Source organism: Callospermophilus lateralis, chromosome 15 (assembly GCF_048772815.1).
Source record: "Callospermophilus lateralis isolate mCalLat2 chromosome 15, mCalLat2.hap1, whole genome shotgun sequence".
NCBI lineage: Eukaryota > Metazoa > Chordata > Mammalia > Rodentia > Sciuridae > Callospermophilus > Callospermophilus lateralis.
Window position 1 is genome coordinate 82,561,434 of NC_135319.1, and position 144,179 is coordinate 82,705,612.

General features: G+C 42.5%; 1 protein-coding gene across 2 annotated transcripts; it reads right to left on the reverse strand.

Moving 5' to 3' along the window:
• Positions 1-29,854: 29,854 nt before the first annotated feature.
• Positions 29,855-93,164, reverse strand: Cacul1 (CDK2 associated cullin domain 1). Of its 2 annotated transcripts, none has more exons than XM_076834594.1 (9): positions 92,518-93,164; positions 72,397-72,523; positions 71,552-71,654; positions 51,656-51,751; positions 47,580-47,682; positions 44,494-44,583; positions 40,925-41,000; positions 34,663-34,706; positions 29,855-34,283 (listed from the first exon to the last, which is right to left on the reverse strand). In XM_076834594.1, exons 1-9 carry the CDS (start codon positions 92,876-92,878, stop codon positions 34,243-34,245), a joined length of 1,041 nt encoding a protein of 346 aa, XP_076690709.1. In that variant the 5' UTR covers positions 92,879-93,164; the 3' UTR covers positions 29,855-34,242. The 2 variants fall into 2 exon arrangements, with proteins under 2 accessions (XP_076690709.1, XP_076690708.1); XM_076834593.1 differs by having other exon boundaries at positions 40,925-41,063.
• Positions 93,165-144,179: the final 51,015 nt, after the last annotated feature.

Sequence of the window (144,179 nt, forward strand, 5' to 3'; positions counted from 1 at the left end):
CCAGGGACCTGCCCTGGGAAGTGACTGTGACCCCAGTTGGCTCCCTTGAGATGTTGTTGTAAAAGAGCTCCCTGCTCCCTGGCTTCCTGTGTCACCCTGTGGTCACTCCCTCCACACACTCCCACCACGCTGCCACCTACCATGAGGCCCTCCCCAGAGACAGCCACCCACTTGGACTTCCAGCTTCCAAAACTCAAACCAGTAAACCTCTTCTTTATAACGTATTCAGGCCTCAAGTATTTCCTTATAGAAACAAAAGACATTTATAAGGGCTTAGACTAAGATGGAGTCTCATTTCTGTTTTTCAAGAGTCCCAAGTCCTGCTCTTCCTGAAGCCCAGCTTCTCTGATGTGTCCACAGAATCTTTCCCCCAGGCTAGTAGCAAGTTATTTGTGCAAGGTGTGAGGAGTTTTATCTGACTGCAAACCCAGAAAGAACTCGCTGTGAGGAATAGTTAGGAAGAAAATAAACACACACGCAGGCAACGGACAATAGTAATTATGATAATGGCTAGTAGAGGCGAAGGGCATGGGTTTAAGATGACTGTACAATTATTCTACTTATTTACACAGGACTCAGCTGGAACTAGACCCAGTCTGGAAGGAAGCTGTGAGGAAAGCCATCTCTAAATGACAAGAAGACGTGCACACTGATGGACGACGTGTCACCCAGGAGGAGACATTGCAGGCACCTAGGCTGTTTAGGATTTAGAAAAAATGATAGAACAGCAGTTAATTAGACTTTGGATCAGAGTGGGGGGAAAACACTCAGGGGCCCAAGAAAAATATATTAATAAGATTATCTTGAATATGAAGATTCCTACAAATATATTCCTTATTAACATATTATTTATTCATAAGAAGATTATAGCCGGGAACTTTCTTTATGAATGTATTTTTCTTGAATATATTCTGAAGGAATTAATCATATCCAATGAACAGATCGGCTTGGGGCCTCATCCCAGGGTTACGTTCTTATGCATCCAGGCGTGTTTGCCACTCGCCCCTTCTCTTCCCCTGCGATTCTCCCTCTCCGCCTCGGCTTTGGCAACGAGGAGCCAGGGCAAAAGCCAGTTGAATATTCCTTATTTGTCCTATGCGGACAAAGGAAATACAGTAAATGTAAACCACAGTTTTGTTTCATTTTGCTTTATTAGCAAGTGTACTGAGACGATGGCGGAGCACTCAGCAAATTTCTTTTCCTGTGAATTCTGGTGGCGAGGCTGTGGACAAGGCACAAAGGCAAAGGCATGAGAGCTTTCGGTTGGCCTAGTCTAGTGCACTGTGAGAAGGAATAGGAAAGCTAATTCATATTCAGGCAACATTAGTAGCAATAATGATGAGTGGCCTTGACCATGGTTCACAAAGTCAGCTGGCCCACGCAAGGCCAGTCAGAAGACTTCCCTAACACTTTTCAAATTGACAATGGGAAAGAGAGTGAGGCTTCATTAAGATGGAAGCCTTGGGGCTGGAGATACAGCTCAGTTGGTAAAGTGCTTGCCTCGCATGCACAAGGCACTGGGTTCGATCCCCAAGACAAAAAAAAAAAAAACGATGGAAGCCTTGGGGAAGCGAGGCAGGAAAACAGAGGACAGGCTTGTTTCCCACCTGGTGGAGCAAGGTTCCACTGCAGGGACAGAATGGAGCTCACTGGCAAAAGACATGGAGCAGAGGAGAGGCTCAATGGTGTTGAGGCACCTGGGTCCTGCTCTTCCTGCAGCCATGATGTGCCCACAGGAAGGGGTGGTCCAACCCAACCTGAAGCCATGGGTCAGGTCATGTTTGGAGTGAATCTGACCAAATGGAAATGCAAAAGAAAGGAAATGCAGCCTAGGTCAGAAGGGCCAGTGGGCAGGAGCCTGAGCAGAGTTGGCAGTGAGGAGAGTCAGGTGAATGGGGACAATGGCCGGGGAGGCGGGCCCAGGTCTGGCAGGAACCTGTAACTGGGCTAGAAGTTCGAGTTTCATTCTGGAAGAACTGGGACCCATTGGTGAGTCTCAAATAGTGTTGCTGAGGACAAATTAAAGCATGGAAAGGTGGGAGCTGGGCACAGAGATGGAAGGTGTGCAAAGGTCCATGGAGAAGACAGGAGGCTCAAATGGTCAGAAAAAGTGACAGGAGGGTGCTGTCAAGTCCCTGTACTACCCACTCCCAACCCTTCCCACCTCTGCATGGGCCAAACTTCTGGGTGGGGGAAGTGGCAATGCTAGACCCCTACCAGACATGGCGGTCTCAGGCACAGCAGACTCCCGCATACGTATTCCAAGACCTCGGCAGAGCCAACAGGAACACCTCAGGCCTGTGGCTCCCAGGTCAGGACTCTCCATTCTGGACAGAGGCACAAAACCTATGGATCCCTGTCTGGACACATTCTTTGTCTATAACATAAGCCATCCCGAATTCCTGTCCCCAGGGAGTCCCCCCAAAGTGGAGGTGCTCACACCACATGGGGACCTGCCCCTAATTAGGGTTTGCTTTCTTGGTTTATCTCTATTTTGGAGCCATTGTGGGGAAACGAGGCTCTGTTGCCAGGACAACGAAGAATGGCAGCCTTGAGCTGTTAACTCTGCACTTGGCCTGACTGACACCATGTCCGTGGCCACCAGCAGAATGCAAACCATTGCCTTTGTCCAGCAATGTGGGTCAGCTTTTCATCGGTGTGACCAAAATACCTCACAAGAACAAGGAAGGATGAGGATTGTGGCTCCCGGTTTCAGAGGTCTGGGTCCTGATTGGCGGCTCCATCGCTGTGTGAGGTGGGGCAGAGCCTCAGGTGCAAGGGCACAGTGGAGGCAAGCTGTCCGCTCATGGCAGGAAGGAGGCAGAAGTAGAGCAAGGAGCCAAGGACTTAATCCCCCAGGAAACACCCCCACCTCCAGCCATGCCCATCTGCCTACGATGACCACCCAGTGTCCATTCAGATTACTAATCCACCAAATGGATTAACCCACTGACTCGGTTACAGCTCTTGTAGTCCAATCATTTCACCTCTGTACATTCTTGTATTGCTGAACATGAGGTTTTCAGGGGACACCTCATATCCAAACCACAGCACCAGCCCAGGCTGCCTCTTCTGGCTTCTTCCCCTTCATCTCACCCCCTCTCTCTGCTCCTCAAGGTCTTCCAGGTTAATATTTTTCTCCTGAATTTGCTCATTTAGCTTCTGGATCTCTAGCAAAATCCAGTGCACTCCTCCTCTTCCTCCTAAGCCTAAGACCAACGTGCCCTGGACCTAAACCCTTCTGCCCAGATCTCCTACACGTCTGATGAGAGGCATTCTATGCTGTATGCTTGTCTAGAAAAGGAATCAGTTGTGATTATTGCCCCCCTCCACCCCTTTGGTTACATTCTTCCCTCATATTGCTCTGGGCTAAAATATAATACCAATGAAACAGTGGTAGCTCTGCTAATGTGATTTTCTTTCTTTCTTACATTATTTCTAATATTTTTTAGTTGTCAATGGCCCTTTATTTTATTTATTTATTTGGTATTTTATTTATTGTTATGTGGTGCTGAGAATTGAACCCAGTGCCTCATACATGCAAGGCAAGTGCTCTGCCATTGAGCCACAACCCCAGCCCCTGATCTTCTTTGTGATGCTATATAATCAACTCTGAGCCTCTTCTGAAGGGCAACCTCTCCTCTCCTCCAATTGCTTTAATGCAGAAACTTCTTTCTTTTCCACCACTGCAGGGAGAGGGCTTTGACTGGCTTCTTTGTCCCTTTGATCCATATAGCTGATAACAACTGCCATTTGCCATAATGGTTTTTAAAGTGCTGTGTTGTCCATTGTAACTGTCGGCTGCTTTCCAGATGAGAAAGCAAGTTCCTTTTTTCCCTTGCATTTTTGGGGCCTTCTGGGATGTGAAGAGTGCAGTGCTTGAAAGCTCCTGTTCCGAGGGACAGGAACAGACACCAGCCGCTTCAGAACACTCTGTGACTAGTGGCACCCTGGACAAAACTCTCCATAGAGAAGCTCCTCACAACCCCTCCCCTAGTGACCTACCCTGGGGTCACCCTGGGATGGGGCACGTGTTCTCCAACAGGGCCGGTGACAAACAGGCCTCTGGACTAAGGGGTTTCCACACAGCATCTTAGGACAAGCCTGTTGGGCCTTTCCACAAGTATCTTAGTTCTTCCCAGGGCCATTGCTTTAAGTCCCAGCTGCGAAGCGAGATGGGCTTTCATTTCCCTGCAGGGAAGTGGGAAATGACCGTACTTCCTTTACCACTCTCTGCAGAACTGAGTGGGTTCCAGCCCCACACCTGCTTCTGGCCCAGCTCTGCTATAGCATCCCAGATGATTGGTGGGACCCCTGTGACCTGGTGACATTTTGCAATTGACACCAGCACTGCTCACCAGTGAGCTCACATGAGCCCCAGACACATTACTCAACAACCCTCCTCCTTTTACATGTTGTCCGCCCACAATGCAGCATCCTCTTGAAAACCACCCACCGGCCCCTGGAGTGTGGTCCAGTAGTCTCCTAGGTAAACGAGAAGAACTCAGGGGTCACACCTTTCCAAGGACTTCCTTGCCTGTTGTGACTCTGGGCTCAGTTTGCTGAGGTGACTTCAGAGTGTGCAGAGATAGCTGTGACTCACCCTTCTAGTGTCCCCTATCTGCAAAGAGACATCCAAATCTCTCCCAGGAGAAACACCAAAGGCCCTTGGTACAGAGCCCAGGGGACTTGGCAAAAGATAAAAATGAAAGGGAAGAGCTTAGGAGATTATCAGCTCCTGAAGTTTTGCTTAAAACTCCTCTAATTTCCCACTTTGGCTCCATATTTGAATGTTTTCTCTTCTTTAAATCTGTTTTTTGCTTTTGTCAATCATTCCTTCCCATCCCTGTTCTGAGATCTAGTTTCCCTAAGGAACATGGAAATACCCATCCTGCCTTAGTGTTCTTGGCCCATAATTCCTTAAATTCACCAAAATTTGGGGATAGCCCCCCCCCAAAAGGGAATCAAAGTAATATCCAAAGTCGTCTAAGAAATGTGCCATGGCTGAGACTGTCCTGTGCTGCCCAAACTCCATCTCCTTTTTTCTCCTGCACACAAACTGGACCACATTTCCCAGGCTTTTGTGCAGTTTGGTGAGACGTGTGAACAGGCATTGATAATTGGAATATGAGTGCAATAGTTGACTATGGCTTCTAAGTCTGCCCCTAAAATGCCTCTTTATGATCTTTCTTTTGCTATCTGCTGGCAGGGTGCAGAGGACAAGAACATAAAAGTTGAAAGGCCCACTTCTTGGAGGAAGCCTGGGTCCCTGAGTAACAGTACAGACAGAGTCCGCTAAGCCCTGTCCTCTACCTCCCAATGACCATTACTGACCCACATTGGCCTGTGGCATGATCAAGAAATAAAATTCCACCGTACTAAGCCATGGCCACTTGGGAAATTTGTTACATCAATTAGTCAACCCCAAATTATACAGGGGCCAGCCAAAATACTATTGAGTCCTCCATCCAGAAAGTGTGCACAGAACAACCTCCATAGCTCGTATCTTCCACCATATTGACTACGTCACATTCCTCAAGAATCAGCCCACAAAAGGCAAAGACACAATTCAATTTTGACATGTCAGTTTCAATTCCATAGTCACCTTACATTTAGATATTTCCCACTACCGTTATAAATAATTACTATATTTTTATGCCACACTAAAAAATTAAATAAAAATTTAACATCACAATCACAGGAAGTTTGGGTGCAAATATCTAAAAATTTGGCTGAATGAACACGTGCCAGGTTCGCATCCGTGATGCACCATGGCTCAGAGGCCTCCTTGTGAGCGGCTCTTGGTGAGGACATTTCTCCACGCTGACTCGGTGCTTGTCCAAGCCCAGCCCTCTCCCATCCTCTCTGGCCCATAGAGACAGGGCTCCTCAGCACAGTCAGGTCCCCCATCACCCTGTGTACCACCCTCGCCCAGTGCCAATCTGTGGGCAACTGGTACCTTTCTCCCAGGGACTTCTTGCTTACGTAGGCAACAGTAAGAAAATGCGCGTTTGGATGTCACTTTCAGTTTGGTCTTGTCCTAAGTGACCACCTCAACTGCTGGCAGGTCCATGGTTGGCTCTTCACTGCTGGAGATTTCTCAGTGACTCCCACTCAAGAAATCCCTGAAATAAATGCATCCAGTTCAGATGTGTCTTGGGTCTAACACCCAGTTCTGACATTTTCCCGTCTCCCCTGGTTTTTGTTTCCTTTCCTCCTCCTCTTCTTTCTCTCCTCAAGTTGAAGCTGGAATGCTGCATTTCTTCTGACTTTGTCAATCAAGTAAACTGTCAACTAATGTTCGACGTCTCACTTACTATCCTACTCGTGGATACCCTGCTCATCGACAGTTATCCTCATTCGTGTTGAGAAAATAGGTTGTCAGAGAGGGACAGAAGAAGGACATCACCAGAGACCCAGCTAGAGGTAGTGTAGCCTTGTGCCCTCCCACACCTGGGTCTCCCTGGGCTTTGGCAAGGTATGTCAGGGAGACTGTTCTGACCAGCTTGCTCCCATAGTCATCTCAAGAACACAGTGGGAGCAGCTCTGGAAAGGCCGGGATCCGTGCCAGAGCTGCTGGGACTTGCCCAACCTCCTTGGCCCTCCATTTTCTGATGGCCCCTAAAACTAGGAAGCCCCTCTCCAAGATATCATAGAAGGATCCTTGAGCCAAAGAGAACTGGAAGTGGTTGCCACATCATCTGCCCTTCTCTGGGTCCAACTTTCTTCACAAGATGCTTCAAAAACTGCTGGTGCAGTGACAGCCTCACAGCAAATGCTCTGTGACATTAACTATTTTGATGTTGATGTGACAATGGCAATGTTAATTAGGGCCTTTGGACTGACCCATTTCCAAGGTCCGTTCCTGTCTTGTAGCTGAACATGTTTTTAGCAAGCCAGGCACTGTGGTCACATCATTTATTTCTCATTAAAATAATCTTATTAAAGTAGATAATATGAACACTTATTTGGTATATTACACAACTGGGGCTGAGAGAGATGAAGGAATGTGCCAAGTTAATACACGGCAGAGCCCGAATTGGAACCAAATCTTTTCATTATGCCACAGAGGCCTCCTACATAAAAGGAGAGAAGCCCTGAAACCCTGTCCCCAAGGTTAGCACATGACTCACACTGTAGCCAAACCAGAACATTCCATGGCCTGACCAACCAGCCTGCTTTGCTCACAGTAAGGGGTTTCTGAAGACAAGAGACTTTGAGTAACAAGACTGCATGGCCCTGGGCAGGCAGGAATGGTTGGCCACATCCCTCCTGAGAGGGCCACTTTCATCACCGATTTTGGATACTTTCTGATTCCCCTGTGATTTCTTCTCTAACTGATGCATTATTGAAAACTGTTGCTTCATTTTCCAACATTCGGAGATCCTCTGGGTTTCTTATTTCAAGTGTAATTCCATTTGGATTAGGGATGTACTTCATATGATTTTAACCTTTCAAAAGTGATTAAGCTTTGTTTTGTGGCCCAGCATTTGGTATGTCTTGGCAAATATCCCATTTGCATGGAAAAATGACAGTATGCACTGTTGCCCCTAGCACAGGGCTCCCTGATGTCCGTGGGGTCAAGCTGGTTGCTAGCATGTGCACATCTTCCCACCGCTTTTGTCTACCAAAGATCCTTTGCTCTATCAACTGCTAAGAGAAATTACCTATGAGAGTACATTCATCTCTACAATGCTGTCATTTTTTTTGTTTCTTATTTCTCGGAGCTCTGTTACTAGGTGCATGCACAGTTACAAATAATATGTCTCTTGAAGGATTGGCTTTTTTAAAAAAAAATCATTATCAAGGGTCCCTCTATCTCTGCCAATATGCATTATTTTGAACTCCAGGTTAAATAATTCATAGGCTTCCTTATGACTCCAAAGAGATAAATAAAAGGAAGCTTGTTTGTCCTGACTCATTGACAGTCACAGACATTTGTTGTCACTGTTCCCTTTCGGCAGGATTGATCTGGATGTTTAGAGCATCCTTTTGTGCAAAAACAAAGGGTCCATGTGGTTACAACCGTCCAGATGTGACTCCAGCTCTGCTGCCGGGGAAGCAGCTGCCATTTCTGTCCCCAGGGCTGATGAGGCATTTTATCTTGGGAGGAAGCAACAGCTCCTCAGACCTCTGATGCCAGATCCCAGGGCTCCTGGATGACCGCACTGGTAAGGCAGATGCTCATGCTGCCCTTTGGAAGCCACAAGTGACCCTCTCGGGTAATGCCCTCCTTCCTCTGGGCTTGTATCAATCACCTACTTACCGAGGATGCTCACTATGATGCTAGGAGTTCAGATGGGCCTCGGGATGTGAGTTGACAAAACAGAGATGGAACTCAGGGCCTCAGGCACACCAGGCAAATGCTCTACCACTGAGCCACACCCCCAGCCCTGGTGTGAGCGATTTATTTCACTACGGTATACTTCATGAACCGCGCAATGGTAATAAGCACCTAGTAGATGCTTAATACATATTTTTGGATGGTGCAATAAATGATGGAATGTAATTGCAATCAGAGTGTGCTCTCAGAGAAAGGAAGAGAGGGAATAAATCAGAAGTCAAGGACTCCTCTCATTCAGGGATTCTATCGGCCTGGGTGCCCTTGCAGAGAATAGCAACCACTGTAGCTGGTTGAAGCAGAAGTGAATTTAATGCAGGTGTTTACAGAGTTATCAGAAGGGACAGAGGAAAAAGTCATCTCTAGGCTGAGAAGAGATTCCAGAGACACCCACAGAACTGGGCCACCAAGGGAGGGAGTTGCCACTTCTGCCGTAGTGCAGAAGCCAAGGACACAGGAAGCAGCAGAAGGCTCCAGGTCCGAGCCTCTGGTGGCCAGGGTTCAGGAAGTGGCCCCAAGGGCTGTTGGCTCCAGACCCACGTGGCATCTGCTGGAATCCACCAAAGAAGGCCAGTGATGTGATGCTCCCTACTTAACTCTCTTGTGAAGAGAGTCCCAAGCAGGCGCATCTGCAGTGGCTCTGGAGCTCATCCAGAGCCACACCTGTGGGGCTTGGGGAATCTCAGCTCTCCAGCCACCTCCAGAGAGGAAGGGATCGTGTGAGGAGATTGGGACAGACGTGGAGGGAGCCAACCTACATTTCCACTTCAGACGCCAAGGAGGCATCAATGTGATTGGTATAAGACAACGGGGTGGCACCTGGTTCAAAATGCCTCAAGAACATCACTCTGGCCAGGTAAGAGCCATCTCTGTCACATCTACCTCACAGTGAACATGAGGCTCCTAGTATAAACCAAGGCCAGAGAGACTGGGGCAGAGCCTTTGGGGGAGCACACCAAGAGGGAAGGATGCAAGGAAGAGAGGGCCGGATGGGGAGCGGGAAAGGCCAGAGTATGGGATAGAAAACCCAGGAGTGTCGGAGTGAGGTCGATCAGCAGTGGGCCAGAAGGACCCCTGTGAGACGGGGAGCAGCACAGGAAGAGCTAGAGGGAGGGGGTAGAACAGAGGCAGCCACTGTAGCCGTGGTGTAGTGTGGCTCTTCCCTCCAAAGGTCCATGTGCTCAAAGCTTTGTCCCTAGCCAGTGGCCCTATGGGGAGGGAGGTGGTAGCACCTTTGAGAGGCAGAGCCTAGTGGAAGGAACCTGGGTCACTGAGACCCGCCCCTTTCCCATCTCTCTCCTTGCTTCCCAGTCATCGTGGGGTAAAGTCGGCCACAATGCACTGCCCACTGCAGGCCAAAGCGACATGGTAAGTGACCGTGGGCTGACACCTCTAGGACAGTGAGCCACCAGAAGCCTTATCTCAGGTATTTTTTCACAGCGATGGGGAACTAACAATCAAGGAGACTCAGGGAGACAGGTGAAGACACAGACTCACAGAATTGGGAGAAACAACCATCTGGCTGTTCACATGAGTCCTCCAGAGCAGAGCCTTCATGGAGGGACACTTGACAAGTCCAGGGGAAGCATAAGCTGGTCCCTTATCCAAAATACTTGGGACCAGGAGGGTTTGGGAGTTGAACTTTTTCAGATTTGTGGATTTTTGTATATGTCTATATAAAAAGATATTGGTGTTTTTGTTTGTTTGTTTGTTTGTTTTGTTTTTTTTGTTTGTTTTTTTTTGGTGGTGCTGGAGATTAAACCCCAGGGCCTTGTGCATGCAAGGCAAGCATTCTACCAACTGAGCTATATTCCCAGCAAGAGATATTGTGAGGATGGGACCCAAGTTTAAACACAAAATTCACATGTTGCATATACACCTTATGCACATAGCTTGAAAGTCATTTTACACAATATTTTAAATAATTTTGTGCATGAAACTGGATGCAGTGGTGCATGCCTGTAATCCCAGTGGTTCAGAAGGCTGAGGCAGGAGGTGCAAAAGTTCAAAGCCAACCTCAGCAACTTAGCAAGGCCCTAAGCAACTTAGTGAGGCCCTGCCTCAAAATGAAAAGGGCTGGGGATGTGGCCCAGTGGTTAAGCATCCCTAGGTTCAATCCTCAGTAGTAGTAATAATAATAATAATATTTTGTGAATGAAACAAAGTTTGTTGCAACTGAAAGGGGCCTGGAGGGATTTTCCCCTTGGGGATGCTGTATAAACCATGCTATGGTCTCTATTTTGATTGCAATCTATTGCAGGAGGACAGGTGTGGGATTTTCACATTAGTGCTCAAAAACTTTCAGATTTGGAAGCATTTCAAATATTTGGCTTAGGGATGCTCCACCTGCGTGTGTGTGTATATCCCCAGCCTGTATATCAACAGAGATTTCAAAAAACAAGATTGAGGGTCTGGGCTAGTGGCTCAGTGGTAGAGTGCTCACCTAGCATGCATGAGGCACTGGGTTTGATCCTCAGCACCACATATAAATAAATTAAATAAACATATATTTAAAAAATGGGTGAAAAAAGCAAGATAATAGATGATACATATAGAATGATACCATTTGTGTCTTTTTTCCCCCCAGCAGTGCTGGGGATTGATCCAGTGCATGTGAGGCATGCACTCTACCAACTGAGCTATATCCCCAGGCCCCTATTTGTGTCATTTTTAAAGCATGCACACAGACGTGAACCCTCCTAGTGGACACCTTGCGTGTGTGTGCACGTGCGTGTGGGAGGCATGCTCAGTGCAGACGGGACGTGTCCATGGCAACCTCCTGAGGTTAACTGGCTCAGGGGCATTAGGGAACAAATGGAACTGGGCAACACAGCCTAAAAGGACTTTATCCCCATGGATAATAATTTTTTTTAAGCTTGTAGAAGAAAATAGGAATAAGATGTTAACAGCTATTAATTTAAGTGGCAACAATCATTATTGGTTAAATCCTTTTTTGCGCTTTTCTATGAAATTTGATTTCTCATGATTTTTTTTTTTAAAGAAAAGAGGATGAGTGCTTTTTCTTAAGAAAAGAGGATGAAGTGGTTTTGCACATTTAATGCAACTCAATGACCATCAGTTTCTTGCCGACACGTTTGCATCTGCTGTTCAGTGGGGCCCGGCCCAGCAAACGCTGCTCTCCTGAGGTCTAGCAAATTGACGCAGCTTCAGGCAGCTCATTCCGCAGACAGAGATGTAATTTTAAATCATCATGGCTCTGCTCTTGTGGAGGACAGCAGGTGGCCAGACTTGGCAGCTGGGGCAGGTGGGTGGGCACCACCCCAGTCCCTCAAGCCCAGCTACACCTCCCTAGCAGAAGGGAGGGACACCCTCAGGATCAGTGCCTCCTGAACTTTCCCCTCAGCCTGCAGACTCAGAAGGAAGTGAAAATGGATCCCTAAGGAAAAGCAGTTGTGGTCTCCCAAGGAAGAGGTTAACCCAGGCAGGAGGTGGACAGTATCCACTATGGACAAGCCCTAGCTCACTAGGGAATGCCCACCGCACTTTGGTTGCTTGTCCATGTTCATGAACGCTGCTCTCCTGGGCAGAAATGGAGAGAACCTGTTGCCTGGGTTCCCTCACATTCTGGGCTCTGAGTCAGGGTGTTATCCATGAACAGGTTCCTCACTTTCCTGTCCCCCAACAAGCCTGTGGGTGACTTAGGACTCTTGGTTGCAAGTAAGAGAAACATCCTAGAGAATGTAAGCAAGAGGAGTCTAGCCAAAGGAGACTGCCACCATGCAAGACAAGGTGGCAGGAGAAGTGTGATCAGAGGAGGCAGGAACTGGGCAGACCCCAGGCTCTGAAGAGCAGCCTCTCTAGAGTCTCAGCAGTGGGTGGCTGCCAGAATGGGGAGCCCTGATCATCCTAAGAGTGTCTCTGGACTCATTCTGATGGGCCCAGTTTGGTTAGGTGCCCACCTTGGCACCTGAGGGCAGGACACCTTGATTTCTACCCCTCAGGTTATAAACAGTGAAGAAGGTGATTTCCCAAAAGATAATTAAGGAGCTGTTACCAAAAAAGGAGGAAAATATGTTGAACAGCCAATATCTTCCAAACATATAGGAATATAATCACACCCATTTTACAGATAAAGAAAACGAGTCACAGAGAGCTTCAATAATTTTCTTAGGGTCACAGAGTGCACAACTGAGATTCCAGCTCCATTTTGGATTCATCCCATTCACCATCCCCAAGTTTCCTCAGCCTAGGAGTAGGGCTAAGGAAAGAAACATCACCGCCAGGGTGAAGGCCCGCCTGAGTTTTGCTTCGGTACACGGGTCATCTGAAAGCTGAAGCTTCCCCAATGCCTGTGTTTTTTTCAACCCAGATGGAAATCAAGGTGTGACCAAGCTCAGGACTTGCCGCTGTGCTATGGGACACTGCTGGAATAATTGTCTTATTAGAGCAGGCCCAGAGACATGATTTCTCAAACTGTCTGAATGGAAACGTGCCTGGGAAGGACAAATTAAGATGCCCTTGGAGAGACTAATCAGATAATAAATGGCAGACACACTCCCAAGAGTCCTGTCTCCGGGGGAAGGAGCACTGGGTATAGTCAAGGACTCTGAGTCCTAGACACTGCCCTCAAGGCCACCCTTCATAGGGGAGTATGGGGGTTACAGGGGCAGGAAATTGGGTTCTAAATGGGAAGCTTTCACCATAAATAAAATGAGCTTGTTTGCTTCTTTTCTGAAGAGCCCCATTGATCATACTTGGAATAAAACATTTTAGATACAATCCCTGGTAATCTTGTCACCATGATAATAACTAATATTTAGGCTGCACTTTTCTCCCAGAAAGACTGGGAACAAGCAGGAAGGGTGGGCAGAGAGGAGGCAGTACTTGTAAAAACATCTCTGATTTGAGAATTACCTTGGGAACAGGAGGAGGCAGTTCAGAATTGGCCAGAATGTGTTTTGGGTGAAGTGGTGGCACCCGCTCCACATTAAGTGACAATCTCATACTGAATCACTCTGGGTTAAGAGTGCGGGGGTACATGTGCACACATTCTGTAAGGTACTGGACAATCTCAAACAGGCAGGAAGCACCCAGCCTGGCAGGGCAGAACTCCCCACCCTCAGCACCATTGACAGTCTGTGCTGATGGCTCTCTGTTGGGGGCTGTCCTATGCATTGGAGGATGTTTGGTGGCATATTTCTTGTTGCTTTATCCTTCTCAAGCCACAGTCTGCCCATCTCACCAGCAACCCTGACAGCCTTGGTCCAAAACTGCGGGGCTATGTGCCAAATCAGGCAGGCCCGTTTCTTTTGGTTTGCTAATATTTAAAATTATTTAATTAGCATCTGGCAGAACAATTCTGATGTCCATCTCATCCTGATAATTCAGAAACATGGAAGAAACTGAGCTGACTTCTCCTGTTGGGGCAGGTTGGAGCTTCCCAACACTGGTATCTGGTCACCATAGCAACGTCTCATCCCCCGCCCCACTCCCACACACCCACTCCCCTGACTGATGGGACCACCTCACCTCTTTGTCAATGCTGGGCCTGAAACCTCAAGCCCTGAGCCCCTCTGGAAGCCCCCCTCTAGACTAGAGGTGATCCTGAGGGTTTCACATGCTCCATAACATTGTCTCCAACTCCCCTTTCTCCTACAGGGCCACTCTGGGTAGGGCACCTCACAACTTATGAAACTATTTCTTCATCTTTGTCATCTTCATAATGGCCCTAGAAGGTGGCATGATCCTTCCTAGAGTATAGAAGGGGAAATTTTAGACCTCAAAGAAGTCATATCATTTTACCCAAATGACTCAACTTATCAATGAAGGAGCTGACAAGAGCCAGGGTCCTGGTGCAGGACCACGTTAGGAATGGAGTCCTCTAAGGAAGTAAAGCAAATGAGGGCCTAAAGGTGGAGCCCTGGTGCAATAGGATTAGTGTCCTTACAAGAAGGTACAACAGAGAACTCAAAATGTCCCTCTCAGCACCTGCACACGTGCACACGCAGCAGGGATGGCCACATGAACACATAGTCAGAGGCAGTGCCTGCAAGCCTGGAAGAGAGCTTTCACCAGAATCCTCCATCTTGGATTTCCAGCCTCCCAAATTGTGCAAATGTTTATTGTTGAAGCCACTTGGTCTGTTGCAGGAAACTCCTACAGGCTGAGCTGTCCCTGAGCATCCCTTGATGGAACATGACTCTGCACTGCATTATAGAACAAATGCGCTTGCTTGCTGTCTGCCTTGCCCATTAGAATGTAAGATGAGGGAAGTTGCCCATCTGGTTGATCCCTGCATCCACAACAGTGTCCAGCATATAGTGGGTGCTTAACAGCTGACCTACTATGCTGTGTGGCTCATTAACTACAGAAATGTGTTTCTCACAGTCCTGGAGACTAGGAAGTTCAAGATCACCTGCAGATTCAGTGTCTGTGACAGCCTGCTTCCTCATCCTTACGTGTCCCCACACAGTGGAGGAGACAAGAGAGCTGTTTGGGGCCTCATGTATAAGGGCATTAATCCCGTCCACGAAGGCTTCACCCCCCCTGAGCTAATCACTTAATAAAAGCCTCACTTCCTAATGCCATCACTTCAGGGTTAGGCTGGTGTCTTCATGAGAAGAGGCAGAGATATCAGAGGTCTCACTCCCCTTGCACAGAGAAAAGGCCACAAGGGCACAGCCGAAAGTGGCTTCTGCAAGCTAGGAGGGAGGGCACTGTGATGCTGGATGTCCAGCCTCCAGAACTGGGAGAAAATAAACATCTGCTGTTTAAGTGCCAGTCCGTGGGATTCTGTTACAGCAGCCTGAGCCGACTAAATCACACTGTATGCATTATTTTATATTATAAACTGGATTTTTACTCACTAATAGTATATGGCAGACATCCATTCCTATATGACTACATTTTCGTGTGTGTGTGTGTGTGTGTGTGTGTGTGTGTTTGTTTTTTTTTTTTTTTTTACTGGGATTGTACCAGAGGCACTTTACCACTGAGCTACGACCTCAGCCCTTTTACATTTTATTTTAAGGCAAAGCCTTGCCAACTTGCCCAGGCTGGCCTCGAACTTGTGGTCCTTCTGCCTCAGTCTCCCGCACAAGTGGAATGACGGGCGCGCCCAGCTGCACCTGGCTAGGGTGCCCACCTTTAACCGGATGCTAAATGTTTCTGAAATTGGGGCTTTTTGTGTGCCCAAGTGGACCTGTTCCGCCCTTGAGCACACACTCCCCGCAGCGGGCCCATCCTGACAGCTACATGGGCTGAGAAGCGAAGGCACCGCCGGCTGGGGACAGGTCTGGCACGCGACCGACCTGCGGTGCAAGCAGGCGCTGGCAGCGCCCTGGCCCCTCCGCGCTGGCGCTGCTGTGGGAGGTTGGCGCCTCCTCGGTGCGATCAGGGATAAAGGCGCTGAGTCAGAGGAGGTCTGTTTTTCAAATTAGGGTTGAGAAACCATTTTCACCCCCGCCCCTCCCCGGGCTGGCTGTTAGCAGCCGCCGCCGCCTCTCAAAAATAGAGAACCTCAGCTCCAATTAGAGGGCGGGAGGCGCGACACCACCAGAGCCGCGACGCCCGCTGGTGGCGAGACTGGCTGCTGCGCGCTCCGACCGCGTGCGTCCAAAGCCCTGCTCCGAGGATCTGAAGAAACCGTGATGCCAGCCACCTGCCACCCTGCTGGGCACCGCCTGCACCCCTGGCAGAGGTCCTCAGTCTTTGTCCTGTAGAATAGACAGAACTTCCCATGGAGACCGGCTCCCTGCCTGGGCTTCCTCCTCCCTGCAGTCTGGGGCCCTAGGACCTCCCCTCTTCCCCAGCACCATCCTTCCCCGCCCTGGGCGAACGAACGCCCCACCAAGCTCCTCCTCCTCTCCACTCCCAAAGGCAACAACAAAGACTGAACAGCTGTACCCCTCCCAAGCCTTTCAGATGCGTGGTCTCACTGAGGCTCAGCGTGTCTGGGTGCCTCGAGGCACCAGACTGCGCTCTGCACAGCAATGAGAAGCAGAGTCCCAGGAAACCACCCGCTAGGAAGTGGGAGCTGGGTTTGAGCCCAGATGGCCAGATCCTGAGCATAAGGCTAGTGTCTCATAGAGTGGTGCAGCCTGGACCATCCATCCCAGAGGGTGAAGGAGGGTGCACCTCACCAGGGTGGGAGTGTGGTGCTCTAACCTCACCCCGTTGGACACTTGATTGGGTCAGTCGTTAGAACAGAGGGAGGTGCCCACACTCATCTGTTCTTGGGAGCACAGCAGTGACACACATCTGCCATGGGTCTCTGTACATCCACTTTGAGGCCTCATGCCAAGACACTACCTACAGAAAAGCTGGGAGGCTGGGACTACTCCCCCGGCCTATGCCCCCTTAGGGTTCTGGGGCCACAGTCTCAATCACAAGCCTCCCCACCTAGGAAGCTGGGCTCTGTGGTGGGGGTAATGCCCAGCCCATGCCCTACAGCCTAGCAGTTGCTGCATTCCCCAAATTCCCAGCAGAAAGTTCCTGGTCATTTCCACTGTTAGCCCTCTCTCCCGCCTGTTCCTCATGTGGGGAGCAGGGGAGAGGAGGGTGCACAGGTGTCTTCACTAACTGATAGTACCAGGCCCTGTCCAGGAACTTGGGGAGGTGGGAAGGACGCCTGGAGACAGTGGCCCAGCTCTAGCTCTCCAGCCCAATCATAAACCAGGCCAGTCTCCTCCTATAAAGCACTCACCTCCTGGGGCTGTTGCCTTCTCTCTGCAAGGACCATGAGTTCCTACCTGCCTGAAGGCCGAGGCCAGGACCAGATGACTTTCTGAATGTCCAGCCTGGGCTGGTTGCCGGGGCAGAGGCCCATAGGTGCACAGAGAAGGCTGCAGTCAATCCCACCTCCCCAAGTTCCTGGACAGGGCCTGGTGCTATCAGTTAGTGAAGACACCTGTGCACCCTCCGCCCCCAGCTGCAGCAGGTCTGTGCCAGCTAAGAAAGCTTCCCCAGGATGGGGGGCAGCCCCGCCCACAGGATGGGTGCTGGTCCTCCCTGTGGTGCTCCTGGTTTCTCAATTGCTGCTTGCAGTGCTGCTGGGTGTTAGCATGGCTCAAGCTCAGTGGCCACTCATGGCTGCAGGCACATCGTCCGTCCCCTTTTGGAAACAGGGAAGCAGGGGAATGGCAGACTCTGGCATCTGTTCTCTGGCTTCTGAAGCCCTTGATGGTCCAAGTTTAAGAATCACCCTTTTTTGACCCTGCCATGGAGGGAGATGGGGCTGGGGACCCCTTAGAGGAAGACAGGGTTGTGGGGATGAAAAGGGAATGAATTCCCCCTCAGTCGGGGCTGCTTCTGGACTGTCAGCCAAGTGATCCCTCCCTGAGGAAGAGGAGCCTTTGGCATCAGAGGTTACTGAGCCAGAGACCTGGCTCTGCCCCTGAGTTATCACTGCAGGACATAAAGCATCTATCTGGGCTGATTGATTAGGCTGTGCAATCTTGGGCAAGTTGCTTAACTTCACTGAGCCTCCTGTTTCTTGAATGTCAAATGCAACATTTTGATAAAAAAAAAAAAAAAGATCCAGCTTTCAAACACTTCTCATTGCAAATCACTCAATGTAAAAGAGGTGGAGGCAGAGCCTGATGGGTTTGAGAGGTTCTGAGAGAGTTGGGGGCTCACCCAAAGAACTCCCTCTGTGGTCCTATTCCCTCAGCCCCCAAGCTATGTGAGACTCCTCTATGGACTCCTTAAGCAGCGCATCATCGAGAATCATTCTGCCAAGTACCAAATTATTCAGATGAACTGAAAAATCTTACATACAAATTTTCATGCAAATATCTGATGTGAAAAGCTAGCATAAAGTCTACACTGGTGAGAAAGTGGATGAGGGCTCCTCCTGTCTCTGGGCGAGAAGTTCCATCTGACCTGCCCTGGCACCATCTGGCCCCACCGTCTGTGCCAGGTCAGTAGTGTGTCTTCAGTGAGGATTCTGGGCAGCTGTGAAGTGGCTTGGAGACTACCTGGGGTCTGCTGGCCAGAGGTCCTCCTCCTGGTCCCCTGCCCCACCTCCATAGAGTATCATCTCTCCTCCCTAGCTCTTGCTGTTCTCTGCTCTCACAAGCCAGTTGGGACCCTGAGCGCAGGCAGGGAGGAGAGCGCTGCATGGCAAGGCCCACCCCAAAAGGTCCCAAGAGCCTCACCAGGCTCTCAGGCCTCCCCTCCATGCCCTCCTAGCCCTTGAGCCCTCTTAGCAGGACACCTCCCAGGTCCATGCCTGGTTCTTGTATAATTGAGAATCACTGCTTCTGGCATGCAAGGCCCCTGAGAATGAGCCCTGCCCTCCTGTCCGGCCCACTGGCCTGGAGTCAGTGGCCTGGGATGCCCAGTCACACCTAAGTGCCCACCTGAACCTGCTGTACTTTTTATCACAGTTTGGCTTCATGCTGAGGGGCCAATAGAACCTTTAAAGTGACAACTCTCCTCAACCCACTTACCAGACTCACAGATTGCAAAATATAAAGGCAAAACCAGAGATCCTACCAAGCTAAGCCTCCCTTCTCTGGATAACAAATCAGGCCAGTCCTGGTTGCCAGAGTAACCATTCAAAATCCATCCATCTGAGGAAATCAAGAATCTTCTTTATGCTCATTAATCTAAGCCCTCAACTGTAGAGGGCACTGGGTGGGGGGCCCCATTGCAAAGCACACAGCCCATCATCAGCTAGCTGGACACACCACCCTGACTGAGCCAAAAGGCAACAGGATCCCAGGGCTGAGCAGCATCCAGATATGGCCACCCTACCTGAGCTCTGCGCAGCTCAGTGAGGGAGAGGAGGCAGCCCTGACCAGGACTGCCTTGGGATCCCTGTCAGAGAGGCTGACATGCTCAGGCAGAGGGACAGCATGAATTCTGGCAGGGACCTGCACGCCCTGCCCTCTGGATCCCTGTCCATAAGAGCACTCAGCTTCTCGTGGCTGCTGCCAAGGGACAGGGACCATTCTGTGTCCATATCAGCCAAGTCCTCCACCACGTGCTCAGAATACAGTGTCAGATCTGAATCAAAAGGTCATCCAAATTAGGGTTCTAATTTTAGTCCAAGATCAGAAAACATGAAAGATAACTTAGGAATTAGCCTTCAACTACACGATATGGAAATTGGAATCTGAGATCTGATCCAGCCTACATGTCCCTTGCATGACAGGTGACTGGGACATGAGGCTGAATGTGTGTGTCTGGGTCCTGCTGTAGATCTGCACAATCAGAATCTCAGTAGAGAGATCAGCAGGGCAGGAGAAACTGTTTTACTGACAAGCCCCCTTAGTGCTAGTCCTGCGCTCTGGGACCCCTTTTCTTGCCAGAGAGGAAATGGGGTGGCCAGGTGGCTAGGATCCAGGCAGGTAATGCCAAGACCCGGGGCCCAGCTCTAGCAGATGCTGTTGGGCTGGTGGATCCAGCCCTTGATTTGTTTAAGAGGTGTCACAAGGCCCTGGATTTTAGCGACAGATAATCTGTTGTCCCTCAGGGGACCTGGGCTTCTGGCAGGAAGCTCTTTTAACTAGTGATGCAGTTGCCAGGCAGTAGAGCATCAGCAGGGTGGGGTCCTCAGGGAGAAACTTGGTCACTGTCTGGGGACTGGTTTCAGGTCCTGATTTGGATCTAGCCAACTCAACTCTGCTGCTGTGTGGGCCTGAGCACATCCCTGAGCTCAGCTCCTTCTGTGGGGGCAGAGTAACCAGGGGTCTACTTCCCGAGGGATGGGGTGAGATGTGCAGGTTGCTGTTTGCCTCCCTCATTCTCCCCAACTCTCTGGGGCTACATTCAAGGTCCCCACCCTCACCACTCCCTTTCTGAGCAGATAAGGGAGAGGTGGGTGGAACTCGTCCTGCTCCACTCTCAGACCTGAGCATCGCACCCCATCCGGGGGACACAGCCCTCCCATCCCCTAGTTCTCCAGCCTGACTCCTTGCTCTGGAAGCAGCAAGGTCAGGGGCTAACTTGTTCTCTGCTTTATTTGGCACATCTTTAACTGCCCACCGGGGCTACTTCAACCAGCATGAGACTCCCAGGGTTGCCACTTCCAGTGACCAGCACTTCAGCTCCAGCCAGAGGAAGCCACTGATTGGTAGCCTTTCCGGGTAAATATCTGTTCCTGTGAAGTGTCCTGAAGTGCTGGGGACTGGGGTTCAGCCTTCTTCCCACTCTGACACTCTCTAGGTCTGTAATGGCCCAGGACCATGAGCACACAGCCTAGGAGAGTCAGACCCAAGTGGGATGCAGCTCTATCCCCTGGTAGTTGGGGTTACTGGCTTTCTCTGAATCACTCATCCAAATGTAAACCGGGATTGCAAATGTTAGCGGCTCCCAATGAGACCATCTTGGCAATCAGATGCCAGACGTCCGCAGGACCGTAGCGCACAGCCTGACAACGGATGCGCTCAATAATTGAAAGCTATCGCTTCCACCCAAGGGCATCCTTTCAGGGATGCAGCTTGGACACAGGCCTAGGTATGAATTTAATAAGATGTGGGTGCTTTGAATTACCATGGAGATCACCTAATACACGGAGGATGCTCAGTGGCTGTTGATTGAGTTAAAAGAAAACAAGAATCTAATTTTTGCCCCCAAAAGAGCAAGTTAAAAGACAACTTGAATAACAGGCTTTGGCTAGACAACATGTTAATAATTGCTGCTGTTTTTTCAACACTTACTGAGAACTGCTTTCCAGAAAACAGTCATTTCAACTCACTGTGCTTGTAGCTACCATCATTTTCCCCAGTGCTAGTCTAGCCGGGCTCCAAGTAGGATGTGTCCTCAGGGTGCTGTTGTAGTGGCAGAGCTTGGACACCTGTGCTTCTAACCAGCACCTGTACCGAATGCTAGGAACATGATCCAAGAGCCTCTGGCTCCCACCCGTCAGCTCAATGATGAAGGGGAACAGACCCTTTCAGCTCTATCCTCTGGTAGTTGGGTTCTTTCTTTCAACACAGCCCCCCCCCCAGGAGGTAGACTCCCATGGCGCCACCTGGGCCCAGATGTATGCAGGTGACAGCCCTGGGGAGCTGGGGGCGGGACTGGAAATACATTTTGGGCCCCCAGTGCCACGGGTACCAGAAGCCTTGTTAGGATCCAACAGCAGAACCTTGTAGAAAATGGAGCCGAGGAGCAAAGCACCTAGATCCATTGCTCTGCAGGGCAACAGTGTGAAAAGTGCCCAGAACAGAGCAAGGGTTGCCTTGGTGGGGCCCCATGTGCAGAACCAATCTAGGCCTGCAGTTCAGTGTCTGCAGGACACTGAGGCTGCTGTGGCTCCCACCCGTCAAGGGCTCATTCCAGCATTCCATGTGTCTGGTGGCCAATAGGCCACCTCTGTCATCACTAGCCTCATGTGGGGGCAAGTGAGGCCTGATGCCCACCTACTCCCTCCCGGGACTGGCTTGGCTCCTGCCCTCCCAGGACACTCACGCCAGGCTTGGGAGCACCTGCTGCTGCCTGGAGATTGCAAATGCATTTTTCACCCCGTGGGGCTCCAGGGCAAAGGCAATTTACAGATGGTCAGCGGAGAGAGACAGCTGGAAGTGTTTGGCCGCTCATTAAACAGCGAAGAGCAGGGCTTGAGACACCTGCCAAAACTGAGCAGAAGCATTCACTCCCTCAGAGCCAGCTGGGAGGCTCAGCTTGGACTGGGCAAGGGCCCTAGTGATGCCACGGCAGGGGCTGGTGACAGGGCTGATTAAGGCTCACTCTTAGGGACAGTATTGCTGGGTTCTCCACCCTGGGAATCCTGGACTGGGGACTGTTACTGTCTCCATCAGAACTATGTTAGGGTTTAATTTTTCAGTGTGGCGGTGTTGGAAGATGGGCCCTTGAAAAGGTGATTAAGCCACGTCATTACAGGGGATTGATTCCCCTCTCATTCTCTCATGGAAATGAATTAGTTCTTGTGAGTGGGTTGCTGTAGAGAGGCTATCCCCACTTGATTGGTCCCTTCTACTTCTCTGCCAATAGCCAGTGGGTGCTAACACCAGAAGCCAAGCAGATGCTTGGGCACTGGTCTTGAACTTCCCTTTCTCTGTACTTATGGATTAACTAAACCTCTTTCTTGATAACTTATGCATTCTCTGGTATTTTGTTGTAGCAACACAGAATGGACAAAACCAGAAATCAACCTAGTCTCTTCTTTCTTTCCAGAAAGGAGCGAGAGGAAGGAATAAACTGTCACTGTCTTTTGGGAAGGCTGCTCCCACCTTCTGCAGACTGTGAGCTGCCTAGACACTTCCAGCTCCAGCAGAGGGCCTCATTGGCTTGGGTTACTCTCCACTGATGGTGTGAAGCAGGATTCCTTCACCAGCAGTCTCCCTAAGACCATGTTGAACACAGGGACACTCTCCCAAGCAAAGTGAAGGAGGGCAAGTGAAGGTTAAGCAGATCCAAACACCATGGGCCAGTTCCTTTTATTTAAAGACAAGACTGGAGGTTAAGAGCAGCTCACTGACTTGCTTGGTAAATGAATGGCAGAACTCAAAGTTCCGGTGATGCAGATTCTAGAATTCTCCCTGCCACAGTGTTCAGCCACCCCCAAGTATATCGGACTTTGGCTGGCATCCCTCCCTCTGATCAGCAAACAATGGTGCTTTCTTTTTTCATTGGCAGGACAGTCACTGTAGCTTAGGGATCTCTGTACCTTCCTCTCCACGTGCCCCAGAAATATGGTCTCCTCCCACGTGTTGGGGCACTTGGGCCATCTGTGGGCCCAAAGCTTAGGGCTCACTGTCCACCAAGGTGTGCTAACATGGGGACAGCCACCAGAGCAAAGGGTCCGTCACTGCTGCCCCATGGTGCCAGCAGCTAAGCGGTTGTGAAGCACACTCTGATGAAGTGTGATGAATTGTGACAAGTGTGCACTTCCTGGCACCTGCTCTGTGCTGGGCCTTTGTGGCTGCATCCTGAAGCCCGACACCAACCCTTGACAGTGTGAGACTGTTAAGGACCAGCTGCTGCTACAGTTGGGTGATCTCAGACAGGCCCCTTCACATCCGAGAGCTCTGGCTTTCACTGGAACGCAGGGCTGCTGTCAGGTTCACTGTGACAACAGGGAGAATGCTCTGCCAAGTTGCAGGGTATGCTGTGAGCAAGCAGTAAGGGTATAAATGGGACCAGGAGCAGTGGTGGTGGCAATTGTGACACATGAAGGATGAGCAACCAGAAGGCAGTAAGCACGAGTACTCTAGCTTTACAGTGGAGGAAAACTGGCATAGAAAGCTGAAGTGAGCTGCAGAGGGACCCATGCAGGACCAGGTGCCAGCTGGCCCCAAGATAGTCGAGTCTGAGGCTGGCATTTTTGCATTGCAGCGTGCTTCCACCCAGTCCTGGCCAGCTAAACACGGCCAGGGCCTAATCTGACCTGCAGTCTGATCTCTTGAAATGCATTTACATCCAATCTTCCCCAGGGCACCTGTCCCTCATCCCTCCCAAGGACCTGCACTCTGACAGGCTGGGACCCCACAAGGGAAAGCCTTACTGCTTTTCATGTCATTCCCTGCATTAGCAGACGGATCCAGCACCTTTAATCTTCTCCTTGCCATTCTTGCAGTTTGGAAGCAATTCCTCACTTTCATGGCCACCAAGGATTAGCTTAATTGAGCATGGTTTTCAGTAGACTCAGGAACTTCATTTGTGAGGAGTGACTGTAACCAGGTCATTGTTGAAAAGTCTGAGCACAGAGTATCCACTGCCAGAAGACATTTTCCACACCCAGAGAAGACCCCCAGCTGCAGGAAATCAGCTGACAATGACTTCAAATGACCCTCTTCCAAGCTTCACCTGAATGACTGTGAGGACATTTTGGCTGAAGCTATACTAATTCAGTTCAATTCTCCAGTCCCTAACTGGAAGCCCAAAATGTACTGTGAAAGTTGGCAAGACAACACTGTAAATAAAACACAGCTGACTTCCCACGACAGGCTGAGTTCAACAGCTCAGACCCTTGATTTTAAGATAAACATTTAAATCTTCTCAAAACAAATGGCCCCATTCTCCTTCACAGTTACTAGTTTGGGGGTGTTCATGTATTCCGACTTCCCCATATGGAAAGGGAAGGGAACTGTAGTGGATGTCTGGTTAGTTTCACTGCTCCTTGAGGGATGCTGGGCAAGAATGGCCCTCTTCTTCAACTGGCCTGACAAATGTAGCAATTAGGTGAAGGCCCAGGGGGAAGAAGCAACACGAGGACCAAGACAGAAGCTGGCCAGGCGGAAAGCTGCAAGAAACATGTTTTCAATGACGCCAATAATCTGGAGTTGCCCAATCTTGGGACTTTCTCCTTATATTTTAAGTCAGCAGTCTCTGCAATGAACAAGATGACCCACAGGAAGAAGCCACGAGTTACCTGTGAGTAAAGAAGCTTTACCAACACTGAATACCCTCTCAGTTCCCGTGCAGAGCGGCCAGGGGACACACACAGGTGAGGGATCCTTACAAGACTGGGAGAGCTCTGCGGAACACTGTTCTCTTGCAGAATGCTGCGATCCCTGTGTCCACTGGACTTACAGATGTCATCATCTTACCTAAGAGCATGTGGCAGTTCATGAGACAAGGATGTTTAAACCCCTGAAGAGGCAGGCTGCTTTTCTCACAGCAACATTCTTAAAAATACTGTCAATCTAAAGATTTTCTGTACAGGTTTTTATAGATTAAAAAACGAACAGGCTTTATCTGACCCTTCAAGATAAAGATAACTAAAAAGAAGAAAAAAAAATCTTGTTCCAAAACAAATTTGCCTTAGGAGCCCTGTGAAAGGTTGGTTAGATGTGTATTCAGCTTTATAAAAATATTTTGCCCCAAACTATCCCCCCAAAAAAGTACACTCTCTAACCTGGAAAATGAAATCTAAAAAACGTTTCAGTAGGTTTTCAACCCATTGATACCAATAGTAAAAATGCAACTCTGTTAATTATTCACCAAGAACAGTTACTGACACTGTAAGATGAAACTTGAAAGATTTCTACATCTTTGTAAAACTGGCAGATGAAACAGAATAATTCTATTTAGAATTTAGAACACAAATATCAATGAAATGGCCTTTTAAGTTACAATAGCCACTAAAATCAAGCAATAAAGTAAACCTACCTTAGGACCAACAAGAACTTGAGGTGTTCTCATACAGTGTTTAAACTAGGAGTTTCAAAAACAGAGAATACTTTATAATCATGTAGCTTTAACAAAAGAAAAAACCTTTAAAAAGAAAAAGCAGGTTTAAAAACAAAAATACCACCAACAGTATTGTAAAACATTTTAAACTCATTTAAAAGTGTTCTATTTCTTCTGTGAATTAGTTAGAGTATATATTCCAATTTAAACATGAATTTTAAACACACATGTGGCCAGTACACACACACAAACACGTTGGGGCGAGTGCTCCATGGATTTCAAAGGCAGGTGACTGTGCACAGGGTTGGGTCTCAGGCCATTGTTTGAGTTCTTAGAACAAACTTCTCTAACCCCAACAAAGAACTGTATTGTTTTCTATTTTTTATAATCCTTTTAAACTTAATTTTCTCCAGCAGTACCAGCACCTTTCATTGAATAATCCATCATGGTCAGAATGATTTTTAAAAGATATCTTTAATGTACTCTAAATACTTTAAAGTAATTGAGTTCATTTCTATTTTTAAAACGGTTTTCCATTAACTTGCTGTTTATACCAGTGTAGCCATTTTAATTGCGCTTTTAAAGAATGGGATGTTTGGTTCAGCAAGTTCCTTCTATTTTTTTCTTCTTTCAAGGAAGAGTTTCCTATTTTCATGTTTAAACTTCTATGTAAATTTTTAAATTACATTAAAAAATGTCTTTTAGTCTTTGGTTTGGTTTTGTACTGAATTTATACAGTAACTCAAGGGGAACTGACATGCTAATGGGGTCAAAATGTTATTATCTAGTTCTCACGAGCTTCTGGGCTCCTCTCTGAACTCATTCCCTCTATCGCCCCTTCCCCTAAGGAAATCATGATTCTGAATGATGTTAGTCTTTTTCTTAGTAAATTTACTATTTGTGAATGAGTCCCTTAGTGATATTCTGTTTTCTGACTTTGAACATTGGTATAAAGGTGCCCATGCTGGTTCTCCTTGGGCTTGCTTCCCTCACAGCTGTCTGATGCCCATCCTGCTCCACAGAACTCCACTGCACAGAGACCTCTTCACCCACTGTACGGCAGGTGGGCACTGGTTTCTTCCTTCCCTTCCTTCTTCTGTGGTGCTGGGGATGGAGCACAGGGCCCTGTGCATACCAGGCAAGCGCTTTACCACATATCTCTGGCCCCTGCGTAGCTCAGTTAACACTGATAACAGTTGCTCCTGCACATCTCCGGCACACATGTGCATGAGTTCTGAAGTGCAGAGGGGCTATCAGATGAACTGTGCAATTTCACCAGGCCACACTGTTCCTAAGTGGCGCTTCCAACTGTCACACCAATAGTAACAGAAGGTAGTCACTATTGCCAAAATGTCTCTGAATGTTGGTATTTTCTGACGTTTTATAGTTTCTGCTAATTGGATGGCTAGAAAAATTTATGGTTTTAATGTGTTTCCTGAAGACTAAATAAGGCCAAACAGCTTTTCATGTTTATAAGCCACTTCTGCTTCTCCCTTGAAATTCCTGCCTGTTTGGTTCCATTTCTCCTGGATGTTCTCAGAATGAATTTGCATCCAGGTGTTCTTTACCAGGGATGTATGTAAGTTTTTCCTCTATGGCCTGTTTGGAAAACAAAACTATTCACTATCAATGAAGCCAAATTTTTTCTATTGACTGAGGCTTGTGCAGGAGATCCTTCCCCAACCCTAAGTCATTGTTTCAATCACTGCATTTTACACTAAGTTTTACATTCTTATAGTGCTAGTTTATATTCCCCTCACACATCATTCTTTCTTAGAAACGTCTTGAGCATCCTTGGCCCTTTGGTCTTTCATTAAAATTTAAAATTGGTTTGTCAAGTTTCACAATGAAGACCACTGGGATTTTTTATTGAACTCCACAGAATCTATTAGCCAATTTGGAGAAAGAATTGGGATCTTGGTTAAGGTTAAATCAAGTCATCTCATCCACCACTTTTTATCCATTTATGTAGATCCATAAAAGTTTGCATTTGTTTAAATTGTCCCCTCATTAACACCATATACTTAGGATTTATGTTCCTCCTATGAATTGTACATAATTATGTCTTAAAAATTTTTAAACCATCCCTGTTTGTACCTGGTACCCGAAAATGAAACTGACACTTGCCTATTGATTTTGTCCCAGAAACCCTGATAAGCTTCAATGGGGGAAAAAAAATCTACTTGCTTAGAAGGATTCACATTTTCAATAAGTTGTATTTACTTAGCACTCAGACTGTATTTTTTATAAAAAATTATATCTGCTTAGAAGCAGTCAAGATTTTTAATTAAAAATAACTATAATCCTGATAAACTATTAACTGTTCTATTTGCCTTATAGATTTCTTTTCTTTTGGTTCTCTCTGGTTACTGGGGAAAGAACAGGAGCACTTTACCATTAAGCTATATCCCCAGTCCTTTTTCTTTCTAATTTTGAGAAAGAATCTTGCTAAATTGCTGAGGCTACCCTTAAATCACAATCCCTCTACCTCAGACTTCCTGATTTGCTGGGATTACAGGTTTGCAACATCATGCCTGGCCGCCTTGTGTAGTCTTTAGATTTTCATAAACAATCTGATCTCATAACTACTACTTTTTTTTTTTTTTTTTGGTGGTACTGGAAACAGAACTCAGGGGTGCTTTACCACTAAGCTACACCTCCAACCCTTTTTGAGACAAGATCTAAATTGCTGAGGCTGGACTTGAACTTTGTGATCCTCCTGCCTCAGCCCTGAGTTGCTAGGACTACAGGCATGTGCCGTCCATGCCTGGCTTGATCATACAACTCTAATATTAATCAAACTTGCATCCCTGAGATAAACCCAATTTGGTGACCAATTGTTGTACACTGTTAGATGTGGTTTACAAACAGTGCTTCCAATTAAAGGGTGCAATGTGTTTTACACAAACACCCGCCCCCCCCCCATAGGTCAAGTTTATTAGCTTTGCTATTTGGTTTTCTGTGTCCTTACATAATCTTAGTCACTGGGTCTTCTGCACCATCTGTTAGCTGCTGAGGGCAATGTACTGACACACCCACTGTGTTGGTAGCTTCGTCTACTTCCTATAGTTGCATTCATTTTGAGGTATTTTATTAAAACATCTCAGTAACTAAGAAGTTTTAAATTGCTATACTCTCTAGGCTATCACTAGCAATTTGGGGAGGTGAGGACTTAATATAATATGGGGAAATGAAGATTCAAAATAATAACCCACCAGGAACACACAGAAGGGAGTGTTTAAATAGTTCCCTACTGGCTGCAAGGAAATCAAAGGTAGCTGTCAGGCGATTCCAATGCAAAGAAAGAAAAAGTCAATGAAACCTGCTGTACCTGGTAACCAAAACATAAGATACTACACCACAACAGGGCTTACATTAAAAAAAAAAAAAAAAAGGAGTGGTGGTGGTGGTTTGGTGATGGTGAGAACTGGCATTCTTAGAACACTGCAGGAAAGGATACTTCTAAAGAAACAGCAAGAAAAACTACAATTGTGAAGTAAGGTTAAAAAACCTGCTACTAGAGAATTACTACTGATTTCACAAAAGGAAAACAAAAAGCATTATACAGAAAGCATGGTAGAATCCATGAAAAAATTCCCAAGCCAGAGAGCTCTAAGGTCTACAAAAGAAACTTTTTTTTTTAAACATGCTAGATATATACCTCTGCATGTGCTCCATATGTCTACAGAATCTCCTCACTACCCCCCCGGCACCCCCCCCCCCAACATATTCACACAGAGTTTCCATCACTGGTGCAGGGAGAGTCAGGACTGACACCCTGCAGGCTGAGTAACTGTGGCAACAATGCGTGCAAAGTATGTGTCAGCCCTGATCTGTATACCAGAATTATTTTTTGTAAGCAAAGATCAAATATCTATATTTTAATAAAGTTCTAGTGACCCAGGTATCAAGGTTGGGGACTTCTGTACAAGATTTATAACATAACATAACAAGGCCAAGGACATCTACACAAGATTTATTTCATTAACTACAATAGTATGGTATATACCCTAATACAGAAGGAGTGATTCAAAATCCACCAAGGGTTAAAGGTCAAAACCAAAGTCAATGACTTTGTATCAAGGTCAGTTAAGTATTTCACCCACTTTTTGGTTTTTCTTGGACTAATGAATGAGTTCATATGCACAGCATCTGCTCTGGCCTTGCCATGCCTTCTGACAACTAGCACCACCAGGGACAAGCCTTCATTGCCAAATCCTTGTCCTGGCTGTCCTGGTAGGTGGCAAAGACCTTTTGCCTGCATTTCATCTCCAAATTACATAGAGACATTTCTGTTTCTAGCCACAGCTCCCCCACAACTTCACCTGAATGCATGGTTGTAATACTGACAAATAGGGCTCTTAAGTGAGTAAACTGCTGTCTTCTAAGTGACTATCCACAGACTTATTGCACTGGTACCCAGTCACAACACTGAAATGACATGTGAGATTCAATACAAAATATTTATTTTTTTCCAAACCACAGAATTCTCAGCCCCAAAGTCATCCTATAAATTTTCCAGATTTGTAATCCATTAACATTTTTCTGAACAATGTAGTCCAATCTGAAAGGAAGATAATTTCCAACTAGCAGGGGTGCAATGTATATTGGAGTCCCATGAGAATAGATCTATGATTAGCATTTTCTTGACTTCTCCTCCAGCCGCCCCAGCAACACGAGCAGAAACAGCACCTATACTTGTGCCACTCGACTCTGGAGAGATGTTCAAATTAGGGTCTTGAAGAGTGGAGGAGGGAGGTGCTAGGGACTAGTTAATCAATACAGGGGAAGAAGAGGAATCATTTCCCTTGAGAAGAACAGAGCTCCTTTCATATATTCTGGTGGCCAGAAACTCAGGCAAATTTAGACAGAGTAATGAAAGTAATAGGAAAGCTATTTCTCCACCAACTCCTATGACTTCCATTTTAACTTCTGATAAAAATAAACTTCATCTTATATAAACTTATCACACCCAAAAAGGTCCTCTAAATCTCTTATAGGTTTCAAAGGATCACATTCTGACCTTGAATTTCAAAGTCCCCTTAAGAGGTCTAGAACTGGATTAAAGTAAACATAATATCCCAAGCTAAAAGTTCAATGACACACACACACACAAATTAACTCAAAACATCCAAACAATGGCTGGATAGCTAAAGAAGGCTTTTTTGTTTTACTTTTTTAATTGTAAATTTTTTGTTATCTCAGATTAGTGTATATCCATAAAACAATGCTCAGTTAGTTTAATAATAGCTGCTTATTGAACAATTGAATTTTAGCTCAAGGGCAATGCCTCTTTCTTAATAACCACAGAAATAATTGACTGCTATAAGATGGGGTGGGGTGCGGCGGAGAAAACACAGGCTGCCTCAATAAGAAGACAAAATATGGAAGGGCTATTTACTGTATACAGGGAGATTCAAGAGGATTATTTAAATACTATGGTACAAATGCTCCTGCTTACTTTATAACTGCAGAAACCAATTGGGTTTGCCAGATCACCATTACCTTTGCCAACAGGTGTACAGACCACTCTGATGTTACCCTTTTGTGCTGAAAACCTTCAAATTCCTTGTTTGGTCAGTACAGAATATTGCGAGGTGATGCACATGCAAACTCTTCCTGAGGAATTATTTATGTGTGCAAATTTGCAACCCAACAGAATGCCTGGGATACATACAGCAAGGGGAGTGGGGCTGCTGGGCAAGTCTGAGCACTGGAGACATGTGCACTATTCCTGGTCATGGGCATCAATTCCTTTGTAATCCCACCACCCACAAATTAGCTTCCATTCTAATGAAAGGGAGGAAAACTGCTATAATTTTTTAACAGGAACAGGAAAAAATGTGACTTTGCCATGAAAGTTATAAAGCAGGAGTCATACAATAGTTTGGTGCTTCTTTTCACTGATTCTGCCTAGGAACTATTGGGCTAAGAGTCACGACATCAGGTTTTGCTTTCTACCCCCAAAGAAAATGAAGCAGTAATTCCTGTCGGGTTAGGGTGCAGCAGTGACAACAGAAGTCAAGAGACAGGACACTGTTACTGAGGCTTAAGGCTAACCTTTAAAATACGTACCATCTCTCTAATTATCATCCATTTACTTTTACATGTTATTAACTCAATATGACTGACCCAGTTTTCTTGTTAAGGATCTAGTTTCAGGTTGCACACACATACTAGTCAGTTTTGCCAAATCAACTGCATGTGTTGTCTAACCAATCAACCAGCATGTACAATATTCTATCTTCAATGATTTGGGTTTTCAATGATTTGATACAAAAGCCAGTATTTAGCTGGCATGGAAAAACTATACACTGTGCTGGCAAGAATACAAGGAAACATGAAAAGAACATACTTCCTGGCAAACCGTACACAGTCAATACAAAATGGAAGGGGCCAAGTTGTATTTCTTCATGCTGCAAACTAAAAAAAAAAAAAAAGGTCAAGAATTTCAATTAATAAGCAAGGTCACTTTTAACTTAAAGTAATTTTTTTTTTTTTTTTTTTTAAACACTGCAACATACTTCAAGGGGCTAAAGATGTGTTCACCACCAAGACACATGCCTTGGGGAATGTGCACAGCCTTCCTGTATGCCTTCCAATAATGGCTTTGTGGTACCAAACCTTAACCCACAGCTGGCTGCAGCCATTGTGCAAAAATTAGAAAAACTAAATTCTGCAGACTTTTTTGTTAACACATACACAACAATAAAAGGAATTAAAGTATTTTCCATTAACTTATAATGCAAAAACATCGTACATAAGATATTAATGCCAATTCCCATCATAATACAGTGCTTTCATAGGGAAAGTTCTGTTCTTGGCCAAAAATGAATGCTCTCTCCCAGAAAAAAGCACTTGGTTATATTATCAGGATACTGAAGAATTCACCCATGTATAAAGAAATGCTTCAATTTTATTCCTTTGAGAAATATCATTAAAGCCACTCAGGAGAGACTTCAGTTCCAGGTATATTTATAAGCCTACGGAAAGCACTCCATTGAGAAAAGTAAAATTTGGGCTTCATGATAAAATGGAATTCTTTGTTGACACTAGAATGTTACTGGTGTAGCAAATCAAGCCATACAGGTCATAGTGAAGGCCTGTATGTGTTCTTACAGTAATTCAGTGTTCATTACACAATCTAAGATGCAAACAGAGTGAAATGAGTCCAATTAAAGCCCTCCACAAAATCCACCCATTCTGGATGATAAGTACTTAAAAATATATCTGAGAACCTTCGCTTAATTTTACCCCTCTGCAGAATAATTTTTTACAAATCAAGGACTTTCTATTAGATAACATACCATGCGCCCAGTATCACACTTCTAGCTCTTCCACCCATGACACTCCCCAAAAAAGAACATGCTGAACTGGCAGAGGCAGCTCTATGAAAAACTTGCAGATCAGGTGTGTCTTCTTTCCCTGCCAAGTTTTCTGGACAGATCAGGACCAGTGTGATTAGTCTGATAAGGCCCAGAAAAGTGAAGGCTACGTTTAAACTACATTTAAGAAAAACTGAGTAGAAAAATATTCTCTCCTTGCCACACTTTCTATTTTTATTTGACTTTCAAAGCTAAACAGAATTAGCTTCAGAGACTTTTATGAAGAACTAAACAGCCCTGCAGGTATGGTGAAACAGAAAACACGGCTTTGCTACAGCTGGAAGGGCTTAAAAAAGAGCAGAACTTCTTCCCTACTGAGCTCAAATGTCAAATACAATATTAAAAAGATGCAGAGCACAGATTCTACCTTTTTCAAGTACTTATCACCCATTAAAATGAAATGGATCAGGAATTCCACACCATGGATTATATTTGGTTTTAATAACTATCACTTCCCAGAATGTCATAGGAAAGCAGCTCTTGCTGTTGGACAATCTCCACAATATTAAAAGGGGGCAGGGGCATTAGTACTGCAGGGCTGCCCACCCCTGAATTACGGCTGCCCATGCTAGAGTGGCTGGTGAATCAGGTAAGGTGATGGCAGGAATGCAAATGCTCTACAAGAGTTGGTCCCCACATGAACATGAACACGCCTGGTGCAGCAGGGGAAATCTGACCAATGTGCAACACGTTTCCATTCTCCCACTTAATTAGCATCCTATAAGTCACCCACCATCTTAGTGGGTTGGTTTGGAATACCATCACCTTCTCCAGGAAGTACTTGTGAATTTGACAACACTGCCACACAGTTGCAAAGTGCACAAAGCTCAAGGCACAGAGTAGAAAGTTGTGAACTGATGAGGGAAAAGTTCTAATGAAAGTAGTTAGCATTCTCCTTGAACAAGACTTCCTAATACTAAACAAAGATCAACTCTTATTTTTTAAAGGAGCTGTTTAGGTTATGGGTGAAAATACTGTATTGTAACCATTTGCTTGGTTTTAAAGCAAAAGATATCTTGACATGTGAAACCAATATGCTATTATGTCCCAAGTCCACAAATGAACAAAACAAGTGCTTTAAAAAAAAAAAAAGATTCTTCTGCCCTTATATTTTTGGAGGAAGCTGCTGATTTTGGCTGTCAGATTTCACTCAGCAATAGTCAATTTCCCCGAAGCTTGTTCCTCATAGAATCTGTAGATAAACTCATTAAAAGATTGTCCCATTTCAAAATCACCCCCAAGTCTAGCAGCAACTGTTTTCATGTTTTTGTTTCTTGTTAGTTTTTTTGTTTTTTTAAAATTACAAACCAAAGTAAGAAGTCCAGCATTCTCTCCCAAGAACAGCCTTGTGACAGAGCTCCTGAGTGTCGAAGGCCCCGCTGTGCTCAGAACACAGTCTCTGCAGCTCCAGTGTGTCCTCTCTTCGGGAGGAAAGTACATTCAACACATTCACTATCTGTATCCCCTGGAACTTGCACATGCAGATGAGCTGTCTGAAAAAAAGGTCAGAACAGGATAATGCTAGAGGAGCAGACAGCATATGAGGATGACAGGAGTCTGTTTATCCAACTTGTATGTCTTAATCCTCTCCCTCAAGAGGACTTAGGAAAAAATCTCCATAAAATCATGGGGTTCTGAGTAAAGTCAAAAGCGGGCCAAGAGCATCAGAAACTGACCCTGGGTCATTGCCCCATCCTTGCAGATATTAAGGAATCCAGTGGCCTCCTGACAGCTGCCTCAACAGCCTGAACCTGGTCACACATGGCACCTTAGCACCATTAAGAACACAAGGGACATGACACACTGTGTGGGTATCCTACTGGCTGCCCTAGCACAAGACCACCCAAAAAGGGAAGGAACTTTGCCACTTACTGTAAGCCAACTCATCCCCAGCTCTCTTCCGGGACTGGTCACCTCTGGGGAAAGGAAAAAGAAGGCAGTCAGCAGACCTGACTGATTTCTTGACACACCACAAGAGACAAACAAATTAGCACAATTCATAGTGAAGTACAGCAAATATTTCAATTCTAACCCAACTACCTGTTATAATTAATACATAAATGTATTTTGTCCATCTACAACAAAAAATTATTTAAAAACAAAAACTAAAATAAAATAGACATTAAACATAAGCTGATTTGTACCCTGAATATTCTTAACTAAGGGTATAGTCTTTTAAATATGAAGAATCATCTATAAGAATGGTTTACACTGAGTTCTAAAAATAAGTTCATATTAAAATATATCTTTGAAGGCAAATCTGGGTTCTGCTATCAACCTCCCTAGTGACGTGCATATACTAGGGCAAATTTCAAATATGAAATTTAAAATTTTAGCTATTCCCCATAAGCCCCACTGAACCAAAAACTCCTAAAGCCTTTGAAAACTCTCAGAACCCATGACTTTAAATCTTCCACAAGCCAGTGGCTTCCAGATTTAATATAAAGCACTGATCTCTGTTATTGTGTGGATATAAGGTATCCCTCAAAAGCTTGTGGGTCAAATGACCAACCAGTGAATTAATCCCCTTGATGGGATTAACTGGTAGCTGGAGGCTGGGAGGGTGTGGCTGGATGAGGTGGGTCATTGGGATACATATTTTGTATCTGGAGAGTGGGTATCTCTCACTCACTCACTCACTCTCCTCCTTGATCATCATTTGAGCTGCTTCTCTTTGCCACACTCTTCATTTGTAAGCCCAACTGCCTCATCACCAGTATCTATGCACTGTAAATTGACCATGGCAGAAAACAGTGCCATTTCCACTCCATCCCCACCTCTTTCTCAGTCTCCATCTCAATAACACTACCATCCATCCCAGTTTCTCAGGCCAACAGTCGAGGTCATCCCTGATTTCTCTCTTCCTTTTACCCTGGGGTATTTTGTTCCACATACAATCCTGAGTCAAGCACTGTCACCAAATCCACCGCTAAAGCCTCAATCCAAGCCACTATCACCTCTCCCCTCTGCAACTGCATGAGATTTACTAAGTTTAGACAAAAGCCACACTGGTCTTAGGTAAAAGCAAACCTAAGATTAGTTCACACCTTTGATTAAAGTCCTTTATGACTTCCCATTACAGTTAAAAATCAATTCCAATTCATTTTCACAGCCTGGTGACATGGCTCCTGCCTGATTCTCCAACCTCATTTTTTACCTCTGTTCATTACATTATAGCCACCCTGGACATGTCAACACTTTTGTCCTTAGGATTTTCTCTATCTGCAACACCCCCCCCCCGCCCTCAGGCAGTCACACAGCTGTCTCCTTTCTGCCCAGCTCCAACATCTCCCCTTCAGAGGACATTCCATTAGGTGAGTTGGAAGAGCCCCTCACACTATCTCATTCCCTGTTTAATTTTCTTCACAGCACCTATTAGTACTTATATTTTATTATTTGCCTATAACATTAGAACAGAAGTTTCAGAAAAGCTGGTACTTTTCCTATCTTATACACTCTAGTACCTAGAAGAATTATAGCATACAGAGACACTTAATATTTGTTGAACTAAAAAATTAGTGAATGACATGAGCTCACAGATGGACTATTAAAATGCTAGCCTGAGTATGTCTTACACCATCACTTCAATTACCCAAACAACGAAGCCTAATATTCCTAACACAAAGCCACTGCTACCAATTACTCTGAAAGACCACAGTAATGGAAAATTTCAAAGAATCTAAAAAGTATCCAAAGCCCCCCCACCCCACCCCTTCTTTCTCTGGTTGTTTCCGACAAGGGCAGACACCTCTTGGTAGGCTGGGTGAGGAGCCTTCATGATTGGCAAAGACCACACCACCTGATCCCCAGAAGGTTCTCCAGCTGATCATTCAAGGAAAATCATGACCACCTTGGGCTAGCAGAGTTCTGAGCAGTCTGCCCTCACACCACTTTCTAAATAGTTTTGTTGCTAACCTAACACCTTTCCAAAGCCAGCAGAGTGACTTACACTGTTATTTATACTGGTATCATTTGAGTACCATTCAACAAATATTCTAAAAGAAATAAGTTAATGCTAACTAAAAATGAAAACAAGTGATTTTATATATGGAAACTTCACTTCTACATGCAACCTTTATCACTACCCCTCAACAGTTAAATAAAAGCCAAATGTGCACAAACAACAGGAGAAAAATACAGATGTGAAAACAACAGCAGGCGGGAAGAAAGAATGTGAATTGAGTATGCCATCAATGTTATCTACTCCCATGAATCTTCAAAGCTATAAGATGCTCTCAAATCCAGATGCCTGCTACTAAACAAAAAGCCCAAATTTGGGGTGACCCTCTCAGCTAAAAGACGAGCAATACCTTTACAAGGTTCTACTTTGTTCCAGAAATGTGGGTAACCATGTCTAAGAATGAACATCTTATTTGCCTTTATAAACTCCCTGGAACACTCTCAGTAGGGGGTCATAGGTTGGTCTGGATGAGAATGCTCCTGCTGGGGCCTGCATTTTTTAATATGTTCCCAAATAAGCCTATCTTCATGTGATTTTTGTTTGATAAGAGACACTGAATTTCTGCTTTTCTCCAATCAATTCAATTATTCATGTAAGAGAAAACTATTGCTTTGAGCTTATGTTAGTCCTAGCTATGAAATAAGTATATCCTACAGATCTTTTTTTAATATTTATTTTTTAGTTGTAGTTGGACACAATACCTTTACTTTACTTATTTTTATGTGGTGCTGAGGATGGAACTCAGGACCTCACATGTGCTAGGCGAGCGCTCTATACTGTTGAGCCACAAACCCAGCTAAACACCCTATATTATATTTCACAAAAACTCCTGGTCAGATGAGAATCTGACCACTAACCTCAGAGGAGAATATATTTGACAACATTCTCATATTACTTCATGACTTCCTCTGCACTGATCACATTGAAGTTGTGGGCTGTTTATTCAGGGATCCTAATTACATAAGTGAAACATCATCTTAAATGAAAAAGCAGTTTGTAACACCGAAACCAAAAAATGACTGCTCATATCAGAATAACCAGTAACAGAATTTTTATTGATAGAAAAAGAAAAACATTTAAATAACGTACTATCAGTGGACCCTGTTTCTTCCAAAACAATCCTAGCCAAACACTGATCAAAGAAAGCATTAAATTTGACAGGACAGAAGGTGGAAGGTGCATGAGTTGAAGAGTGGGGTACAAATACATGTATGAAGACACGAATTGGTGTGAATACTTTATATACAACCATGGATATAAATAATTGTGCTCTACATGTGAAATAAGAATTGTAATGCATTCCGCTGTCATATAAAAATAAAAAAATTAATTAAAAAAAGAGTGGGTACAAAATGTCAGTTTTGTACTCTGTGCTAAGCACCTGTCAGAATTTATGAACTGGAGTTTAATCTTTATAGCAAGGCACAATAAAGTGTTAATTAATTTATTTTTTTGGTACCAAGGATTGAATCCAGGAGTGCTTCACTGCTAAGTCCCCAGCCCTTTTTATCTTTTTATTATTTATTTTCAGACAGAGTCTCACTAAGTTCTTAGGGCCTCACTAATTTACTGAGGCTGAACTTGTGATTCTCCTGCTTCAGTCTCCTGAATTACGGGGATCAGAGCCACCATACCCACCTATAAAGTGTTAATTTAACTATAAATGGTCCAATTAAGCTTGTAAAATAAAACATTTTAATTTTATCACCTTTTGGAATATTGCCTAATGTTTAAATCTCAACCAGAAGGTGTACCAAAGAATTCCACTAAGAGTAATAAAAATTCTAATTTAACACCAAAATCCAAGGCATTTCCCTGAACATGACCTGCTGGCGTTGGCTGAATGGTGTCAAATTCAAGTACTAAGGAGTCAGTTGCCCAACTCATCACAAGCAAATGTGATCTAAGAGCTACTACACACCAAGCATTCCCAACTCTATTCTCTTGTTCCAGATTCAAAATTACAATTGGGAAATGCTTCTGGATATGTTTAAACAGTTCTACATCATGTTCTGGAAGGTGAACTCAAGGTGCTCAGAATTCCAAAACAGCCATATTCCTTTACTGCTTCACAAATATCAGTTTTCAGGAGACTGATCTTTTGGAAGATATTAATAAACGCATCTCTAAATCTAAAAATACTCCAAATATTTATAAATAGATCTTATCTTGGACTAAGCATCAATTTATTTACTTCAGAAAGAGCTCCTAGAAATCAAGAAGAAAAAAAATAAGACTAACAAATAGAAAAATAAGCTAAGGACATAAACTGAAAAATGCAAACAAATATGCTTAGCTTTACTTATGAGAGAAAAACAAACTAAACCAATTCTGAGTAATTCTTTTTCATCTGCTAGACTGGCAAAAACTCAAAAGTGTAACAACAATACTGTACAAGCAAGGTCTTGGAGAATAAGTACTTTCAAACTTTGATGGTGGTAGACAGGCAAAAAAGTGTACATCCCTTATGAAAGGCAACTGGCAATATTAACCAAATTTATAACTGCATTTACCCTTAACCCAGCTTTCCCACTTCCAAGAATTCACTCTCTAGATATATACGTAACAGGTACAAAATTACACATGTGCTAGGTTCTTCACTGTAGCATTGTCCCAAACTTCAAAAGACCAGAAATAATTCAAAGGCCAACTCCTAGGGACTGGTTAAATAAGCTATAGTATATTTAATACATCCACACAATGGAATGTATAAAGAAATTAATAAAAATAAAGACATATTTTATGTTTTCTTATATCTGTATATTAAAAAAAAAAAAAAAAACTGGAAGGAATTACAAGAAACCACAGAGTAAGAGTTACTAAACTAGGTGAGGTTAGACATGGGGACAAATGGGAGCCAAACTTCCCATTGTATACTTTCTGTATCATTTTTATTTTTAAACCACATGAGTAAAATTAATATGTCATTTGACAGTCATGTTGTGTATAAAAAAATAAAACCACCCTATTTCTGCCAGAAATACAATTAGTCAAATAATTCCAGAACCTTCAACATCAAAGAGAAACATTCCAGGAGTTCTCTCTGGTTCTTCCTTCCCCTAACTACAGGAAAGTCAGGTCTACCTGGCCAAGTCACACAGCTTCTCTGAGCCTCTATAGCGCAAGTGCCAGGGAAGAAGGTAGAGAACCAGTGGGTGACTCAGCATCCCCATTACCACATAAATACAGATGCCATCAGGATAAAAAAGGGGAATGTCAATCTATGGAATAACAAAGAAGAGTAAAGAAAAAATTACCTGCTTTCTTTCCTAACCTGGGTTGAAACAGATACTGTAATAACAGTGATCCTGGTCAAGGCCAGTTTCTCTGAAATTTAGTTTGACCTTAGAACCTATGAAAGAGAAATGTCCCTCTCCAACCCTCGACAGACAAATGAGTCAACTCTCAATCTAATATCTGTGGACACAACTATGACTAAGACATCTTAAGTTTCTTCTTTAGTGCCAGGAATTCAAATATAGGAAGATACAGGAAAGTGCTAAGACTAAGAATTATGAAAATACAAGGTATCACTATGCCCTTAAACAATTTAGTGATATAACTCGGTGTTTTTCCACAGGGAAACCACAAAAATTTTACATTTATGTTAGTTGAAAATGTACTTTCCAAGATTTTCTGAGGTATGGCTATGAAAAAGACTTGCAAAAATTTAAGAAAAACAAGCACAGTGTAAATGCCAAAAGCAAGAGAGGTAACTCTTCTAGACATGTATAAGGAGATACTGTACTTTTGAATAATAAACAATCTTACTTTAGAGAAAAAAACAAAAATCTGAATTGTAGGATTTAAAGCTTCTTCTCTAATTAGTCATAAAAGTATATTATAACCAATCAAATTTCTACAATGTCTTTCCGTATGTCAAAAGTTAATGAATAAATTGGGAAGACAGCTTGGAAGCTGTCCATCCTAATTGGCTACCCTGTGAGAAATCCCTTCTTCAAAAATGCATGTAGTGAAGAGTAGTTTCCACAAGCTCAAAATCTAACCTCAATAACTGTGCCAACAAGGAGCTAACTACTTCATCAGACAGCAGTGCCTTGGCTCCTAGAAAGTAACTTTACCTTCTAAGCCCTTGGCATCCCTCCCTCACCACACCAGAGCAGTCTAAGGATATGAACATATTTTGTCACCAAATTAAAAAAAACAACTTGCCTTGTGAAACCATTCTGTATAAGCTCTCTTTGAAGTTTCTGATCTTGAGCAGCATATTCAGAAAGTTCAGATTCCACTGCCGGAGGGAGAATGTTTGGAATAAATTTAGAAAATAGAGTTGGAGCCATCTGAACCCACTCTGTGAGGGAAGGAAAAGATTCATTAAGGAAATCACATAGATAAATGGAAAAGTGAAAATTTTCTTTCATTTAAAGAACAAAATATATATTAAACCAAATATGAAACATGGCAGGGTGGGGGGAACAATTCAATCCTGTTCTGGTAAAGAACATACACAGTGTTTAAATCTTTTTCCTAAAAAGAATGCACAGCACTGAGGTTGGGGCTCAGTGGTAGACCACTTGCCTAGCATGTGTAGGCACTGGGCTTGATTCTCAGCACCACAAAGAAAAAGAATAATTAAATAAATAAGTTATTTTAAAAATAAAGAAAAGAGAATTTACAGTAAGAAGAAAGCAGGCATTTTTACATTTTACTGATTTATTAGAATTTAATGAAAATCTCTAGGAAGTTTTTTAATGATCTTGTCAAAATTTCTAAATATGGAGAAAACACAAATGAGAATTCCAAACAATTCTGATTCAAAGGGGACTTGGAGACAAGGGACTGGGAAGATATACCAGCCCTGTTAGCCAAATAACTAATATTAATGATATACTGGATGGAGAATAAAACACTAGAGAGAAAAATAGACATAAAAAAGGGGTGGAGAGAATGAAAATTTGATCAGTGGGCTAGAGATAATTGGTCACTACTTAGGAAAAAAATCGTTTTTGACTCAACATTAAATTGTAACAAACTTACAATTATTGTGTGTGTATGTAAATATAAACAATAAAAGAAGTGGGTATCAAGTTATTAAGAAAAGGTCATGAGAATAATCTATAGTGGGGGGGGAAAGGCAAATAGAAGCCACGGGAAAATATTTGCACTGGACATAACAAACATGATTTTAGTATCTTTATAAATATAAAGTATTTGTACAAATTAGTAAGACCAGATAAAGGAATGAAAGATAGGAATGGTAATTCTTGGAGGTGGGGGCAGGGAGAACAGAATTAAAAAGTTAAAAAGAACCATTCTGTTCCCCATGTTCAGCCAACATTAAATAGAAATAATGCCCACCTGTCCCAAGGGCACCATGAAATCACTACTCCCTGGTGGTGGTGCTCAGTGACAACTCTGTTAGCCCTTTCCAACTGTTTTAATCTAGCCCTTTTTCAAAATTTCCCCGTTGTAAAGCACTGTGGCTGTCTGCATCAAAAAACATTAAAATGTCAATGTTCATTAAACCAGCAAGCTCACTTTTAAAGTGCAGCCTATGTAAATAATTCTAAATCTGAAAAAGCCACATCTGATGCTATGTGATGCTGGATCAACATAGTTTAAAAAAAAAAAAAAGTGAAAGCAAACAACATCAACACAGTTAAAAAAAAAAAAAAAGTGAAAGTAAACAACAGTTAAGCTACAGATGGGAACCAAACAAGCATTGTAAATGATACAAAGGCCAATCCATCAGCCCTTGCACAAACTTATGGCAAAATGTTCTCAATAGAGTCCCTACTGCCAGCCCAGCTCAAATCTGGCTTTAAAAAGAGCATCACTGTCATGCTCTGAGGAAGTACTAACCAGTCAGAGAGGATGCAAGTCAAATCTCTCTGCCACTTATGGAACTTCAGGTAGTGATTTTTTAAGATGAAGAAACAAACAAAGGTATTAAGTGGAAAAAGGCAAGATGAGACTGCCCAACTATTTCCAGACTGAGCTTCTGAAACGATGGAAACACAGCAACAAGGGTTAAGTCCTCACAACCTTCTACAATAGGTCTGTGGATCTAGTTAGAAACCTTCAGAGGTTATTCAGATACAGCAGCATAAAAGACCAGCATCTGAGGGACCTTACAACTGAAGAAACTTTTACCTTTAAAATTCAACTTTCAAAATATTCTAACCTTAATCTGTCAGTTGAATAAAATTGCTTTAATAAACTAGGAATATAACCAGGAACCAAGACCTGTAAATGTCAAAATATGCTTAAAAGGGACTTTGAAAATGCAGAGGGCAGCAAAAGGTTGGTCTGTGATAAAATTCACCTTTTGAAAAGGACAATTCTCAAATGCAGAAGCCTCCTCACAAGTAGTATAAATCCTATTACAACAGCTCGAACCTGGATAAAATAGCATTTAGATAAACATGTATCTACAATATTTTCTACCCATAGTGATTAGCTTTATTGTGCAATTTTTTTTTACTTCTGACAAAAGCCAGAACTGATAGAGCTACCTACTTGGGAGGAAGAATTTGTACTGCACTTGGAAGCCTTCCAAACATAAAAGAAAAAAATAAATTCATAAACTAGCACACAAAAACATTTCATGAGCCATTTTCACCACACTGAGGTAAAATGAAATTCAAACGTCTGAAAAACTAGAAAATGAAAAATATCAGTTTACTGAATACATGCAATGGAATCTTTCTGCAGCTTTACACCAGTACTTCCTGTTAGAAGTTATAAATAGAGCTCAAGACCTGACCCAAATTTAAATCACAATAAGTTTGAATATTTCAGATATCATTAAAGGTTTAAAGTAGCCTGAGAAAGAAGGTATTTTGGAATCATTCTATTTCTGTGATTCCACGGTTTTCACCTGGTTTCCATTTCATCAAGCTAAATTCTGACATGTTTTAAAAATTAATTAACCAATCAAGTCATCAATTAAATAAAATGACAAGCTCAAATGAATAGTAGCAAAAGCAGTTTTTGCACGCCTATTATGTTATCAGGTACTGTGTCAAGCTCTTTGCGTCATGCTTTATTTCATTTAATCCTCAAACAAAATAATTTCACAAAAAGGTAATTACTGTTAAAAAGATACCCTTTATGCTTACAAAGTAGGGAACAATATTCTACCCTGAGAAGTTCTGCAATCTCTCTCCCTTCAGTATTTTTAAATTGGCTAAAAAACTTTTGACAAATTTGACATTCTGATTTACAAACAAGAAGATGCATACAAAGGCTCCTTGGGATTTCTGTAAATCTACTGTTTTTATTCTAAAACACATTAGGATAATTTACAAATCAAGCTCTGAAGGCCATGTACTTTGATTGTATATTTCTCAAAACGTCCTTATGAATTGACTGTAACTGCACCAGCTCTAGATTCCCTGCCAATTAGAACCCAGGCCTAAGAAGATGAGTTGTGAGTGTGTGTGGCAGGGCACATGTGCCTCATGGGGTGGGAAGTAAAGGAGGAACTCTTTAAAATCAAGGCCAAACATGAGATTCAATTTTATTCAAAATGTATCCCACAATTATTTCTTGTTTTTCCCCCTTACAGATACTACAAAACTAAACTAGTTGGTTCTCACCACAAGAAAGCTCTGAGTTTTATACTGCACATTGATAAACAGCTACTCAATTTTTTTGCTATAGGAAATCCAAATATCATTAGGAATCACAAAGTACATAAAGAACTACTACCCTCTTGGATAAGACTGTAATAAAACAAATAAACAGGTCCAATCCCAATGAAAATGACAGGTGTTTACCTGGTCTGAGAGTATACAGGCCTTTCACAATATTTGCCATAGTTGAAGGTGTGACCTGAAATGGTGTTGACTGGGCTTCTAAAAGTAAAGCTGAAATAAGAGAACAGGTTAAAAAACACATAATGCTGATTATCAAGGTTTCTATTTTATTTCTCTCAAAGCTGAAGTGTAAACAAGTACAAGAAAACAATAGCACAAGAGAACAAAGTTTATATACTAAGAATTTTTTAAAAAATCCCTGTTGTAGCTCAATTGCACAGGTAACACGTGAAGGTCTGCTAGAGAACCAAAAGAAATGAACCAACTCAGGCAAATTATGAAAAGAGGTAAGCCTTCTAAAAGCAACAGCATCATGGTCCTTGGTAAGTGAGCTGAAAGTGCTCCCATTACATCTGGGGAGTAAAATGTAAGTTAAACTTCTTCAATCATTTCTTCCTCCCTTCCAAATACCATATTTAAAGCTCTTTACATGTAAAGGTTAAGCACCCCTTAACAGAAACACTTAGCAATCAGTGTTTCAGGTTTCAGAGTTTTTTTGTTTTGTTTTTGGATTTTGGAATACTTGTATAGATTTTATTGGTTAAGCATCTCTGTAAAAATCTGAAATGCTCTAAAACTTATCATGCTTAAAAAAGTTTCAAATTTCAGAGAATTTTAGATTTTCCAATTGAGGATCCTCACCCTATAGTAATTTTAATAATATGATTATAGGCAGAAACTTACTTTCCCGATGCCTAGCTCCATCTACTTTCTTCTTAGAAAAGCTAAGGTCAAGAGATGATGGATGATTCATTCATCTTCCTCATGTTTATGACTTTGGTTAACAACACAACCCTGACACTAAACATCACAACACAGTCAGTTTTCCCAGGGTCATTTACACTGTTCTATGACAGTTTATTAACATTTTTTTATATAAATAGAAATAATTCCTCTAGATAAAACATTACTAACAGATTCAAACAAATTGCATTATTTAGTGGACAGAACAGATATTACTGACCTAAAGTTATTTTTCTAATTTATCTCTCAAATATCTGTAATTTACTAACAACAAATAAAAAATAATTTTAAAATCTGCATATTTTACTCTAAGCCAGGTTTGTAATCAACCATTTTTCCCTCTACATCTTTCAAAAAGTGGAAACAACATCTTACTTAGGTAACCTTATGAGAACTAAATAAATTAACATCTGTAAAGTATGTGGAGTAAGTCTTAACTCACATAAGCAGTATGTATGTATGAAATCTTTCTGATGATCACCCACAAAACGCCATTAAACATTTACAGAGTCCCTTGTTCTGGAGTCCAAACCAGTGTGACTAGTGTTCACATTTTGTATATACCTCACTAAGTATAATCCCTAGTAATTTCTCGATAAATATGATAAATTATGTTTTATTCAATTTACAAAGACTTAAGGGCCCTTTCAGTTTACTTGGGGAAAAAAAAGGCATGTCTATCATTAAGTGTGATTTTTATTGAAAACCAGAGTATACAAGAAACAAAAGAAGTAATCTGTTTATGTTTTCTCTCTCACCAAATCTGGTATACTTTATTTTCTTTTTCTTTTTTTAAAATATTTTTTTATATACCCCATTTGAAACAAATGTATGATATATGATATGTCAAGATCAATGTAATGTTTTGAGCAACTAATGCATTTCTGATGTTTAAAAAATATTTTTTATGTGTGTTTATTAGATGGATACAATACCTATATTTATTTATTTATCTTTACGTGGTGCTGAGGATCAAACCCAGGGCCTCACATGTGCTAGGCAAGCACTCTACTAACCAAGCTATATCCCTAGCCCTGTATTCTCTTTGGATTATCATTTTCTTATATGTTCAATAAAATTGATTTCCAAAGTGCTAGTAAGTAGAAAAACATTTATAAAGGAAAGAGGACTTTCTGCCAGATGGTAGCATTTCTCTATAGAATTTTAACAGAAAAAAAAAATACTGTGCTAAATTTTGGGACAAAAGAAAATGTCAACATAGCTGAAAATATGTAAATGGCTATAATTAATAGCTGGAATTATCTCATGAGGTAATGTTCAAAGATGTTTGTAAACATCTATCCAGTCTTTTGTTTTGTTTTTAAAGTAAGTCATATGTTCAAGATTCTGGGCCTCCATTCTGGAATCTCTTGGGAATATAATAATAAAACATGTCTTGTCATCATCTACACTATTATTTGAAAATCCTGTCTCTAAAATAAACTGGCCCTAAGGTTAGCAATTTCTCAAAAAAAAAAAATGAAAAAACGTTTGTGGTCAAATTTGGAAAAATTCTGGTAAAAGTTCAATGTGGTAGCAACTATGACTAATGTGAAAGCAAAAAATATATACTGCAAATCCAAATATGTGTCAAATTCTTTAAAAATGATTTTATGTGTACTGCATAAAATATGAGCTTTTAAAGGATGCTGAGACATGAAGTGACAGGGGCTTCCTAACTCACTTGGAGAGGGATATTCTTTTAGGGAAGGCAGGATGAGATGCCACCTACTGTGAGGGGGCAGGCAACCTGGGAATGAGAAAAAGGCAAAACTCATTTGTTTATTTAATCAAGTGCATAGCCAAGTTAAATATTTTACAAGTCTTAATTCACAAACAGAAAATGCAGACCACAAGAGGCTAAGAAGCTTGCCTATCACATAGTCACTAAGTGACAGACTAAAGAAGGGTTTCTGCACCAAAGAGTAAAAACTAGAAAGGATTCTGCACTACCATTTCAAAGACACAACACAGCACTCCTTCTAGAGTCACTGGTAGGAAAGTCAGGGATGAAACTCCTAAAATCTCTCCCTTGCCACAAGAGAATTTAAAAAGGCACCAAGTATCAGGCAAAACACAAGACATGTTCAATGACCTGGCTAAGCTGTTCCCAGTTCAATGGCCAACCCAGAAATAACATCTGCACTCCTCAGCTTCTATCCCTATAGAACAGAGCAGGCTTCAACGCTTCCTACTATCTGGTTCAGAAGATGTCAAGACTGAGTTTTTATAGGAAGGGAGAAAGGGAAAGAAAACATCAATGTTAGTAGTCTCTCACCCTCATAATAAATTTAATTACTTACGCATCAGGCTGTAAATGTGCTTTTCTGCAACATGTTCCGTAAACAGCTTTATAAGGTCATCTTTTAAGTCTCTATTAAGCTTGGTTTCGATGTAAAACTTATTCTGAAAAAGAAATTATTTTTCGTGTATCAACTGGGGGATATAATTAGTCTTGTGAACTGAAGCACTAAATAGTATTTTAGGAGACATGCATAAAGTCATCAATTAAAAAAAAAAAAATCAAGTAAGAGCCCACCACTATGAGTTCCATGTCTTTCTGGCATGAGGTTGAAAAGTAAGAAGATCAAGAACTATGTTTCCAAAGACCACTGGAAGATCTCAAACATCAACTCAACCGAAATGTAGAGACTTTATGGAATCACTGTGTGATATCCCCTTTAAAATCCTATATCATCATCTAAAGACAACATTGGGAAACACTCATTAAAGGCACCTCAGTTACTAATGAGATAGGCTAAGAGCAGGCACAGGTGACTCCCTAGCACACATTCCACTTCATCACTAGCCAGTCAGCTTCTGGATTCCATGGAGACCATCTTTGCTTAAGAGGTAGACACACCCAGAGTAGCCTAATCAGACTGTGAAAACGTAGGCTTGAGTTGAGGGCAAGAGTCGTAGTCAGGACCACAAGAAGAACAAGATAAAACAGATGTGGTGGTCAGCAAAGAGACAAAAAAGAACTATGGATTCAAAACGCCTGGAGACTGCCTCCTTTCTACAGTTCTATTACAGGACACAAAGCTTTTCCTTATGTATTTAAAATTCACAGACCGAGGTTGAATCAAGTTTTCTGTTTCTTGCAGCTGAATGACTACAGTGACTGGCAAGTCAAAAAAGATCAAATTTGTTCATGCTTTAATATAAAATGACCAAGAGTAGAAAACACAAAGAAAAATTTTAAGAACTTGCTCACTGATTGTAAATTCTTAATGGTTTCTCTTCTTAAAAAAAATTATAGGGCTGGGATTATGGCTCAGCAGTAGAGCGCTCGCTTAGCACGGGCGGGACCCGGGTTCAATTCTCAGTACCACATAAAAAATAAAGGCATTGTGTTATGTCCATCTACAAAAAAAAAAAAAAAGATTTGTATTCTCTCTCTCTTTAAAAAAATATAAAAATAAGATGTATATGGTTAAAAAACAAAAGCATGCAAAAAGGTATGCAATAAAAATAAGTCTCCTATTGAAAACCTTCTGTCCTACTCACAAAGGTCCCACTCTGTATTGGGGAAATTATTGTCCATTCTTTCTAAAATGTTCCTCATATAAGTAGATATGTTCTCTTTTTCACCTAAATAGAAAACACTTGCTAATGAGGAAACATTACATACTGCTTTGTACCTTGCTTCTTCACACCAATGTTGTGTACTGCAAAATTTTTCCGGAAAAGAACATACAGACAACATTATCTTTACACATTTCCTACTTTCTTATTAAATAGTCCTCACTGATGATAATCAGGTTCCACCCCAATACTGCATAATTCTTACATATGTACAGTATTTTACATATATTTATGAGTTTATTTATGATAAATTCCTAGAGATATAATTTCTGAGTTCCTCCAAAGAGATTTTACAAATTTATATTTCTAACAAAAGTGTGAGCTTGTTTTCCTAAATATTCACCAGATGCACACTCTAAATATTTAAGATCTTAATGCACAGCATCTTAATGTTCTCTTCCTACTCTTTTTTTTAATATTTATTTTTTAGTTATAAGTGAACACAATATCTTTATTTTTATTTTTATGTGGTACTGAGGATCGAACCCAGTGCTTCGCACATGGTAGGCAAGCACTCTACCTCTGAGCCACAACCCCAGACCTCTCCCTATTCTTTAGTAAGTAACCAGACTCATTCAACAGAAGTAGTATGAAAACTTCAGAAGTACTAAGAAACTCTTAAGTTATTTTACCTCTTTATTTAAATAACAAGCTATTTGACTTTTTTGTACAATACTATTAAGTTTCAATATCCTAAACAAAAATACATAATATCTTTATTTGATTCTATGTCTTTCAACAAGAATCTTCACAATTAATAGTGACTTAGACACAATCCATTTTCTAATGACTTCGTTTCTTAAAATAGTCATATAGAATTCTAAGATAATAGTGTTGACAAGTAACACTATTATGATTATGTTTCTAACAGGTTAATATTTCAAACTATTATTTAAATAATATACTCTTTTCAACAAAGGAGTACCAAAGTTTAAAATTTTTAAAAATAAATTGAACAAATTTTCACAAATAACCAGAAAGCAAATTCAAATTCTTAAGCTAAATGAAAAGGTATAGTTAAGCTTTTTAATTTTACAATATCGTATCCTGTATTAGAATTTTGCTAGGTAGAAGAGTGTGAAGTTCATTTATTCTTTCTTGATACAATCTTCTTATATGCCAGGATCCTACCATAAAGTTTTAAGAAAGCAATAATGGCAGCGTAGACAGACAAGTATATCACTTTCTTGCCTTTTTTTTTTTTTAAACAAATTAGCTATCAGTTTTGATTTGAAATCCAAGTTATGCTCATTTAGTTCTATTTTTATTTCTAACCCACCTCACCAATATGCTTACTGGGAAATGCCGTGAAAATGGCAGATGTGGAGGTAAATAAACCTACTCATCTACCCTTATCTCCCCTTTTCCACAACTAAGCCTGAGGCTCTATCCTTCATGTTCTGATTTCACTCATCATTTCTACTGAAAATTTTAGAACAGCAGAAATAAGGAATTTACTAGAATGGGAATGAAATATCTACTATACCTAACAAATACTCCTGATGAATAACCTTAGAGAATTTCACCAAAATGATACGTGGTTGTCTCCCAGGCTTTCTGACCCTTCCCCCAAGAATTAACCCAGCCAACCCAGGTGACTAATACTATTAACTGTGTGTGTCTGTGTTTGTGGAGGAGGTACTAGGGATTGAACCCAGGGTATGATACATGCTAAGCAAGTACTCCCCACTGGGCTATATCCCCAGTTCTTTTCTGAAGTCTTACTTTGAGACAGGGTCTCACTAAAGTATTGCCAAGCTGGCCTCAAACTTGTGGTCCTCTTGCCTTAGCCCTTTAAATAGCTGGAATTACAGGTATGTAATACTTCAGCCAGCTAATATTTTTGACTAGTATCATGATTCATAAAGAAGTTCTGGCACTTAAACCAAAAGCAAAGCCTCTTTATCACTTTCTCCTAAGATAAAGTCTTTGTAAAACAACAGCAAATATAAGCTTCTTTTGCATTAACTATAAACCCTTATTAACTTTTACAATTGTCATCAGTACCAAAAGAATAATTTAATTCAAATGAAAATCTTGAAGTATAAGATCTTTTGGAAAATACCTTCTAAATCAGAAATAACTAGAGGTAGCTTTGTTTTCGTTTTAAATAAAGTACATTTTATGAAGAATAAGTCACTTTTAAGACTAATATTCCATACACAGCAATATATATACTACAGAATGCAGAAACAACCAAATATCCCATTCCCTAATCTAGCAAAGAGTTGGAATAATGATTTCTAGGGCTCTCCCCATTTAGGAACACTAACATTAAATGATTCTATATTTAAAAGAAGGAAGAAATTAATCAACAAGTTACAGTCTACAAATTATACTTCTGGCATAACTCTCCAAGCAAAAGAGAACATCAGATTGGAAGCATTTTATTTTTCCACTTTTTTATGGATGACTTAACTTGGCATTTTTCATACATCATATTTTTAGATACATGTCTTAACTGCTTTCTAAGGACAAGAAATCTTATGTACTTTTATTTTCCCAGGACCAAGCACAGTCCATTCCACATGACCAGAAATTCAATGAATACAATCATTGGATAACTGCTAATTACTAATGCCTAGGTGACTATTCAAGCAATTGTTACTTAGGGAATTTCAAAACAGAAAAAGGGAAAAATATATAATTCTTCTATGTTAACAATTATTAAACATTACTGAATTAATTTTCATTTTACAATATGAAAATTCCACAAAATAGTTTTTTTAAAAAAAGCTGGAACATGTTTAACTCTGCTTCTTTTGGAAAGGAGAAAACAACTCAAACTTACCATATATATGAAAAGAGGCACAATACTCTGCAATGCTCCCATATATTGTCCAAGAGCTATATTAAATCTTTCAATATAGAGATCTGGAGGGCTGGCCTGTGAGAAAGAATACAAACGTGATCGTTCTAGCAAACCATTTTTAAGATCGATATTCCACACATAGTTATACATATGCTACAGAATGCAGAAACAACCATAATCTGAAAAGCAAACAGGCTTCAAAGGAATCCAAAATTCATACTGAGATTCACAAGAAAGAAAAGGAGAGACACTTACTTACACTCTGAAATTTGGTTAAGACTTTTTTTCAAAGGCTGCTATGTAAAACTGAGCTTTGGCTTAGTTATCTTTAAAAATCATATAACCCTAACACGTTAATTAAAAGGCCTGCTCTCATAAAAAGGTGCAGTGAAAATGAAGTATGATTTGAAAAATTAACATTGAATTATTTAGACATTTTTTATATGAACCACTGGATGGGTGGATGAGATTCAAGAAAGTAGTAGAGGCTCAATACATTATTAGAAATAAATAGAGTAACATTTAAAGTTCTATGCCAGCTGGGTTCTAAACAGCTTCTGAAGCTAACCAGTTATAAAATTATTAGAGAAAGCAGGAACTAAATATTCCACATATATCTGCAGCTCTGGAAAGTAGTAAAGTTATAATGCATGTCTCCTATTTAACTCTCCTTGTTACAAAATATCAAGTCACAAAGCCATCAAGAGAGTACTTCCAACTTAATATAGTCATAAGGTGGGGCCCTATTCCTATAGAATTAGTGTCCTTACAAGAAGAAACACCAAAGAGTTCGATATTCCTTACCTTTGTTCCTTCAACATGGCTCAGAGGACTGGCTATGTGGGGGCTTCTGAGGGGACAGCCATCTCTCAGCCAAGAGGGGAATCCTCACAAGGCACTGAATCAACTAGAACTTTACAGTGGATGTCCCAGCCTCCAGAACAGTAAGAAGGAAACTTGGAGCTGGGTATGGTGGCACATGCCTGTGATCCCACTGGCTTGAAAGACTGAGGCAGGAGGATCATGAGTTCAAAGCCAGCCTCAGCAACTTAGTGAGGCCCTAACCAACTCAGTGAGACACTATCTCTAGATAAAATATAAAAAAGGGCTGGGAATATGACTCAGTGGTTAAGCGCCCCTGGGGTTTAATCCTCAGTACCAAAAGAAACAAACTTGGACTTGGTGAAATCATCCATCTGTGGCTTTTAAATATAAATCCCTGTTTCACTATTTAACAAAGCTATCTGGCATTGCCAAATCATTTAGCCTTCTGAATTTCAATTTTCATTTTAAATAGAAAAAACACCAACTGTGCTACTTCCAAGATGTGCTTAGAATCAAAGAAAATCATGTGGAAGTGCTTAGGAAAATGTCAAGTACTTACTGTACATGTATATATAACTAGGAAGAGTAAATAAAACTCGTTTCCAATTAACTTCACACAGGCCCAATTCTTTAGAAAGATCTATTAACATTTTAAAAAGCATTAAAATGGTTCCATATTATAGGCAAACTTGAAACTACCATTAATAAAACAATCACAATATCATCTTTTAAACTGCTTCAAAGAATTCTGGAAATGATATTTTAGCATTCAAAGAAATAAATTTAGAAGTATTATGTGAGAAAAGAAAATCTTAAAAGCTATTACATTAAAATAATTTTCCCTTTTCCTAAAAGGACATTTTATCCAAAAGTTATAAGAGCACCGATCGAAAGGCACATTTAACAGCAGGCAGCCCAAATAAAATTGAGTTCCTCAGTTATTTTTTTCAAGAATTCCCAAAGCCTCAAAGGTTCTGAGTATTAAAAAGTACTTTTTGTATTGAATCAATGTTAGAATACTTACTTTCTTTCCACATTTCATGCAGCACTTATTCAAAACCTTTTAAATGACAAGACTAGAAATTTTAAGTCTTCTAAAGTAAACTCAAACTTTTCCAGAAACCTAGAAATGAATGCCATTTTAAAAAGTCTATCCAAATTATTTTCCTTCAAATTTAAGTTCAGCATACCTCAGGCCCCATTAACTGTTACCTAGTTGATTTACATTATTTCAACATAACAATATTTGGCTTGGACATTAAATTATTTTCTCAAATAAAACAAGAAAAAGCAAGCTGCCAGAAAAACTAATAATCATTATTCCAAAGTTGCCCCAACTTTTCATAATATGCCTAGATTCTCTGAAATGAATAACATAGCTGAGTGGAAATGCTTTTTTCTTTCACATGTGTTCATGCCTGAGGGCGGGGGTTATACATTCACTTGGTTTAAAATTAGTTCAAATGGGTTTAGAGTTTTACTTTTTTTTTTTAACATTCATAATTGGTTTTATTTTCTTTTCACATGACAGTATATTTTGAAAATAGTATTTACATACATAGAGTAAGTATAACTTGTTCCAATTAGGATACCATTATTGTCCGATAAGTACAGTTTTACTTTTAACTCCTTTCTCCCTGAAGCAACTACCACTTAATTCTTTTGTAACCTTCCAGGAGAATTTCATGCCATACGAGAAAATCAGTGCTTCATTTATAGCTCTTGTGGCACAAATACAAGGTGAAACCACACTGATCCACACTTTTCCTAACAATGTATCTTGAAGTCAGTGTTATTCTAGAATTCACAAATATTTTGTTCTTTGAAATCTTTTGCACTTTTAAAGATAACTCAAGGTCCAAAAAGCTTTTCTTGACATGTGAGTTCTATGGATGACTATGAGAAATTTAGTCAGGTATAGTGGTATGCACCTGTAGTCTGAGGTACTGGGGATGCTGAAGAAGGAAGATCATCTGAACCCAGCAGTGTGAGGTCCCACCTCAAAAATAAATAAGACCTTAAAAATATGTATTAATTCTTTCTAATCTTTCAATAATAATGAGATTATTATTATATCTTAACATGTGTTACCTCACATCTTAAAATTTTTAAATTTTTTTTTTAGTTGAACATGAACACTTTACCTTTGTTTTACTAATTTACTTATTTTATGTGGTGCTGAGGATCGAGCCCAGCACCTCACGTGTTCAAGGCAAGCGCTCTACCCCTGAGCCACAACCTCAGCCCCACATCTTAACATTTTTATTAAAAATTACTTACACAAAACAAAAAGGAAATTCAATTAAAGTATCATTACTCTGACATTTTTTGCAAGTCTTGTTAGAGCTAGTTTAAGAAGACACCTGGATTTTCATATCTGCTTCAGTATTAGATCAACTCCATGTGTCATCTTGAAGTAAATGAAGAAAATTTAGCCTCATACAGATATGTAGAGGGGAAGAAAAGGCTTATTTTAATAAATAGTCTTTCCAGATAATTATATTTTTTTCTGAAAGTTGGTTAGTGGTAGTTTCTTAAAGGTTAGTTGCCATATGAAATCTAAAACTGTTAGTATAATTTTAACTTCCCATATTTTTATTAGCTGCACATAATGGTAGGATTCATTATATATTCATACATGCACACAATATAACAATGTCATTTAGCCAATACCATACCCCACTTTTCACCCTTTCCCCTCTCCCTGGTCCCTTTCCTCTACTGTACTGATCCTCCCCCTTCAATTTTTCTGAGACCCTCCTCCAACCCAACATTTCTTTTCCTGTTTACTTTCTTGCTTCCATGTAACAGAAAAACAACCCTTGACTTTGAGTTTGGCTTATTTTACTTAATATAATGTTCTCAAGTTCCATCCATTTTCCTGCAAATGACATTAATTTCATTATTCTTTGTGAGTAAAACTTCTTTGTGTATATATACCACATTTTCTTTATCCCTTCATGCATCAATGGACACCGAGGCTGGTTCCATAGTTTGGCTATTGTGAATTGTGCTGCTATAAATACGGGTATGCCTATATCATGATGACTTTAATTATTTAAGATAAATACAGAGGAATGGTATAGCTGGGACATATGGTAGGTCCAACCCAAGTCTTTTGAGAAACCTCTGTATTGATTTTTATGGTGGCTGTACTAATTTACAATCCCACCAACAGTGTAAAAGTATTCCTTTTTTTCCACATCCTTCCCATATATATTACTGTTCATATTCTTGATGGTTACCATTCTAACTAGAGTTGAAATTTCAGTATAGTTTGATTTGCATTTCCCTAACTGTTGAAACCTTTTTTTTTTCATGTATTTGTTGGCCATTTGTATTTCTTCTTTTGAAAAATATCTTTTTTAGTTCATTTGCCCATTTATTAACTGGGTTTTTTGGTTTGTGAGTTATTGTTTTGTTTTTTGTTTGGGGGGGGGGTGTTTGGTGTTGAGTTTGAATTCTTTATATATTCTAGATGTTAACCCTCCATCAGAAGAATAGCTGACAAAGAATTTCTCCCATTCTGCCAGTTCTCTCTTCACATTCCTAATTGTTTCCTTTGAGGTGCAGAAGCTTTTTAACTTGATGCCAACTCATTTATTAACTCTTGGTGTTATTTACTGAGCTTCAGGGGTCCTACTGAGAAAACTGTTGCCTGTGCCTATATATTGATGTGTTTTCTACAAGGAGCTCCAGTTTCTAATTCCTAGGTCTTTGATCCATTTTGAGTTGACTTTTGAGCAGGGTAAGAGAGAAGGATCTAATTTCATTCTTCTACATATGGATAGCCGGTTTTCCCAGCACTTAGTTAAAAAGGCTCTCTCTTCTCCAATGTATGTTTTTATCACCTTTGTCAAGAATGAGATGATTGTCTGTGTGGGTTTGTCTGTCTTCTATTCTGTACCACTGATCTACTGTTCTCTGCTCTTATACTAGTACCATGCAGTTTTTGTTACTACAGCTCTGTAGTATAATTTGAATTCATATATTGTCATGCCTCCAGCACTGCTTTTTTGGCTTAGAATTGCTTTGGCTTCTCTAGGTCTTTTATTCTTCCAAATGAATTTTAGGACATCCCCAATTCTGTGAAAAATGTCACTGATATTTTGATAGGGATCACAGTGTATATTGCTTTTGGCAGAATGGCTATTTTAACAATATTAATTCTGCTTATCTATGAACATGGGAGGTCTTTCCATCTTCCTTATTCTTCAATTTCTTTCTTCAATGTTCTATAGTTTTCATTGTAAAGGTCTTTCACCTCCTTGGTTAGATTTATTCCAAGGTATTTTATTTGGGAGGGAGGTTATTGTGAATGGGATTATTTTCCTAATTTCTTTCTCAACAGGTTCATTTTTAGTGTTATACTTAATTGCATTAAAACTCTGCTTTATTTTCTACCTTGAACAGTTTTTAACACACCTATTTTCTACCATTATACAATGGTCATTTGAAAAAGACTGATTCACTGAGTTGTACAAATCTCGTAACTGAAGGCACATTTCATTATACAATATCAAAAAGAGGACACATTTTTAATATTACCACCATCTCATCAGCTAAGTCTTTTTTAAATACTCAGAAGTTATTAAGCTCACAGCAGTAGATAAACTAAAATTCTAATATTGGCCATAAATATTGTCCATTATTTTCCTTGAACAGACTTATTCCACCCATTTTTGAGAAAATGTTGGTCAAATACCTAAGTCTAAATAACCACAGTTTGTCAGTCATTCAAGTAAAAATGGTATTTCATGGGGCAGAGCGAGACAGGTGCTAGTTTACTCAAAACTCATATAACTATACAAGGGCTTCTTCTCAAAACCACCACTAGACATTGGTGGTTTTCCATTTCTTCACATTGATATACTTTAAAAAAATACTCTTTAGTCATAATTTTCACTGCTTCATCTAGGCGTTCATGTAAGTAAAACTGGCTTTTCCACACACATACACCCTTTCTGGCTAATACAAACACATGGAAGTAAAGATTTGTACTAAGGCCCCACAGTTTTATTCTCACTACTTCTGCACCATCAGTTTAAATGTCAACATAATAGAAAGCACAAATAATATCCAAATAAAAGTAGAAAAAGAATTGATTCTTCTGACCCTCTGAAAGGGTTTCAGTATCTCAGAGGATCCTGAAGAACATATATTGTCTAATCATATGCATCATTATATAAAAAGATAATTTTAGTGTTTATTTTAAAGTAAGTCAATCTATTAAATACAATGAAAAATGTATACCTTCACAGTGTATCGGTAAGCATGAGAAATGCCTTAAAGCAAGAAAGGAAAGGTCTGACTTGATGCACACACCATACTGTCATAGGAAGGAAGGGAAAAGAAAGCTTATCACCTTTATTATCTAAAGCTAAATAAGGAAATTTGGATGGCTAGTCCCTCTCACTGGATGTATGTTAATCTTAAAAGAGGATAACTTAGTTAAGTAACATTACTAGCCAAGAACCTTAAATACACCAAGATCTAGGTCAGTACTACCCAATGAAACTCTCTCTCTACTGTTCAATATGGTAACCACTACCATCTATGCCTATTAAGCATTTAAAATATGCCTAATGAAACCAATAAACCAATTTTTTACTTCACTTTAATAAATTTTAACTTTTAACAGTGGCTAATTGAACACTATAGATATAAAATATAAACAGGTTCCACAAGTTCATATTTATATCCTTCTCCTATGCATATCCCCCTTCAGTTACCCTCCTATCCCACACCAAAATGAAGCATAAAAAAAGCTTTAAATATATATTTTTTTAATCTGAACAAAAGCATTCTGGTTATCTTCAAATAAATAAAAGACATCTGTCTGTTCAAGTGAAGTAAAGGGGACCTAATAAACATAACAAGGTCACTAACATAAACCTTTGAAAAAGTAACATAGTTCACTGAAATTTTAAATAGTTAAAAAAAAAAAATTAACTATAGCCAGATGCAGTGGTGCATGCCTGTAATCCCAGCAAGCTTGGGAGGCAGAGGCAGGAGGATCATGAATTCAAAGCCAGCCTTAGCAAAAGCGAGGTTTAAGCAACTCAGTGAGACTCTGTCTCTAAATAAAATAGAAAATAGGCTGGGGATGTGGCTCAGTGGTCTAATAACCCTGAGTTCAATTCCTGGTACCCCCGCCCAAATTTAACTACAGGAAAATAATCACTACCAACACTAGAGATAACTACCATTAACATTTGTGCATTTTTTGTTTTGTTGTGTGCCTATCTTTCAACAAACATGAATTATTTTGAAGCCTGCTTTAATTGCTTATCTAAGTCTCACCAACATCTCTCCCATGTTTAAGTTCTTTCTGCAACAAAACTTTACCAACTGTTTGGACACATCATTGTCTTCTTCAGTCCCTCACCACTGGCTGCTGAGGCTGCTCCTTGTTGTTTATGGTATCCAGGTTTGTGCAGATTCTTCTAAACACAGACCAATACTGCAATGGTGCAAAGGTGTTGAGGGGTTTCAGCAACACCATCTTAGCAACACCAAACATTAAGATACTTTGCAATCCCTGCCTCAGAAAAAAAGAGACAAGGTTCAGGAAGAAGATATATTTACAACAGAAAAGTGGACCTCAAAGATCGTCACTCTGCAAACCATCTGAAGTGTTTGGGCCATACTCTATAATGTCTTGACTCTGAAACTTTTCAGAGGTTCCTGTTTTTAATGAGAACATAAGGGATGCTGTAAACAGTTGTCCAAGCAGCTGTTTGGAAGCCTCTACTTAAGGCCTCTTAAGCCCTGTGGGAAGGAAGTCTGGAGATCCCAGGCAGGTGGGCAGGCCCTACCCATGCAGCACAAGGTATCCAATGCACAATGAGAGGTCATCAAACGCAGACCAGACTGTGACTAGAAAGACAGGGTCCAATGACATCCTAACACTCGTCATTAGACTAAGGTGAATTTTCTTTTAAATTTAACAGCTTCTTAACCAATATCAAATTCAGGGATTATAAAGTTAGTAAAATGTACCATGAGGTTCTACCTCAGCTTAGAATGCAGAAATCTAAGAGAATATGATTGCCACCATTTTTTTTAATTATGAGAAAAAGCTGATTCACTGAAATAATTATTTTTTCCAGCTAATTAGACACCTAAGATGAAGATATTTATTTACTAAAATCTACCAATCCCTGTTCAGGACTCTCAACTGAGGAGAAAAAGCCATCTGCAACTATGATGGGGAGAAGGAAGGTGGGAGCACTTACACAGCACCCCCACCTAAGCCAAGCTCAGGGACACAAGTACTACCTACGACTGAGGCAGAAGCACCAACAATAACAACTACCCATTGCAATCAGAAGTTGTAGCAACAACTGAACTCAAACCCAACTCAACTACTGACAGTGAGATTTAACTCTCCACACTATCAGCCTGCTAGAAGACAGGCATACCTATTTCTAGGCATAAGTATCATGCAAGCAGGTCTATACTGGTTTTCCAAACACAGTATCTAACATTCAATCAAATCCTAAGAAACACCAACAAACAAAATAAACCCTACAATCTGTTGTCTAGAATTAAACATTCAACAGTCCAGAAGCAAAAAGGCTCATGTGATGAAATTATCAGAGCCTTTTAAAATAACTGTGATTGATATACACAGTGACCCAGTGTTACAGTGTGAATCTGGAATGTCCCCAAAGCCTTATATGTAAAAGGCCTGGTCCTAGCTGGTGGAGCTCTTAGGAGACAGGGAACTTTAGGAGGCAGGGCCTAGTTAGAGGACATAAGTCAGTGAAGGGCAGCCTTGAAGGGTATACTGGGACCTGAATCCTGTCCTCTCCCTCTTCTCCTCTCTTTGTGCCTCTCTTTGTGTCGCCATGCTGCTTTGCTCTACCATAATGTTCTGCTTCACAACAGACCCAGACTTACTGGAGCCAAGTGACCATGAACTGAAACCTTTGAAACCATAAACCAAAATAAATCTTTTCTTCCTCTTAAGTTGATATTCTCAGGTCCTGTTTTATCATCGTGACAGAAAGCTCACACACCTAATAAACAACACTCACAAAAAGATGACAGTTTTCAGCAGAGAAATCAAAACCATTTTGAAAAAAAAAATAAACAAAAAGCTGAAATAGAAATGTTAAACATTCTCAAATAATTTCTTCACAATATTTTAATATTGATATCTAAATTACCAAGGACAACTTCAGCATTTTGTATACTGTACAAGTGGACCCAGATGCCATCTCACAGATTCTTCATATTTTCCGAATCAAACTAGGTATTCCTTTTAAAAAAAAAAAAAAAATCTGCCCCTATAAGACTAACTTTGGCAAAAACAACTTGTGTATAATATGGTTTCAGTCTAACTAGCTTATCCCATCATTTTGAGAATAAGATACTGCCATGGGCAGACCTGTCGGGGCTCTAAAAGTAACACCCAGTGTAATGAAGCTTACAGATATACTATATAAAAATGGAATTTCTTCCTAAACAGACAAATACATCTGAGATTGCATTCTCACTGCATTCCCATTCTTGCTGGACAGGTATTATTTCTGTATAACAATGTCCAAAAAATATATAAGTTATACAGAAGGTAAACAAACCTTTCCTAATATCAAATACTTACGACATTAGATACTCTTAAAGGAAGCTATATGGTTTTCAATAAAAGCCTACATAGAGAAAGCCAAGTGTGTCTAGCAAAAGAGAGCAGAAGACTTTGCTATTTTCACTTAGTCTCAATGCTCTGACTTAAGTGCCATTTTTGTTACTACCACTATATGGAAAACTGTTCTGATTTCTAATATAAGACTTACTCATTTCCAAATACTATTTGGGTTTGAATAATAAAATGAGTTAAAGCCTGGCTTCTATGATCCTGGATTCTTGTAGCTTATCCGCATAGGCATGAAGTAATCTAGCTTTTAACTATCTGGGTGACATGGGACAGTTACAAAGACTGAAGGATTAGTTAATAGAGAAAACATCCACAGAAACCAGAGAGACTATCAGATGTGTCCTTTTCTATACATTTGAGCTGATAACACTTGAGAACTTCCTACTTTATGCTTATGTACTTAGTCTTCCTTATCTTTTGAAATTTAAATACACAGCACTTTCCCCAAACAAATATTTTTTAAAGTACAATTCATAATTTTACTCTGTACACTCTGATAACAAATGCAAACAACTTCCCATTATTGAAGTGACTTTACTCTCTTGTTAATGACAAATTCCATTTAATTTTTTTTTTGGGTGGGGGGTTCCAAACTCAGGATACTATTTCAACTAGAATAAGGAGACGCGGCTAATCCACTTCCACTATAAAGCAACAGGCTTTCTACAGACTTACTTTACTGAATCTCTACTTGAGGGCTGGTCTTTGTCAAACCCTATGAAGGCACATGTGAAAGACAACACAGTCCCTGGCTTCAAAGGCTGACAGTAAACATTAAAATTGTGGTCTGAATGAGATCTGATGGAATGACTGAGGGTCAGGATGTCTCTCACTAGCAGATTCTCTGAGATGAGAACAATAGTAACAATAGTTGAGGTTCTAGTTTGGATTTAAAAATAGGTCTCCAAAAAAATCATCCAGAAAAACTCAAGACACAAGTGAAGACTTGAATGATATTTGTTTTACTTGCAACTATGAAAAAAGGATACCAGGCAATTTCTTATTATTTAAATTTTTCTCTCTCTCATCAGGAGTAATAGTAAATAGTATATTTGAGGGAAGAAAGTGATTTTTTTCTTCTTTTTTAAAACACTTTCTGGTTCAAAAGATATAGAAATTAAAGCCTTAAAAACACACCCACCAAAAAATTTCAAAGTCCATGAAACAAGACAACTAGGTTGAGTTACACTGCCACCCACTGGATAGAAAATAGATAGCAAAGCAATACTAATTTTAAATACTGAGACATTCGGTTTACCAGCCCTTTGGCAGAGCTTTTGTATGCAATCTGCTGTCTGTAAAGACTGAATCATAGATAGTAATATTGACTAATTCTGGCTTAGTTTCCATTAACTTCCATTACTAATTGGTTTGAGAGCCAAATTATATATTTAACTTGAAGCTAAGATATATTCTGCTTAAAATACATCAAATTAATTTTATTAAAAGGATTTAAATGTAATTAGCTAATTTCCTCTAAATTAAACAGTTGACAAATACTTATTTAGGTTATCATAAATTCAGCCACATTTGAAGCTAAAAACCTCTAGCATTTTCCTTCTCCTCCATTTCTGTGGTCTCTCCTCCTCATAATACCCTGAACTCAGTGCTTTTCCTCACACTTGAATGTTATTATCTTGGCCTGAAAACCAAGTCTCTGTTGAAACACTGTTGACTTAGGGTAATGAAGTATTAAGTTCCAAAACACTGAAAAAAAAAACACTTGTTAATGGATATTGACTGTAAAACTATTATATCAAAATCAAAATATTTATTTGGTGAAAGTGAAAATATACTCTAAATTCAATAAAATGCATTAAGATGTACAATAAATTTATTTATGTTACTTGGGGAAGATGCCTCCCAATTGTTTCAGTGGATTCTCAATTCAGACATATATATTTAAAAAAGGAAAGTCAACAGTGGGAATGTCATTAAGACAGCTTTAAGAGTAAAAAATTTTGGACCCATTAAATTCAACTGCCCACATTATAGTGGGGCAAAACAGTATATTCTAAATGTTGTCATTTAAAATACTTATTGTATCACTTAAAGAAACAAACAAACCACATCAAAATCCCAGTGATTTCTAAAGCTTAGAAAAATGTGATATAGCCACACAATGGAGTATTATTCAGCCATTAAAAAAAGGAATGAAGTGATAATCATGCTACAATATGAGTGGGCCTTGTAAAATTATGCTAAGTGAGACATAAAAGGCCATATATCACATGATTCCACTTGCATGAAATGTCCAACGTAGGCAAATCCACAAAACAGAAAGCAGATTAGTGGTTGAGAGGGTCTGAGGAAAGGAAAGAATAGGGAGTGACTGCTAATGGGTACTAAGTTTCCTTTTAGGTCATTAAGATATTCTGAAATTAGTGGTAACGGCTCTACAACTTTGTGACTATACTAAAAAACCACACCAAGCAATAATATATCAAAAAGGTTTAGGGTGTATGAAATGAAAAATGCATTCCAAAAATAGATTAATAAAAATATAGCATGGGTTCTCTCTCACTCTTGTGATATGCCTCTCTTGAGGGTCTGTTCTGTTATTCTCAGGGGGAAGCGAGCCTCTGCCATCTGGAACACGGTGGCAGAGCAGATCCTAAAGGCTCTTTGGATACATACTCTTCTTTTTTTTTTAATATTTATTTTTTAGTTGTAGTTGGACACAATGTCTTTATTTGTGTTTATGTGGTGCTGAGGATTGAACCCAGGGCCTCGCGCTTGCTAGGCAAGCGTACTACCTCTGAGCCACAACACCAGCCCTGGATACATACTCTTCTTTCACTCATAATTCATGTGTCAAAGCAAATTACCTGGCCAAGTCCAAACTTCAATGGGTTGGAGAAGTACAATCCCACCAAGTATCAGAAGGAAGGGAACTGGAAACATCTGTCAAGAGCACTAGGACCAGCACATTTATCCACCTAGTACTTAAACTTAATTCAAACCTATGACAGGCCAAAAGAAGCCAACATTAGTAAGTCAGCATCCTTGTCCGCAAGGAGCTCAAAGCGTTGCAAAGATAATATCCTGACTGGTAATTAAATATGCACCAAGGTGCTATACTAAGCACTACAGTAACAACAGAAAGTGCTACAGAAGCAAAGAAGAAAAATTAATTAAACCTGCCTGGAATAGGTAAATTAAAAGCTGGGCAAACCCTAACAAATAGAATGCCTCCCTTCCAGATGGAGAGGAGGAAAAAAGTGGTGGCCAAAGAAACTGAGAAAAGACATAAGATGGAAAAACAGTCACCTTAATTTCAAAAGACAAAATGCTGTTGCTGCATTATTTTGCTGAGTACAGAGTGTAAAGAGCCTTGAAAGTTATTAAGGAGCACAGTGTTTGCTCTTTAGGTAAATAGACAGTCAAAAGGTCAAGAAAACGGGTGACAAATTGTGAGCACATTCAACAAAATGGATTGGGGAAGGTTCAGAGCCTAGAAATAAGGTAGCAATCTTCTCCTCTGTCCAGACAATTACCCCTGAGGATTTAAACTGGGAAGGCAGCAGAAATAAATATGAGACATTCCACAAGAGGAAAATTTAGCAAGACTTACAACTCATTTCATATTCCTATCCCATCACCCATCACATCCAATCTATTAAAACTATCATTACACCTTTCCCCACTAAAAGGTGCTAAAAAATAAAGCTGTATGCCACTTTTTCTGTGAACTTAGCATATAGCATCCTGGCAGCATATGGCACATTGCTTATTAAATTAAACATTCTCAAACTACTATCATTATCCTTTCCTGTTCAAGTCCCCTCTAGTAAACTCCTAACATTTCTATTGAAACCAAAGTGATCTTTGTATCCTGTAACCCTACCTCTCTTTCTAACCATAAAGTTACTGTCTGACACTGTCTCATTATCTCCGAAATGCATCCCCAAACTTCCTTTTCCCTGTTTATTACCATCAGGTCCACAGTTCCTGATCCAAGACTCCTGCAGTCATATGTGTGACCCTTAATTCTCAACTTTTAAAATTTAGAAGGTATTATGGTACATGTGCCCTATATTATGCTCCAGTCCCACTAGGCATAGAAACAACACACTGATATTTCTGGGATAAAGTATAGGAACATTCCCATCAAGTTCCTCGAGTGTTTAGATCATGTTTTACTACCACATGAGTTTGGGAACCAAATTTATGAAAAAACATTCCTTTTTCAGACTTTTTTTTTTTTGGGGGGGGGGGGAACTGCAGATGAGGGACTATGTAGCTGCTGTAACTCACCTAGTCTACCACAATTGCCATCTCCCTACATCTCCTCTCTTCTACTCTAATACATCTTATATTCTTTTGCCACACTAATCTTCTAAGATGCAATTCCTGACATTTCAGGGATTTTACATTTTGGCTCCAATCTGCCTTTTCTCCTCCCAGTCTCCCTGGAATACACTATCAGAGAGTCTGTCCAGGTTTTCCTGGACAGTCTCTGTGCACCACGTTCCCCCATCCACTCCCTCAGGCCCTGCAATTGCTGATACTGCCTCCCCTTCAACCCGGTACCTGACTGAGCTCATCCACCTTTGCTTAACAAGACAATTTCCTCACTGTGCTCTGAAAAGCTCTTATCCTTCTTGTGGTCTACTAGAAGGGATTGTGATTTAATTCCCTCTTTGAATTTCTACTATTATTCTTTTTCTAATTTCCTGAGATAAATGTAAAAAGTTATTGATTTTCTAACATGAATTTTAGAGTTTTGACTTTTTCCAAAAAGACTTTGGCTTAATCCCACAAGGCCTGACAGAAAGTAGTAACATTATCATTCAGTTGGAAATAGGCACAACAGGTGCTTACTGACACTACAATTTTCTCTATCACACAGTTGGTTTCTGGAAGTAGAGTTTTACATGTTCAATCATATCAAGCTTTCTTTTCTTTTCTTTTCTTTTTTTTTAAGTTTCCACTATTAGTTTCTAACTGAATTCTGTTGTTAAGCCAAAGAACATACTCTGCATGATTTACATTCTTTAAAATATGTGAGGACTTACATTATGAGCAGCATATATAATCATCTTTATAAGTGACCTAGGTTTACTTGAATAAAATGTGTATTCTACAATCAACATATACTGACTTCTAAATAAGCCAAGTTTATTACTCATATAGTTCAAATCTTCTATACTCCTACTGTCTTTTGTTTATTTTGTCTGCTGAGAGAGAGAGAGATTAATTTCTCACCACAGTGTCACATTTTCTCCTTTGGGGTCTATTAATCTTTGTGGCTATTATTGGGTGCATACAAATGTAGAATTGTTATCCTCCTAGTAACTAAACTTTCTGTCACAATAGAAAGTTCTCTTTATAGCCAATAATACCTCTTGTTCTAAGTCTATTTTTTCTGATATCAGTATAACAATGTCATCTTCCTTTCAGCTAATGTTTCTGCAACTTGCACTTTCAATGTTTCTGTATTCCTACAGACAGGCTAGCAACCTTCAGAGGGTTGCAGAATCATCTAGTCTGATTACTGATTTACTTTTTTTAATGCAACATTTAGTTTTTAACATTTCATATAAAATGTGATATGCTGATTTATTATCCTATGTCTTCTACTTGTCCCATCTGTTCTCTGCATCTTTTTCTATTCTTTCTTGACTGTTATTTTTAGATGATCCAATTTTCACCCTCTATTATCTTATTAATTACATTTCCTTGTGCTGTTCTTTTAGAAGTTACCCTAAGACTATAGACTACACACTTGCCTTATCACAGACTAAAATAAATTAGGACTATGATACTTTCTGAATAAACCAAGGGCTTTAGAACATTTTAAGTCAATTTTCTCCGACCTACACACTACTGTTATGAGTTCTGATTATATAAATTAACTATATTGATCTATACTCACATACTTACCTTTTCTAATTTCCAACTTTTCATCGAGAAACTTTTTCTAAGGAATATCTCTTCCTTTTAAGTGAGGATTGGTGATGAATTATCTCGATTCATGTCTCCTAGCTTTACAATCCCCTAAATCCCCTACCATGGCTAGTTATTTGTGATTGAGTGCCAGACATTGTTTATGAAAAATCACTGAACAACTATAGCCTATGATAATTTTATCTTTCTCCAGAGAGAATTCACTTTTTCTTCTAAGTGACCAGAGGACCCAGCTAATCCAAACCATCTTAATCTCATCAGGAATGAAGTTTCAGTTACTAAGAAAAATAGTATATGTAGTGGGATAGAATCCTTTGGGTTGATAGGTCTTGATTTCCAATTTTATCACCACATTTACACAGGTATACCAAAGTTCTACTAAAGCTCACAGCCTGTTAGACTCCTCAAAAGAAGTAACCCTGTAACGAAATGACTCAAATGTTAGGCTCTCCTCTTGAATTTCCTTCTTCCAGACCTTGGCCCTATAATTTTGTTGTTGTTGTCATAATTTCCTTGTTATTTCTAGTTTTTTTCCATTATTCTCAGCAGGAGGGGTGATCCAAATTACCAAGTCTTATCCATTACATACCCACTCCTCTTCCTAAGAAAGAACCTTGCATATTTGAATAGAAAAGTGCTAGCTGCTACAGGCTTCCCACCAGGAATCCTTGCAACCAACCAACAAGTTTTTTGTTTTTTGTTTTTGTTTTTGAAGACCAAGAAATCAATTGCGATTAACTGAGAGAGGCAACAGGGAGTCTTTAGGAAACTAGAAAGTATGCCTAAAAAATTAGGATTTTCAGAAGATTATTTCAGCCAAAAAAGAAAAGGCAAGTCAAGAGAATGACAGAAATGGGAATGAAAAGAGGTCAGAAGCAAAATACAATACAATATTATACCAACTATGACTAAAACACCTGACAAGAAAAGAATGAGAGATGGATAAGAAATCTCAAACCTGAGGAAAAAACTAAATTGGGTGAAGAAGAATTTAGACTTAATCATAAATATCTTCTAGTAATAAACCAAGTTTAACAGGTAACTGAAGGTCTTGATTTGAGTCCTCACCAACAGTATGGTGATTCCTAAGTTTCAACAGAGCTTTCTAACTAATCAGAATACTGTTTACTAAACTGCTAAAATGATCTTCTCTCTATAATTACCTATTTACATTCATTTGTATATTGAAAAAATCAGAATTAGAAATCCAGAGACTTTGAAAAGGAAAAAGAAAATACAGAATTTCATTATCACAATGACAGAGAAAAAAGTTAAGGTTAAAGGGAAAGGGAGAATGTTTAAAAAGAAGGCTGGGCTGAAGGTACAGCTCAGTGCATGGATGCTTACCCAGCACGCTTAAGACCCTGGGTTTGACCCCTGGCACCACCCACTCACCCACACACACAGTCAAAATAGCTGGGATTGTGGCTCAGTGGTAGAGTGTTCACCTAGCATGTGTGAGGCACTGAGTTTGATCCTCAGTGCCACATAAAAATAAATGAATAAAATAAAGGTATTGTGTCCATCTAGAACTAATACACACACACACACACACACACACATATATATTTAAAAACAAAAAAAGTCAAAATATACTATATCACAGTTCAAGAAATCCAGCAATAAAGAAAAAGGTACAGATATACATTCAGTGAAATATAATAGTGAGGAAAATACTAAGTGGGTTTAGCTATTTGCCAAGGGTTTTATTAATTCTACAAAAATAACAAAAAATACTTTTTAAAGTTACTGAGGTGGCGGAAAAGTCACTCTTTCCAAGATGAAAGAAATATGTTTTTTTAAAAAAAGAGGCACAAATTAGATTACACAGTCATTTAAAAATATTTTGGTTCGATAAATAAACATAATCTATTAAAATCTCTGCAAACATAATATCTAGATTTTAGATCAATACCAAAAATAACTAGGGAATATGGAACATTATCTCATATAATACTGTTCAGTATTTCCAACAGGATACATCTTTAGATATGATAAATAAGTCAACTGACAAACTATACAATCCAGCAGCTATTTTAAGATCCAACTCATTGATTTATAAACTCTGATTACCTGCCAAATGCAGCTCTATCCCATGCCTATGTTTTGGCTCTAAAAATTCATTTAAAAATCAGAGCTGCAAACAAAATGGCTTTACCCAAATATAACGTTTCATTTCTGACTCATGAGATCTGGCAAGTACTCCTGTTCTGTCCCCCATGAAAACTACCTTTAGCTTTCTATAAAACAGAGATGACACAGAGTAATAAAATGCTCAAGCATCTGAAGAACAAAGATTAGCAATCACAGGACACTAATTATGCTGCTCTTTCCACTGGAACAGGTCAGACTTAGCTGCTGAGCATAAACATTTGCTGACTTATAGTTGTGCCAGACACTTAAGGATAAAAAGAGAAACGAGATGGAGTCCCCACCCTCAAGGGGGGCCTGTGAAGCAGTATAAACTAAAAATTATAACATAATCATTGCCCTAATAGAGTTGTTATTTCCAAGATGCTACAGGATTATAAACAAAGAAACACCAACTATTTGTTCTGGTCTGTTCGAGGAGACTGCAAGGGTTCCAGGAAGGCTTCACATAGGTAGACAGAAATGAGTTTAATATTGAGAAAAGAATAAAAAGATTTTGCCATATAGGAATCAGAAGAAAAAAAAAAAAAGCCTTACAACTTAGTGTAAAAGGACCACATATTTTAGTAAAGCTATTTGATTGTAAAATTGAGAAAATTTACAAAACAATGTTAGCATGGTTAATCAAGAGACATATAAGTGCTAAGTGGCAGAGTTGAGCTCCAGGTCTTCAGGTTTTGAACCTTCCTTCTTGCTATTTAATAATAATTACAGACTTCATAATCTCACAAAAAGAGATCATTTTGAAGCTAGTTTTTTGGTTTTTTTTTAAACAGGACTATACTGTTGAGCTCAAAGTGGAACATATAGTGACTTAAAAAATAACTAAACTCCCCAAATCATGTTAACTTTACATTTATTAATACACTTGTTTTTTAAATACTAACATTAAAAGAGACATAACCCTTATCTAGTTTTAATCTTTAATAAGAACCATTCCTCTGCTAATATAAAAGTAAAAATGATTTGGTTTCATAACATGCAAGGAAAACACACTCTGATACATACATGACTAGAGTGTAACTTAGTAACACTTTAATGCCCCTCTAGGTGGATATGGTAAATGATGTTACTTACAAGACTAATAATTCACTGTAGCATTGTTAGTAATAAAACTAAATATTCATTATTTAGAGTGGTTAAATGAATTAAGGTACACAATAAAGTATGGAAGAGCAACCAGCTGAGATGAGCATTGTAGTAAAACACTGGAGAGATAACGTGATCAAAACCAGGAGACTGGCAAATGCCCAGAATAGACAGAGTCCAGAGAGAGGTAAAAAGTAACTGGGTTTTGGCAATAACTTGGATTCAGGTGAGAATCCAGGGCCTGGGTGATGTCAAGCCAATCATTCAAAGTTTTAATGCACAGGTCTTGGGTTTCATCTACAATTTATATGCAATGCCTAGGCACTAAATATTTCTGTTAAATGAAGATTTTATATTTTCTAGCAAACAATTTTACACTAGTAAGAAGAAAAGTATACATTTGACTATAATAAAATTTAGCTCTGGTGATAATTTTTAAAAACCTATTTAATACAACAACTGTCTGGAGTAAATAAGATACCTCAGACCACAAGGTAAGTGAGGAACATTATCCAAGTGAGAGTCTACCCCAGCACTTACCAGAAAATGTGCTTTATTTCACAATTATTGGAGTAGTTCCTAGTTGTACAGCAATTCCTGATACTCTACTGCTAAAGGACTTTCTAGATATCATGTTATTTCTACTCCAGACCAGAACTAAAGTAGTATCTGACACTGACTGACCTTCAAGCACTGGAAGCTATGCTGAGGCAGGCCAGTAAACAGGAAAGGTGAGGACCAGAAGGCCAAGGGCCTCTTAAACTGAGCATTTCCTACAGCCCTCTCACCCTAGAATGAAAGAGCCAGCATGCCGTTTATCTACTACAGGAAGTTTATCAATAGTCGACTTCAGTTTTCACATTGGCAAGTAAAAGAAATTAGGCAAACTACTCGTGAAATAATAAAAGTTCCAGAAAAAAAATACAAACTATTGTGTATATTTATGCTATAAAAGTCACTAAATATTAAAGAGAAAAATAAGGTTTTTATCTGAAAAAATGTTGACATAGTAATAACTGGGATCACTTAAGGTCTGAAATATATTCCATCTAAAAATATCTATAATTTATGTCATATTTTCAAAGAATCTACTCTAAAGATTTGATCAATAATCATCTAGGGAATATTTATAAATCTGTATCATAAGAAAATGAACAAGATCCCAAATATTAAACAGTCTAATTTCAACCATCCAGAAAAACCCAAAGAAACAAAAATCAACACAATCAGTTCTTTACCTGCAGCTCCTTTGAAACTCTCTCTAAGTGATTAGTTATCTTTTTAATCAGGTCACTATACATCTGTTCCGAGTGTTGCTGGCATACACACTTATACACACAACTGTAAAACCGAACAAAAAACCAAGTTAATGAAGATGCACTTAATCTAAGGTGAAAGCACATTTTTAATATATTACCACTAATCAAATAATTCAGATTTAAAACCAGTGACTGACCACAACTTCTAATAAAAAAATCTGCCCTCCCCAATCAATGTCTGGATGGAAAAGATATTACCACTAACTGCAAATAATCTTGAGTAGAGTGCATTCCAGCACTAGCTATTCCAATACTGGTGATGATCCAAGGGACTGAATATGATAACTCCTTAAAAGTCAGGTTCTCTCTTGCTGTTTTTTTTTTTTAAATAAATCAATCTCAAAATAAGGAAGAAAGTAATAATCAGTAGAAAGAAAGTGTCTAACTGACAAAAATGTCTACAATACAATCTCTTTGTACATTAGTTGTGTGAAACAACATAGTTGTTATTTCTTCTTCCTGTCACTGTGCTGATTTTCTACACCAGACACTTCAGTCATTCTTGTCTCCTTGGTGACCTCCAGTTTCTTCATTATCTATGGTGGATGTGGCAGGCTGAGGTAGCAGAAGTCTTGATTTGAAAACCACTTTTGAATCAAAAAGTATAAATCAAACATCCAATCCACAAGTGTGGAATACATAAATACTTAAGAGTCTCACTTTGTGTATTTTATATATCACATGCATGCATGCTGTCATAACTCAAAGTTGCCCTGAACCTCAATAAACCCTTTCAAACCCAAGCAAATTAAATCTTGACTTACCTGTATATCTGTTCATAGGATATGGGGATATAGTCACCAGGACTCTGGGTTAAAAGTTGATCTATGGCACCATCCAATTTTGGCCAGTATGTGCTCTTATAATCTTCAATAGTTATAACATTCATTACTACAAGTAAAAAGTAAAATAAGCATTACTATGTGCCACATAAAATGAACACAAATCATAGCAATTTTGTACTCACAAATTCATTCTTTTATTAACTACCCATCACATTTCAATTAAAAGGGAAAAATACCTGGTCAGAGAAGTTAAGCAGCTACGAATCTGTCCATCTTTAAAAATAACAAAACAAGTATTACTGGTTTCTTTCCCAGTTTTCTGTAAGCTTCTGCCATCAATGAAGTATTTTCAAACATGCTGACCCTTAAAAGACATTGTCAATTATAAGTGGCCTATCAGTGAATCACAAGAAGGTTCTAGGAAACAATAAACACCAACAATATTTATAGATATTCCTGGGAAAATCTACCTAATGATAGGACTACAGGTATTAAGGTCTAATTGCTAACAGTCATCAAAGAGGCTGCCAGAAAATGTGTTTAGCTTTATGGTACTGCAAGTACCTTTTAGTTATCACCAGAACTCTAACTTGGGCTCTTACCATGTGCAACTTGACAAGCCCACCTGAAAACCTGTGCGTGTTCTGGAGCCTGACATCAAAGTCTTACCTTATTCCTTCAAACAGACTCATTCATTATAAAGCATTTGTAATAGCTGGTCTTAACAATTCTGAGATCCAAGGGTGACAACTGCTTCACAACAATGGAATGCTAATATTAAAAAAGAGCTACTTGAAGAAAATAAGATACCTTGCGACATAGGAGCTTACAAATACTGAATCAGTATTTTGCTGTTTATTTCACCAGAAACTGAAGAACAGAAAGGTTAGGTGGCTTCCCCCAAGAACACATGGTTAAGTACTGGCAGAAGTACCAAGTAAAGGAAAGTCTATCACATTAGTGACTTCCAACCTTGGTCATTCAGGTTCAAGATTTTTTTTTTTTTTTTTTTTAGTTTTTGGCGGACACAACATCTTTGTTTGTATGTGGTGCTGAGGATCGAACCCGGGCCGCACATATGCCAGGCGAGTGCGCTACCACTTGAGCCACTTCCCCAGCAAGATTTTTTTTAATCTATCATTTTTATTCATCTTTATTTAATATTTTCTTTAAACCAATTCAATTTCATCTTCACTTAACTTATTTTAAAGGACACTTAAGAAATGATCTACTGAATCATAAAACAATATAGTATAACCTTAAAAATATTTTGTTGGGGCTGGGAATGTACCTCAGCAGTACAGCACCTGCTTAGCATATGTAAAACCCTGATTTATTCCCCAACACAGGAAAAAAAAAAAAACATTTTCTTAAGTTAAAGAAGCCAGACCCAAAAGGATCCATATTTTGAGTCCCACTTATATGACACTAATAAAGGCAAAACTATAGGAAGAAAAACATTACTGAGTCCCAAGGGCTGGGTGGTAGAGTAAAGGATTATCTATAAAAAGGTATCATGGGGAAATTTTTAGGGCAATGAATTATTTTGTATGGAACTGTGGTACTGTGGTATTAGATACCACATCCATGCATTTGTCAAAACCAACAACACCGTATGCCATAAAGTGAATTCACTGTCAAAAAAGAAGAAGAAGAAGAAGAAATCAACAAGGCTATACTAGTAAAGATGAAATCCCAACTGTGACCAAATAATTTACAAAATCAGAACTCACAATGACGAGAATGGAGAGGAAAGGAGTATTGGATTAAATGTAAAACTGAAGACAAAAAGAACTGTGTGCACATATGCACACACACACAATTAAGAGGCTGCCATACCACGCAGGGCCTCTGGATCACTGTAAAAACTGAGTAAGATGGGAGCCTCTGGAGGGTTTTAAGCAGGAGTGCCGTGATCTGACTTATGTTTGGTATGGGAGCATTCCAGCTGCTGTGTTGAGAGTAAACTAATTTAGGAAGCTGTGATTTGGGGGAGGGGGTAGGGTTGGGGCCAAGTGGTGGCCTTGAAGATTATAGGGAGAGGTCAGATTCTGAATATATTTTAAAGGCAAAGCCAGTAAGAATTGCTAATGGACTGGATGAGAGATCTAAAAGAACATTCAAGGATAACTCCCAAGTTTTTGGCCTGAGCACCAAAAGTCAGGGCTGCTGTTTACTAAGAGGAGGAGCAGAAAAAGCTTAGCTTATCTGCAGGTGTAGCAGATGCTGCTGGTGCCTCACCCACTTACTATTATGGTTTGATGTTAAATGTTCTCCCAGACCTCATGAGTTGAAGAGTTGGACCCCAACATAGCAGTCTTCAGGGCTTTTGGGAGGTGACTGGATCATGAGGGCTCCAACCTCAGGAATGAATTTATGGATTCATAGCTTAATGGAGGGGGACTTTGTTATAAAAACAAACTCTTTGCTTCCCAGATGCCATGTGATAAGCCGCTTTGTTCTATCACAAGCTCCTCACCATGATGTTCTGTCTTGCCAGAGGTCCAAAGCAATGGGGTCACGCAATCATGGACTGAAACCTCTGAACCTATAAGCCAAAATAAATCTTTCTCCCCTTTAGGTTGTTTTGCTTTGATATTTTGTCACAGCAACGGAAATCAACATACCCTTGTCCACAAAGGCCAACTGTCAACACCTACAATTACTTGCCTCAGTGTTCTGTCTAGCTGCCATAACTTGCTCTAGAGAGGAGAGAGGCAGGTTGGGAGCGGTAGAGAAGTAGCCATACTCTCCAACTACATTTCAATCAATGGCTAATGAGGATTCAGTCTCATTACCTCAGTAGATCCCTCTGCTGTCAGGTGAGATAACTGAGACACAGGTGCTGTACTAACACCCAGAGTTCCCCACAGGGATTGGGCTCAGAGTGGTGACCGACTCTGCCAGCTTCCTTACCTTCTCTATCTCACTTCCTCAACTCCCTTACAAGTGCTTCCTGGTCTCATTACCTTGTACTTAAAACTATTTGTGCTTTTTAAAAAAGAAAAAGGGGAAGGAAGGTCTCTTTTATTAAAACAGAAAATCCACATTGCTTGCCATTAAACAGATGGCAATATACAAATAATACAATGTTGTCAAATTTTAGTGAGGTCCTGCTGCCTGCCAAGTGTTCTGAGCCTGAAGTTGGCTTTCCCTGTTAAAGAGATTGGCAGATGTTGAAAAGTGTTACACACTACATTTCTGCTCATGTAATCTAAAGGATTCAAAGAAAACTGAAAAGGAAATTATATTCTATGTGATACTGTTAGTGAATTCCTTATCAGTATACCACCAAAAGCACACTCTACACCAAAAGCTGAAACCTGAAGAACAGGAGTGTAATGCTCAAAGAGAAGGTTGCCAGTTCCACAAAGCCAAGACCCCACACACTAGTCCTTGGGCTCCTGCCTGCTGAGCTCAACAAACCACACCACGTGGCCACAGGTGGGGAGCGTGCCTACTTCTCAAGCAGAGGAGTCAGACCTCAGCAAGTCACCGAATCAGAATCAAAGACATGAAGGAGGAGGAGAAAGGAACTAAAATATAAAGTCCTCTAGCTATTACGTGTGTGTGTGTGTGTGTAAATAATTAAAAAATAAAAATAAAAAATAAAAAAGTCCTCTAGCTATTAGGACACAATGGAGACCAACTTTGGAAGCAGAAACCACTGATGCCACTCGGGTATCTTTCTTATTTTTTAAAGAAATTTGTATTTGATTTTTACTTTTTTTTTTTTTTTTTGGTGGTGGTGGTGGTGCTGGGGACTGAACCCAGGGCCTTGTGCATGGGAGGCAAGCACTCTACCAGCTGAGCTATATTCCTAGCCCTGTTTGGTTTTTTTAATGCTCTGCTTTTAAAGATCTTTGAAAAGGGGCATTTTTAAAAAAATGACAACAACTCAAGGAACAGTAAAGAAGCCTCTTTCCACATACAGAAAAAAAGAGTTACATCTATTTCCACACACATATATAATATGCACCTATTTTCAAATACATTTTATTTAAAAATCAGATGAAGAAGTCAATTCAGCTGGCCTCACATGCTAACAAATGTAACCTTTTTCTCAGGCCAGCCAATCCTCACCAGTGGCAAGAGAAGCAGAACTTGGGCGAGTATGGGCAGAGCCAGAGGAGGCCTGAAGAGTGAGCATAAGCTGGTCTAAGGAGGGCTCCTCACACAATCCTAGGTCCACATTTATGATGACAATGCAGGGAACTTTTAAGATACTGGTTATTTCTTTGCTAATACCAACCCATTCCTGATTAAAAAAACAAAAACCATCAGCAGTTTATTAGCAGTTTAAACACATAGCCTCATGTGTATAAGTATGCAGCCTTGAACTTTAAAAATTAGATCTGCTGATTAAAGAAATGAAATCCCTTTAAACTTTCACCATTGAAAAATGTGGACTGACCGGAAAAAACCACAGTCAAAATTCATGCAATAAATAAAACAACTAGTTTACCAATTTAAAAAGGCAACATGCAGTGCTATAGGACAGAGTGCAGACCACATGGAGAAATCTCAGAAGACTAACAAAGCCAAATAATTTAGACAATATTTTTCGATTTTATTCTTGATTTTAGTAGTTCAGCCTTAAGTATATATTAGAAAACAAAAGCAAAAAAGAAAAATCACCCATAATTCCCCACCAATACACGGTGCATACCAGTCTTTTTTTTCAACATACATGTCTGTGGTTAAAAGATTTCCAGTGAACTAAGAAATTCTTGAATTCTACCTTTTAAATTCTTTTTCTGGATATGATATGCAACATCAACAACTGAGAATCCAAATGAAAACACAGAATCTTGGGGCTGGGGTTGTAGCTCAGTGGTAGAGCACTTGCCTAGCATGTGTGAAGCACTGGATTCAATCCTCAGCACTAGATAAAAATAAGTAAATAAATAAAGGTATTGTGTTCATTAAAAAAACACACACAATAATCCAGATAAAATTGATATCACCATTAAATTACTAAATTTTATCTAAGATTTTCCACTTGAAAATAATGGATTACTTTTTCAGTCAATTTTAAAAAGCACTATAAGACCAAGCATAGTGTTGCATGACTGCAGTCCTAGTTACTTGGCAGGCTGAAGCAGGAGGATCACTTGAGCCCAGGAGTCCCAAAACAGGCTGGACAACCTGGCAGGACTCCAACTCCTAAAAAAATAAAAAATAAAAAGGGCGGGGGGGCTAGTTCTACAAAATCAGATGCCTACAAAACTAGGCCAGTAAACACAAGTTAATAAATCAAGTTTGGTAAAAGAATTTTACAGAAGAATGAACTGTATATGTCTTCTAGAAACATTCACATTAAAAAAAAAATTTAAAGATCCGTAGTGTAAGCCTCAAAGATCAAGTTATACAAGGCTTAAACCTAGAAACAGATAACAAGTTCATATGATCTAAATCCTACTGAGAAGACAGTTTAACCAAACTTTAGTAAAGTAAAATGAAACAAAGTCTAAAACACATGGAATAGCTGAAACCTAAGGTTTAAGAAATACCAGGCTGCTAATAAACAGGAAACTATTCGAGATGTATAACTCATACCAGGCAGTAATAAACACGCATCCTTTTTTTGACCAAATAACTTATCAAAACTCAACTTATTTACTTATTATTGTTGATCCATTTCATACTAAACATTAGCCCCATGGAAAAAAAATTCACCAACAGAGTACCAACTCCAAACAAATGGTAGGTATTCAATATTAAGTCTGAAGTGGACTAATTTAGTATTAAAATAAATGCCCACTAGAAAAAGTTCAAGGCATACTACTACTTAGTATTTGTTTTAGAATTAAGGCTTAAATCATATTTGATTTCACACAGGCTAAAGGAAAGCAGGTTAATCCTACTAAATAATCCTTTGGATGACTTTTGGTATTATTTCTTGAATTTATTCAAGAGGGGAATAAATTCAGAAATTACAATAAGCTTGGTCTACTGCAAAGGCTGATCACTACCTGCTTTCAGTGGTTCTCAAAAGTGACCTCCAGAGCAGTATCAGCAACAGCATCACTTGAAAACTGCTGCAAAAGCAAACTGCCAGGCCAGATTCTAGGTGGGACCCTAGATCTAACAAGCCTTGCTCCAGCTTGTCAAGACTGCTCAAGCTTGAGAATCTCTAACTAATGCCACTGCGTCGGTAGCTTAGGACAGCCAGGGGGTCACACTAAAGTTTCTCTTCTGTGTACTGATAATAAGGGGGTTTGTCAGTTGTCAACAATTTGAATTAGTCAAATAACAATATATATTAAAGACAATGTTAAAAGAGTAGCCAGAACTGTTTCACATCAGACTCTATAAGTGCTACTCTATATCCCTATTCCATACGCCCCCCAAAAGTTACTTTCAGTTAAAATTGACTCTTTAAAAAGACTACAATAATGGCAATTCTAAAATAAATAATTAAGTCAAATTTAATAAGCTAAATTATGTTTAAAATACACTTTTTAGATGAACTAAAATTATAAATTTGGTAATCAGAATGGAGTAGGAGGGCTGAGGTTGTGGCTCAGCAGTAGAGCGCCTGCCTAGCACGTGAGAGGCCCTGGGTTTGATCCTCAGCACCACATAAAAATAAATAAATAAAGGTATCGTGACCAACTTCAACTAAAAAATAAATATTAAAAAAAAAAAAAGAACAGAGTAGGCAAAAAGAACTCTAGTTTATCTAACTCTAGCCAGCATATACTTTGTAGAAGAAAATTTGTGATTTCTTGTGATCATGTGTACCCAGCAGTCAATAACTACTTAATATATCTGTGTTGTCCAAGACATTACCACTGGGCACAATATTCTGCTCCCTGCAGCACACAAGTATGACTGAACTCTTACAAGAATGAAGCTAACGGTCAAGAACAAAACTTTCAGAAAGGGAGAAGGCCTTGGCAATCAAGAAAGGGCATGGTCAGTGTGGAAGAGGCGAACCCGAAGCTGAACCAGGCAGTGTATCTAATAAGTGGGGGGAGGTAAGTTTTATTTAAGACAGAAAAATCCTAGCTAATATTTTCTCAAAAGGGAAGTAACTCTGATACAAATAAAACAGTGATACTTAGTTGATTCTCAGAGAAACTGATCAGCTTAAAAAAAATAGTAAAAGGAGTTACTGAAATCTTTAAATATCCTTTTCCTTATTAGAATAAAACAAAACCTGCACCGCCTACTTGGGTATACTTTGATTTGCCAATAGAAGAAGGTAGCTAATGTTAATTCCTAGTGAAGCACTTGTTTTTTTAAGTGGGGTAAATCCTTTCAAAAACCTGTGAGTTTTAGGTGTTTGGGAAGTTTCTTGGTGTTAAGGTCTGTGGTCTGCACAATTCAACTGAAACACTGGACAGTTTAAAATATCTGTGATCATTATGAAGTCATTCTTCCTAATAACAATATATAAAATATATCTAATGTGTCATTTTATATAGGTCCTCATTAACACATTCTTTAAGGGTTCTATGCTACCAATCCCTCACCCTACATAAAAACAAACAAAAAAAACCCATAATAAACAAAAAACATTTTGGTCCAGGTAAGGTTATAACTGTACCAATATCTGACACTATCCAACCTGTCTGGCCTTTGTATCAAATGAAGTACCTCTTCTCCCATTATAAACTTTAAAACTTACATGGGAAATACATTGTTACTCTTTTACTGCTTAGGAATTCACACATTTTCCAACTTGAGAAAATGTAATAGAATAGCAGAAACTTCCTTTACTACTACTATCTCAAAACAAAAACAAAAACAAAAACTCTACCTAGCTATAGGGCGACCAGGAAGAACTGAGATCTCCATTCTTTTAGAATGGTAACTGCACAACACTGTACTACAATTTCATTATCTTGAACCTATGACACAGTTCCTAACATGAACATGTTATAACAATATGAAATGGCCAAGGACTACCAAGCCATCCATTATGGTACCAAGTTCACCTAATCCAAAATTTTTAAAAATTCGAAGATATTCAAACTTCAAAGTATTATCAACTGGGATTATATAGGTATAAACTGCTGGTTACAGGCCTGCCATGGTTTTAAAATTCTCTGATGTCTTCCAAGATTTAAACAGGTCAATCTCTCCTTGGCATGAAGACCAAGAACATGTGAACTTTGAAGGAATCACAAAAGGCAAGTGCTGACATGTATCCCAACAGAAAGGGAGCCACTCTTGCTCTGCCAGACCTACAAGGTTCAGGATTTGAGGACAGGATACAATGAGGAAGAGATGGAAAGGGGTGAGAGGTGGAATGGAGATTGACTGCAAAAGTCTGTAGGCTAAAAAATAGAAAGAAGCTAGAAAAGTGTTATTCTGTGAAGAAACTGGAAGACAAAGTATTAAGACTTGGGAGGCACAGATACGTGCAAAGCAGGGGTGGGAGGTGTGAACCACAGCACTGGTGAAGCCAGAGTCAAACATCAGCACAAGAAACACTCCTGCATCTACCTTGCTCCTTTTCTTCCTGTTCCATCTCCCACCCCTACCTTTTTTTAGAAGATCCTTTTCTACAAAACTCAATGGTTCAGAGAAAAGACATTTGTTCACATATGAATACTTGGAAGTTCCTCAAAAAAATGCAGCCCTGCCTTTAATCAGCCAATTAAATGCAGCTCTGCATTTAATCAGCAAAAGGTGAAGACCAACTAAGCTTGACAAGGCCCTCTATACACACAGAAGTGCTTATTAGCCTTTTTCGGTTTTAAATATGAATAGATGGCTAAGGATTTCCAAAGATTTACACAAAGTCTTAGAGATGGAAGACCAAAAACAAAAAGTTGACAAGCTACAACAAAAATAATTTAAGTAGAATAAACTTTTTCTTAAAAAAACACTACAATTCTTACCCTAAGATAAAAATCAAGATCACTATCAAGAAAAAGTAGTAATCTGCCAGTGTTTAAAATCCAGGGGATGAAGAAAAAAGAAAACATCCAGGAACTCTCTCAAAGCATTAAGAGAAACATTATATACCAAAAGTTAAAAGACTTAGAAGATCAAAAGAGGAAATTCAACATTTCACTACCATGTTCTACCAACTACCATGTTTACCACCAACAATTTGAGAGAAAGGGATAATAGAGAAAATGTACAGAGAAATATTGACGTGCTACTATAAGAAAATATCACACAAATTTTCTCAAAGGGGAAAAAAATGTCACATACAGAACAAGAATTAAAATGTTATCTGACTCCTTCATTCATTATAGCATGCTAGTTTAATGTAAATGAAACACTTAACAAAATTCTAAGGGAAATTTCACTTAAGAATCTTATACCTGAATTGTTAATAAAGTATAAAAACAATATTAAGATACTTTCTTTCTGTACAGCTGGGCATGGTGGGGCTCAGGAGGCTGAGGCAGGAGATTGTAAGTTGGAAGCCAGCCTCAGTGACTTATTGAGGCCCTATGCAAATGAGATCCTGTCTCAAAAAAAAAAAAAAAGAGAGACTAGGGATGTGGCTCAGTGGTTAAGTGCCCTGGGTTTAATCACTGGTATCAAAAAAAGATATGTTCTACACACACACACACACACACACACACACTCACCAACAAAAAGGAAAATATAAAGAAGCAATCATTCCCATCTACATGGGAAGGTGCTGACTATGCACGGCCCCAAGGAATAAGCAGAAACAAGAGGACAGCTTCACAAGCAGACAGTAAAACAAACTGATTTGTTTGAGCATTTCAAAATCACCAGTCATCAGATGGTCAATCTATGAAGCTGCTAAAACTTTTAAGACTATATCTAATAAGAATTATGTAAATACAAATAAGGCAACTAATAGCATAGTTCTAGGTGAAAGAAAATGTGAGGATCTGAGTATACTTTTGGCCCTTCAGGGATCATTTACACAGCTATAATATAAATGTGTTTTTTATTAAACCAAAAATTGTGGTATTAAAAGAACTGGAGAGGTGAGGTGTGTAGAAATATAAAAGAACTAAATTCTCATCTTAAATCACAGGAAATCAATAACACATAAGCATGATAAAGTAAGCAATAACAATACATTAACACACTGAGATATGTGGATAAATGCCAGAAGAAATATCTAAATCAATTATAGTCAAATGATTGACCTTAGATAACAGTTTATCGTATGTCTTTTCCTATAAATTGAACTTTTAAATTAAAACCCCGCACTATTCTAATAAGCACAAAGCTTTGTTCCTTTTTTGTTTGTTTGTTTGATGCTGGGGATCCAACCCAGGGCCTTGTGCATGCAAGGCAAGCACTCTACCAACTGAACTATATCCCCAGCCTCAGCTTTATTCCTTTTTAAGGCCAAAGTTTGGTGAATTTCAAATTCTTAAAAATGGGGGAAAAAAATCTATCATAATTAAATTTTTGTTTCAGGATTTCCAATATTCTAAGGCATAGGAGAAAAGAAAGCCCAGGATTTACCAACTGCCCCTGGACCGCTCTGCCTGAATGTTCTTAAAAGAAACATTAACACTCAAAACCTTTATTCTTTCCATACCTGTGTCAAAAGTCGGGGCCAGTTTCAGTCATCCAACATCAATCCTGAGTCTTTATTCTCCCTCTCTGGCACATTTTTGTAGATTCTAGTCACTAAATATCTATAAAATCTGAAACCTCCTTGCTTCCAAAGCTTTATTTATTCAGACCTCCAATTGTGGAGACTTAATTATAACCCACCACTAGTCTCCAGGCTTCACTCTCTCTACTCTCACATCAAGACATAGCAAGTAGACTTCCTTCCTTAACATCCTTCAGGGCCCCATGCCTAGAAGAAATCCTCCTTCTAACATGGCAAGTCCTTCACAATCCAGTTCCTTCTACCTACCCAGTTTTAATTTGTGCCACTGCATTTCCCACACCCTATATTCCAGAAGTCATTTTAACTACTGGCCTCTCAAAGCTCAATTCCCCCGACCCACCTCCTCCTGGCAACGTGTCTTCATATTCACAGGTATTCTTTCTTCTAAGCTACCAAGTATGTACATAAATTTACTATAGTATTTAATCATAATGTACCATTAATCTTTTGTCTATCACCTCCCATATTAAAAATATCAACTTGGCATACAATAAATAAATACTTCTTAAGTAAAAAAAAGACATTTAGATGTCTAATCAGCACACCTACAACTACATATTACAGATCTACAGAGGTTAACAGCCAAATGTCCACAAAAGTAGAAAGTAAAAGAGAGGCCAATTTGCCCTGCCAAGTCACACTACAAAGGGATAGCTACAGTAAATTTTTACATAGCACAGAACAATTTACAATGTGGTTATATATGGTGCACAGTTTATAGAGAAAGTAAACAGCATTGATTTTCTTTAGGGATTTGACCTGGGCTTACATAAACACTAAAATGGCTTTCTCTTACAGTTTCATCGATGACATTTTACGTGATAAGTGTTTAAATAAAAAAAAGCAAGACCGGATCCGTAAGATCTTGATGGCTCAGTGTCTTCATCTGAGAGAGAGAACCATTAGTGACTGGGTTGAGATAATAAGTCTCCTCTGATCATGGAACATCATCATCAATCAGTGCAAGATCCTTCACTGGGTGTTAATGGAGCCAGGTAGCCCCAGGCCTACATGCCCTCCTTCCCCACACATACAGAAAGCCATTCTATTCTGTTAAACATATATGGAACATAAGCACATGTAGCATTCTGATGTGATACATCAGATGTGCTAATCTGCGCTTAAAAGCTTTAAAAACCACATATGTTTCTATTTCTTCTCTACCTCTTCCAAGAATGGCAAGGTCCAGAAAAGAGTTGCCCGCTCTTTACAATGAGATGGCATATGGAGAGCCGAAGCCAGATCTCAGCCACTAATGTAACATAAGCAAGAAATAGACCTTTGTTATATAAATTCCTGAGATTTGGTGGTTATTTTCATAGTATGCTGACTAATGTGGAATGGAAAGTTACACTAAAAATTATACTTTCCGGTTGGGCATGATAGCTCACACTTTACAATCCCAGTGACTTGGAAAGCTGATGCAGGAGGACTGCAAGTTCGAGGCCAACGTCAGCAACTTAGCAAGACCCTGTTCTCCAAATAAAAACTAAAATGGGCTAAGAATGTAGCTCACTGGTAAAGCGCCCCTGGGTTCAATCTCCAGCACCACTCCCTAAAAAACAATTAGGTTCCACCAAGAGAACACATTTAAGTGATATTTGGAAGACCAAATCAAAACAAAAAAAACATTAATTACTGCTGCCAATTTTCCTGCAAAGTAGAGACATGATTTGGAGCATTCAAACTCCAAATCTCTGTGGCTTCTTGCTTTAGATACCTAGAATGGTTTCTTGCAGTGAACTGTGACTGACAAAGTATTTGCTATGAGAACAGTTACAAGAAACAGACTCCTAAAGGCTAAAAAGTTATCTTTGATTTTCTGATCTAGATGGATTGAAAGGCAGTGATGACACAGTGTTCCAGTAATGCATGGCACTACTGCAGCAGCCAAGTGTTACTTAACTATCAATGATAAACAATTGGAATAAAGTTCTTGAAAAAAAACAATTTGGCTGTGATAATTATGATGGAAAAAAGGAAATTCGCAGACAATGGAGTGGGCTATTTGACCTGATGACAGTGCAAAACTTAATGAAAATGATTAGATCAATGAACAGAAAAGTATCTATGGTTGCCATCAACACAGATGCATATGATGCACATATCTTAAAAGAAGACAGAAATAAGAAGACCTATTACAAAGATAGAAACAAAGATAAGATTATTCCAACATTTATTATAAGAAATAATGCAGGTCAAAAAACAATGGAGGGGCTGGGGTTGTGTCTCAGTGGTATAGCACTCACCTAGCACCCATGAAGCACTGGTTTGCTCCTCAGCACCACATAAAAATAAATATATTGTGTCCATCTACAACTAAAACATATATATTTAAAAAAAGAAAATGGAAAGATATCTATAAAGTATTGACAGAAAAAACAAAGCAGAATAAAAAAGGCTGTGTATATAGAATGCTATATCCAGCAAATATCATCTTAGAAGATGAAAGTAAAATAAAGATAGACAAAAGCTGAATAAATTCAAAGCCATCAGAACTATACTCTAAGAAGTATTAAAGGAAGTTCTTGAGGTAAAAGAAAAACAGATAAGGAAACTGGGATCAAAGGAAAAAAGAGTGATAAAAATGTTAACTAGATAAAAATGCTAACTATTTAGGTAAAAGATTTCTTTTCCAGCTTCTGATTATTTAAAAAATAAATTTCACATCTTATGATTCCATTCATATGAAAAATCCAAAATAGGTAAACCCACAGAGAAGGTACGCAGATGGGGGAATGCCAGGAGCTTGGGGAGGGAAGAACACATACCAATTGCTCAATGGGTATAAAATATTATTACAGTGTGATAAAAATGTTTTAATAAAAATCTTTAAACTTGATAGAGGAATAGTTATACAATCCTGTGAATTGTACTAAATGCCACTGGATTGTTCACTCTAAAATGGTTAATTTTGCTGGGTGTAAGACCCTGTCTCAAAATTTTAGAAAATGTATAAAAAGGGCTGGGGTTGTAGCTCAGGGGTAGAACAACCCTGGGTTTAATGCCCAGGACTGCAAATAAATAAATAAATAAATAAATAAAACAGCTAGCTTGATGTTGTGAATTTCAATTTCTAAAAAACATAATGACTATAAAAAATTGTTTTAGTTGTAGACGGACATTATCTTTATTTACTTATTTATTTTTATGTGGTGCTGAGGATCGAACCCAGTGCCTCAAATGTGCAAGGCAAGTGCTCTACCACTCAGCTACAGCCCCAGCCCCAATAAATGATTTTTTAAAGCAAAATTAATAACATGTATTTGAGGGGTTATGACATATACAGAAGTAAAGCAATATATAATATCATAAAAGACAGGATGGAAGAAATGGAAGTATTCTGACATTAAGTTTTTATATTTTATATATAAAGCAGTCTAAATTATTTGAAGGTAAACTGTTATAAATTAAATTTTCATATTGTAAATCCTAGAATAACCAACAAAGGCAAAAGAGTATGTTAATAAGCCAAACTGGAGACAAAACTAAGTCATTAAAAGATGTGGAAAAAATTTAAAAAAAGAATAACAGATGAACTAAGTGAAATCAAATGGCAAAACAATAGATTCAAACCCTACTATATGGGTAATTACATTAAATGTGAAGGGTCTAAACAAGGCCATTAGAAGGTAGAAGTTGCTAGACTGGATTTTTAAAAAAGCAAGATCCAATCACATGTTGTCTATAAGAAATATACTTTACAAAGACAAGTTAAAACAAAAGAACTGGGGAAGTCGTATCATGTAAAAATAATCCTAATAAACCTAGAATGCCTATCAGAAAAAGTACTCTTCGGAGTAAGATAGACAGCAATATAGACAGACATTCTTTAATGATAAAATACCAAGAAGAAATAAGAATCCTAAACATGATGTACCAAATAAAGGATTAATGGAAAATTAATTAATTAATTTAGATACCTAGAATTGAAGATACAAACACACACACACACACACACACACACAACACACACACAGATAGATGATAGGTATAGACAGATATACATATATATGGTCAAGTTTTTTGTTTTTGTATTGTTTGAGATTTTGAGAAAAAGGAAAAAGAAAAGTTTACTGCTTTGCTAGCAAACTAGAAACACAGGGGACTCCTGTCCCAAAGGCTGTGATTTGTTTGGTTTTTAATAAAGTTGCCAAAATCAGTATGGAAAGAATGGGCTTTTCAACAAATAATGCTGATACAGAAACACATCCATATGAAAGAAAGGAAGTTCTGTCTTTATCTCACACTACACACATACATCAACTCATAATTCAGATCACAGATCTAAACTTAAAAGCTAAAACCATATAACTTCTAGAAGAAAACGCAAAAAAAAATTTCCTGACTTTGGGATATGCAAATACTTCTTAGGATACAAAAAGCACAAGCCATAGAAAAAAGCTGATAAGTTGGTTAACCAACATCACTGTTAACCACAATTAAATAGCACTTACTTACCCACTAGAAAATCAACTTAGAAGACTGACATTCAAGAAAATGAAGCCGGGCCTGTACAATTATCAATAAGTATTTGAAGCAACTGGCACTGTCATATATTGCTGGTGGGAATGCACAATAGTGCAACTACTTTGAAAAACAATTCAGCAGTTTCTCACAAAGTTAAAAAACAGCCAACATTACAACCAAGAAATTCCACTTGTAGATTCTTATTTGACAATCTATCTTCATACAAAGCTAGCAGCTTTATGCAAAACAGCCAAAACTGAAGACAACTCAAATGATGAATAGATGAATGAACAATGTATGATAGATATAACTATAAAAGGGAATAAATAATTGATACATGCAAGAACATGGAATATCTCAAAAACAGAATGAGAGAAAGAAGTCAAACACAAAATAATACAAACTTTATGATTACACTTACAAAATCCTCTAGTTACAGAGAGCAGATCAGTAGGTGGCAGGGTTACTAACTGCAAAGAAGCATAAGGTGTATTTTAGAGTGGTGAAATAAGTCATCTCTTGATTAATGCAGTGGTTACCATCGGAAGGAAAGTCCTCCTTGGGCCTCATGCATTCCCCTGCAGGGCTCAGTGTGCCAAGACTACATGGCCCTGAGCAACCCTTCCTAAACCTTTGCTATTCTGCATTTGGTAACCTTGAAACATGAGGCAGTTTCCCCGCTAAACAAACAGCTGATTTGCTTTCTATAAAAGCAGTGGATTCCCCCAAATTCAGTGTTCTTCAGCTGTGAAACAAACACACTGAAAAAAGTATCCATAGTACTAATGTATCATCCTTGTGGAATTTGGAAGGAAGGGGAACTTAAGAAAATATGGTGATTCTTATGTTGTTTGCTGTGTTGTAATACATTCCTTATCTCCAACCCAGGAAATCTCCCACTTCAGTCAGCATCTAATAATAACACTAACAGGCTAACTTTTAACTTGCAAGTAGAGAAAAATCAAATCTCAGACCAGAAACATGGGTTAAAATTCAAACTACTCACCTAAAATGGGTACACTTTACTAAGGAGGAGGGAGAAGAAACGGACAAGGAAGAAAATGAGGGAGAAGAAAAAAGAGGTAGGGAAGAGGAGATTAGGACACCAGAAATTCCTTAGTATGTGAGAGAAGGAATCCAGACTTATGAATGACCAGAATTATAAACTGTATTTATCCTATCTGACCCCCTCACCGCACCCCAACAAACTATGTTCTGAGAAGAACTTCACTAAGGAATTGAGAAGAATATTGGTGAGGGAGGCACTAATATGGGGATGGGGGAGTAGTTGTTCTTTGTAGTTCTGGGTAAAGATGAGCAAAACTGCCACTAAAGAGGGCCTCTCTGATTCAATGGGATAGTTCAATTTCCATAATGACAAAAGATAAGTAGAAATAACTCCCAGATATAAAGTGAGCATGATTATTTTAATGAGTAGCAGGGTCAGAGTGATTATCAGGATGGTTTGGATCTCTAGTGGCAGCTAATTATGGTGTCTTAAGAAAAATAAGCAGGCAGTATACCAAGATGTTACTTGATCTGAATAATGAGAGCGGGACACTCTTTAAGTATAACAAAGGTCTCGCTTGAGTGACCACAATGGAAAGCCATGAGAAATCTCACCTAATACCCAGATTGAACCTGTTAGGACATAGAACCCCTGGAACAAAGGAGAGAATGAATTCCAAAACTGCTTAAAGAACATACCTAAGCCTTCTTCTAACCTGTTCCAGTGGAACACATGGCTATCTGTTAGAGAGAGAGTGCAGTTGGGAATGGAAATCACTCAGATTTTTCAAGGATTACAGAACACTGGCTCTAAGCCCATACTAACCTCAGGGACCAATGGACATCACAAGATAAATGGCATTTTGGCTTCAATCCATCTCATGAGGGGCCCAATGGATCCAAGGTTCCACCCAAAATTTCCTCAGTTCCTGAACACACAGGTTAACTGCTCCCTGGAGGTAGGGCTATAGTGGAGGAAGGGCCAATGACCCAATGTGTGCCCCATCCTGGGAAAACTAACAAACCCCACAGTGACAAACAGTACATCTGTGTGGGAACAATAGAGAATACTACCAACTTCAAAGACTTGATGGTGATTCTTATGACATTCCAATTTCACCAGTCTATCTGATCTGTGCAGGCGATAAGTCTTGGAGAATGACTATATTATGGTAAATCACACCTAGTAGTGACTTCAGTTGCAGTTGCTCTTCCAGATATGGCCTGATCACTGAGAGAAACCAACCATCCCAGCACTCAGTGTATATTCATCAAGTTTCCTATTTCAAAAAACACCAACAATTGTTTTCTCCAGCACTGTCTTGGTTCAGGACCACTGGGCTATTTTTCACTATCTTATCCACAGAGACTTTGAACATCTCATAAGCACACAAGTCCACTAAAACTGTCAGTCTACCCACAGGTATGAGTTTTCATGTATCCTCATGTCCCCACCTATACTAGCACTACCCAGTTTTTTAATATTTGTCAATCTAATAAGTGAAAAAAGACATTCCATTACTGTTTTAATTTGCACGTCTCAGATCAGTAATACCTTCATCCCTTCTTATTCTTCTTAAGATGTTTTATTTTGTAAACTACTTATCGATATCCTTTGCCTACTTTTTAAAGATGTAGCTGCCCTCTTACTATAGATGTACAGTTCTTTAATCTAATCAAATCCCTTACCAATTTTAGGTTCTTTAAATATCTTCTCTCATTCTTTCATCTGTCTTTTAATAAATGAAAATTCTTAAGTTTTATATAACCAAAGCCACTGATTTTTCATCTGTGTAAGCTTTTGAATCTTTAAGAAGTCCTCCCCTGTCTCTAGGGAAAAGTTTCTTCAACGGTTCCTCGTTAACTTTGTAGTTCTTTCCACATTTGGGTCTTTAATTCATTCAGAGTCCATCCTATTTATGTTGTCATTTGTTTTTTTATCCATATACTGAGCCACTCAAACAACCTATGACTCCTTTAACTAGTGATTTATAATGCCACCTTTATCTTAAGTTCCCAAATATAAATAGGTAATTCTCTGCTTTCTAATTTGTTCCATGGGTCTATATTTCTGTTCTTACACTTAACACCAGTTGTTATTACTATAGCTCTGAAATATTATCTTAACTTCTGATAACACAAGACACCCAACAAACCAAATCTTTAAGACTGATTTAGTTATTCACAATCTTTATTCCATCTACCATGTAAATTTGAGGTTTTAGGTAACCGAGTTTGTCAAACCAAATATTTTGAAAGCACTTAAACTGAATCTCTAAATTAAATTGGAGAGAACTGACATTCTTATAATAACCAATTTGACCCAAGAACATGGAAACTTATACAATTTATTTAGACCCTCCTCTAATTCCTAATTAAAGTTTTTCCTTAAAGATCTCATGTATTGAGTTACTTCCTAGAGACTTTAGAAGGATTGTTGATCATCACCACCCTACAAAAATAGCATTTACACAAACTAAAGGTAGTCAGAAGTAGATATATACAAGAGTAGTAACAAAACTATAAACTCCTACTAGTTCTGTTTCTCTAATTTAATGGTTTTTCTTGGTAACTGATTAAATTATCTGCAAGTTATTGGTTTTATCACTTCCCTTCCAGACTTTATACTTTTTCTCTTAGGTATTAGCCAGGACTTTCCTACCATGTTGAAATTAAGTGTGCCAGGGAACATCCTTAATTTGTCTTAAAGTAAACATATCTAAATTTTTTCCATTAACTATTATATATGTACCCTATGTTTTTGGTAATGACTTTTATCTAGTTACCTTGTATTTCCAGCTTTCTAAGAGTTTTTATCATAAATAGGTGCTGGATTTTATCAAATGGTTTTTATGGCATCAAATGGTTTTTCTTCTTTGTGTCTACTAATGAGATAAATTACATTAATAGATTAACATTACAGATGTTAATCTTTCACTAAAGCAGTGTCTTGAAGGCAAATAACTAAGATTTTGTGCTCTTCTCATAAGAACTTTTTGTTTAAGGTTGTGACTACATATGCGCATCAAAGCAAATATTTTCTCTGCACAGCTAAGTGGACAATTAATGGTACTGCTTGATAAAATTAGTAACTAGAAAAATGAAATCTCCAGTTGCTTTACCAGATGCCATTAAAACTCGCAGTCATTAACAGGAGAGAAAACCTGGCTGTGATGCTCACATTCATTTTCACCACCACCAGCACAAGCAGCAACACCACCACGAAGGCGGGGGCAGGGGACACTCAAACCAAGGCACTTTCTTTCCCTACCTATGAAGCATACATCCTGGTTGGGGTCAGTTCTGGATTACAAAACAGACTTTGGTCTTAAATCTTTCTGCCTGCAACTAAGTGTTAAGGCTGATCACTAACATAACAAAGTTCAACATGCAACAAACTTTTGTGTTTGGACACATGCTAAATTGCTTAGTTTTATGAGCAACGGCTCTGGAAAGTGATTTTATACACTAGCTTCAAAACGGATGTCGCCCCTCCCACTGCATTAGGAAGCAACTCACAACGTTTCCCTAGCAGGAGGCAAAGTGTACAGAGAAGTGGAAGAATGCGGTGTAGATATAGGTCAACTTTCGATCCCTAACTTGTTCAACGTACGCAGATGGGCTAAAAGCACAGCAACACGAGTTGCCAGATTTCTTTTCTCTCTGCAGAAAGGACTGAAAGCCTCTTCTAACGAAACTCAGGCAGGCTTATTTTCCCCTCACCTCGAAGGGCGAAACTTTAAGAAGGTACAGATGAGAAAAGAGCTTGCTAATGCTGAGACGCCAGTGGCGATAAGGATCGCGTTCGTGGCAGAACTTGGGGTGGCGTACGTACCAGGCTGCTTCCCTAGGCCAGGTAACACAAGAAGCCAGGCCCGCTCAGGCGCTGGCCGCGGGCACAGCCGAGGGGGAGGGGGCGGGAGGGGAGGAGAGGAGACCCAGGCCTGGAACAAAGGAAGCGGGGCTGCTCCAGGAGGGGGGGTGGATTCGGCGTCCGGGTGGGGAGGAGAGAAGCCGAGCTGCCGGGGAAAGGCTGGACTCACAGAACTTGGAGGTGGAGGTGTTGATGTTGATGGTGGAGCCGGAGGTGGGGGCGGGGGCCGCCTTGGCCACGGCGGCCGCGTCGCAGCTCTTCAGCATCATGATCACCCCATTGGCCTCCGGCCCCAGCGGGAGCCCCTCCTTGGGGCCTTTCCTGTCCACGGAGACGGCGGGCACGGCCAGCAGCTGGCCCCCCGGAGGCTCTCGAGCGGGGACTGGCATCGACGAGGGGGGCGGCGGGGGTGGCGGGGGTGGCGGGGGCTGCCGGAAGCCGTCCACGGCGGCCTCCCAGTTGTTATGGTTCTGGTCGTCCATCATCGCCTCGTAGATTAATACCTCTTCCTCCTCCATGCTCTCCTCCATCCTGCTGTCCCCCAGCACCCGACCGCCTCACAGGCACCTGCCGCCCGCCTCAACCCCCGGGCCAGGGGGCACCGCAGGCTCCTAGAGCTCACATCGCCGGGGACCGGAACGGGGAAACCACAGCTGGAAGAGCAGTGCCACACCGGGTCTCCCGCTCTGCTCCGGGCCGACGCTCCTGGAGACACAGCTGACTGCGGTGGGCGCTCCGGGGCTCTACTTCAGGGAGAGGCAGCCGTAAAGCGGCAGCGCCACTCACGCCATTTTACGGCAGCTTCCAACAGGCGGTTGGAAAGAGTGCTGGGGGAGCGGCCAGAAGGGCACGTGGTGCGAGCGAAGAGCCTTGGAGAAAGCAGAGCAAAAAGGGGCGGGAGCTGAGTCTACCCCACGCAATAGGTGAAGGTTCGCCCCGCCTCGGCGGGGCTCTGAGAGGGGTGGGGCGACGGGTGCCGGGGAGCCTCGCCGACCCCGCCCCCGGGCCGGCCTCACGTGATAAGGGAGTTTGGCCGGCGCACGCGCGGTCGCAGTCTGGTTACCAGGACGACCAGGATCGGAAAGGCCCTTGAAGACTAGAGCCAAGCCGACGTCTTTGCTGTAGCCCGAGTGCTTGGCGGTTTTCCCACGCCCACTTGCGTCGCCCAGACCTTAGTACCTTGGAGTGCCTCGCAGCCGCGGCCTTAGTGGGGACAGCGGTGTGAGGCCACGAGAAGCTTCAGGGTGCAGGTTATGAACTTGTCGGACGGCTTGTGCGGACTGCTCAGGGATCATTCCTCAGCCTTGGAGACCCAAAAGCGAGAATGAAAACCGAGTCACTGCAGGAAGGCGAGAAAATTAATGCGTTCGAGATATTGATGCGTTTTGGTGTTGCTGCCAGGGATTGAAGTCGGCTGAGCCGCTCCCTCGCCCCGTGGGCGTGTAGTCCAGTTCTTTAACTCTTCTGCGCTGCGGACGCATTTTTTTTTTTTTTTAACGCCAAACTTCCTGCACTGCTCCACAAAACTGTCACCTGGAGGTGTGTCTTGAGGCCCACGGACGAAAATTACGTGATTCTAATTTCTTTCATTGCTCACAGTAAAATTGCATTTTCCAAATTATAGCAATAGTGGTAGTAATTGAGAATATGTTTTATGCTTTTTTTCTTGTGGAGCTTAGTCTAGCTACTGATGGAATAAGGACCTTGTCTAGGAAAACCCTATATTAGTAGATAAGGAATCTACTTCCACAAGATAAGTTATTAGTGTCAAAGAAATGCTTCAGCAAGTTGTTACTTACGATGTATTTAAGTACTTTCATTTCAGTTTCCCTATGAATATTTCCCCACTTTGTTCTGAACTATGCTTAATGGAACTTTTTTAATATTTATTTTTTAGTTGTACACAGTACCTTTATTTATTTTTATATGGTGCTGAGGATTCAACCCAGGTCCTCGCGGGTGCTAGGCGAGCGCTGTACCGCTGAGCCACAACCCCAGCCCCTAATGGAATTTTTTTACCAATCATTTTGGAATGGTTTAATTTAAGACAATGATTTTTTTTTTTTTTTTTTTTTTTTTTTTTTTTTTTTTTGGTACCGGGGTTTGAACTCAGGGGCACTCATCCGCTAAGCCACATCTTCAGCCCTATTTTGTATTTTATTTAGAGATAGGGTCTCACCGAGTCACTTAGCGCCTCGGTTTTGCTGAAGCTGACTTTGAACTTGCCACCCTCCAGCCTCCGCCTTGTGAGCCCCTGGGATTACAGGCGTGTGCTGGCACATGCCCGGCGACTTTTTTCTTTTTTCAGCTGCATATGTTTTAATTCTCTGACCTTGGATCATTTGGGAATTTTTTTAAAAAATTAAGTAGAAGAGAGTTAAATGAAATAATAAGAAAACATAAACTTAGAATCACAGACCCAATGTTTTAAAAATGGAAAAAGAAGCTAAATCGTATCTTTTTAAGATAAACAACTCATAGTTTTGTCATCAATAGACTCTTTCTGGATAGATGATGGGTGGAGTGTCCAAAAATGAGTTCCAATACACAAATAAGATATAAAAAATCCAACGCACAGGGAAGATATGAACATTATATCTCTCATATCACAGCAACAAAATATACAAAGCAAAAATTTGACAGAAGTACAAGAAAAAAAGAAAAACCTGCTATCAGAGTAGGTGATTTTATACATATATCTAAGATTGCAGCAGGTTGAATATAGCCCCACAAAAGATGGTTCCATGTCTTGATCCCTGGAACTTATGAATGTGAGCATATTGGGGAAAAGAGTTTTTGCAAATGTAATTAAGTCCTTAATATGTGGAAATCATCCTGGATTATCCCAGTGGGCCATAAAACCAATGAAAATGGTCCTTAACGTTAGGTATACAAAACGTGGGAAAGAGGAGGCAGTAATGGGACACAAAAGCAGGGATTGGAGTAATGTAGCCACAAGTCAAGGAATGTCAACAGCCACTCAAAGCTTAAACAGGCAAAGAATGAATTCTCTAGACCCTCCTGAGGGGAGTGCAAACCTGCCAACACCTTAATTTCAATTTTAAAGTGTATTATACTTCAATAGTTTTTGACTTAAAATCTAGACTTAAAGTTGACTTAAAATCTAGCTTCTAGAACTGCAAGAGAATACATTTCTTCTATTTTAAGCCATCTGTTTGTAATAACTTCTTACAAAAACCACAGGAAACTAATACATAGGTTAAAAGGACCAAAAAGAATTTTTAAAGGACTAGGAGAATTAATAACATGAGTTACCAAGCTGAATGTAGTGGTTATGTATAGAATATTGCCTAAAAACTATAGAATACACATTCCTTCCAAGAATATATGACATATTTTCAAAAGTCAAACATACTGGGTCCTAAAGCAAGTCTCCATCTAAGAATTGCTATAGCAACTGCAATCTCTGACCAGTCTGCAGTTAAATTAGATGCCGAAAAACAAAAGACAACTAGTAAGTCCCCACATTTCTGTTCTTCCTGTGAACTCACGGGTCAGAAAAAAACAATGAGAATTTGAAAACATTCAAAACTGAAGGGATTGGCATAACAATGTAACTTTCATCCTAATAAAGCTCTGTTCCAGGAATTTTCATGAACGATGATGAATACTGAACCCATTATGTGTGTACTTTCAAGATAATCAATATAAGACATCTATTTTAAAGTGTATTGTACTTCAATAGTTTTTGACTTAAAATCTTTGATGATTTGTTCCTGGGTGTGGAGTTAGGATATATCATTATTAGCAACAATGACAGTGGATGCAGTTAAAATGACAACCTTCTACATTCCCAGATATTCATCTATTGAATTTTTGTTTGTTTCTATTTCCTACTAGGTTGTGAGTTTCTTTAAAATTATACATGTAAATTATACTTGTAAAGTTTGATACAAAAAGAAGACTAGTTTAAAACATCGGTAATAGTTTTCAAGAGATAATGGAATTTGCATGGTTTCGTTCAATGTTTTCTTTGTTCTCTACAATGAGGATTACTTTTATTATCAAACATACCAAACCTTAAAGTTTAAAAATAAAAATAACAGTAAGGAAATATAAATTGGGATACCATAGGTTAAAATGCTTTGGCTTTCAGAAACAGAACTCCCAAGTAAAAATTGCTCAAAACTCAAAATATTCATGGTTAACAGACCCATGGGGTCTAGACAAGAAGAGGTGAGGTATGGTTCAGCCTGGCCTCCAGTTCTGCCCTCTGCCATGTTTTTCATACCCCTTCTCAGGCTTCATCCTCAGAGTGTCAGCCGCCTCAATCAGGCCTCATTAAATGTGGACAACAACGTCAAGATGAAGAACACCCATGATTTCTGGTTGCTCTCTATCAGCAATTTTTTTTCCCCAGAAGCCCTCAGCAAACTTCCTCTCAGTGTCTCATTGTCTCATTCCTGAGCCAACTACCTGACACTTGGGCTGGGATTCCAAGACCTTGTACTAGAAAGAGCATGGAGTTACTCTGGAAAATAGGCCCACCCTTGGAACTCAGAGAAGGATCAGTTTCTCCTTTAGTACATTGGCAGAGAGGGAAGGGACAGATAATAGGAACAAATATTGGGGTCAATTAGGGAGGTTTCCATGGGTGTCAGGCAGCCAACAATGCCCATTACAGGCCCAAGTACCTAATCCCCTGGAACCATCCATGACCTAACCTTGTCCCAGCCTTCCACTTACCTCCCCCTTAATGCCCCCTAATCAATAGAGTTGTGCAGAATTGTGCAGTACTGATTAGAATCAAAAAAGACGGGGGCTGTGGCTCAGCGGTAGAGCTCTCGCCTAGCACATGCGAGGCCCTGGGTTCCATCCTCAGCACCACATAAAAATAAAGATATTGTGTCCAACTAAAAAATGAATATTTAACAAAAAAGATAAAGACATGCTTATTTAATTACCAAATTCATATGTGACTACTTATCTAAAATAGTTAAGATTAGGAATATGGAGACTTTATCACTAAGAATTAGTATTTGTATGACTTTAAATACGTTAATGTCACTTTTCCACAGAGTATTTCATCACAATTATTCAGTATTTCTCAATGAATAAATACATGATCAGCCTAAATCTACTTGTCATCTTATTTCATATCAAGTGTTTTTTTCCGGTAGTCAACTCTTTTTTTTTTTTAATTTTTTAATATTTATTTTTTAGTTTTCGGGGGACACAACATCTTTGTTTGTATGTGGTGCTGAGGATCGAACCTGGGCCGCACGCATGCCAGGCAAGCGCGCTACCGCTTGAGCCACATCCCTAGCCCCAAGGTAGTCAACTCTTAAAACATAGCCTTTACTGAGAGAAGTTTTTTCCCAAGAAAAAGTAAAGTTTTATAATTGCAATTTTTACATCCTTTTATCTATCCTATTCACCTAATTCTTGCATTATTAATAAATGATAAAATTGCTCAGAGATAAGCACGAAGAGCAGAAAAAATATATATGAAAAAATGCACAAACCATAGTTGCCTCTTTTGAGTAGTGAAGTAAGAATTAAGTCAGAGAAGACCAGTAGACCATGTGCAAACATAGATTATTTCTTTTAATTGCCATTTCATTTTAAATTACTATTAATTATGTAAATTAGCATGAAAAACTTAAAAATGCAACTTTTGTAAAGATAAACTATATTAGGATAAAGAAAAATGAATACTTCTTTAATCTCTAGGTGATCATAAGTTACCAATACAGCACTGACAAAGAAATGATTTCTGAATGTATGATGCAGTTGGGAATCTAAGTGCAAAGCTACTGGAATGTTCTTGATTAGAAGGTAAGAGGATTAGAGACATGTAAATAACTCAAGTCTCAATAGTTGCACACTGAGATTATTGCTTACAATGAAGATGTGTAGCCACTCGGGGGAGTATTCTCTATTCCTGTTTCTTTCCATGTTGGATTTTTGTTTCTTTCATTTATAAAAATCTTAGCATCTGAATCTGAAAGTCCATCCTAGCAGGGGAACTGAGATACTGATGCACATTCTATTATAAACCTGATGAGTTTAGGAGCTGAAAGAAATTGCTTTAAGCTATTGGAGTCTGGGGGTTGGGCTTTCCCCAGCACCTGCTATAGGCCTGTCCCTTTCACTCATTCACAGGTATTTCTGTGGTGCTGATGGCTGGAATAACATGCGTTTCCCTTTGTGGAGTTTCCATCAAGGTGTCAGGCATCAAGCAGTTAACCACAGCACGACAAGCACCATGAAGGAAAATACTAGGCATCACAGAACAGTACTGAGGACATCACAGAGAAAATTATTTTATTTTAGGAGAACAAGGAAAACCTCTCTGAAAAAGAATATTTCTGCTAAGATGAAAAGGTAGATAGGAGTTAATCAGACAACAAGTTAGGCAGAGAACATTCCAGGCCAAAGAAACATGACAGAAGGTATTTGGCACTGTCCAGACCCTGAAGAAAGAAATGAGAACTACGTGAAATGAAGGGGAGAGCAGGGGGCTCAGCACACAGCGGATGAGTGGGCTATGGGTGGGTTATGTATGTCCCTGTAAGTCCTTTTGAGGATCCTGTGTTTCCATTTGAATGCTAAAGAGGCAGAGAAGTGGCATATGATGTGTCCTAACATTTTATAAGGGCACCTAACTGTCCTGAGGCAAGTGGCATATAGGAAAAGAAAGAGTGAAGACAGAACCCAAGCAGGGGGCTGTGACAATACTTCAGGCAGCAGAAAATGGTGGCTTGGACTAGGGACATGGCTGTGGACACAGGAAGAAGGGGTAGACTGCACATTTGTTTTGACTTTAGGATCAATGGGACTTGATGATGAGTCAACATTGAGGATGAAGAAAGAAATTTCTGCTGGTGTCAACCTACCGACCTACCGTGGATATAGTGGAGATTTGTTTTGGTTTTTGTTTTGCTTCCAAGCACCTGATTTCCTTCCTATTTGGACACTCACAATTTGCATTCCTTAGTGAGAAGCAAGTCCCCACCTACCACTGTGCAGAAAGCCTAAGGGTGCCAGACATCTCTTTCCCCACATGCTATCATCCACAGCAGGGTCACACAACCTACGCGCAGACAACCTTCTTGACAAGGGACTCAAGTGTGGAGACAATGACTGGAAGCCAAAGGAATCACTGGAAATAATGAATGACATCTGCAGAGCCTGAGTCTCACAGCAAGGGCGGCACTTGAGGAAATATGTTAAGCACCAGCTCCCTCTGGCATGACCTCGGCGGCGTTCTCAGAGACCCAGCTACACCTGGCTTCTGCCTGTGTTCCAGGCCAGGTTCCCCAACCTTCTTGTTGATTCCATAAGCTGCTCAACATCCTTCCAGTAAAGTCCTCTTCTACTTGAGAGTTGTTTTCTGTTTAACCAAAAATACAGAGAGATACAATGGGACTGTGGAAGGGGTTCACCAACATGGAAAAGAAGCAAAAGCCTCTGGAAGTGAGACCTCACCTCCAAAGAAGCCACTGCCCTGGGCCCCACAGTTCAGAGAGCTCTGTATAACACAAACCCACACATCAAGTTTATCAAGGGCCGTGTGGGCACCCCTGCCACTTGGGCTTTCATGCTCAGCGTGTATGGCTTGGCCACCACCAAAACATTAGGACAACCAGCTCCTCTCGGCTTCCTACAAGTGCGTCCCTAGGCTCTGTGTCCTCAAAACAAAAAGCAAGCACAACCGGCTGCCATGAAGGTTTCTGGGTGGTGTCCACCACAGACACACAAAGACTGCTTCAGAATGCAGGAAGGAGCTGAGCAGCACAAGCACTTAACAGAGAGAGAAAACAAATTAATTAACTTCTCAAATCTTTTCCACTTGGCATTAATGTGATAGATTCTTGCATAACGAAATATCATTTCCCAGTTGTGCCAAGTGTCCAATTTTGTGTTCTAATTCATGGTCCTGGAGCTACTCACTGTGTTAAAGCAATTTGATTTAATTTAGACAAGACAGATGAGATGCCTTGGAAGAGTTAAGTGAAAACAATGGAAGATTCTCAAATGTGAGTGAATTGTGGTCCTTAGTGGAAAATGAAATTACTTTAGTATTTGCACCATCCACAATTATATGGATTGAACTGTTATGAAAGAAAAGCAGAGTTTTAAGTTTGTTTCACCTTTTAAAAGATTATTTTTTAACTGTTAAAGAAAAATTTAAAGGAAAAAACGCATTTGCATGACTATAACGAAGATTTAGATATAATCTTCCCCAAATAGTCTTGAATTACTATAGAGACTATATTTTGGCCATTAACATTAAGAGGCATTTTGGAGGAGAAAGATTTTAGCAAATTGAATAACATGCTGCTGTTGATGATGATGATTTTCTTTTTTCTTTCTTTTTTTTTTTTTGGTATGGGGGATTAAATTCAGGGGCCCTTAACCACTGAGCCATGTCCCCACCCCTTTTCATATTTTATTTTGAGACAGAGTCTTGCTAAGTTGCTTAGGGCCTCATTCAGTTGCCTACACTGGCTTTGATCTTGCGATTCTCCTGCCTGAGCCTCCTGAACCACCACCATGCCCAGCTGTTGATTTTCTTCTTAGTTTCTAGCACTGGAGATTTGAAAGGAAAATACTTGAATATACTTTATGGATCTTGATATTGCTTTAAGAAACAGTAAAATTCATTATATTAGTGACATCAACTTATATAATGACATTAAAATATTTTGTTCTATTTTCTGTGACAATAACTGGTCACATACACCCTCACCCTATTAAAATGTCTGTGCATTGCTATGGTTTGAATATGATTTCAGGGTGTCCACCAAGAGCTCCTGTGCTAGAAACTTGATCCTCAGTGCAGGATTGTTAAGAGGAATCTTTAAAAAGTGGGGCCACTAGTGGAAGGTGATTGGGACGTTGGGGCATTGGCCCAGCACAAAGAAGGGATTAATGTAGTTCTACAAAACCCCAGTTAGGCCTCTCAAAAGTAAGTTGTTTTAGAAAAGATTGGCCCCTCCCTGGTCTCAGGCTTCCTGTCTCACCATTGTAATTTCTCTCTTGCACACACTTCCACCGTGATGTCACCCACTGTGTTGTCATGTAGTCTGGGGGGATCACTGAGCTGGGCAGAAGTCAGAGCCAGATCCTTGGGCCTCCAAGAGCTATGAGCCAAAATAAACATCTTTTCTTTAACAAAGTACTCAGCCTCAGATATTTCATTATAGCAATGGAGAATGGACTTATACAAGCAGGATATATCAAATCCATGGTTCATTTATGATCTAAATTGCACTAATAATGAAGTTAACAATTTCAGTTGCTCTGATCTCAGCAAAACATAGTTCCTCCATTTCAAAATTAATGATAAACACCCTAAGAACCACAATGTCCCCAGAAAAGTTGTCTAATCTGTCATTACTCTCAATAGAACACAAATTATGTGAAAGTCTTGATTATAACAACATAATTAGTAATTTACTTAGGAGAAGGCAAGAAAATTGACTTTCATGAAATAAATATAATTTATGAATTATGCATGACTTTATGACTTATCCAACTCATCAAAAGAGCATCCAAACATAATAATAGTTATAGCCAGTCATCTTCAATATTTTACCATGAACAGCACATATTCTCATACATATTTTTTTATTTTGTCACAATTTAAAAGTATATTTAATAGAGGAGAACAGATATGTCTAACCATTTATTAATTGGTATGTAACATTTGACTATTTGGACATACAGATGAGCCTCCGTTGGGATTCTTACTACAGTTATTAGAACCCAGCCTGGTGAGGAGGCCAGAGAAGAGGCCAGAGGTTGGAAGGGTCACTCATATGGATGTGAAGTTTCCTCAGGAGAATGCTGGTAGGAGTCGGAGGGGAGATCAAGGTATTCCAGAAATGAAGGTGAAGGGGTAACAGTGACCAGGGGACAGAAGAGAGGTACTCTGAGGAGGTGGTGGGCGGCTCTGTGGAGCTCACCAGGGCAAGAGAAGGAATGGGATGGAAGCAGTTGTGGGAAAAGGAAGACACCATCACCTCCTCCCTATGGGGGGATACTGGGTGTGAGAACCAGGCGTCCCCTCAGAGGACACAGGACGCCGTGCTCAGAGGGAGCTGAACTCAGGTGAAGGCAGGGAGTATTTGAAGGAAAAGGTACATAAAAGAATAACCCGATCATGGAGCAAGAGTTCTAGAAGGCAGGGAGGGATGGGATTGTGCAGGGTCCGAGGATGACAGAGAAGTTTAGAGGCAAGAATTTGGAATCCAGTGCATTCAACCCCAATGGAGTCTGAGAGGAACAGGGAACCTGGGCCTCATATAGTTCAGCTGTGGCCTGCAAGGGACACCCTGCCTGGAGTCGAAAGGCAGCACTGGCCCTCTGCCACCACCCAGCACTGGCAGGTGCCCTGGCACAACTGGGGTTGGCAGCAGTGAGCACAAGACACCTGGTTTTTCATGGCCAGTCAATCTGAACAATTCTCATGGGCATTCCAGGTGCCTGGACCAAGATGCTTCATGAGCTTGGCACCAACAACCTCTCTCCATGGATTAACCCTGGGTAGAGGCCCAGGTGCCTTTTAAGGCCACGCTGATTATCCAGGAGCTGATACCAGTGATTTTTTAATTGTTGATGAGCCTTTTATTTTATTTATTTGTATGTGGTGCTGAGAATTGAACTCAGTGCCTCACACATGCTAGGCAAGCACTCTACCACTGAGCCACAGCCCCAGCACCCAGTGATCTTTTAAAAAACTATAAAGGTAATCCAGTGTAGACACAAGTAGAAACCACTAGGAGTGAGGCAAGCAGGATTGCAACCTCTATCTGTCATTCGCTGGACTTCAGTCAGTGGTCACTCATGTCTTCAGCTGTAAAGAACAAAATTAAGTTCAAAGGCAACAAATTACTGCCAAGGACTGTCTAAAAGGACTATTGTAATTGAGGATTATATAATTGCTTTAGCTTTCTGGAGAATGTCCAGCCTCTTACAACCATGCAGAGCCGTTATTCAACTTCCATACATTCACTTGTCCCAACATGTTGAGGGACCCGTGCTGTAAGGAGCAGAGGCCCGCCTGCTGTGCAGTCCCTGGAGCTTCAGAACAGAAGCCTCTTTCCTGGAGCACCATGTCTGCAGCTTAAGCATCATCCTTGAGGATTTACAGGAAACAAAATGGGGAGGTCATTGACATGGTTCTAAGTTAGGGAAGGTGATTAATAGTTACTGTGTACCTATTGTGTGCCAGATACATACCAAGGTTTTTTTGCCATCTACCATGGGCTGCCCTTCTTCTAGCCCCAGATCTACCCTGTAAATCAATGCCAAGAAGGAGTCTGAGGGTCATGAGACCCAGAGAATTTGCCAGCTTCTCCAAGTGCCCAGAATACCATGGATGATAACATTAGCAGTACTGAGGTTATAACAGCGATGATAATAACAACATCCACTGAACCCAAACTCCATGCCAGACATCGTACTAATCAGGTTCTATGGATTATTCTTTTTAATCCCCACAGGAAGCCTTGGGTAGAGTTTTTACAGTTAAGGAAGCTGAGGCTAAGAGAGTGTAAGGAAATTCCCAAGATCAATGGTAAGAGGCGCGGGAATGTAAGCACAGGGAGCTGGACCCCAGGCCTATCCACTTGTTCACCATGCTCCACTCCAGAAGAGGGCCACACAGGGTAGCAGCGGGAAGCAGGGCTGGCCCTGGGGAAGTTGCAGGTGGCTGGCCGACAAGAAGATGGTTGATGCTGGAGGCAGCCTTGTGCAGTGGAATAATAGTCTGGGTCAGACACTCCCTACCTCGAGGACTGCCGGGAGGGTTACCTGAGGTGCTGGGGGCCAGTCTCCCTCTTTCTGATATCCTCTTTCCAAGAGGCAGATCTCAATGTTCCGCACAGTCCAGGTCCTCTTCTTCCAATGGGCTCATTTCTTTCATCATCTTCTAGAAGGTTCTCTCTTCCCTTCTTTTTTCCATCCTTTTCAAACCATACCTAAGTGTACTGCCAACAGCACCCCATGCCAACACAGGGATGCAGCCCTCTGATGGTGAGACAGAAGGCAAACGTCTACACATGGATTCATTTGCAGCCTGGGGCTGCATCAGACAGGCTCGCCTGGGCCGCCGTCACATTGGTTCGAGGTGGGGACTGTTGATAGCCAAGCCAACAACTACTCTCTGTCCCTACAGCCTGAGATTCATTTAATGGCAGGAAACCATGGTCTCCAAGAAGGACCCGTCTTGAATCTTGGTTTGCCCAAGCTAATCTTGGTGACCCCTTGGGAACAGCAATTGGCTTGAAACTAGTCTGAGCTGCAAACCTGGTCAAAGAGCAATGGGAGTTCTTCTGGAGGCCAAGGGATGTGAGAAAGGAATGCTCTCTCCTGGGGGGACCGGGAAGCTAGGACCTGCAGCAACCATCACACAGGCAATAGGGACTAGCCTGAGGACAGAATCCAACACGCAAAGTTGGCAGAGCAGGAAGAAGAAGTCTGGGTCCTTAAGGATGTGTTGAAAGCAAACCCTGGAAATGTCTTACCTTTGTTCTTCTCATCATGAGACTCTAAACCCTCTTGGGGTTGGAGCCACTTTTCAGTTGGTTCCTCCATTACATACAGCCAAAGACCCCAATGCAACAACCCAGCAGCATCTGGTGGTCTTTGCCCCCAATGGGGTAAGTACCAGGTCCAAATCTGCGCCAGACTGAGTGTTCCCTAGGAACTTTAGTCCAGTTCCTACCACCCCCGACCTGTAGGCAAAATGAAAGGGAGTAAGTAGGAAGTTACACATATAATGAACTTTCCTGGAGGCGGGGGAGAAGTGTCAAAGTACTTTACAATCAAGCCTAATTGAAAACAACAGCTCTTTAATCTAAATTTACAACATAATCAGCCTTCTGGTTACCTAATTATAATTAAATTAGATTGGCAGTGTATTTCATATATGCTAATTAAAAGCACCAAAAGGAAAAGCTGCATTTGGTAACTGCCAGTCTGTTGGCTCCCTGCTGGATCCAGGTGTGGGACAGCTCCCTGGGCTGCAAATCTGAAGACCCAGGTTCTAGACCCGCCTCTGCTCACAGTGGCTGCATGACCTAATGAGTCACTTATTCCCTCCGAGTCTGTCACATTTCAATCAAAAGATTCTTTTGGGCAAGGTACTTGGCATTATTCCAAATGTCCACATTGATTTGTTCTGCTGTTCTTGAACATCATATAACTAAACCTTACAGTACGTACTTTCTGTATCTAGCAAGAAGGCTTCTACACTTTCAAGGACTTTTATGGCCAAAGAATTGATGAGCCCAAAGCAGGAATAGTTTTGACTGTTCAAGCATTAAACAACCCTTGGATCCCAACTTCACACAGGCAGGAAGTCACCTTATACAAGCCGTGCACCCTCAAAGTGGGGCAAACTCCCCACCTCTCCCTTTAGTTCTGGCCCAGGAGATATTCATCAACAGGAAATCTCCCCAAGGGTGGTGTCAGGGCCATAAAGACCAATGGACCCAGGAGCTCCTCCCAGAAATCAGCGTGGGTCTCATGGAGAGAGGCCAACCTGTGCACACACCTGCTCTGTGCCTGCCCTACCAGGCCTGCGGAGCCCTGCGGAACCCTGGGGACGGGGCAGGCCCGCGGAGCCCTGGGGAGGGGAGTGCGCTGCACAGCCTCAGCTTTGAGCTGGACATGCTGACTTGAAAGAGAAGTGAATGGCATCCTAGGGGCTGTGAGGGGGGCTTAGAAATGTGCTCACAGATATATTGAGTCAGTCACCAAAGATATATTTCCCTTCTAAAGTGTGGGTTGTCACTAGGAAGCAAGCAGCAGCTGTCCAGCCAGGGACTACATTTCCCAGTTCCTCTTGCATTTTTTAAAAGATTGAGGGGAAATTCACATAACACAAAATTAACCATTTTAAAATGTACCCTTTGGTGGCATCTGGTACATTCCCAGTGTTATGCAGTCACCCTTACATCAAGTTCCAAACCCCTTTCATTCCATTAAAGGAAAACCCTGTACCTATTAAGCTAATCAATTGCTCCCCATACCTCCCTCCCCTCAGCCTCTGGCAACCCCCAAACTGCTTTCTCTGTCTATGGATTTACTTATTTTGGACATTTTTTAAGAGAAGGAATCATTCAACACGTGGCCTTTTATGTCTGGATTTTTTTTTTTTTTTTTTTTACTTAGCCTAATGTCTTCCAGATTCATCCATATTATACCATGAAGCAATATTTCTTTCTTGTTTATGACTGAGTAATGTTCCATTGGAGGGATATACCACAATTTGTTTATTCAGTCAACCATTGATAGACATTTGAACTGTTTCCACCTTTGGACTACCAGGAATAAGGCTGCTACAAAAGTTTGTGTCCAAGTGTTTGTTTGAATACCTGTTTTCAATTCTTTAGGGTACATATTTAGGAGCAGAACCACTGGGTCAGATAGTAATTAAGGAACTGCCATATTGTTTCCCACAGCATGGGCCCCCTTGTATTTTGGTGAGATTGTGTGACTCATTCTTACCATTGGAAATGACACCAGGGAGCTTTGTGACTTTTGGGCAGGTGTGCTTCTCCACAGGTGCAACCTATCCATGGTCTAATGCTAAGAATGCCACAGACACACAGGAGGGAGAAGCCACAAGATAGAAGGATTCTGATCTTGGATGAAAGCTTCCTGAGGAACAAGGTTTAAACAAGAAATAAACTCATACATATCATGTTAAGGCCCTAAGGTTTTATCTGTCACAGCATCTGGCATTAACTAATACATTCCCTCTCTTCATTCTGAGTTTCCTAGTAGAGTTCAACATGCAGGGGCCATGTGCACATTTCAAGTTGCCCATACAAGAAACCATACTCACCATCTCTACTCTGGACAGGGATTTGATGGTTACAGAGATCGGAAACACTCAACCTAACTGAAACACAAGAAGCTGAAGTCACACAAAATGCCTGAGAGCTCATAAATTTTGGAGTCAGAAAACACAGTGCCTCTGAGCCTTCTGCAAACTCAGAGGCATAGTGAAGGGGACAGGGGGAGGAGACATGCCCCTGAGTGCCAGTCGAGGGGGCACCACAAAGATAGAAGTAGAGAATTTCTACCATTTGGGTTTTGCACTGAGTTGCTACGTTTAGATTTGCTGAACTTGAAGCCTCTCGTTTGCTATGTGTTTGGTATTCATTTCCAGGAAAATTCTGGTCCCCAGGCTCCCTTTCCCTCTCTGCCCTGGGATAAGGATTCTGATGTCCTGCCACTATATGCAAAAGCAAGTACTGTCTCCCCATCCAGGCCCAGGCAGCCTCTGGTCTCTGCTTCTCTCTGGGCAACAGTTGCAGGCTCTGCTGCCAGCTGTCCTCCTCTCTGAGCCTCTGCTCTGCTGGCCTGGCCTCTCTGCTGCAGATGGCCCAGCCGACCCACCAGAATACGCAGGCCTCTGTCACCCATCTCTCCTCTGAAATCTGAAGTTGGGCCTGGTCCACTCCCACTTGTCACCTGGAATTTATTGCCTTCCGTGGCTAGCTCCCTTTTTAGCCTTTGCCTTTCTCACCTCGGGGCAGAGGGAGGGACCCAGTTTCAGCCGGCTCCACCACATGGCACCTTGTGAGCTCGAACAATGATTTAATCTGCCTCATAAGTCTCTTCTATCAAATTAAGAGATATGTATACAACAAAATTTTATTTTTAATAAATATCAAAATTTAAAAAAAAAAAAAATCACCTCAGCTAAGAATGGGTAGGTGGATAGTACCCACCTCGGTGTCCTTACGAGAATGATGTTTTTATAAAGATAATACAGGCAAAGTGCTTGGAGGGAATGGAGACTCGGCCCTCAATACCTGCGGTTCTGACCCCCGCCTCCATCCAGCAGGTATCGGGGAGGAGGAGCATGTACGGGCACTGGGCTCTCCCATCAGTGGTTCTCAGACAGAAGGTATTTTAGGAAATGTTCCTGGCCCCAGACCCCATGCCACTAGATGACCATCCCAGGGTTGGTTTTGTGAATCTGAGACTCTAATGACCAGCCGGTCTGGATACCCTCAGGGAGACCCAACCAGACTGGCTAGGCCCCCTCCAGTGGAGGGTCGAGCAATCACCAGTGTCCTGACACCTCTTTCCCACGCAGGACAGGACTCCTTCCCAGCCCGCAGGCCTTGTTCAGTGGCCCCTTGTCTGAGCAGTGGCTGTCTCCTCAACACTCCGCTCCTCAGCCGGGCACATGTTCCTTTCACATCATCTGCCCCTCTCGCTCCTTGACGTGGGCAGACACACCAGCTGGTGCCCGGCACAGAGGAACAGTGAGCCCATGTGGTCACTGGCTGACCAGGCCTCCTGCTGCCTTCTCCATTGCTTACCAAGCCCCTGGGTAGACCTGAGCTGTCCCCTCTGGGCAGGCGCAGGTATGTGTCTGCCTGGACTCAAGAGCCTCCCCTTGCCTGGTTCCTGATGTGAGCTAGCTGGTTCCACTCCTCCTGCCTGAGCTGCCCACCCTGGTGGTTACACCCACAGCCACAGGGTGCTAGAGCCTTTCCCCTGGAGGCAGCCACCTCCCATCATCATCCTGGATGCCTAGGGGACTTGCATGTGTGACGTCCAGGACCACGCATGGTGAACAGTGGCCTGCCCCGGGCGGTTCTCTGCCCTGCCCTCATTTTTCAGCTCAATGGGGCCTGTCCTGAGATGAGCACACCCAGAGCCTGGGCACCACCTGACTGGAATGGAGCGTACCCATTGCCTCCAGCAGGCAACCCCCAATCTTTCTAAGGAATTCTTTCCCCTTCATTGGCTTTGGTGGCACAATGAGGGGAGCAGGCGCTCCCACTATAAACCCCAGGAAGGAAACAAAATTGTCTCTCCCATACAAGGTCCAAAGCAGAGTGAGTCCCTGTCCCTATCCTAAGTCAAGGGGCAAGTCCCACTTCACAGCCTGTTCAACAACAAAGCACCTCTGATCTTCTGATCAAAGCTTCCAGCTTGGAGACTCTGCCAAGTGCAAGGAGCCCACAGACTTTGTGACAGCCAGGCTCTTGTTGCAATGATAGGAACAAATTATTGCATCCTTCCTTCCTTCTTCAAGTCCTCTAGTAGCTGAAGGAATATGAAGTGAATTATTGCATATGACTTCCAGGAAGTCACCCTTAACTAAAGAGGTGGGAACTTCCTTCTTTCTGACGACAAGAAGTTCAGCATGATGACTGGAACTACAGCAGCTATCTTGGGCTATACTGTAGACTCTGTAGATAAGGGTGTCAGAGCAACTGAGGAAGATTCCTAGGTTCCTGACAATCATGCAGCCCCAGGCCTCCTACCTCAGGTTCATTTACACGAGATGAACATGCCTTATCTCATTACACCACACTTTCCCAGCTTTCTGCCTCTTACAACCAACCCTCTTGTTGACAGTCTGCCTCCGTGCCTAAAGCCTGTTTTTTCTTGGAAAAAGTATTTTCTTAAGATTATCAGGACCGAAAGATATGTAAGGGGTTGGGAGGGGGAGCATAGGAGGATTAGACGAACTCTAGATAGGGCAAAGGAGTGGGAGGGGAAGGGAGGGAGCAGGGGGTGAAAAAGATGGTGGAATGAGATGGACATCAATACCCTAAGTACGTGTATGAAGACACGAATGGTGTGACTCTACTTTGTGTACAACCAGAGATAGGAAAAATTGTGTAATTCTATATGTGTAATATGAATGGTAATGCATTCTTCATATAATAAATTAGAATAAGAGATAAATAAAAAAGAAAGATACGTAGAATGGAAATGTTTGCACTATGATTCAATATTCTCTAAACATATGTGAGCGCCACTTACATGGTCACTCTTACCATGGGGTGGTCGCCAGTCAAACCCCAGTTAGAATTTTGTTTGTAAGATTTATTAGGCAAGCAACCTTAAGCAAGTTACCCAACGTTTCTGAACTTTAGTTTCCTGCTTTAAAACATAATGATGATCATGTCTGTTTTCAAGAATTCATGATATATATGAATATAGCACATATATCATGAATTATTCCAGCCACCTAACATATTTTTATTGTATATGTGCTGTCTGCATGACATTGTGCTAAGGACATCAGAGAGAAAATGACAGGCACGATGTCAACCTTCATGGAGCGTGGGGGAGAGATGGTCAAAACTCAAATAAAGAAGCCAACAGAACCATCACAGTGAATGGCACACTGATGGAGAGCAGCCAGGGCCCGCTGGGAACGGGACATCCTCCTCCACGAGTCCGAGACGATGAGCTGTGTAACGATGCTGTGGGCACTGGCCAGTTACCACGGAGTCCTCCCCTGAAGCGGCCAGTCTGCTCCCCTTTGACAAAGCCCAGCGGCCCTGCAGGCAGCTCGTGTGCAGACCCCACCCGGCTAATCCAATCTGTGCTTCTTCTGTCCATCTGAGCGTGGATGGAGGCCAGGCTGGACGGATAGAAGGCCTCACGAAGACTGCTACCAGAAAAGCGATTGGCCACAGAGGCCCTGCCTGGCACAGACCCTCCGCTGAGCTGGCCTTGTTCCCTCCCATAATGGGCACCACCTGGGTTCCAGGGAATGCGACTGGAATCAATTAGTTCTCATTGAGCCCAAACTGGAGCAGTACCCTGGCTCCCCTCCCAGGTACTGTTACTGGACGCAGCCAGCTCCTGGCTGGGCATCTTTTACTCCTAACATTACCTGCGTTGGTGACCTCCTCTCAGCCAATCAGAGCCCACTAGGCCCACAGCTGCCACCATCATGCGAAACCTGGTTCCCAGGACTAAGAAACCAGACCCAACCACCCACCGTTGTGCATGGAGGAGCTGATGACTGAGGCCGACTGCACCTGCTTCCCTCCCTAGGATCTCCTTCCATGGGGAATGACGGACAGCCTAGAGCTGAAGGCTGTGTGGAGCCCGCGCAGCTGCTGCAAGGACAGGCAGTGAGCCCATCCCTGCTCCCATGTCCCCAGTGGTCTGATCTTGGGCAAGTGCCTAAGCTTCCCTCAGCCCTGGTTGTCCCATCTTAACATGGGTATGATACTCATGGTACCTACCTCTTATCTGGGGCAAACGATTAAGGAAAATGACCCATGTACATACAGATGGATCAAAGCTGGAAGGGCCACTGGAACGCATCTCGTCTGAGGACTGTCTGTTGTTCAGGATGCAGCGTGTTTGACACAGAGAGCAGATCTCAGGCTGTACCCACACCAGACATTACTTAACTTTTGCTGTGTAACAACCCACCCAAACTCAGTGGCTTCGAGCAATAACTCACAACTCTGCAAGTGACCTGTGCAGTTCTTGTGGTCTGGGTCAGGCTGGCCAGTGCCGGGGGTTCTAGGATGGCCTTGTGCACCCGTCCTAGGCCCGGGCCTCAGCAGAGATGTGTGCAGCCACACTTGCCTTGATCTCTCAACCCTCAAGAGGCTGTGGTGGTTTGTTCAGCAGGTACCAGAAGGCCCACAGTAAGGAGGCAACTCCAACTCCCAGGCCCTTTCCATGCCTCTGCCTGTGTGCAGGGGCCTCTGCTGCCTCCACAGCCCAAAGCACGTCACAAACTGAGGTGAGAGTTCTCTGGCGGGCAGCCCCCAAGGGCATGGAACCTGGGAAGCATGCACAAAGTGGAGGGGTACGGGTTTGTAGCTCAGTGATAGAGCACCTGCCTAGTATGTGTGAGACACTGGGCTAGATTCCCAGCATGGCGTATAAATGAATTAAAAAAAAAAATAAAGGTCCGTTGACAACTAAAAAAATACTAAAGAAAAAAATAAAGAACAAATTGGGTGGGGGAGGTTTGGCAGTCACAGTCGCCCGCCCTGTACCCTTCCTAAATGTTTTGGGTCACACAGCCCTGTATTATGGATCTTGGGCTGCCATAGCAAGATAATAGGCTAAGTGGCTTAAACATTAGAAATTCACTTTCTTACAGCCCTGGAGCCTGGAAGTCCAAGCTCAAGATAACAGCACAGTTAGGGTCTGGTGAGGGCTCTCTTCCTGGCTTACAAAGGGCCACTTTCTCATTGCGCTTATCACATGGCCTTTCCTCCACAGATGTATGTGGAGAGAGATCTCTCTTCCTCTCTTTATGAAGCCATCAAGTCAATCATATTAGGACCCCACCTTTATGAACTTATTTAACTTTCATTAAGTCCCAAAAGCCCTATCTCCAAATATAGCTACATTAGGAATTAAGGCTTCAACGCATGAATTTGGGGGTATCACAATTCAGTGCATAGAAACCCCTAATTTTAAAAATTCTGCATCTCCAGTATATACATACTTATGTAGGTATTGTCTACATATTCTATTACAATGTTTAAGTAGACAGAGTTGAAGATTGAAAGTAATACATTAAGTATTAACTTTTGTCTTTTTACTATTAGTAACTAATATTCCAAGGATAGTAAACATTGAGAGTGAGCTCTCACATGGATGTAAGTCCATCTTTCAAGTCCACCTGCATGGAAGTCCATTTCTAGATCATTTTACTCTGAAGGGCAGGGGAGCTGTCTTCCTGTTGGATCTCTCATTTTTAGCCCATAATGTATAGACATGGAGCGCGTACTGAGCACATCAACTCTGATAATTTCTTATTTTCTAAAAATAAGAAAACATGTAAAAGAAAATATGTTAAAATATGTTAAAACTGTTTTTCTGCTTTATAAGGAGGAGTCTAGTAATGTAGATGGTGTGTTTGTAAACCCACTTGCCCAAGTGCACATAGACCTCAATGCCCAAATCCCCTGGGCATTGAGGCAGGGAGTGGTGAGGTTACCCCCTGGTGACCCCACATTGTAGAGCTTCCAGGGTGAACCTGTGCTGTGGTGACGAGGGACCCTCTACACACTGAAGGAAGCCACTAGTGTCAATCTGAATCTTTGTGGGTTGGGAAAGCACAGTGCTGTCTTATTTTTTAGCTCCCAAATGATATTTTCCCTACAATGTAGTGAATTTGTTGAACACCCCTCTTAGAGACCCCTGATTTGTTTTTTCAAAGAAAAATACCCAGATGCAGTCTTGCACATATTAAAATGTGAAATAATCTCTTACGCCAACATTAGTAATAATTAGATAATTTATATAAAAGTGGTATGTAGAGCTTTTTTGTTTCTTTCTGTTGTTGTTTGCTTGCTTTTTGGTTTGGGTTTTTTTGTTTATTTTGTTTGTTTGTTTGTTACCAGGGATTGAACCCAGGGTCACCTAACCACTGAGCCACATCCCCAGGCCTTTTTACTTAGGGTCTCACTAGGTTGCCTCGGCTGGCCTTGAACTTGCCCTCCTCCTGCCTCAGGTTCCCGCCTTGCTGGGATTACAGGTGTACACCACTGAGCCTGGAAAGGGCTTGCTCTTAACGTAAAATTGGAGGCCTATGGGATTGTGGGTTATTTTCTCATAAGAACCCCAAAGGGGCTTCACATCTGTATCAGTTTGTGGCCCCTCTGGAGGACCTTCTCAGCATCTCCTCCACCCCCAGACCCCTCTCCTGGGCTGGGCTTTAAGACTCTGGTCCTGTGTCTTATAGGCTCCTATAGCTGTCATATATGGCCACCAACTGGGTTGCTTGAAATGGCAGAAATCTGTCCTCGGACGGTTCTGGGGGTTGAAGTCCACCACGGAGATGGCGCCAGCTCTGCACTCCCTAGGGAGGACCCTTCCTTGCTCCTTCCAGCCTCTAGTGCTGCCAGCAACCCTCAGCTTGTGACGCTCCGCTACGTCTTCATGCTGCCCTCTCCTCCGTGAGTCAGTCATCTCCTCTGCCTGTCCAGCTGTCGTTGGCTTCAGTCCCACCCAGATGACCCAGGATGACCTCACCTCAAAATCCCCGGTTATATCTATAAAGATCCCATTTCCATATAAGGTCAACTCTCAACCCACTGCCCATGTCCTTCCATAACTTTCATGCACGGAGTGGGGCCCAGAAGGAGAGTCATAGTCCCTACTGTGCACGGAAACACTCTCTTCCTGTGTTTCTCAGTAGCAATGGCTCCACATGCTTGAGACTTGGAAAAAGCACCATAAGGGCCATTGCAGCTCCTTCTCCCTGTCTTCCGACCACTGTTTCCATGCATCTCTCTCCTCCAGGGATTCTTCAAGGCACCCTCCAGGGTGGCAGGAAAGGGGGCAGCTGTTTGGGATCTTGTCGTGTCAGCACAAGGGCAGCAAAGCCTGGCAGCCCAGCGGTAGAGCCAGCTGGGGAGATTTTCTCCTGGCTTCAGAGTCTGACCACTTCCACGTTTAGCAGGGTGTTTGTCCATGATTAGAGTTGCTGAATTAGCAAATAAGAATACAGGGGTCCTGCTGAATTTGCTTGTGGTGTTTTTGTATGTCTTATTTAATATTTTAAAACCTATGATGTAATATTCAGCATCTTCTCCACCCCCAGGCCCCCTCCTGGACTAGGCTTTAGGACTCTGGTCCTATGTCCTATAGCTTCCTATAGCTGTCATAAATGACCACAAACTGTATCCTCAGGAATTCAAGTTTAACTAGGTGTCCTGCATAAGGACTCTCCTTCCTTTGCACCCTCTTCTTCTTTCCTTCCTTTGTCCTTCCTCCCTCTCTCCCTCACTTCCTTCCTTCTCCCTTCAAAAACATCATTGTTACGAGACTACAATCTGCCGAGTCCTACTGTAGGCACAAATAAAGCATCACGTTTTCCTTCAAGGTATTCAGAGCTTAGGGAAGTGGGTAAGCTGGGGCCAAATGCCTTCAGCACAAAGTGACCTCCCACCGCAACCATGAAGGTCCATACAGTTTCCAGGCTTGCGGAGAAAGGACTGATGAATTATTCAGAGTAGAGAAGGATGCAGTAGAGGAAAGAGCTTGGGAGGAGGTGCAGGGGAGAGAGCCCTTGAGCCCACCCTGAGGGACAGGTGAAAAGAATAGAGAGCTGTTCCAGCTGAGGGTGGGCTCTGGTGAAGACAGGCGGGAGAAAGACATGCTCTGCTCTGGGACCATGAAGCTCTGTCGTGGCTGCGTTGTCGAGGCAGAGCGGGCTGGGTCTTGGATGGTGGTGGTGCAGCTGTCAGGAGGTGGGGCCAGAAGTTTGGGTGTCAAGGGTAAAGAGCTCTTTACACCATGCTAAGGAGCCAGAGATGGGTTTTGAGAGGCTGAATATAAAAACAGACAAGGGTCAGACCCGAGGTGACAGCAGATCTCTTCCCCACAACCTGTGCTGCAATCTGCCCAAAGCCACACCACAGCAATTAATTGGCCAGAGATGGGCCTTACCAGCAACTGACTTTTGCTCCCACTTCCAGCTCAGGATCCATCACATAAAATGCTCCATTTCTAGCTAGCTCACCTCAGCTTCTCCAGGCCAACTGCCTCAGCCAGAGCACATCTAAAGCTTCCTATTTCTTCACCACAAAGCATCCCCACCTTCTGCCTGCCTGCCTGCCTGCCTTTGAGTTTCTGCTCTAAATAAATAGCTAGCATGTTCTTATGTGAGTGGCTTTCATTTATTTTCTCATTTATATGGACTGGACACATTGCTTTTTAAGAAGGAGAGGGGGGGCAAAAGGTCTATCTATAGCACTAATATGACAACAGATAGTGATGGCCTTTGGAGTTAGACAACTTTGCTTTTGGGACCCTCTCTGCAGTCTACACACAAATTTGTGCACAGATGTGGGTATTTGAATACCCAAATACCCATGTGCACCTGAATATACTCAACTTTTTTTAGATGCTGAAGAAAGGGCTGGTCATTTAAAATGTTGTTTTAAAAAAATCATTAAAGTTACCCCTTTTCTTTTTGATTCAATATTTTGTTTCCTCTTTTGGTAAATTGTATATTGACCCCAAATCTTCCCCCCGTGCATATCATCCAAGCCCTTAGCCATTCAACTCCACAGTGTGTCCCACTACATGGGAAGGGTATGGTTTCCTGTCCCTTGATGCTGAGGGTCCCAGGAGACCTGGCTTGGACAATGGGCTGTTGACAGACATGCTGGAAGCACAGGTTGGAAGCAAGCTCACACACTGGGATTGGGCCTTAATTCTCTCCTATCACCATGAGAAGAACATGCCCAAGCTGTTCCCACTGGCCACAGGAGAGGGATGAGAATCAGGTGAAGCCGAGCCATCTCTGGCCAATCATTTTTTCCATTAGGCAGTGACAAGTTGACCCAAAACTAATGAACTGAATCTATGGCTTTTTGTCTATGCTTTTGAAATCTTTGTGGCTGTGTGTTATGCAGCACTCCTGTGCCAATAACTATTACACCTTTGATTTCAGAATTTTAAGAAATATTTCATTATCATTTGTAAGTGATTAGTAATAACAGATCTTATTGGTTGCTACCCAAATCCAGTCTTTCCTACTGGTAAAGCCTTGACTTTTTCACCCTCTGCCCCAGCCTGGAAAAATGTTCTCTTCAATCCCAGAGGACAAATCTTCAGGAGCGCAAACCAATTTAGTTTTTTGGCAATGGATGGAGGACAGAGCATATATCAGTTATGCCCATTTGAGATGTGAGCAGTCTGCTGAGGGGATTTCTGTGAAGGTCCCCTTCCTCTTATAAAACAGCCTGTGAGGCATTTGACTTTCAGAACTCTCTTGGAACCACATTAGCAAGCCTCAGAGTTGCCCCAACTCAGGGCCACTTGGTACACATCCCTGCTGCTCTGTGCCTTACGGTTCAATTCTTCTAAGCTGATACAGATAACTTCTCAGAAGAGGGAAAACCCAAGTTGGAGGGAGGGATGTATTGGTTTTCTTTTCTTTCTCATGTTTTTATCCAAGTGGCTCATCAAGGGGACAGAAATTCTAACAAAAGTTTTAAAGATGAACATAAAACCCAGTGGATGACTGACATTTAATTTTCAGAGCTCCATTGTGGCTTTCAAGTGAAATGGCTCTGGCATCTCTAGATGGCTCTGGACGTCTTGCCCAGTGATGGGGGAACCCCTTGAGGACAACTTCAGAACTCTGGATTAATCCACAAATGCAGGAAGAATTTCAACAATCATAGGTCCCTTGGTAATGGTCCATCCTTCTAAAGAAAGACTCCCAGAATCTGTCACTGCGGAGGTGCTTTTGGTGGCCTAGGGGAAGTGGACCCTTCTTATAAGGTGGCAGCTGAAGTCCGAAAAGCAAATTCAGTCCACAAGAAGGATCTGTCTCTGGCACACGGAACCAACTCTCCCATATGACGCATTTGAATTCTGTAGACAATACCTCCAGGATACACATTAAAATGTCATTAGATTTCATCTAAACCTGCAGATCATTTAGATAACTTAATTATCCCCTCCTCCCATCCTGTGCTGAACAGGGATAAGCTAGGGCCAGGTTAGCTTTTGCTTTGCTAGAGACGCCTTCCACCACATAAAAAAAAAATGAGATCTGGGAGTGTTCAGACAACTGAACCTCAGGCTACTCTCTCCACCCACCAACTTTCTGCCGCCACTTCCCTGAGTCTTTTTGCCCATGGGACATCTCTCTCCCAATGGCTGCCTGGCAAACTCCTTATTGTCCAGCAACTGCAAAGCTCATGTGCTGAAGAGAGGGGTGGTTGAAGTCAGGTCAACCTGATGGTGCCTCTGCTCTGTCCCCAGTTAGTAGGGTGACCTCGGCAAGGAGCTCAGCTTTTCTGAGCCACGTCTTGGTTTCTCACCTGTAAAATATGAATCCAAAATATGAATCATGATTTCCCCGCCTCGGGCCTGTGCTGAGGAGAAAATGTGCTAAGGTAAGAGGCCCTGGCATGGACCGAAGGCCTTGATCTCTGTTGGCTGTTGTTCCGGAACAGCTCACCACAGAATCATAAAGCTTTATAGCCAGAGGGACGCAGAGTAGCTCTCCTGCCAGGGGCAAAGGAACCGCCTGGGGACATTGTCAGAATGCAGGTTCTGAATCAGAAGTTCTGGGGTACACCTCAGCTTGGGTGTTTTGTTTTGTTTTTGGTTGTTTTGGATTTCTTACAAGTACCAGGGCGTGCAGCTGCTGCTGGCCCTGTGACCACACTTGGAATAGCAAGGCTTTAGGAGACTTCCTAACTGTTTGGTGGAACAGGAGGAAGCCCCAAGAGGGGCTGCTCCTAGCCCAGGGAGATCCGGAAAGCTGCTGAGAAAAGCAACCCAGAACAGTCTGCCTGGCAGAGTGGAAAGAGTCAAAGCCCCTGCCAATCAGAAACAACCAAGGGAGGGTTATCTGTGAGTGGTGAAAGCGCTTCCTCCATCCTAAAGGCCAAGCTCCAGTGGCTGAACAAGGGAAGCTGTGTTCCTGACTCTCAGATGGGGAGAAAAGGGAGTGCACTGGACAATTTCAAGAACAAAGGCATTCAGCTCCAGGGAGTGGGGGTGTCACCGAGGGAGCACAGAAGCCCATGGCCTCCGGGCCTGCAGCACAAAGCAGAGCTGAGAAGGCACAGCCGTAGGACACTACTTCTCTCAGAATACCCTAAAAAAAAAAAAAAAATCAAGATTTCCGGGAGACTCAGGGAGGGCTCAGGAATAGTCAGTTTTTTCTGATAGAAGAGATTACTAGATTTCCCATGTGAGGAATCACACAGGTCGTTCCTCTCTGGTGAGGCACTGGGCTGCGCGGCTCCGCTGGTGGCCCTGCAGTTTCCCTAGTGTAGTATTCCTTAATTAAGAGGACAGTCCATTCCATTCCGTGGCACCACCTGTGGCACTGTCCCCCTGCCCCCCCCCCCATCTCGTGGCTCACCATCATGGCTCTACTTCCCCACACCGCCTCTGTCTCCCATTTAGCTCATGCTGAGCTCAGCTCATGCTCCTAGGCACAGCGAGAAAGGGACCAACTAAAGAAACACACCGGGGACTGGGGTTGTGGCTCAGAGGTAGAGCGCTCGCCGACCATGTGTGAGACACTGGGTTAGATCCTCAGCACCACATAAAAATAAAATAAAGATATTGTGTCCACCTATAACTAAAATAATAAATATTTTTTTAAAAAAAAGAAAGAAAGAAAAACACACTGTTCATGGAAAGAGCTGGAACCTGCCATCCCCTGATGCCATCGTTTCGAGGAGGCTCAGCTGGGACCTGAGACGGCTGCATAACAAGCTCCAGGAGCAGCCGCCCCATTGAAGGTCAGCACAGCTTTTCCCGTCAAGTTCTGGAAGTGGGAGCAAGATAGTCACCGGGTGTCACTTATACCCAAAGGGCCTCAGGAGCCCAGAGATGTAAATACATCAATTCTTCATATTACAACAATGATTCCAGCAATTCTTGTCATTTTTTTAATATTTATTTTTTAATTGTACACAATACCTTTATTTATTTTTATGTGTTGCTGAGGATCGAACACCGAGCCACAACCCCAGCCCCAATTCTTGTCATTTTTCTATCAAAGCAAAACCAGCAGACATGTGAAGACGAAAGTAGAGACAAAGAGACAGCAGCAGCTCCTGTCCTCAGAGCTGACGACAGTCTAGCAGAAGGAAGAGGAAGCAGTCCAGAGAGCCAGGGAACAAATGCGGAAGGACTTCTGGAGGAGGAAAAGCGAGCCCTGCTCTTGCCCTGTGGGCAATTTTTTATAGTTAACTTCGTGTCCTCTGTTCTCAACTTCCCTGGGAGTGTATCAAGCCCAGGACAAATCTTCTAATATGAACAGGAAGTACTGGATCGCATGCAGGCCATCGTCTGCTTTTATAAATATGAAAACATGTATCATAGTAACTTTATGGAAGTAGAGCAACTTACACATGATAAGTGGTTGCTCTATCCGAGACAGCACTGTCTTATTGAGTGGGTTGTGTACTGTACAAGGACATCCAGCCAAGGATTAAGTGGGGACTGACATCCAGCTGGTAGGGGATTGTATTTATCTAGGAAAAAAGGTGTCCCTTTCCCCAATTTGTACAAGACACCATTCAGCCATTAGTTAGTGGTCCTGAAACTGAGAAGTCAAAAGTATTTGTACAATCAAGTATTTACAGGATAGCCTTTTCTTTCCTGTTGTCCTTTCCCTTTATCAACTAAGTCTTCCACTTAGTCCAAGGAGCATCCAACTGAGCGCAAAGATCCTCAACTGAGCTCCATCTCAGAAACAAGTGCATTAGGCACAGAAAAAGTAAGCCCCTCAACCCTAACATTAGCACTTTCTCTTTTTTTTTTCTTCTACTTTCCACCATTTTTTGGGTTTTTATGTTTGTTTGTTTGTTTTTTGTTGTTTTGGGTTTTTTTTTTTGTTTTTTTTTTTTGTAAAGTAACTTGGGCAAAATTCAATAGAATTTTCTAACAGTGGTGCATGCATGTACTGTTTAGCAAAAGGAGCCGCTGACGGCAGCAAGCTGTGGTTGTAGGCAGCACCATTTAGGGGCAGCTTAGATTCTCTTTTCCAGTGCCTGGTGTGTGACAGCACTGATCACCACAGGAAGGCAGACTGGGGGTGTCTGTGCACAAAATGTTTACATGTCTCCAGCTGAGGACAGCGCTGCACTGGTACCAACGTTCCACAGTGCATGGTCTGGGTAAGGGTCCCCTGCCAAAAGCCCCAGTGTTAAAGTTTGCTCCCAGATGGGGGGTGCTGTTGGGAGGTGCTGGAGCCTTAGGGAGGTGGGCTAGCGGGAGCTTTAGGCCGGCAGGGATATACCTCGGAGGGAGTGGAATCCTGGCCCCTTCCCCTCTCTTCCTTCCACTGCCCAGCCATGAGGCATGTGGCTGTGCCCAGCACGTGCCCCTCACCATGGTGTGCTGCCCTGCCACAGGCCCAGAAGCAACGGGCTAATTAACCATGGACTGGAACCTCCAAAACTGTGCCCAAGTAAACCTCTCCTGTTTATCAGCTGATTATCTCAGGTTACAGTGATGGGAAGCAGATTCACACAAGCGGGTGGATTTCTGCTGGGTGCTAAGATTTCTTGTACCTCCCTGGGCTCAACCACTAATGTGCTTTCCCTTCCCACTGGTCAGAGGCCTGGGCTCCCATCCCCTCTGTTGCTCACCATTTCTCTCTTGGTCTCTTTGGCCTTGCTGGGAGCAGCCAGGACCCAGCTCTCAGCTCTAACTCTGCAGACCCACCTGCCTCCTACTTGCTCTACCTCCAAGGACTAGGGTCTCCCAGGTCACTTGTGGCAGCAGCTGGGGTGGCCTGTTCTGCCCCAGAGGCCAACACTCCTTGCTGGTGCTACCTGGTAGAGAGATGCCTTGTCACCAGTTGCCCACTAACCTCTTCCTCCCCGTCACTCTCCTCATCCAGCCCTTCACTAGCAGGTGCACTCAGCAGTTCACAAATGTGGGCTCAGGACTTCTTGCCCCAGGCTCTGTGCTGGGCACCTGCAGGGCACCAATGGGCACAGTACTGGCCAATGCCTCAGTACTGGGGAAGGCAGTCAGTGGGCAGAACACACAAACACATGATGGCACACTGGGGCTGTGAAGGGACCCAGAGAGTGTCCTTCAGAACAGCAGGCAGAGGACCTGCACCTGGGCAGAGTGAGGGAGAGGGGCTGGGGAGAGGCAGAGCACGGGGAAGGCCACGGGCCTAACCACCCGCCTGGAAGAACCACAGAGTCACGACATGGTGGGGGGGTGCAGGTGCTGGAGAGGCCACACAGGCAGCCGCAGCCTGTCTCCTGGGGTCCTTTATCCCCGTGGGGCTTGCAGGGAATTCCATGCTCACCTAGCCCAAATCCCAGCCTGCCCGCCTTCCTCCCATGGTCCATGCTGCCTTGCTCGGGTGCAGGCAGCCCACTCCACCAAGGGGGCACAACTGCTCCAGATGAAGATCTCTTCCTCTCTCCAGCTCAGATGCTAGGAGGGACGGAAACTTAGACATCCCAGCAGGTCACCCTGAGAGGAGCTCCCCAAGTCAGGCAGATTCTGAGCATCTTGGTGCCAGGCATCAAGCTTGTCGGAAGCGTCAACTTTCGCCTGGTGGCTGGGCAGCCCGAAGGCCTGACCAGAAATGGAGCAGAGGGGGGCCTGGAAAACAGCTCCCAACAGCTCAGGACAAGGGCCAAGCATGTTGTGGGTGCCCAGTGCACGTTTTACATGCAGGTGACCTTTGACTCTGCACTTGCCTAGCTAGACACCCCCTCTGGATGCACTCATAAAGGAACATCAAGATATGCCCAAGTAATTGTAACCCAAGATGCTGCAGCAACCTGAATGATTCCACTGTTGGCCACATTATACAGGTTCCTCCACGTAATAGACGACTCCTCTGCAAAGCGATAGAACATGGCAGCCAGGTTCTTGGGCCTGAGAGCAGAAGGCCTTGAGGACATATTATTAAATGTGGAAAAAAGCCAAAGACTGGGTGTGTGTGCTCTGCTCCCCTTATGTCATTGTTTAAAATTATATGCCATTACTTATGTGCAGATATACGCACTTTATTTTTTTGCTGGTGGGCTATGTAGGAAAATTTGGAGAAACTGATTAGGGATCAGGGAAGGGGAGGAGGCTTCTAGTCTTTTTTTATTTTCCTCCTAGATCTTTTGATATTATCCTAATTTTTAAAATCATGTGCAGCTATTACTTTTAAAGAGTAGGAGAAGAGGGAAGGAGGGAGACTGTGGCCTCAGAGCCCTCCTTGCTGCCAGCTCACTGCTGGGGAAGGGGGAAGTCTCTAAGGGCCGCAGGTCTTTGCCAGCATTGGACCTCCAGGGCATTAGGCCACCAGCTGCCTGGGGACCGGACCTCATGAAGGCAGACTCTTCATACAGACTCTCAGCTCCGTCCAGCAATCCATCTACTGAGGACCCACTATGCCAATGCCTCAGTACTGGGGAAGGCAGTCAGTGGGCAGAACACTCAAACACATGATGGCACACTGGGGCTGTGAAGGGACCCATAGAGTGTCCTTCAGAACAGCAGGCAGAGGACCTGCACCTGCACCAAGACCACGCCAAGGCAGGGGAAAGAATGGGCACAGGTGCAGTTTAGCCCCTGCCCAAGGCAAACCTCACAAGGCAGATGGGGGAGAGGTGCTGGAGGGGAGGGGTGAAGTGGCTCAGGAGGAAGGGAGCTTCCCTGTGGCCAGAGGGACAAGGAAGTTTTCCATCAGGCCACCAAGGTCCACCAGGGACAGCCCCAGGCAGGAACAGCTTGATCAGCTTGAACAAAGATCAGGAAGTGAAAGAGAAAAGGGCTTGTGGGAGGGAGGAGGAGGAGAAATAGGAACCCAGAAGGCTGGTGGGGGAGGGGACGGCAGCTCCAGCACCTGAGCCTGTGAACACCTGAGTCGGGACTCAAGGGTCAGGGCTGAGTTTGAAGCCGATTGTCGATGACTGGTTTGTCAAAGTCAATGCCATCCCCGCAAAACACAGAAGTGCCACTGCAGCCAGCGCTGGCACGCAGGGCGGACCACCGGGACTCCGTGAACAGCACTGCCTTGCCCTGTCTGGCAGACAGGCCGGGCAGCAGGCTGGGCTGCGACCCTCTGTGGGCCCGACCCAGCTCTGTCCTAGGCCTCAGCTGATGCTCACCAGGAGCCTGGACGAGAGCCCCCACCTCCCTAGATACAGTTCTAGAAGACTCAGCTGCCCCCAGCCCAGAACCAGCCATCCCCATCATTGTCCTGGGAAGGGCCGCCCACGACCTCAGGCAGAGAGGACACTAGGCCCACAAATGAGCTCCGAATTTTAAAAACAAAAAATTAACTTTTAAGTAAACAGATTTCCTATTTGCCTCTCTGAAGAGGAACTTTCCTGTAACTTCTCCAATCTCGGCACCCCAGCCCTAGCTCTTCTCTTTGGAAACCCACAGTCTCGTCTACATCTGAAAGTGTCCCTTTCTGCAGTTGGATACACCCAAGTCCAACTTTTGAATAGCTGTTTCCAGCCAACAGGCTCCTCTCCTCTTTCCAGCCCCAAGAGCACAGGACAATAGAGGCAAATTAGAAGGTGCCATTGCCCAAAAGACCACCATATTCTGAGTCTCTCAAGAGTAGGGTCCTCTAACCCAGTTTCTTATTCCAGGCAGTCCTCTGGGGGTCAGGGGGACAGGCCAGAGAGACTGCTGGGTTCCTCTTTCAGTTCCACTATTTGCAGGTTGTATGTCCTTGGGCAAGTTAATGAACCTCTCTGAGCCTTAGGAATATACTATTTCCTACTTTACAAGGTTTCTGAGGACTGAGTTCATTAGAAATTTCTGAAAATGTCTGTCTACCCAAAACTTGTTCATAAATGTTCTTAACAGCCAGAAAGTAGAAATAAATAACTCAAATGCCCAACAACTGATGAATGCACACACGAAATATGATATATCCATACAAGATAATATTATTTGGCAACAAAAAAGGAATGAAGTAATGATATATGTTGAGAATGAGCCTTGAAAACATCATACTGAGTGAAAGAAGCCAATCACAAAAAACCTCCTTCCCAGGGCATGATTCCACTTACAGGAAATGTCCAGAACAGGGAAATCTGAAGGCAGAAAGTAGACTAGTGGTGGGTGGGGCTGGAGGAAGCAGGTAGGAGCACTAATGGATACAGCATCTCCTTTTTGGGCAATAAGAATGTTGTAAAATTTACTGTGTTGGTAGCCCAACTCTGTAAATATACTAAAAGCTACTGAATTCTGTACTTTAAATTGATGAACTGGATGGTATGTGAATTATACTTCAATAAAACTGCTTTTAAAATTTCTACAAGGCCTGGCACTCATTAAGCACTAAAAAACAGTTAGCTACTGCTATTTGGTGCTAGGGAAAAGATAGAAGTAGAAAAGATAGACAGATGCTGTGGTCTGCATGTCTGCATGCCCCCCACCCCATTCATATGTTGAAATCCTAAACCCCAAGGTGGTGGCATTGAGGAGCAAGGACTTGGGCAAAGCTCTCACAAATAGGATGAGTGCCCTTATCAGAGATGTCCCTCCTACCCTGTGAGGATACAGCAAAAAGACAGCCATCCACGAACCAAGAAATGACCCTCTCCAGAAGAGATCTACCAGCATCTTGATTTAGACTTCCCAGTTTGCAGAACTGTGAGAAATAAACTCCCACTGTTCACAAGGCACCCAGTTTATGGAATTTGCTGTATTAGGCTGAATAGACTGCGAAAGCTGACGCCTGCCTGGGCTAAGGATTCCCTTCCACAGTGTCACTGTCCACTAGACTGTGTGTCCACTAGACCTTTACACAGTCCAGGGCATCCTATGTGGACGGGTGACTGGTCACCATTGGTCTACAAGACTGCTTCTTGTCTCTCAACAGGGATTATCCAGATAGGTTTCAAGATGGTGGAATAGAAGCAGTCATTTCTCTGGCTGCTCTGGGGCACGACCAAGAAAGCAGATAGGCAGCTTCTCAGTTATGTGGGTGAAGGAAAAAAGGGGGGGATGGGACTTTCCTGGGAATTAATACTGGATATTCAAAGCAGATCAGGACTCAGGAGGTTGGGTATAATAAAATAAGGAAGAAATCCCCAGTGCCACCCGCCCCCTGGCAGCACCAGCCAGAGTTGTCCCTGCACAAGCAATGTGGAGGGATAAGGGAATTAAAAAGAACCCGCATTTTTAGGAGGCTTGTGGTGTGTCTGGGTATGGAGAAATCAGAGATCAAAGACATTTGCAAACTTAGTGATTTTACTGTGGATAATAACTGATCACATCATTTCTGTTTATTGTAATAATTAACATTGTGGATGTCATAGCAGGAATTATTTGGTTTAATGCTGTATATTGCTCACATTGGTTGTTGTTATTATTTGTCTCCCCCTAAATAGTGAGGTACTGGAAACCTTCATGGATACTATAAGTCACAGCATAGAAACTCTACTGCCTCAGATCCATACTTATAGATGGGTAGACACACAAATAACATGAAAAATCAAAAGAACAAATCACCCAAAACAAATCAGATACTCCAATAACAGAATCCATCAACACCATAGTGGAAGAAATATCAGAGAAGGAATTTAGAATGTACACAGTTAAACTGATCTGTGAGGTAAAGGACAATGTAAGAAGAGAAATCAGAGAGAAAATACAAGAAGTGAAAGATCATTTCCATAGAGATAGAGATTCTGAAGAAATATCAAGCAGAAATTCTCAAAATAAAAGAATCAATAAACCAAATTAAAAGTTCAATGGAAAGTTTCACCAACAGATTAGATCACTTGGAAGACAGGCTTTCAGGTAACAAACACAAAATATTAATCTTGAAAGCAGAGTTGACCAGGGAGAAAAAAAAATGTTAAGAGACAAGAACAGGACTTCCAAGAAATGAGGGATAACATGAAAAGACCAAACATAAGATTTATTGGGGGAGATGAAGGCTTGGAGATACAAACTAAAGGAATGAACAATCTTTTCAGTGAAATAATATCAGAAAAAATTCTCAAACATTAAGAATGAAATGAAAAATCAAATATAAGAGGCTTACAGAAGCCAAATATACAAAATTACAATAGACCCACAACAAGGCACTTTATTATGAAAATGCCTAACATCCAAAACAAGGATAGAATTTTAAAGGCTTCCAGAAAAAAATGAGAGGTCACATTTAGAGGAAAACCAATCCAGCTAATTTCTCAACCCAGACCCTCGATGCTAGGAGGTCTTGGAATAAGTTCTGGAAAAAAAAAAAAAAAAAAGGATACCACCTAAAAATACTATACCCAGAAAATTAAGCTTCAGAATTAACAATGAAATAAGAAACTTCCACGATAAACAAAAGTTAAAAGAATTCACAACTAGAAATCCTGTACTGCAAAACACACTCAATAAAATATTTCATGAAGAAAAAATTTTTAAAAAGTGAAAACTAGCAAAGGAAGGAACTACAATAGAAGAATAGTCAATCAAAGGAGAAACTAATTCAAATTAAAAACCAGAAATAAATCAAAATGACAGGAAATAAAAATCATTTCTCAATAATAACACTGAATGTAAATGGTCTAAACTCATCAATAAAAAGACATAGACTGGGCTGGGGCTATGGCTCAGTGGTAGCATACTTGCCTGGCAAGTGGTGAGGCACTAGGTTCAATTCTCAGCACCACATATTAACAAATAAAATAAAGGTCTATCAACAACTAAAAACAATATTTTTTAAAAAGACATAGACTGGCAGATTGGATTATAAAACAAGACCCAACAATATACTGTCCCCAAGAGACTCACCTTATAGGTAAAGACATCCACAGATGGAAGGGGGTTCATCCAGCAGGGGTTCATCCTCATATCAGATAAAGTGGACTTCAAGCCAAAGTTAATCCAAAGGGACAAAGAAGGTCATTTCATACTGCTTAAGGGAATTATACATCAACAAGCTAGAACAGTTGTAAATATTTATGCCCCAAATAATGGAGCATCTACGTACATCAAACAATACCTTCTCAATTTCAAGAATCAGATAGACCATAACACAATAATAATGGGTGACTCTAACATGCCTCTCTCATCACTAGAGGGATCTTTCAAACAAAAAACAAAGAAAGGAGCTATAGAACCAAAAAATACAATTAATAATTTAGACTTAACAGATATATACAGACTATTTGATCCATCACTGACTTAATACACTTTCTTCTCAGCAGTATAGGGACGTTTTCTTAAATACACCGTATCTTAGGCCACAAGCAACAGTTGGCTAATACAAAAAAAAATTAGAGCTAATACCTTGCATTCTATCAGATCATAATGGAATGAAATTGGAAATCAATGAGAAAATAAAAAATAGAAGCTACCATAACACCTGGAGATTACATGCTATTAAATGAACAATAAATAGCAAAAGAAATCAGGTGTCAGATGAAAAAAATACTTAGAGGTAAATGAATATAGCAACACAACCTATCAAAATCCCTGGGACACCATGAAGGCAGTTCTAAAAGGAAAGTTCATTGCACTGAACTCACTCATTGAAGAAATAGAAAGTCACCAATAAATAAATAAATAAATGAATAACCTAACATTACATCTCAAAGCTGTAGAAAAAGAACAACAAATAAACACCAAAAGCAATAGAAGACAGGAAATAATAAAAATAAGAGCCAAAATCCATGAAATTGAAACAACAACAAAATAATTTCAAAAAAATCAACAAAACAAAAAGTTGGTTCTTTGAAAAAATAAATAAAATTGATAAGCCCTTAGCCAAGCTAACTGAGAAAAATAGGGGAAAAAAACTCAAATTACTAAAATCCTGGGTGAAAAAGAAAATGCGAAGATGCCCTCAAAAGCCTACCAACAAAGAAAAGCCAGACAGATTCTCAGTTGAGTTCTACCAGACCTTCAAAGAAGAATTAACACTAAGATCCTCAAATTATTCCATGAAATAGAAAAGGAGGGAAACCTTCTAAACTCATTCTATGAAGCTAGTATCACCTAATACCAAAACCAAACAAAGACACACCAAGGAAAGAAAACTTCAGACCAATATCCCAGTTAAGCATAGATACAAAAATTCTTTTTTTTTAAGATAGAGAGAGAGAAGAGAATTTTTTTAATATTTATTTTTCAGTGGACACACATCTTTTATTTTATTTTTATGTGGTGCTGAGGATCAGACCCAGTGTCCCGAGCATGCGGGCGAGCGCGGTACCACTTGAGCCACATCCCCAGCCCCGATACAAAAATTCTTAATAAAATACTGGAAAATTGCATCCAAAAACACATTTCAAAGATAGTGCACCATGATTAAGTGAATTTCATCCCAGGGATGCAAGGTTGGTTCAACATACAGAAATCAATAAATGTAATTCGCCAAATCATGACTACCTCAATAGATGCTGAAAACCATTTGACAAAATTCAGCATCCATTTATGTTCAAAACACGAGAAAAACTAGGGGTCATGGGAACATACCTCAACATTGTAAAAGCTATATATGTTAAACCCAAGGTCAACATCATTCTAAATGGAAAAAAATGGAAAGATTTCCTTCTAAAAACTGTATCAAGACAGAGATGCACTCTTTCACCACTTCTATTCAACATAGTCCTTGAAATGCTCCCCAGAACAAGTAGGCAAAAGAAAGAAATTAAAGGGATACAGACAGGAAAAGAAGAGCTCGAACTATCCCTATTTGTTGACGACATGATCCTACATTTAGCAGACCCAAAAATTCTACCAGAAAACTTTTGGAACTCATAAATAAATTCAGCAAAGTAGCAAAGATATAAAATTAACAGCCATAAATCAATTGCATTTCTATACATCAGTGATAAATCCACTGAAAGAGAAAGTAGGAAAACTATCCCATTTATTATAGCCTCAAAAAAAAAAAACCACTTGGAATTAATTTAATAAAAGAGATGAAAAACCTCCACAATGAAACACTAAAGAAAGAAATTGAATCAGACCTTAGAAGATGGAAAGATCTCCCATGTTCTTGGATTGGCAGAATTAATATTGTCAAAATGGCTATACTACCAAAAGCACTATTAAAATTCCAATGATTTTCTTCTTCAAAATAGAAAAAGCAGTTGTGAAATTCTTTTGGAAAAACAAGGAGTCCAGAATAGCCAAAGCAATTCTTAGTGAGAAAAGTGAAGCAGGAGGCCTCACAATCCCTGACCTTAAATTCATTGGCACCAAAACAGACACAAAGACCAATGGAACCGAATAGACGACACAGAGACAAACCACATAGATGGTTATCTCACACTAGACAAAGGCACCATAAACATATGCTGGAGGAAAAGACAGCCTCTTCAACAAATGGTGCTGGGAAAACTGGAAATCCATAGGTAGCAGAATGATTTTTAACCCCTGTATCTCACCCTTCACAAAACTCAAGTCAAAGTGGATCAGGGACCTAGGCATTAGACCAGAGACCCTGCACCTACTAGAAGACAATGTAGGCCCAACTCTCCATCATGTCAGCTTAGGAACCAACTTTCTCAACAAGAGTCCTAAAGTGCAAGAAATAAAATTAAGGATCAATAAATGAGATGTTATCAAACTCAAAATCTTCTTCACAGCAAAGGAAACAATGAGGAGCGTAAGGAGAATATTACTCAGCCTTAAAAAACAATGACTTTTTGACTTTTGCTTGCAAACGGATGCCTGCTAAGTGAAATAAGCCAATTCCAAAAAACCAAAGGCTGAATGTTCTCTTTGATATGCAGATGCTAACACACAACAAGCGGGGAGAGAACAGAAGTTCACTGGATTAGACAGAGGGGAAGGGAGGAGGATGGGAATAGGAAAGACAGAATAATTTTTTTTTTTATTAGAATGAATCGTACATACTTTGTCCCACCTTCTCTGAAGTCCTTCACTCTCTCGCCCTTAAACTTGACAATGCCTCTCAGGTTTGGACCTTCTGTGCCCATGGAAAGGCTCCTCCCCATCACCCCTGCTTCACTTGGAGGTGGGGTGATGTTAGTGACATGGGCCACCCCATCCTCAGGGCTCACAGTCACCAGTTCTTAGAACATGGACTTCCCATGGAGACTCCCAGTAGGGGGACAGGTGAAGAACAGGCCTTGTCCCCAGGAGCCACACCTGGGCTCTCTACCAAGCTGCCTTCCTGGACAGGCTCAGGGAGCAGGGGAGGCAGCCCAGTCCTCCCAGAAGGCCAGGCATCCCGCTCGCCCACTCCCTGGAGCCCCTTGTCCCAGGCTCTCTTCCCACAGCTCCGTGGCAGGGGAGCTCTCCCACCACAGGTCCCAGGGGAGTCTGTGACGCTCCATCACAGCCCCCTGGTCCTCCTCCTCCTCGACTTTCTCCAAACCCGGTGACAGGTAGGGTGGAACCAGTAATGACAGCAACTGGCCAACGGCAGAAGGCCTGAGCCGGGCAGCTAGCGCTCCCGGTGCTGCAAGACTGGGCCTCCACGAGAGGCTGAGATCACAGAGCAGAGGAGCCAGGAGACAACCCGCGGTGCCCCTGCCCAGGCAGTGGGAGGCCCTGCTGGAGCTGGCCAGGAGGTCCAGGTGACAGCTGAATGCACAGGAGGCCCAGGGAATCCGTCCTCCAGGGACTGGACTCGCCTTCAGCCTATCTGCGACTGCCACGCTTGCCCTTGTCAGCCCCCCTCTGAGCCTCTGTGTCACACACCTGCCTGGGTGACAGTGATCATCCATCTTCCAGTGCCCGTGGCCAATGGTCATTAGGTGGAGCGAAGCTGGCAGAAGGCAGGCAGGTGGCCTCAGCTGCAGGCTGGGGCCAGCACGCCAGCACAGGGGACTCTCAGCACCGGGGATTTGGGAATGATGACCTGGCACAGGAGCCCACAGTGAGAACCACCGCTGTGTGGACCTCCCAGGTCCCCCACGGCTTTCCCTGGCCAGCCTCCCCATCCGGAAGGGATGGGTCAGAGGTGTGATCTCACGACAGGCCAGGACTGTCAGGAACAGGCGCCACAGAGGCAAGCTGAACCTCCAGCACCAGGAGCAGAGCGGCGGGCAGCTGTGACCCCTCTGCACCCCCAGGGCCTTACCTCTGCCTCAGGACCAGCGTCAGGGAAGAGGAGCCTTCCTGGCTGTGGGGGGCCATGTGGGCTTTGTCTCTTCCTCCTCTGTCTCCACAGAGGCCCAGCGGGAGACTGGGTAGCATCTCTTACCAGGACTCCCAACACGGGCTTCTGGTGGGACAATGCCAGCTGCCATATCCCAGGCAGGGCACCAAAGACATGACTGGTCAGTGGACCTCACTGTGGTCAGGTAAGGGAGGGGGAAGAACAGGAAAGAGGAGTGGAGTGGGGAGAGGACAGACCCCACGGGCTGAGAGGCACAGAGAGGGGTTAACAGGGCTGGGGCTTCAGAGCAAGACGCACCTGCTCTAATAGCTCCCGATGTGCTCCTTGTGGGCTGTGTGGGCGGCCCACGTTCACTGGGGCCAGACCAGGCCAGACCTGAGGTCGGAGCTACGCTCACCTGTTCCTTTGTAACATAACCCCTTGCCCTATTTAGGATAGAATCTTCCATGGAAGTGCCTTGTGTGTGTCCCCTTCTCTTACTGTGCCCTTGGGTGTGGCCTACCCAGGTGTCAGTTTTTCTGCTGACAGTGGACATCATGAAGATACTCAGCCCCCTGAAACCTGACCCCTTGCCTAATTTGAATAGCTTCTCCTCAATAAAAGGGGTCAGCAGGTGCTCTCTCTCTCTCTCTCTCTCTCTCTCTCTCTCTCTCTCTCTCTCTCTCTTTCTGCGGACCCTTGAGGTCAGAGGAGCCGTCACAGCAACCCCAAAGAAAAAGATATTTGTGTCTCTTGTGTGGTTATTTCCTGCAGCCCAGTTAGCCCAGTTTGACTGGAGTGACCCCTGAGTGTTTTAGTTGTGAACGAAACCCGGCAGCAAAGGACTATTTTCAATCCCCAGCACTCCTGGGCACAACTAGAGAGAGCACCACCCTGGGAGTCTGAGCAAATTACTTCATCTCTCTGATTTTTCACCTGTAAAAATGGAGTGTGAAACCACAACATGCTGTATAGTAGCTGACAGAATACACATAAAAATGCTCCATCCAGAGCCTGGCACATAGCAGGGGCTCAGTAATGACTGATGGCTCATTGACACCATTGAAAAACTCCAAGACAGGAACTGAAGCCATGACCCCTGACATTCAGGTGTGGAGGGAAACAGGTAGGCTCCAGGTAGGTCACTGGTGTGTACGGCATCCTCCAGCTCAGGTAACACAACTACTCCCTGATCTTAAGGTTCTCAAACCCTTTTTAAAAAATGACAGTTATTGACACTTTAGCATAAAGTCCTGCAGCAGGTTATCTGGTTCTTCCCTCCCAAGCCCTAGATGACACCGGTCCTGAGATGTCCTTGGAGAACAGATCTGGAGGAGGGACCTCTATGAAGCAATGACCACGGGGTGGGTGGGTTCTCTTCACCTCTTCTCACCTGAATTTCCTTCCCCGCTCCCCCGGCTAGAACCCCTGCAACCAGCTCCAGTCCAGCACTACACACCCGAGACCATCATGCTGGGCAGCAAGAGCCCCACACCCTGGTGCCACCCCCTGGGGCTGTGATAGCGATTCTTCCTGCCCACGGGCCTAAGGCTATATGGCCAGGTCACCCAGAGGGTCACAAGCCTGCATGTGCACCCCCGGGTTGGTCCAGCAAGAAGGACAAGCTTCCTGCCTCAGTTTCCCTGCCCAGCACGCCCTCCATCACTCCCCAGTGAGCCCCGCTCGACTTCCCCTGTGGGCTTAGTGGAGACCTGACGGCCCCCCAAGCTTCTCCAGCCCCTGCCCCAGAGTCTGGAGCTTGCTTCCCAGACTTCCCAGGGCCTGCTTCACCTGCTGGGCCCTGACAGGGGGCCCTTCAGGTGGCCCAGCCAGGACCGCCCCTGTCCCTTTCCCTTCTCCCTTCCCACCAGTCCATCAGCTGGTATCACTATGGTCCCTAGAGGCCTTGCACTTGAACTTGTCTCTTTCCTTCTCTTCCACATTCATTGGGTGGACTGTGTCTTGGTAGCTAGACAATGTGGTCATTTCCTTATTGAAGGTGGAGACAAGTGTCCCTCAGTGAGACAGGTGTTGCCGCCAGGGGCCCTGGAGCAGAGCAAGAAGCGGGCACGAAGGAGAGCTCAGAGGAGGCCCTGCACAAATGCAAACACAGTCTTTGGAAATGATTGCCTGTTTGTTAAATGTCCATGCTCTGGACTCCAAATGCCCAGATTCAAATAATCCTGGGTGATCTTAGGTCAATTTCTCCATTCCTCTGAGAGTCATCTGAATTTCCTCATCTGAAGAATAGTGATAATGAGACCTGGAGGGGTTGCAGTAAGAACCAAGAGACAGGGCTGGGGATGTGGCTCAGGGGTAGAGCACTTGCCTAGCATGTGTGAGGCCCTGGGTTGGATCTGCAGTATTAGAAAAAAAAAAAAGAATTAAGTAAGACAGCATATAGACTGCCTATATATATAGTAGACACTATAGAAATAAGCACTGTTTTATTGGACAAGACATCCTGCTTTGGGTATAGGAACACTGCCTCCAGGAAGCCCTCAAGGCTTTCTTTCAAATTTCTAGTGCATGGAGATGGGAAGAGAAGAGGATGCGCTGGGCATAAAGATAAGGAACAGGAATACGGATGCATTTGGCACCTACCTGGGGCCAGGCCCTCTCCTAGACCCTTGATGTACTACCTCATTCTACCAACCCTGCAGCCCAAGAAACCTCAGCTAGGGGCAAGGGTTCGGGGGACTGGCATGGAGAGGAAGCCCTCTTTCCCAGGCTGCAGGGTTGTGAGCATCAGAACTTTGCACCCTCAGCAGGGTGAGGGCAAAGCTATTCCCAGGTAGACAGAAAGCAAGAGCATATGCCTATCGAAGGTGAGGCATCCCCGCTTGATGCAAGTGACAAACTTGGTTCTGTCACTGTGCTGGGTCATATTGCAGGATAAGTGGGGTGGGGCTCTGGTTCTGGAATGATCCGCCTGGCTCTCCATGAAAGGCTGTTTGCCATGGCAACAGGCACTGCAGAGATCCTGAGGCTGCTCCCGGGGAAATCTGCTCTTCAGGGACATTTCAAAGCTCTTCCCCTGGTTTTGTGGGAGCAAGCTCTTATCAGGATGTACCCCGGGCCAGAGAGGGGCCTGTGCTCCCCATGACCTTCTTAGAGCCAGCCCATCTACCCCACTTTCCAGGATCCACAGGACAACAGGTGTGGAGGGGGAAACACACGGCATAGAATCTGGGCGGCCCAGCCTCAGCATCGCCGGCCATCCAGGCCCGGCAGCAGAAATCAGCAAGCCCCAGGCCCCCAGATGTGGCCCATCTCCTCATCCCTTGCCGAGTCAAGTAGCTCTTCAGCCCTGCACCCAATCCACAAGCTGTCACTGCAGAGAGTAAAGCAGAGACCGTTCCCCAGGTGGAGCCGTCCTGTGGGAGCTCAACTGCGAAGAGGCCAGGTGTCCACAGGGAAGGGGATCCCCCATCTCGTCACTGCTGAGTCCAGTTTCCACTTATCCAGGCCACACCATGGATCTGGACCCTCCCTGGCTCTCACACCCACGTCCAGCCCACCAGTCTGTCCTCTGACTCTACCTTCAAACTCTAGGGAGCATGCTGCCTCTTCCTGCACCCATTGCCTTGGCCTCTGAGCTGGCCTCTGCCTCCCTCCACCTGTCACCCCTTGCCTGTGACTTCCCATCTCACTTGGAGGACAAGCCACTTCTCTGACTTCTAAAGCCCTGCAGGACCTGGTGGCTGCCACTCCTCAGACTTTTTTCTCAACCAGGTCACCTCCCCAGTCTGCTCTAGTCCCAGGGACCTTGTGGCCCCAGGCCCTACAGTGGAGGCTGCAATGATCTACCAAGGTGAGCCTTCAGGAATTGACAAACAAACACAGTGCCCATCAGGATAAAGGACGGCTCTCTGCAGCCAGCCCCTCTGGGAATGGCCTCAGCTAAAGGAGATGCCCTCACCGGAGGTCATGCCTCCTCCCCTGATGGCTCGGGTCCGGGTACCAAGGCTGACCCTCTCAACCCAAACCCAAACAGCTCCGTCTTAGTGATTTGGGCTGCATAAATCATGGATGGCTTGTAAACAGCGGAAATTTATTCCTTACGATTGTGGAAGCAAGACAGTTCAGGGTTAAGACACTAGTGTCTGGTGAGGACAGCTTCATGGGTGACATCTTCTCCTGTGTCTTTGCATAGCAGAAGGGGAGGGGTCTCTCCAGCTTCTTTCACAGGGCAGTCATCCTGTGCCCGACAACCAAACCACCTCCCAGTGCTCCGCATCCTGACACCATGCCCTCAGGGGTGAGGATTTCAACACAGGGAGGGCGGGCACAGATAAACATTCAGGCCTGGGCAAGCCCTCAAGGACCGGCTTCTCAGAACTCCCCGGGGAAAGCCAAGGCCTCCCCACTTCTCCCTCTGCCTGGTCCTGCTGCCCTCCCTCCTCCTGCCACCGCAGCTCAGATCAGCCTTCCAAGATAAACAGCAGCGCGGCTGCACGGGGCTCACTGAACACCCTCCACGGGGAAGCTTCTGTGCCAAACTGACAAGTCCCAGTAAGTCCCAGTCCCCATCCTCACCGGCCACGTAACTCTGAGCAAGTACATCGCCTCTCTCTCAGCAGACAGGGGTGATAATAGTGGTATCTACCATTAAGTCAACATTTAATCAATAAGAAGAAGAATGTAAGTATCAAGCCAAGATTTATCAATCCCTTCGAGTTGTGCCTGGTATGAGGTAAGTACCAGAAATATAAAGATATTACTTCTTAGCTCCCCTATCCCCCAAAACTCCATGCTCCAGAGCAGAGCTTGCTTTCTCCCCTTGCCACTGTCACCAGGGCCACAGTCCTTACCCAGGCGTGTGTACCCTGGCTTCACATAAGTCTGCAGGCTTGCAGGGGCCCTCCTCATGGGGCCAAAGAGAAAGAAAGAGTTTGGGCAGGGCTGCAAGTCCAAGAGCAGGGTGGGCTCTGTCGGTCCAAGGATGCAGGTGCCTTGCAGCAGAGCTGAGCAGGGATTCCGGAGCACAGAGGTACCACCCCGGGGTAAAGCTTAGGTTCTCAGTCGGCTCTGGATTTCAGTCCCAACCTGACACCTGCAGGGTCAGGTGACTTAGTTCTATGATCCCCGGTGTCTGCATCTCAAGGCAGGGATAGCAGTGGGGCCTGCCTTTCTGTTGTAAGAACATGTATGAGTTTATGCCTGTAAAATATCTGCCTGTAAAAACAGGAGGGAGGGGCTGGGGTTGTGGCTCAGAGGTAGAGGCCCTGGGTTCGGTCGTCAGCACCACATACAAGTAAATAAAAATAAAGGTGTTGTGTGTCCAACTACAACTAAAAAAAAATAAATATTAAAAAACCAGGAGGGAATGTTCTCCTGCTACCCCTGTATTAGTCCATCATGACTGCGTGACACACACTCCCAAATTTCACAGCTCAGAGGAGCAACACATTTCTTTCTCACACGACGCTGTGGCCTTTTCTTTGACAAGCTGCCGGGCTCAGCAGAGGCAGCTCATCTCTGCTCTGTTGGGCATCAGCTGGGACAACTTGAATGCTGGGAGCCGGAGTCCCCTGAAGTCTCCCTCCCTCGTGTGTGATGCCTGATTGGGACCCTGCAGCACTCGGGCTCCACGCTTCTCTTGCTCTAACTCTCGCTGGTCTGTCCAGCATGATGGCTTCAGAGCCTCTTGCCTGGGTGCTGGGGGCTCCAGGCACCTGTCCTGAGAAGGAGAAAAGCAGGCAGAAGCTGGCTGCCTTTCGTGGGCTATCCTAAGAAGTCACTTTATCCTATTTACTTGCTCCGGGCAGCTACAAATGTCGGCCAAGTTTCAAGGGAAAGGAGCATAGGCCCCTCCCCTCAGTCACCAACATCATGCTGTAAGAAGGGCATGGAGTGAGGTATATGTGGAAAATATGATCTGCCCCACACCCCACAGAGCATGGTTCCATGCTAGCACCTGTCCCCGCAAAGGCCCAGATAAACGCTGCTGCAGCCTGGCCTCCCCAGCAGGGCCTGTCCCTTTGCAGCTGAAGCTGAAAGAGCACATCTGTATCTTAAGCTCCTCCTTCCTTAGCCCCCGTGGCCCTGCAGGAGCTAAGAACCCCTGGGTCAGCTCCTTTCCTTTCTGCCAAGTTGAACCTCATCCTCTGCTGAGCAAAACCAGGTGGCTGAGCTTCCAGAACCACTTGCACCTAGGCGGGTCCCTGGCCCCAGATCCATGTCCCCTGCCCTAAAGTCATAGCAATTCTTTGAATTTTCGAGTTCTGCCATTCACTCCCCATCAGTGGAGATAAAATAAGCAGAATGAAAGAAACAATCGGATGCCCCAGCTCCTCCTCTGATGCCCAGAAGGGTGATGTGTGCCTACCGAAAACCCTCTGCCCCACCAGACAAAGATCCGGACTGCAGACTCAACGTTTTAAAAGCCAGTGAGGCGGGCTGGGGATGTGGCTCAAGCGGTAATGCGCTCGCCTGGCACACATGCAGCCCAGGTTCAATCCTCAGCACCATATACAAACAAAGATGTTGTGTCTGCCAAAAAATAAAAAATAAATATTAAAAAAAAACTTTAAAAATGAAAAATAAAAAAAAATAAAAGCCAGTGGGGCACAGACGCTGGAATTGACCAGGAACCTTCCAGGAAGATAGGTCAGCATCCCCAGAGCAAGCCACCGTTCACCCACCATCAGCTCAGTGCCCAAAGCCACTTGTCCAAAGTCTCCCTGCCCCTTAAGATCTAGAAACCATTGCCTCTGCCCCTTCCCACAGCCCAGCCCAGTGCTCCCCAAAGTGTCACATTTCTACAGTCCCCCAGCTCGGCTTCCGCCCTCCCCCGAGTTCCCATCGCCTATTCTGTGTTCCCTGGAAGCTGTGTGCTCACTTGGTTCCCACCCAACCACAGGGCACAGACCCCAACACCCACCCCAGGCCTGAGCAGAAAACTGTACTGGCAACTTGGAAGCATGGCAGGACAAAGAATCCACAGGAGAAGTTTGAGATGAAGTCCTGTGCCCTCCTGCTGTCACAAAGAACTCAGCCATTCATTCCACCACCTGGGTCCAGTGCCTACGGGATGTTCCTCCTCCCCCTGGTAGTCCTCTCTCTGTAAGTTCAAAAACATCCCACCATATTATGCAGGGTCCCTGGACTCTCCGCAGCTCCCACCATCACTGGAAGCCCCTCGGCACGACACGATGGCATCTTCTAGTCATCACAGTGCACCATCTATGCCATCTTACGACACACAAGGACTCCCTCACGTGCATATGAAGCATGCCGCCAGCTCCCCTAGGAGGAAGGCAGCCTTGAGTCAGCTTAGGTCTTTGATGATGACATCTTTTCCAGGTCAGCTCTGATGACAGAGTTGATCTCCCTGGCCCCACCCAGCTCTCTCTCCGGCCTCATTCTCCTGCTCCTCCAGCTGAGTGGTGCTGGGGATTCTGGAGGAGATGGCTGTGATCTTGGCCTCTCAAGTACTCTACGTGAAACCATCAGGGGCCTTGGAGGAGGTCAAGTGAGGTCAAACAGCTTGATCTATGGCTCAGGGGTGCAGGGTGGGCCGTGAAATTCCTGCACTTGTGACTTCTATGCCCGTCACTCCAGGAAAAGGGGAAAAGTTAAAGGTCAACCCAGTCTAACTCCCCTCTGTTTTGACATCATAGGTAGGAGGGCCTCAGAGCAGCCAGAACACCCATGATGCCTTGCCTTTGCTAGTCCTCTGCACAATATAAGCGTCCAGCTGACAGGTTCCCAGGGACAGGGACAAGGAATAGAAAGGAAAGGTTCTGGAGAGAAGTCAAGAATACTGATTGACCCAAGCCAAGGCAGAGCACACCTGCAGCCCTCCCCACGGCCGTGGTCAGGGCGCCTTCTGTTTGGCTGGAAACCACCTCCCCTGCTCCATGCCCAGGTCTTCCTGGGAGCGTTTTCATCCTCAGTTAGGCACCATCTGGCGGTGTCATCGGGAGCCTGGAGGGTAGCCAGGAGCTGGCACAGACAGAGCGTGAAGATTTCAGGCCTGTGTGCTGGGCCTGGCTTGAGGGACCTCAGCTCTCTCCTGACTTGATGGCTGGGGAGGGTTCCAGCTGCACGGAGCTCGGCCTCTCAGGGCCGACAGATGGGCAGCCCCGGGAGGAGCCACATGGCAGGGCCGTGTTGTGGTTAAACGCAGCTCATTAGGTTTTATCCACAAGATGCTGCTGGGTTGGCAGGAGCACACCTGCCCCCAGCAGGAGTGGCCCACAGACGTGTCGGCAGCCCTGGGAAGGGCATGGTGGAGAGGCTGGAGTGGCAGGCGTGCTCTCGGAGGTGGGTGTCCCCTCTCCGACCTCAGAGGCCCCCTCTGTGCATAGGGGACCTCAGAGAAAGCCTGAGGGCATTTGGCACACTGTACCAAGGCCAGGAACGCCACATCCCGCCCACCCCGGGGGCAGGTGGTCAGGAGGGCAGCCAAGACACAGGCAGGTCCAGGTCTGTCCACTGGCAGGACTTTGACAACAGCCACACTAAGAACGGGCAAAATTTGGAAAGACCCAGAGAGAAACCATTCTCTATTTTGCAGACCAAGAGGCAAAATGGAGAAAACTGTGAAAGTATTTGTATGAATACTTAAAATTTAGCCATTTAAAAGAATGTGAAAAACATTCTTAGTTCATAGACCACACAAAAATAGGTGGTGGCCACCTCTTGCCATCCCAGTCTTTAATCCTACACATAAGGATGCCAGAAGAGGAGGCTGCCTTCGGCTCTCCTCCAAAGCAGAGCCCTCAAATGTGGGCAGCATGAAGGTGAAAGGGCTTGGCTGCGTTCGTATAGTTCCTATCCATCCACCTCTGGCACAACACCTTATATGGGACTGGCTTTGCCTGGGTGTGTCAGCCTCTCCCCAGTACAGGCCTGGTACAAGAGGCTCTGTCTCCTCCAGAATCCCAGTGCCACCCTGCGCTATGCTGAGGCCTCTCCCCAACCCTAGATCCCAGTTGGTCTCCCCAGGCCACATTAGGGTGGTCCTGACATCTCGTGGTATCACTTGCCACCTTCCTAGAGATGCAGAAACCGATGCAGAGGATATTGTGTCTGGAGACTCCCAGCTATACTCAGGCTTGCTGTTGTCCCAAGCCCTGTCCCCTGTACCCTGGTCAGTGCTGGCTGCCCTTTTTTTTTTTTTTTCAATTCCCACCACCTGAGATTGACCTACCCTTTGGGGTGGGCCCATGCCTAAGCCCAGCCACCTCTGCATCCACTTAGCCCCATGCTGACCTTGGCCCCTCACATTATAATATCCACCCACCCCCATCTTACAGGGAAAAACTAGCAGGAAGAGGCCCAAGTGACACTAGGCACCTGGTTAGAAACCTAACCACAGGAACTTGGAGCCAGTCCCTTCCGTTGCTCAGCTCTGCTTTTCCTGCTGTGAAACGCGGTGGCCTTGGGCCCAGCTTGGCTATACATCACATGCTGGTCCTGGAAGTGTCCAGGGTAGCACATCTATGGCCTGGCACACGTTAGTCCTCAGTGGCCACTTATGGAATCCACATCTGAAATGGAGATGCAGAAATAGACTAAGCCAGGCAGATGCAGGTGGAGGAACAGCCATGGGGCAGAGTGGGGGGCAGAGAGGCGAAGACTGGAGCGGAGAAGGAGGGCGCAGGAGGGCAGGCTGGTAGCTGAGCTGCTGCACCTCGTTTTTTAGGGCAGTGCCCACTGGTCAGTAACACAGAGGTAAAGGAGGTGGGGGAGGGGTGAACAGGAAGGAGGGTGGCCCAGGAGAACCATGTAACCCCCTGTCATGAGCTAAGACATCAAGACAGAGCTGTATAGTACCCAAGTGTCCTTACAATCTCCTCCATCTCCAACTGGGAACAGATGCCCTCCTGTAGCTGCACCTGGGCAAGGGCCACACCACCAACCTGGCAGGAGGAATCCGTGACTAAATTCAAACTATTATGAAGATAGCTAAACCTACTGTGGCATGCTCAACTCTTGGTAAACTAGACTATATACCTTTTGGGGGGCAGAACTGGGGATTGAACCCAGGCATGCTCAGTCCATGCATGAACTACATCTCTGGTCCTTTTTATATTTTTCGTTTTGAAGACAAGCTCTTTCTAAGTTGCCCAGGCTGGCCTCAAACTCATGATCCTCCTGCCTTAGCCTCCTGAGTTGCTGAATTACAGGCATGAGCCACTGTGCTGAGTTACACTGCACACATTTGATCTAGCAATATGGATTGACTCTTCCTTAATGAATTCCATTGTTGGCTGTTAAAAGCCTAGAGCTAAAAGAAGCATTTGAGCATTTTGCTCTCAAAGTTCACTGCACCCTGAAGTTCAAAGTATATCATACTCAATTCAAAGTATATCACACTCAAAAAAAAAAAAAAGAATCCTTTGAGAGTTGTCGAAGGAAGAGCTTGGATCAGGACAACCAAGGAACATTCCTGCCACGGTGCTGGTCTCCAAAGAGGACTGACAAGCCCTGGTCCCTGCTACGTCTGTCCACTGGCCTTGACTGCTGCAGTTCTGAGCATGGGCAGTAGCTTTTGCTCTTTGCTCCTTGTCTTTGGTGGGGTGGCTCTGACTGCAAGCAACACCGCAATAAGCCTGGCTTACACAGTGTGCTTTGCATCTCATGTGAAAAGACTAGATGTAGTAGGTTCAACCAGGATCAGGGCTCTAGGATGTCAGGGTTCTGGGTCATGTCCTCTGAGGGCCTATTGTGTTGGCCTTGCCCTCCCAGTTCCAAGAAAGCTGCTGCAGACTTCACTTCCCCAAACAACTGCATCTCAAGACCTGAAGTGGGGGTAGGGCCTTCTCATCCGGATCCCTCCACAGGCCGACAGTCACTGTCGGCAGAGGAGAGAGGACTGGGCCAGAGGTTCACCCCACTGAGCACACTGGGTTCCATTCCGGAGCACAGGTATCCTTCCTCTGGAAGAAAGATGGTGGGTTGGAAATCGATAGAGCTGCCGGGCCTTGTTGATATTCTTGCTTTTCAGCTTCTGCATATTTTGAACTAGAGATATTATACTGTCAAAACAAGTGAGTCATTATGCCCTTCTGACTGAAGCCCTGTGGATTAATGCTTCCGTCCAAATTCCCAGGGAGACACAGATGCATGGATTGGATAAGGCAAGGAAATATGAGACTGCCCTTGGAAGGGTTTGAGGTCATCCCAGCAGGAACTGGGATGCTGTGTTTATGGAGAAGAACTGGGTTGGGGACTCATGCACAGGGACTTTGTAATTAATGACTTCCATTCGTTCACTGTGTGACTGTGCTAAGACAAGAGAGAAACGGTCCATACAACATTGAGGGGAAAAAAATTGAATTCTACAAATACTTCACGCATGGTGTCACCACAGAGGGGAGCCTTCTCCTGGCCCCTAGTGATCACTGAATGTTTCAAAAAGCCACGGGGATACCAGACCAGGAAACAGGAAGGAAACCAGCATTCTGATTCCATTTGAGCCGTGAACCTGGTTTCTTCATTTGTAAAAATCAGCGTTTGGTGTCAAGGTCAAGATCCTTGCAGGTCTGATCTTCTATGACTACAACCTTATACCACAAATGACAAGCAGAACGCAGAGGTCTGAAACCAGCTGGGTCTTTGGCCTCCCTTTCAGACTGATAAAAATAATGTCCTGGTGATAGAGATGATGGTGGTGGTGATGGTGATAATGACACAGAGCACTGTGAGGCTTTGCGGTATGCCGTGTGTTGCTGTACATGTATTATCTCATTTAACTCCCTCAAAAACTGTAAAACAGATACTTTTCTTATCCTCATATAAAAGATGAGGCAATGAAGGCTCTTGGCTAAAAGGTCACTTGTTATGAATTGAACTGTGTGTCCCCTACCCCCCTTCCAAATCCATGTCGATGCCCTAACCCTCAATGTGACTATAATTCAAGACAGGGCCTTTAGTAGATAAGTAAGGTTAAATGAGGCCATCAGGGTGGGACCCCAGTTCAATATAATTGGTGTTATTATAAGAAAAGGAAGAGAAAACATAAAGAGGAAAGGTTGTGTATAGACACAAGGAGAAGGCAGCCACCTACAAGCCAAGGAGAGGGCCTCTGAAGACACCAATTCTGCCAATACTTGATCTTGGACATCCAGCCTCCAGAACCGTGAGAAAATAAATGTCCGTCATTTAAGCCACCCAGCCTGTGGTATTTGTTACAGCAGCCCAAAGTTGACTAATACATTACCCAATGGCAGAAGTAGCATTTGAATTAGACAATCAGACTCCAGAGCCATGTTCTTAAGACTTTGCCGCAGTCCGGCTGCAGCAAAATAACCAGGGGGTGAGGAAAAACTTGTGTAGACTGACACAGCAGGAGTAGGAGCCATTTATTGTAGGACAGGAGCGGTATTTATACATTTCACACAGCTTATCTAATTAACATAAACTAGATACAGCAGTCAACCAATCAGGAATCTCCACACTTAATGGCTCACTGGCGTTACTTCACAAACCACTCCCTCTGGCATTTTGCCAGGCGCCATCCTGACTTGTTTACAGACTCTAACAGACTTCATCACCTGCAATCCAACCCTTTAATTGGAGAGATGGAGAACAGACGTCCTGTG

Coding starts and splice junctions, on each gene's coding strand:
- Cacul1 (XM_076834593.1), bottom strand. CDS start 92,878: ATGGAGGAGAGCATGGAGGAGGAAGAGGTATTAATCTACGAGGCGATG. Junction 44,584..47,579: donor GCACATTTACAGCCTGATGC/GTAAGTAATTAA, acceptor CTCTTATTTCAG/CTTTACTTTTAGAAGCCCAG. Junction 34,707..40,924: donor ATACAGAATGGTTTCACAAG/GCAAGTTGTTTT, acceptor TCCTTTCCCCAG/AGGTGACCAGTCCCGGAAGA.